Below are 144179 nucleotides of genomic sequence, written 5' to 3' on the forward strand. Positions count from 1 at the left end.
TCACATAATCTAATTAAATAAATAAATATTTATAAATAAATGTTATTAACTTATTTTATAAATACATATACCTTGACATTAACTTTTTTTCTTACCAACCCCACTGGTCTTTTTCACAAGAAAAAATTTTATTGTTGGAAACTGTGTTTTATATATATCTATATTTGACTTTTGCATGCTTGAGGAAGAGACGTTTTACTTGATTTGGGTCATTAAAAAACTCCGACTACCAATATTATGATATAGGTTGCCTATATCTGCTGTATTCACCCTAAAACCTACAGTAGGTTGACCTAAAACCAAAGACAATACCCATTCTTGTCTTAAGACATTTTAAGCAAATTTTTGAATAACAGTAAGTTCATGACATGTTACATATATAGTAAATCTGCTGGTTTTAAACATACAGCATAATAATAATACAGGTATGTAACAACCATAACATTACTCTTATGTCTTAGGACAAATATGATTAACTTTTGATTACCTACACTAAATGTTGACTATTGAAGGTACATTTATGACAACTATTTATTTGTAGACTACTGTATTATCAAACGATGTTGCATACAAATGCATTCAACAGACTTAAATGACAGTGTATTGCTGTAGAGGACAAATAAAACACGGGACAGGTGTTTAGGAAGAGTATAGTTTATTTTTGTTTGACCTGCAAACTTATCTAAACAAGACAAACTCTCAGAAAACAGACCGGAAACATTATGATGCGCGCGCTCGTGGAGATGACCCGCGGTCGTCTTCAACTGTTGTCTTCAATAGTCCATCTTTGCTCAACAACTCATCTGAAAAACAAAGCAAAACATTACAACATTCAGACAAAGAGCAGAGAGCATAGAATCACCAAGAGGCGTTACTCTAGTGCAATTTGGGAAACAATAACGCGCTTTTTGAATACATTAAATAAAAACAAAGCCGCTGTTTGCCATTGCGACAGCAATGATATCCAATGCACGAGCGACCGCTTTCACTTCAAAATGGCGGAATCTGTTGCTCTTGGTCATCCTAGGCTCTTTGCATAGTTAAATCATAACAGTTATCATGGTTTCTATTTCAAACTATAGTAAACTAAAGTTTGAAACTATAGTTTAAAATAGAAGATGAGTGGGCCTCGCCACTCCCACCCACCATAACCCTCGCAGCGAGGTCCCACTACCGGCCCCCCGTGTTTCCCTGAGGGTCCTCGGGGGTTGTTTGTTCCCTGCCTAGGGCTCAAAGGCCGCCTCGCCCCAGGGAGTGCACGGAAAGACCGGGCGCCAGGCCGTGCCAGTATTCACTGGATGTTGCTCGGCGGCACATTTCGAGCAACAAACACGTAATATTCTTCGCGATATTGCGTTTATGTACGCAAACCGCAAGGAACTACAGCACAGACGGGCCCGGGTGAAGCATCACGAAGCGGACTTCGTGAGTTTGGCGTAGCTCCACTCGTACCGTCGGTATTGAACTCACCTTGGTCAAGTACAAACAGCTACACCGGGCGAACTGACAACGCTGACCGAGAGCACACGAGCTTTATAGGAATGCATATGCAAATTTTTACAAGGCACGTCACTGTTGTCTCGTTGTCATGGCGAGCGCTGAGGAGGGCTCATCTGATTGGAGCACAGAGACTCACGGCCTCACGGCTAGTTGCCGTCTGCTGTTGACAAAAATATCTTAAATATAATAAATATATATTTTTACATTTTTGGTGCTGTGTAATATTCTGGGATGCAGTAGAATATGGAGACAGATGAATATAATTGGATATATGCCGAGCTAGTGTTGTTCCCATACTTATAAACTTCCAGTGACCGGTTATTGTGAGTTTTTTTTCCATTTTATACGGTTCCTTTTACAGCATTGATGTTGTGATGCAATTAAAATACATTCAGTTAAATAAACTTTGGCATTCATTTAGTTGTTCAAGCGTAAAACGAGACAAATGACCCTTTACTCGCACTCGGCCGTCATAATCGGCAGACTAGCGCAGACGCTCCATTGAATACAATAAGGTAAAATAACTTAAATGCTCATATTATAAAGACATGGCGGGGGAAATGTAATGTAATGCAGTGCTTCTTGTAAAATCTGAGACCCACTTTATATCGGATATCACTCAGCCAGTGGAGATCGCTGATTTTTAAAGAAAACAGACCTTAAACATGCTGATTTTTCCTTTGGCAGTTTGCTGGAATTTATTATGAATAATTAACAATCAAAATGATACCAAAATCTTGCAATTTTGACACCCACATTGTAAAAACATATAAAAAGCATAATAATTATAAAAATTTTAAAATCAAAACAAGAAGACTGTAGGCTACATTAACATTTGCAATAAAATAGGAGTTTAGTTTGAGTATACATTTATATTTATAATTCTGGTTGCTTTTTGAACGTCCTTTAAGGGTTCTATCTGTCCATTTATATTTGTGTATGTAATTACCTTATTAAATGAAAAGGTTTTAAATAAAAATATTTTTTATTTTGAATAGTCTATTTATGTAGACTAATATTTTATATAACATATGTTCATAATTTAACATATTTAATCCCTCTATTAATCACATTATTTCCATTTCATAAGCTTTGCAATAAACAAGATTCGTGATAAACGTTTGTGAATTTTATTTATTTATTTTTTGTATGTTTGCGCGAGATGTTATAGGTGTGTTTGCATGCAGTGAGTTTGTGTATGTGCGCGTGTTGTTGAGAGTGTATATGCATAGACCGTGTTTATATGTATATGTGATTATGTATAGGTGTGTTTGGATGCTGCGAGTTTATATGTATTTGCATGTAAATGTGGGTATTTATGCGAAAATCGAGTTTATATGTATATGCAAGTGTGTATAGGTTTGTTTGCATGCAGCAAGTTTATATGTATGTGCGTGTGTTAATGTGGGTGTTTATGTGAGGATCAAGTTTATATGTATGTGCGTGTGTATGTGGGTGTATTCATGCGTCAAGTTTATATGTATATACACAAGTTTCATCTATGTTGTTTCGAACATCCAGTAGTATAGGTGTATATGCGAGTAATTTATAGGTGTATATACATGTGTTTTATGTATGTGCTGATAAGCAAAGTTTGATTTAAATCCTACACGGCACCTCATAAATTTGCCGTCAAATAAATAAACAAAAACTCCTCCCCCTGAAGACATCCATTCATTGGTCGGCCTTTCTTGTCAATCAGCATCGCGACAACAGGAAAGGAGTTTGTGTCTTCTAGGGGATTGGTGGAAAGGATTGTGTCCCCGCCTACTCATCCAATCACAGCGCTGCTCAAGGGGAACCAAGTGGCGATGGCGCGAGTTTTATATTTATTGTGCTTCTGGTCGGCGGGAGATATATAGTGCTATCTACTGGACTTGAGCTAATAGTACTTTCAGTCGTTTTGTTGGAGAGTGTTAACTTAAAAGCGTTAAAATGCAGGATTTTGGCGTGTATGCAATATTTGGATTAGATGAACCACCACAACAGATCTTGAGGTAAGTTCGATAAACATTAACGTTACTGCATGCGTTTGCTTGTTGTTAGTTTAATTCGTTTTAACTCAGTTCAAACTGCACATGCTTACAAGTATTCCTGTTTTTCAAGCATTACATATGTTAAGATGACTTCATATGTTTTATTTTTAAGCTTAGTATGTGTTTGTAGTCAAGTTTTGACAGTGCACATTGCGTCTCCCGCCTCCTGACTTCTGGCGTAACGTTAACGTTAGAGATGAGCTGTACTGTTTGCTCGTTTGAGTAAATTTATATTAAACCTGTCTTCATTATACGAGGAGATTGTATTCTTCATAATTTATTTCTCCTAGCAGGCGTGAAGGCTGGCAGAGCTCAGTGGAGATCCAGTCTGGTGTTCAGCTGATGGTTCTGTTCACCAGAGGAGACTGGGGAACGCGAGATTCAGTCTCTGTGGAGCTTTCTGATGAGAGAAACACCCCTATTACTATGGCGAAGCTCACACCGTTTAATAAGTGCGTTACTTTGCTTCCCAAAATGAACATTTCCTCACTGTTTACTCACCCTCAGTTAGTTTATAAGTTTCATGCTTTTGTTAAACACAAAAGCAAATATTCCATGGTAATATATTGAGGTAAACATAGTTTTATATTCACACAATTGGACTTTCTACCTGATAATATAATTTCACAAGGGTATTCTTTGCAAATTCTAAATAGTGAAATCATATAGCAGCAACTGACTATCAAAGTACAACATTGTTTACAGTCAATTAAATAGTGCTAATGTGTTTTTATTTTCAACTCATACTTGCATGAAATTTCAGACCAAATATTCAAAGTACCATGGTAAACAATATAGAGAGCATGTCACGTTGTCACTTAATGAATGTGCAAATATATAATTCATTTTACCTCAGTCAAAAGTAAAATACCATGGAAGACAGTGGTTACAGGTTTCCAGCTTTCTCTTATCCTCTTTTGTGTTTATTCAGATGTCTATCATGGGAAGCTGGTGAAGATGGCGTTTGGTCGAGTGGAGCAACCCTAACTGTCAAACTCAATGGGGTAAGAGAAGATGCAAAGATTAAAGCTTAGTCTTACTTTGTGTTATTATGGGTTTACTATGGGCTTTCTGCATTCTAATTCTCAAATCTAAACAGAAAGCTTTAAATTCATGGTTATGGCATTTAATGTATGGACTTCAGAAAACAATATCTTCCTCAGTATATTTGTTTTCCAATTCAAATGAGTAGGTTTCCTTAAATCGGGTATGTTATTTGAGATGCAAAATCAAGGATTTGACTCTTGTTTCTCTCTGGAACATTAAATCAAATTAAGTGAGTACATGCTTACATAAGCAAGCTGTCAGTGGGGTGTGAAAATTACTTTGTCTGAATTAAATGTTTTGTTTAAATCTAATATTCCGAACCTATTGTTTCATGTTTTTTTTATTTTTCTTGTTATACTGCAGCATTTATTATAAATTTTTCATCTTTTTATGATGGATATTGATCAAAGCCATTTCACGCGAATGCATGTCATAATATAAAATGAAAACATCATAAATTAACATCATAAACTCTGTTTCGTGCTTATGCTATTGATAGAATATTATGCTGTGAATTTAGTTTGAATCATGTTTTTGTAAAAGGACACTACACACCAATACATTTAACCTATTACAATCTTGGCAAGATGCACAGTGTCAGGTTATAGCAAAATGCTAATTTCCACCTGTAGTGCCCAGGTTTATAGTTATCATTTCTGTGTTTACACTGAATAAAATAGGCTTGTCAGTAATATTACACAACTGTACAAAGAACTGCATATACATGCCTATCAGATATTCAGTGTTTCATCAATAAACCAATATTCTTCTATAATCATTCCAAGAATCTAACTCTATTGACATCACACTTGTTCCTCACACACACAACCTTTACAAAATTGTCCAAACACCGTCTCTCCATTAAGGATAAAAATAATATAACAATTTGCTAAATTCTCTTTCATATGTTAACTTACTCCTGTTTCCCAAAGGACACTAATGATTTGTTGGATCCAGTGCAGACATTTTCACAGATGGAATGCACTCCAGAGGTGAGTTTAGCCTCCTATACACTATTTGAGTTGTTTGTGTTCGATTGCAGTTAAGTTCTAGTTAAAAACAGTAAATCATTTCTCTCAATCCACTATTTTAGTGCACCCCCACAGTCCCTGCATTACGGGAATGTGCAGGCAAGAGGAAGCGGTCTCAGGGAGAGGAGGCCGAAGGGATCAGTGAAGGCAGAGGCAAGGAGAACATCTGCCCTAATGCCTCCGAAAAGGCTACACCTCACAGACGAGGCAAGAGCAATCCTCGTGGCGGTCAAACACGTCTGTTCCCTCAAAAAGAGGAGCAGACTGCAACTTCTGCTTCTCAGAACCACAAAACCAAAAGCAAGCAGACCAAAACCTCCTCACAGACTGGTGAGTAAACATCTGTGTCATTTGCATGTTGAGCATTAATGTGCTTACAGTGATAATTTAATGTTTGACTATATGTTTTCCAGCTCAGCTGGACAAGCCATCAGGTCGCTGGGGTCAGACTCTCTGTCCCATTGATCCTCAGACTGCCATTTTGATTGGAGGACAAGGTGCCAGAATGCAGTTCTGCAAAGACCCCATCTGGAAATTGTGCACTGGTAAGAAATTCACATTGAGAACTTTTTACAAGGACACCAATAAACTGATTTTAATATGAATATGACAACACCGATAAAAAGTCTACTATGTAAACAGCGGTTTTTGATTATCTTAATCTGACTAAAGTCACAATCGGACTAAACAAATCAAATTAAGACATGCGGGGTTTGCCTATTTTAGTGCTACTATTGAAGTGCGCTACAGACATGTAGACACCTTTATCAAATTATTACTGTATTGTAGTATAGTTTTTGTTTTTTATATTTTGCAACGGGATGCACACAGAACAGTCGGCAGCCATTTGATGACAAACATAAGAATGGCTTTTAATAGCGGGAAACGAAGACTGTGCTGGGAATTTTCCAATACCTCCTTGTTTCTCTAACTAATTGAAAAGTTAGTAAAAGAAATGTCAGAGGTGACCTGTTGCTTGAATTTGTATTTGCCATCATTTGTTTGCACACATAGTGTGAGAAAACGAACTGCAATTAAAATGAAAAACCAAATGCTCAAAATCACATATGGTACCACGACGAACACGAACTGTTGCGTGAAACGCCAGAGGAAACTAATGTCGATAGGTGACTTGATGCTAATCGAAGTATGTTATATGGACTAAATATGTAAAACGGGAACATGAACATTTAAAAAGTAACTCGAATGATCACCTTTATCATGTTATTTTCTTATTCAGATTAAGGCAAATAATTAGATTAGTGATGTCCATGTAAATGTACTAGTTGTTTCTGTCTCACTGTTTATACATTGTCATTTTGAAATGATAATGTTTAATTTTTTAAAATGTTTTTCAGAGGATCTTTCTTGGGTGCCAGCTGAAACCCTGGCTGAAGGACCCACCCCTGAGGCACGCATTGGTCACACAGCGACCTATGACCCGGAGTCTAAGCGTATCTTTGTGTTTGGAGGCTCAAAGCATAAGAAATGGTTTAATGATGTTCACATCTTGGATACACAAAGCTGGCGTTGGACTTTGGTTGAGGTTAGTGTACAATTTATTCTAATTGTAACAAAAACCCGTCCAGAGTTTACCATTTTATAATGTTGATAAAATATACTTTTATAAATTGTTTTAATAACAAACCTATTTTTTTCTTTAACTTTCATTTGTGTTGTCCTCTGTTTTGCATTTTGTAATCATTATGTAACTTTTGTACAATTGTAATTTTTTTTGGTGTGACAATGCTGACACGGCAATAAAGCAAACTACTAACTAACTAACCTGTCAGTTTTCTAAACTATATAATTTCTAAACAATACAAAATTGCTATAACGCACGATTAGGCATTTAAGATTGGTTTGTACAAATGCATCCTTTTTAGCCCGTTGAATATTCTAAAAAGCTCAAGTGATTTATATTTACTCCTTTAGGCGCAGGGAAAAGTGCCTCCTCTGGCCTACCACAGCTGCAGTATGTTCAGAGGAGAGCTTTTTGTGTTTGGAGGAGTGTTTCCTCGCCCACATCCAGAACCAGACGGCTGCAGTGACTCCATCTACATCTTTAACCCTGAAATGGCCATCTGGTATCAACCCATTGTCAACGGAGAGAAGCCTGCTCCACGCTCTGGGTGGGAAAACGTGCATTATTTATTTAATATTATTTGGTACTTTTAAAATGTCATTCAAAATGGCATTGCAGCATATGATGTGTAATGTTTTATTAACTGGATGACTGCTAGTTCTGAATTAAAATTCTGTTTTGCTGTGGATTTGGTCTTTCTAACTTGAGGAGATTTGGATTCATTTGTGCAGGCACTCAGCATGTGTGATGCAGGGGAGGATTTTTGTGTTTGGCGGATGGGACACCCCTGTGTGCTTTAATGACATGTTCATGCTAGACCTCGGTAAACACTACTCCTTAATTTTTGTATTGAAGGAAATGTGCGAAAAATATATAGGTTTCACTCCTTGGAGTAATTATTTCTATTGTTGCTTGTGAGTTAAAGTCTGTACCATTCTTTTTCTGAATGAAATGAATATACTCAATTTCTCAAACAGAATGTCTAGATTTTAGATCTTAGCATGTCTAATACCTGATATCACTCATACTGATTTCACACATTAATTGCTGAAAAGTGGAGTAGTCGGCTTAATATATCTCATTGTCACATTCCTATTTCAGGCTTGATGGAGTTTTCTCCTGTGAAAACAAGTGGAACAGCCCCGTCTCCCAGAAGGTACTTAAAATCCATCTAATAATTTACTGTAAATAAATACAATAGTTTATTATTATAATTATTAAAAATGTGCTCTTGACTGCAAACAAAATGTGTAAAGTCATTTCAGTCATAATAGTAGTGATTCAATTATTGGACATGTATGTTGATCAATACATTTAATTTTTACCTCTGTCTGTATTGCAGTTGGCATGGCTGTGCGGTTCTTTCAGAAAGCAGCTTCCTGATCCATGGAGGTTACAATGGGAACAATGCACTAAGTGACGCATTCATCTTCAACACAGGTGAGAGCTAGACTTCATGTCCCGTTTCCATTGTCTGGACTTTGTCATTGCTATTATTGTACATTACTAATGTTCTGTTAATGTTTTGACTCCAAGAATGCATTTATATAATCAAAGTGCAGTAAAACAGGAATATTGTGAAATATTACAACTTATTAGCAGTTGTACTGAACTAAGTGCCATGTGTTGTGCCTTAATCTTAATCTTTCACTTTTTTTGATAATTTATGGCTAAAATATATAATTTATATAATAAATATTATTTACTTGTTTTTGTTTTACTGACCCTTAACTTTTGGTACATATGAAAATGCTTTTATATGGATTTTAACATTTGCATCCTGACAAATATCTTGCATGATTTCCCCCCTCCAGACACTAGTTGCTGGTCATCTCTGACTCTTCCTCAGCTTAATTCTGTACCCAGAGCTGGTCATTCTATCATTACTATGCCCACCACATGCAAAAAGGTAAACTAAAAGAATGAAATTAAGATTTTGAATACTCTATCAAGTGCCTTTGGTTGATTATTGTCTTGTTTTCAGCACTCTGATTTGTGACACCTCGTGTCTTTTTGTTTTAAAGGGATCTATAGATGAACAAGAGGAACTTCTCGAGTCAGCCCCACAAACACTGCTGGTTTTTGGTGGAGGTGACAATGAAGGGAGCTTCTTTTCAGACCTGTTCACAATGCCAGTAAAAGACTTAAGCAGAGACTAAACATCTGCATCAGTATTTGGTTTTATATGCATTTTTACATGTGTTTTATGCTTCAGTCTTTCAGATTTGGTCTTTGTTTTTGGAGTAATTTAAAGAGGTTTATTATGTATTCACTCAGGTATTTGTATTGTCGTTGTTAATTAGCTTTAGCTTATGCACAGGTCTTGGGAAGTCACTCTTTATGATGTTATGGAGGATGATTTGCGATAAAAAGACTAATATAAAATAGTGTGGGTTGTTTTGTATATAAGGAAGACTATTTCAAAAAGCTTATTTACTCCCCCTCATTTGATTCTAAAGTGCACATGATGACGATATCTAACTGCAGATGCTCAATATGTGTTTTATGATATTGCAGGTATTCAAGGTGTAGTTTACCCCCAAATGTTAATCTAATTTATTCTTCCTCCTTTTGTTCCACACCACTTGTTTTCTTCAGTTGAACAGAAGATATTTTGAAGAATGCTGAAAACGTTTAGCCATTAATTCTAGTTAACCAATTTCCAGAATCCTTCAGAATGCTTTCCCACAATAATACTGTATGGCTTCAAACTGCCTTTCATATTGTGCACAAGTGCTTTTAGTTTCTGTGATTTCTTCAACATCGCTAATTTTGTGTTCAGCCATAGCTGACAGCATTTGTTTTTGGAATATGATGAGGATGAGTAAATGATGACAATTTTCACATTTTAGGTGAATTATTCACTTAACTGTAGTAGACGGATATTCATTTTCTGATTCACCGTACCAGGGGATTTAGATTTGATCTATGAAAAATCATTGAGGTGTCCGTTTTGTATATACATGCCCACTTTTAGATTAAGTTTCCTTTTTATTTGTGTATGTCTGTATGAAATTATGATTCAGCTGTAAATAATGTCGCTGTTCAAAATTAAAGGTTCTTAAGAAAAATCAAATGTCTTCACTTGTTACGTTACTCGAACACTACATTCACACCATGATTCACACACAGATGCTGTTTCCTGTGATCTGGCATCTGCTGAATTTCAAAATCTCCACGGTAACAACGACCGCATGATGTCACTCCACGTCTACTGTCGCCGTTTCGGCCGCGAATACCGCAGTGCGAGCGCCGACTGACGCCTAGACGATCCGTGCACGGATCCGCCGCCCCTCCCCGTTCAGCCCCCCTCCGCTCGCTCCGGAGATCGGCCATGTTGCCTCTCGCGCTTGTTCCGGTATCAGGCACGAGCATTTGAACAGCTCGGCCGCAGTACGACACCGATCCGCCTCCACTGAAGCCCGTTTCACCGAAGCCAATTATGGATTTTACTACGTGACTGTGAATGTTTCTCTCTGGACGCGAGCCCTCGGCCGTTTTCTTTCATTCAAGAGCCGTCGGTCACCGGGATCCCGTGAGTGGCGGAAGACGGTTTCGTGGATCATGAGGGTATTTTAGGATTGATCATTTTTGAAACGCATTTTACGTCTGCCAGTGCTTCACATTCTCGGTTGTTTTTCTTCAAATCCGCGGTCATTCGGTTTGTCTCAAAGTGACGGTGAAGCTATTTCTCCACCTTTTGTTGACACTTATTGTTTTTGAAGGTCGATATAATTGTGATTTTACTCAATTTTATTTGTGTTATTCTGTCTGTGTGGCCAGACACACATCACATCGCTCGTTAAGAAACATTAGTCTTTCTCGTGTCCTCGTTTCCTGTGGCTGTCATTTATGGGAAGATTTGAATTGTTTTAAACTCCAGCCGATTCATTTGGAAGGCAACATTAAATGTTGGGTCCATGCTTGTTTCTCCAAGAAGACTGAAAATCCGTTATAAAACCTCATTAAGGACTATATGTTTATTTTCAGCCGGAGACTTTAACACAAGTTTTTTTTCCTCCACATATGGACTGATGTTGGGCTTCAACTTGTTGATCTCCGTCTGCGTGGCTAGTTCAGGCTAGCTAGCAACACTGATTACTTCTGTTAGAACAGACACATTAGCCTCTAACGGCAAGCTTATAAATGCTTGTCAACCACTGAAAACGATTTTCCAGTCACATTTCCCCCATTGGCCCTGTTTTTGAAAATCTCTGGGCGAAAATGTCAACCCGGCCTCAAGGAGTAGCTGTTATAGAGAATTCATCCAGCCAGGTGAGACATGTCTTTACACTACCTGCTCAGAAACTAACCGTGGCGTGTGTGTGTGCTTGTTTGTTGCTGCGGATGACGTCATTCTTGCTTTTCTGTTGAACCTTGTTTCTCTCAAGCATGTAATACAAAGTTAGACTGTTAGGTGAGCTGAAAAAGGAAAAACAAGTTAGTTCAGAAACAGTATCCCTGACACAACATGACTTCCCTTAACTGTTAATTGATAAAAGTTTCAAGCTTCCTCAATGTAGATATTGAAAACATAATGGCTGATTTAGCTACAGTGTCGTTTTGTCCATTGGATAGACTAAAAATACCATATGTTTGGGGTTTAGCAAGTGTGTCTGCCAATAAAATTAAGCTAACAGTGCCCCCAATAAAAAATTCTATGGGGCCTTAAGATGACTTCAAAATGTTTTAAGGGGATATTTCACACTCTTATAATGTAGGTGACCTTTTAGTAAAGTAAAACATTAAAGAAGACTTTAACTGAAACTGGTTAAATTATTGGTCTATCAACAGCTATTACCATTTTTAAAGTAAAAAACAAAACAGAACTGGCAAAACAGCATTCATACCTTTGGCTCTTTACAATGCATTGTCTTATATGAAGTGGAAAAACAGTATTTTGCAAAAACTTGAAAGATGTTTACAACATTACCTTTAATGCATAGCTTGAGGCAAAGGTGCTGAGAGCATTTATGACTGTCAGTAGCAGAAGCTTCCTGTTGCGTAATGACGTGTGTGTGTGTGTGTGTGTATACTAAACTGGAGCTGAACTCGCATGTGAACTGATGTTTGTTGAAAACCGAAGGGAGGATACATGTCTTGTATTGTTCAGTAAAACGAACTTGTGCATATTCCGCAACATATATGTGTGTGTGTTGTAAATAAAGATTCCTATTCTTGAGTTAATATGCATCAAGAAGCTTAGGACTGTTTCTTGGGGCTGTGGATTAAAGGTAATACTGTAAATAATGTACAGCTTTCTAGTACAAACCAATCATTTCACTTCATAAGACCTCAGCATGAATTTAGTAGCTATGGGTATTTATTATGTATCTCTTTTTCTTTTTTAAACTCGCAGTGCTTTTGTATCTTTATTTCATGTATCTATGATTGTTATTGTATGCAGGTGCAGTGCCTTTCAAAATCAACCCAATAAATCACAATTTTTTTTTTTAAAGAGAGCTTTTTATCTCATCTGGTAAATTGTTTATTTTGATATAGCAGAAAAATAACTTCTTTCAGTTAAAGTCCCTTTAGCGCAAGTCATTTCACTCTGCAGCCATATTTGAAATGCCTACTGGGCAGTATGCTCAGGCGTTCTGTCTGAATGGGCAAACATCAAATTCTCCAAAACTGTTTGCCAAGCTTCGATTACATATTTGGAATCATCAATAGAATTAAACAACAACCGTCTCGTAAGGTTAGTTTCCAAACGTCCTAATCAAACAAAATAAGCCTATTTTCAGGTTGCCCAAGCAAATGTGCATGCACACTCGAAAGGAACAAGATCACAACACCAACCTCATTTATGGCCATTCTACACATTATCTTCCTCTGTCTGGATAATGATGATCTGATCGGGCTGCTCTTCTCAATTAATACATATCTTGTTCTTGATGGCGAATCTCCTCCAGAAATGACAGTGACTCCACAAGTTTGTGGCCGTTTGAGTAGTTGCTGCTGTCATGTGATGTGCATTTAACAGGACAGATTGTACCTCACGTTTCATACGGATTACAAAACCAAAAGATTTTTGTTTTCTAGTGCACTTGGTTCATTTAAAAGTACAGATTTCATGTCAGTAAAACTAAGTATTTGCTGAGATTCTAGTGCACTTGTTGACTACAAAAAGCTGTAGTAAAAGCGCACGTCTGGTCTAAGCTTTTGCCCCGGAGAAACATCAGTCTATAGCGACTGACGATTGGTTCCTGCACTAGAAGGCGGGGCTTCATTTGTCATATTAACTGTTACGCCTGTTTCACACCGCAAGCGTCAGCGGCGCGTGAGCAGAGCGTGAGCAGCGCGTATGTCGAGCAGTAGCAGCACGCAGGCGTTTGCCTTTCACACCAGCTGCGTCTGCAGCGCGCAGCTCTTCGGCAGCTGCTGCTGAGATCAACCTATCTCTGTCTATTCTATCTAGTTATCCATGTCTCTCTATATACAAATACACTTTTTAAACTTTTCATCTGCACCAAGGCCCCTCCTATGCTGTTTCTTTAACCGGCAAATGTTTATTTTACAAATTCTATAGATCAAATAGTGATGTATGCTTCTCAATCTAACTTATATGAGAAGTGTCTACAGTCAGAAGACAATCGCCTGTGATATCATGTCATTTGTTTTTTATTATCTGGTTGCTGTAGACCTAGTTATAATAATATTTATACAATATAGTTATAATGATATTTATACATGATCAAACTAGTGTTACTTTCTCCGCTTCAGTGATGTCCAGCGGCAGAAAAACAGCTCGTTAATTCATGCTCGTGCAGTTGATGAGACGGACAAAAGTAACCAATGCATGCCATTCTTTTACTTATTTTCGTGTTGTCAGATTCAGAGTGCAATTTGTGCAAACAGCTCCCGGTAGGAATAACTCGAGTGAACATAAAACAAAGCCGATTAAAACTTTCTTGCTCTGCTCAGCTGCACAGAACACAGCGAGCTCACATCATCCAGCATGCGTGTCGAACTACACTACCCACAATACACTGCGCTATGGACTACAAATCCCGTAAATATTCCATTTCCCCTCTCCTACAACACTAGTGTGCAACTTAAGCAAAACTGATAGTAAAATTGTTTTACATTTGGTTTTGTAGTTCGGGCCTAAATAAATGTTTGTTGCCGTTTTAAATCGTTTTAAGTGAATTTGAATGACTATATATAAACCATTTGACATTATTAACGCATTTATTGGGTAAAATTGCTACTTTTTACTGTCATTCAATGTGTTTTGGTCGTTGTCAATGCACTGTCACTTTAATTGAGCGTGAGCAGCGCGTCAAAAATAGACCCAGCGCCGAAACTATCGCTGCACTGCTGCTTCGGCGACGCTCACGCCTCGCTCTGACGCGCTGCTGCCGCGTGCGGTATGAAAGCTCTAATCTGTTAACATGGACGCCGAAAACACACGCGCTGCTCAAGCTCTGCTCACGCGCCGCTGACGCTTGCGGTGTGAAACAGGCGTTATACTTTTATATTAAAAACTATACGGGTGACATGTCTTATGCATTCTGAAGTCTTTGTTTCAGTATACCTTTTTTCCAGTATCATACAGCACTGCTGAGTAAATGAACAGTAAATTGAATCTTTGGGTGAACTATGCTTTTTAGATGAGAACAAAGAAGCTGTAATATTAGCTAAAACAACCAAAATTATTATTTTTTGATTCACCCCCATACAATATATCTATATAGCAATTTCACCAGATGTAATGAGAAGCTCTCTTTTAGATTTATTGGGCTGATTTAGTTTGAAGTTTATTTTTATTTATTTAATAAAAAAAAAAAATTATAAAAAAAAGGAAACTTCTAAGGCACCTTGCTTTTATTTAAATTCGCCCCCTAATTTTATCTTTTTTTTTTAAATTTACTTATTTTCTGTAAACAAAAACTAACAAGTGACCCTTAAGATGACTTAATGTGTTTTAAAATTAGTAGTTAAGCTGTAATATAAGCTAAACCAATCAAAAACCATTATGTTTTTGAGCCACCCCCAAACTTCTGAGTTTAATACTCTGTCTGTATTAATTTTGCAATATCTATATAACAATTTTGCCAGATAAAAGGAGAAGCTCTCTTTCAGATTGATTGGGCTGATTTAGTTTGTAGTTTATTTTTTTATTTATTTATTATTTAAACTTATTATTCTACAGACACTAAATTAAAAAAGGAATCTTCCAAGGTATCTTACATTTTTTTTAAATTTGCCCAAGGGCTGGGCCGGTAAACGATATTATATCGAATCGTGATAAAATTTATGTCAATAAAAATAATAAGCTCTAGACTTTTTTTCCTCTATATTGATCTAAGAGCCGATCACACAGCAGAAATGTGCAACATGGGAATCTAAAAGTGTGTTGATATTAGAGATGTACCTAATTTTGCCACAGAAAATTTATCGGCCGGAAATATGTTATGCCATTTGATGAACCCTCTAATTTTTGTGGCTTCAGTTACTGTTGGAGTACTCTTAAATCTGGAAGCATTACCCATTTATATTGAAATATACATTGTTATCGTTCAATATGGAAAATAATTATTGAGATTGCATTTTTGCCATGTCGCCTAGCCCTAATTCGCCCCCTATTTTTATAAACAAATTTCATTGGCTTAATTTCTACGTAAAACTAACAAGGGACCCTTAAGATGGCAATGTGTTTTAAAATAAGTAATTACACTTTAAATTATACTACAGCAACTAAAAATCAATGCATTTTAAATTGTAATTAGACTTCGTCATTTTTAAAAATATATAAATGAACACTTATAATATCTGTAAATAATGCAATAGCAGACTAGTAAAATAGTCCGAGAGCTGCTATTCTATGGGGAGAATCAGTCAACAGGTACTGCATTTGACCTGGGAACCACAAAGACCACAGGCAGTGACGAAAAGCCAGCCTCACCCCTCTCAATTTGATAAGGCACAGATTGCGCCGCGAACGCCAGAGGACAGAAAATTGAGCCATTCCGAGTGAGGAGGAGGACAGATTCAGTACTCATTAATAACTCATGCCAGTGTGACTAATGCTGACTGAGCTTCATACAATACAGGCAGCGTTAACGTGTTCCTTTTCCTCTAAGTGGCTTAATAAAAAGCCAAGGACTTTATATCGTTGTCCAGCTTTTTTTTTTTTTTTCTTCTCCCGGATACCCTCTTCGAGATCTCTAACATTTAGAGTGTGTCTGTTTTAGTAGAGGAAGAGTGTGAGGAATGATTCACTGCTGTTAATCATACTAGTGAGGTCGTGGGTGAGTTTCAGCCTGCTATGTAGGAGGAGAGGTATGAAAATGTGTTATTATTTTGCATTATCCGCCATTGGTTTGCTCAGGTTCATGGAAGAATGCTTTGCATAAAAAAGTCAGACTTGGAGCGGTGTGTTTATGCTTCTGAGTTGCACCATGTTTGCATCTCTGGAAATTTAATCTGTCACTCACAGTGCTGCGTCATGTTTGCCTTTTGATTGCGGTGTTTTTATTTATTTTTTAATACAAGCCTTGATGTTCAGCTTGAATTGAGGCCCGTTCAGCCTGTTCTGCAGCATTATGGCTTTCATGTGTGAAAAGCACACCACCCCAATAAGTGTTAACACAGGGTTTCCTTGTCCTCAGTAACTCAGTGTGTCACCTTGCTGATACTGTGACCTGACACCACAGGCTTGTGTTACAGATCGCTGAAATCCCAGAACCCACAGACACAGATTTAGAGTGAGAGAAAAGGGTCTTCACCTGTTTCTTGTCCTCTAACCTCTGTGATGATGTTTTTGAAGTGGGTGTCCACAAAGTCAACATGAAATCAATCAATATTGTCTGTTTTCTTTAATATCCACTTTTTAGTCATATTACAAGGGCCAGATAGAACTTTTTTTTTTTTTTGAGGTGCTGATTTGTGTAAAAATATTACTTAATAATATTTTTGAAATCAATTAAAAAGCTGAATAAATATATAGTAACACAGATTCACATAAGTAAATAGACTCAATTAAGAATGTAGTTGTGCTTAATAAAATATAATTTATTTGATTATCTTCTAAAATACAGATACAATATACAAACTGTATTGCCAGTCATAAAGCATATTATTCAATAATATTACTGAAATTAATATAAAAGCTGAATAAAGGTAAATTGACACATTTACATAATTAAATAGACGCAATGAAGAAATTATTTCTGGCTAATAAAATATAATGTCTTTGGTTATCTACTAAAATACCGATACAATATACAATCAGAAACAATAAAGTCTGATACATACAATATACAAACTGTATTGCCAGTCATGAAGTTTATTACTTAATAATATTACTGAAATTAATATGTATTAACACACATTTACATAAGTTAATATCCTCCGTAAATAAAATATAATGTATTTGGTTATCTTCTAAAATACAGATACAATATACAAACTCAATTGCCAGTCATAAAGCATATTAGTCATTTATATTACTGAAATTAATATAAAAGCTGAATAAATATATATTAACACACATTTGCATAAGTAAATAGACTCAATGAAGAACATTTGTGATTAATAAAATATAATGTATTTATGATTTATGATCTACTAAAATACGGAATATACAAACTGTATGGTCAGTCATAAAGCATTAATATGATAACATAAATAATATTACTGAAATGAATATAAAAATGGAATAAAAATATTTTTAATATTTCAGAAAACTATTAAGTAATATGCTACATGACTGACAGTACAGATTGTATTCTGTATTTTAGTAGATTTAGTAGATAAATACACTCACCGGCCACTATTGGGATGTGGTGGAATGGGAGATTTTCATCATGGATGTGCAGCCGACAAATCTGCAGCAACTGCGTGATGCTATTATGTCATTATTAGGGTTGTAACGGTATGAATTTTTCACGGTATGATAATCGTCTAAAACAATACCACGGTTTGACGGTTTCGCGGTATACGGTATGTTACAAATGTTACAAAATAATAGAACAGTGAAGCAAATTTGACTTTTTCCAAATAATATATTTTTAGTTACTATAAACAACACCACTTACAATGAACAAATAAAAATAAGAAAATAATAAATAATGTGTCAAAGTCCAAATAAAGTCCAAATAAACATGGTGCAAATCCTCAGTAAAAAATAGATATAAATATTTACTATGCTATAAATAGTTACATAACGAAACTAGATTCAATATGGAACATCCTTAGGTTTTATGTGCCAGCATGTATATGGTTGTCAGTGGATATGGATTTGGATATGGTTGTCTGCAATGCAGACAAACAGCTGCATCTTCATTTGCGTCTTTTGAAAACAGCAAGAGCAGCAGTTCGTCTTTGCTGTGTCACTGTTTTGTCATGTTTCTGTGCTGCTGTGCATGCAAAAGTACTTAGTATGAGAATTATTTTTTTTTTGCGTTTTATTTAGCCGCGCATAAATGTATGCCTATCTCTCATTCCGTGTTGTTCAAAAAGCTTGGTCCACAAACAAAAGCGAAACCTATGATTATTGGTTGTGATATAGCGAGTTTGAACCAATCTGGGCATGGAGGAGGGACAATGCATCAATGTATCATGTCTGATTTGTCCGGAGACACAGTGACGAGCGTTTCTTTGTCAAATCAGCGTTGTCAAATGTTGATGACGTAACCGCACTGATTCCGGAACCTCTGAAAGTCCGCGAATGTTATGTGATACAGCACTGGAAAGCTGAGATTCTCTTCTTTATGCCAATCTTTGAATTGTATGAATCGGATCAGCGGATCAAAAGTTATAAAACATTTAAGAGCAATACTTATTTTTAGCCACGGGCGGCTGTCTCGGTCTTTAAGGGTTAAAACCGTTGATATGCAATTGTTCATGGTATGATAATCGTGCACGTTCAAATCGTGGTAGACCGTCATACCGGTATATTGTTACAACCCTAGTCATTATGGACCAAAATCTCTGAGGAATATTTCCAGTTAGATGCAATGAAGTATAAAGGCAGTTCTGAAGGGAAAAGGGGGGTCCAACCCGGTACTAGTAAGGTGTACCCAATAAAGTGGCCGGTCAGTGTATATGTTTACACACTTAAGTTAACAATAGACTAAATCAAGAGCAAATTTATTATTATTAAAATGTAATGTATCTTATGTTCCAACTGAAGAAAACCATATAGCTGTTATCCGCTTGTTAAGTGTGATGTCACGCTGGGTCAAAGCGCTCTATTTAACTGAATGGGGAGATTCATGAAATGCTACTAATAAACGTATACAAAGTGATTTAATACTTTCGAAAGTCACGATCGCAATATATATGTCCATGCCTAATATCCAATGGCCAGAGAGTGACTCTTTTTTAAAATTGTTAAAATTTTGGTATTTGTTATGCAGCAAGCCCAGAGATTGTTGTATACACTATGAGTTTATATAAAATTAACTTTAATGTGAGATATTAATAAAAAGTGATCATAAACAAATGATTTCTCCACTCAAATGAATGGCGACTTGGACCCGGAAACAGTATTACATACGTTACAAACACGTCACCATTTAACAAGCGGATAGCTTTATTTTGGGCATTTGTTGTGATTTATTATTTATTTAATGTAGGTTATTGCCCTATGTATTATAAAATGGCTGATAGAAAATATAGAGGCTATGTACAGTATTTGACATCAGACTTTAAATGCTTTAGACACAGCCTCAGCTAATGAAGAGACAGAATGGGAGCTCCTGTGTGTTTGTGTGGCATTTTCAGCAATGTAAAAATAAAACATCTGACACACTTGGGACTTCTCAGCCAAACAGAAATAAATTCTGCAACATTAATAGCTGAATTAAAAAGTCAAACAATTGACTGATGCTCATGTCTTGTTTGGCAGCTAAAAGGTTTAGATTTTATTTGAGTGTGAGATTTGAGAAATGCCACTCTTAAAAGAATAGTTCACCCAAAAATAAATATGCACTCGCTATTTACTTACTTTCAAGTGATTCCAAACCTTTATTAGTCTCATACAAAATAGGACATTTGGGAGAAATCTGAAAACCTGTAACCATTGACATTACATAGTAGGAAGAAACTATTAAAGATTGGAAACAAGTAAAGGGTGAATAAATGCGGACAGATTTTTAATTTTGGTTGAACTATCTCTTTAAGGGTCAGCTTGACCTTCAGGTTCCATATCTTATATGAAAGGCCTGCAAAAAAGTATGTGTCTACCACGACTGATTCCAAAATCCCAATTTGCATTAAACCATATTTGGAAGACCAACTTGGATATGCTGTGAAAATATGCCACGTTGATTATGATCATTTCATTTCATTTTGATTTTAAAGTCTCCTTGAATTCAAAATTGCCTTTTTGACTTTTAGGAATTTGTGAGCCTTAAAGTCTGCATGAACTGGAAGCTGCTGAGACTTTTATTTGAGTATGCTGATGTGCATCATACTGCTGCAGAATATTGAGTGGGGGGTGGGGCTTTCTTTTTGCACATCATTCAAACTAATGGTAAGAAGGGTGTGGTTAAGAATATTGGGGTTGAAACATCAATCTGACATCCACAGACGTGCACAAATCCAGAAGCTAATAGTTAGACTTTGAAGATTACCAAAAAACTTTTTGGTTGGATTCATTTGTGCATATTAATTGTTTACCTAAAGAATAACAATGTCCAGTAGCAAAATAAACAGGGTAAATTTTGATTTCACACAGACTTTAGGGTTGCCTGTAAGCCAGTATGCTTTCAAGAAATAAAGAGACACATTAGCACAAACTGAATCTCATTCAAAGAGTTACTGTGAATTCTACGCAGAATGCTATATTTCAATATGGAGAGAATTAAGGGGAGACCACAGACTCTGCATGGTTATTATTAGACTGGCTGTTATATGAAAGCTGAAGAGATCATCTCACACAATTGTAAAGCACTTTGGGGGTATGGCCATATTACACAATAAAGTGTGCTATATTAATGCACATTACAATGTGAGCTTTACTGAGCTTAAATGCTCTGGCTTGTGATGTAAACAAAATGCTATTAGCTATTTAAATAAGTGCGGGAAAAGCTTATCAATACTTTTATATTGTCCTGTTTCAGTTAAAATTGTCAACACAATGTATCCATGGATGGAATACTGTGTCCAGGTCCAAGCCGCTACTTGTTTAAATTGAGAAAATATTCGTTTATGGCCACTTTTTAGTCATATCACACATTAAAGTGAATTTTATATACAAGTCTATGGACTTGCTGCATCATATATACCAATATTTTACAGTTTATAAACAATTAACCACTTTCTGGCCATTGGATATTAGGCATGGATACATATATTGTGATCGTGATTTTCGAAAGTATTACATCGCTTTGTAAATGTTTATTATTACCATTTGTTGATTCTTCCTATACAGTTTGTACCCGGAAGCCACTTGTGTTACCTCACACTTAACAAATGGATAATGCTACATGTTTCATGGCATTTCAGGGAACCTTTAAAAATTTCTGGTGCTATCGATGAGGTGTTTTGGTAGCTTTTGGCCGTTGTAATGAAATATAGTGATTATTGATGGCAATTATTAACTAATAAAATACAAAATTGATTATAATTATTTATCCTGTTGACATTCTATTGGACTCTCTTTTTTTGTGCTCGCCGCTTTTGTGGACTTTTAGAAATGTCTGTCCACCTGCCTCATTTCACAGATCAAGTCTTCAGTGTTCAGTGCTGTTGAGCCTGGTGTGCTTTGTTTGGACATCCACCATAGTACCACAGATCTCTGTTGGGTCCGTTGACCCTGATCAGTCTCAAAGACTCACAGTTTTCCACTGCAGTGATTTACTCCATTAGCGCTACTCGCTCCACTAGGCAGATCATTTCACCGGAATAAAAACTTTTTTTTTTTTAATGCCAGCAGTTTTGTCCTGTATGTGAAAGTAGCGATCCTGATATTATCCACTCAGTCGAAGCTGATCTGCAAGCACTCGATAGCAGTGCTGGTATGTAATCTTTTGAGATGACTGGATATAAACAATCCATCATCATGTCATCTGTAAGGATGACTGGCAAGCGACAGATTAAAGTAATTCCTGGATTTACAACTCATTCTTTAAGATGGAATCATCATTTTGCTTTAGCCGCTCCTTTTTATTACATTTACATCTACATTATATCATTAGAAATTATACTTTTGAATTGAGTTCACTGCTTTGAAGTAAGAAAACAAAACATTTTTGCAATGTGATCAAGTTTTCTTACTTGATTTGACTTCATTCCAGTTTTATTCAAGTTTTATATATGGAAGCAAAGGTCAGTATTGAATAAAAAGAAGCAGCAGGTGATAAAGCAGGCTTTAAAGGTATAAATAATGGGTACAGTTTTGTCTTTTTATATTTCATATCTGTGAGATGTACTTTTAGGGAAACAAATTTGTTTTAACTTAAGTCAATGCGTGTAAAGATGGCAAACTGTATCCACATGTTCTCTATGAAAGGGATTAGGTGTGGTTAAAAGGGATGGACAGCATTACGTTAGACTCACTGTCATTACTGATAAATTACTAGACTGAACTTCAGCGTGTAATCAACTCTGTGGAACTGGCTCCCATTCAGGTCCTGTCAGCCTTATATGGGTACAAGGAAGACCCACAATAAAGTGGGTTGACCACATTAGAGCACCTTACAATGTTTTCTCAGATGCATCGTAATTCGTTTGTATAGTCAGATGAGGAAATGAAATGCTTTTGAAGTAATGATGTTACCATTACTATAAGTAATGTTTTTAATTTAGATCCATCATGATTAGTAGTTTTCCCCCTATCACCAACCAAAGAACCAACCAAGTTTCCAAAGCACCAAATTGGTATTAGTGATTATTGGAGTCACTGCCGAATTGTTTGTATAATTGGTAATTCTGGTAGGGCTGCATAATGAATTTGATGGTGTGATTGTAGTTTGGTTCGCTCACTGGAAAAACTAAATTAACTCAAATAATGTGGAGACGGGACATTTCTATAGTATACTTGCTCCTGCTGTTTGCAGCAGTGCTACTGTTCTGTCATACCTCGATTCGTTTACTGTCAGAAAAACTTTAGATTATTTAATAAGATAACAATTACAAAAAATTGTTGCTTGTTCAAACTACTTCTTTAAAATGAGTAGAATTTTTTTTTTTGGAGGGGGGGGTTAATTGGGATAAACAACTTAATTGCTTTATGTTCAATCTACTTAAAAACTCTGGTCCAGGTCACTTTTGATACTTATGCAATCGTACTAAATAACAAAAGTGAACAGCGAACTGTACAACAAACTAGATTTCATAACGTTCATTCGTGTGTGTATGTGTGTGTATGTCTGTGTATCATGTACTGTACCTTGATGGCAAGCAGGACTGATCCAGGGCAAACACAATGAGAATGTCTGCTTGTTTCCTCCAAAATGACTTCTGTGGATAACATGTCATGTTCTGAACATTAGAAATATTTTTGCGGCAGATAGACTCAGTCTCTATATATTACCAGAATCAAAAGATTCAGTAAAAGCAGAATGACTGCGATGTGCATACTAGGGTTGTCATGATAGTGGAATTCGTTACCAATCCATACTGAAATTTAAAAAAATGTCCATTTAAAAAGAAAGTCCTGTTTTAAAAAGCATTTTAAAGCCATGATTTATCAGCTAATCGCTTGTATGTTAGCTCATACACAAACCAGCTGATCGATGTGACTAAAACGCCCCAGCGTCCCTGTATCGATGTTTACACTCCGTAAACAGCGGTGCGTTTTCGGAACTGATGACCTTCATGGCCAATCACAGTCATTTCTATTGAGCACATGAACACAATGGCAAATCAGCGGTGTTTAAGAATATGCTCCACAGAGCTCAAATAATCGCAGGAAATTGAACTTTTTAAAAATTTCAGTACCGATTGGTACAGAATGGTATCGTGACAACCCCAGTGCATACGTTTTTTTCATTTTGGCGCCTTGACTTTCATGGCTATCACCTAGCAACAGCTGTACGCACAACAGCAGCTTGAGCAAGTGTATCAGGGTTCAGATTCAGAATGAAAAAAGACAATGTGAACACAAACCAGCTGAGCAGGCGACAAGGAGGGGACAATTGAACTTGGGTTCAGACCAGGCAGTAGGGTACTGTATATGCACATCTTGTGTTTCTTCCTATATCGATAAACTTCCAGTGAACGGTTAACGTGACTATTTTCTAAGGTTCCTTTCACAGCATCGATGTTGTAATATCATTTTAATACAATCGGCTAAATAGCAAGATAAAAACAAAAGCACGCACGAGCCATTAGGATCAGCAGGCTAGCGCAGAAACTCCATAAAAAAATACAGGGTTAAAATAAATGTTCAGACATGGCGTGGAATTTTTTTTATTTAATTCAGTTCTCGTATATTCTAAGACCCATTGTAGATCATATATCAATCAGGCAGTGGAGATCATTGATTTTTAAAGAAGCAGACCTTAAACACGCTGATTTTGTAAGGACATAAAGTTCATCGAAAGAGTTTTACCCGGGTTACTGAAAAATAAAATGTTCTTCAGAATACGTTTGCATATACCCTATCGGTGTGAAAGCACCCTTAATCGATTTGTGCTGGGACCAAATGAAAAAAATAGTTTGTAACCCATCATTGGCCCAGAATTTTAATTTGGGTGCATCCCTAAGTACCATAATTGCCACAAAGCAAGCTGATATGTATAAAAGAAATTTTGGCCATATTTCTAATAAATATTTAATGTGCTCCTTAGCCCATAGACATCTGACCCTGACTTGTATTCAGTAATAATCTGCAGCCCCATAAAACATAGATGATCAGTAGTGATTCACTTCCTGTTTGCGTTCAAACCAGACTTCACATTACGCAGAGTTGCCTTCAAACATAGTCACACAGTCTTTTGATGTGGTGAAGCGTTCACCCAATCAAACAAAACAAACCTCATCATCAAGTCACAGAAATCTTGTAAGTGCATAAAGACACAAAATCACTGCCTCGTTTGCAGGCTTAGTTCCGGCGTGACCTTTGCTTGTGTTCAGTTAGTGTGCAACAGGTGAGTCAATTCAGTCGCTCATGTAATAAATCAGTCAAATGGGTGTTAACAACATACCTGTCCTTGCCACAGCCTGTGTTTAGGCAGTTTGTTTTAGTAATGGGTTTTTCAGAACATGACGTGGTATTTATGTTTATTGTGCTTCAGTTATTTGTGAATGGACTGCTTAATGCAGGGGTGTCCAAAGTCAGTCCTGGAGGGCTGGCGTCCTGCTGATCTTAGCTCCAACTTGCTTCAACACACCTGCCTGGAAGTTTTTAGTATACTTAGTAAGAGCTTGATTAGCTTGTTCAGGTGTGTTTAATTAGGGTTGGAGCTAAACTCTCCAGGACACCGGCCCTCCAGGACCGAGTGTGGACACCCCCCTGGCTTAGTGTTTGGACGGTGATAGGCTTGAGCTCTGATAATTGTAATCAATTGGAAGCTGCATTCCAACAAACCGAGTTTCATGGAGTACATTCCAGTTACTTGTATACAACTAGAAATATTAGCTTGTAAATATTTGGATGGTGTTTGAGACTGTATTGAAGCTAAGATCTACATGAATGCGTTTACTACTGATTATGGCAGCTAATGTAGGTAAAGGTAGTAGCCAAAGAGTGGCAAGGAAATATTCAAAGATGGTGATAATCTAAAATAATCTAATCCTTTGAGCTGAGATTAACTTTTCCATTGACGTTTCTGTGAAAGCGCCACACCCAAACAAATGAAAGTATCCTTTTTTTGAGAATTTGAATAGTGTCAGAAAGCGCAGAGTATGGATGTGTTTGAGAACACGATGTTGGCCTGCTGAAGAACAAGCTTAAAAAAAAAAAACTCTTTAGCTCCCTGACCTTCAGCAACTCAAACAGGGCTCACATTTACACACGGCTTTGCATTTTTTACAATGCCGAGCATGGAGTGAGTGTGTTGAGATCAAGTCCAGAGTCTAAAATGCTGTGTGTTTAAACAGGCCTTTCCAGTTGCTCTGGGTGTGAAGTTGACTGAAGGGAGTGCCGAGGCCTTCTATCTGATTTCAGGAGCTTGACGTCATGTAGGAGTGTGTGTGTGTCTGTATCTGGGTAACAGACACACAGCATTAATGCTTGTTTTTTTGTGAACTGATTTATTAGTGCCTCAGAGCCAGTTTTAGTTTTAATTAATGCCTTCAATACATATAGAGAATTCATGCGTGGCTGGTTGATGGCAGTGTTGTTTTTAGGGGAGGGACTCTTTAGACATCTCATTATCTGATTCTGGGAATCCTGTTCCTATTCTTAACTAGATTTCTTTCTACTAGTTTGACCGCAGCGTTTTTGTGTGTTCGGTGTGATTTGGCCTTTGTTTACATCATAGAGACAATGTTAAAGTTATTAGAACATTTCCTCTATTCTTCTCCCAGGTAAACAGCCACTTACATTCATGGTTTCGGGGAAAAGTTGATGAATTGACATGTTATAAATCCAGCAGCTCTCCACTTGAGCACTGGCACCCATTATTGGTCATCATGGATGAAACAATACAATCATTTTTAAGCTGTTTAAGTGACGAAATGCATGTTCTCACACATATTTGAGAATCGGAATATCAGAACTTTGACAATATTATTTGGAAGCTTGTAATTATTTGCAGAAAATGGAAAAAAGAAACCAAATACGACAAAATGTCGCGCTGCGTCCAAATTCGCATAATTCTAAACTATAGTTTAGTTTATTTAAAATTGGAAAGGACAGGGTATTTTAGCACAATTCCCTGAAATGCGTCGAACACACACTCAAAGCAATATTTGACTAATAAAAATGCTCTCTATAACATGACAAACAAAGTAAAAACAATAATTAAACAACATCAAATATAAATTATAAGTTATCTATACAGCAGTTATAGAGCACGAGGATTAAAGGAGATAAAGATGTTTTAGTTTTACTCCTGGGTATGGCAAATGTCGTATCGCTAAAGAAGGTAGGATGACACTGGGACCTTGCAGAACAATGCAGTGGTGATATACTGTCATTGAGTATTTTAGTGAGAGTATGTATGATTGCTTCTTCACGCCTTTCACTCAGCGTTGGAAAAGTTGAAGTCGGAATACCTATTATCTGACAACATCGCTTTTGAATCCTCTCTAACTTCTCAAAGAGACCTTTGAGTAGTCTGCCCCAGACTGGATTGGCATACTCAAGAACTGGCCGTATAAAGGTCAAATACACTTGCATTAGAAAAAGACCTGCTTTTTTGGTTTTGCAAAGATAGTATATTCTGTGATGCACCTTCGAAATCATGTACTTCACGTGGGCATCCCATGATAGATCCAAGGATATTTGCACACCCAGCAATTCAAAGGTGCAAACTCTACTAATTGCTTGTCCTGAGAATGTTGACTCCTCACTTATTACCATATTCACAGTCAGCTGGCTCCATTCGTTGTCAGGTTAAATTTCTCTCCCTATTCCACTACGGAATCCAAGGCCTTCTGAGTAAGTCCAGGTGAAGATCCCATTATTAATTCTGTGATTGTTAAATCATCAGCATATTTCACAGTATATATTACTTTATATTACGGTAAAAACAGTATTCGAGCCAAGTAGTATGTACGAATTTATAGAAACACCCGGATGTCCCACTACTTCCGGTGAGATTCGGAAGTGGACATCCGATGGATGCTGCACTATTCCGTGATGCCACGCAAGATTATTTATGAATGGGAGTGTTGCGATGCAACTGATGTGGGAAGGCCACATGTTGATGACAAATGGCAGATGTAGTACATCTGAGTTCCATTCATACTACTCACATTCATACTATATAGAACATACTTTTCAAACGGTCGTGTAGTTCACGATTCAATTTAGTACCTACTCAAATTGGACACTATTTCAGACGCAGCTATGGTCACGTTATTAAACTGATGGATCACCAACTTAAAAGCGATGCGTTTCTCAGGTGATACAAAAAAACTCAGGTTTGGAACAAGTATATGGTGTGTAAAGGATTGAGAATGTTTGCTTTGATGTGAGCTATCCTATTCAGGTAAACTATAGGTGTTGAATCTCTACATCCCAAGCAGGCAGAAGGGCACACCCCACACCCCGCAGTGCTACAGAAAGAGCCGGCCACCCCAAGGAGCTTTATATCCCAGAGGAATCGCTGCTCAGTGAGAGAGAGCATATTAATATCAGGATTATTTATTCACTGCTGACAGTTTTCTGACATGGGACGAGCTGGAAAAGTGAGGGGAGAGGTGTGATGAAGAAGAGGGAGAGCGAGAGAGACACTCCATCTGCTCTCTGTTTGTGCCCTTGGCTGCCTCCAGACTAGTTTTAAATAGAGGCAGTGTGGGATTTACAGCCACATGCTTTACCTGTAGGGCAGGCCCGGTCCACCATTTATCCATCCGTCATTTTATCATCCTTTGTCTTCATCTGACCAGGTTAATGGGAAATGATCACACCAAAAATGCTTGAGTTTTTAAACTATTTATATCTTTATCTTCTACTAGTGCTGCTTTTTCGTTTTTATCAACTCAGTTAAATTTAATATTTTGGTACAATTTAGTTTTTTTTTTTAATGGAAAATTTGTGGTTTTGAGAAATTAAAATGTAAGCTAACGTTACTGCTCGAGTAACACGATGAAGGTATGCCAGTGATAACAAAAACAATGACTGCATGACTGCACACCTGATTAACACTCACGTGTGAAGCTCTGAAAGGGAAAAAAGGCGCCAGCAATGGAATGGGACAAAAAAGATTATGAGAAGCGAGTTGAACTTTTAACTTGAGCACTACGTTTTTAGAATGCTGTTTCACGCATGAGAATCCACAAAAGATTAAAGGCATGAGCACAATAATCAAACACTTTTGTCAAGTGCATGTTTACATTGAAAAACATAAGTGATGGAAAATATGCACAGTTAAATGCCAATTTCATGCTGGTGACAAACTGAATGGTGCTGTGTTATTTTAAAACAGAAAAATCCTTTTATAACATGAATATATATGTTAATAGCTTACTGTTTCTGCTTTACTTTTAATCTTTTTGATTTTATTTGACTTTTTGAGTTGACCTAAATCTAAATGGTTAAATTTTTGCTAAGAAATACTGTGTTTTGGTTTTAAATTCCAGTTTTAGGAACAACACTTGATAACTTGACTTCTAGTTGATCATTTGGTATCAGGAGTGGCTTATATGAAAGGCATAGGCCTCTAGATTATGCTTATTTTACCAAAATAAAATAAGATCATGCCTTGATTTTTAATTATTTAATTAGGACAGTAAAGTCTGACTTTGCTTAGTCAAAAGTCGTGTCACTTAACAGAAATACTGTACAGTATGGAATATAAAGTCATGCTGCATTGGAAAAATAATTTATATTGTGTATGACTCCCATGAGCTTGAAGGACTGCTTCCATACATCTCTGCAATGGCTCAAATATCTTATTAAGTCATCTGGAATGGCAAAGGAAGAGTTCTTTCAGGACTCCTAGAGTTCATCAACAGTCTTTGGATTCATCTTCAATGTCTCCTTCTTCATCTTACCCAAGGCATGCTCAATAATGTTCATATCTGGTGACTGGGCTGGCCAATCCTGGAGCTCCTTGACCTTCTTTGCTTTGTAACTGTGAGAATCGTGAGTATTTGTGATGATTGGGATGTAGTTCAACAGATTATTCATCAGAAAAATCTACCTTCTGCCACTTTTCCAAATGATCAACTACAAGTCAAGTTATTATTTGTTGCTCTACGACTGGGGTCGATGACAACACTTTTGTCAGGTATTGTGTGTATGTATGTGAATATGTGTGTGTGTGTGTGTGTGTGTGAACATTTTGTTTCTCCTTTTATCCATTCTCTTTGTTTCCTTTCTGTTTTTGCTTCCTTTTCCTTCCATCCTTTTCTGTGAGTAGAAAACAGGTCAGAGCAGTTTTTTTATTATGTAATTGTTGCCTTCTGCATGCATCACCAAACATACAGCATGACTAGTGTAGTAGAGTGATTCACAAATGAATGACTCTTGTGAATTGGTTCATTTAACAAATCACATGTCAGCATGAAATTCAGTGCAATTCAATTATTTATTTTATTTTTTAAGTGTTTTTATAGATTTTAGTTGTGGCCGATTCATCTGTGGATGTTTTATTTTATTTATGTTTGTGTTTGTGAAAGAGAGGGAGAGATGGTGTATGTGTAGGTGGTGCAGTATTTATAGTTCTTCATCGTGACTGTCACTTTCTGGGCGTGTCTCTGTGTGACCGCATCTGTGTGTGTGTGTATGTGTTGAAAAAGAGTCTCTTTTTCTAGGCAGAGATGGGCTTCATTCTCTGTACTTTGAATATTACGCCCAATTTACTTTTACCACAGCAAGCATGAAAAGAGGGGATGAAGAAAGGGGAAACAGAGAGAAAGAGAGGGAAGGTAGCCGTTCTTAAGAAAGGTAAAGAAAATAAAAAATAAAATGAGGAAGAACAACAGATCTCCATAGCAACACAGCAATCACGACCCAACCTCTGACTGCTTCTTTAAAGACACACTGGATTGTGCTGAAGTGTGCTTGTGTGGTTTTTAAGCTAAACAAGATGGCATGCTTTACAGCTGCTATGGCATCATGTTCATAGGGTTACCATGGTCCTTTTGAAGAAGGGTCATTGAGTAAAGTCCATGTAAACTGGAAGTTGTTGAGACTTTATTTTAGTATGTTGATTTACTTCCAACTAAAATGGAATATTGAGTAGGAGGTGCTTTGTTTTGCGCATCCTATCCTCTAAGCAATCTTACGGTAAGGGCATATTACTTTGCAGTTGCTATGGAAGTGATCAGATTGACAAAAACAGGAGTGCCACTCCAAGGTGAAAGCAAATGGTCAGACATTGATATAAGATTACTAAGACATTTTCTTGAGTGGAATAACTGTCACAGATGTACTGCTCTACTGCACTGATGTAGAGCTCTCAAAATAAACATTGTAATTTTGGAATTCACACAGACTTTAAACCAAAGACTATAGAATACACAAGACATGTCACTTAGTGATAGTTTTGAATGGGGGAAAAGTGTAATGGTCAATATGGCGAATGAAGCCTTGCCTTTTAGGACCGGAGCCAATCATCGATGATTATAGACTGACAATTTTGTGGGGAAGGGGCACAGACCAGATATGAGTTTCTGACAATTTTGCGCGATCCTATCATTTAGAAAGAAAACTAAAGAGACAGTTATTTAATATTATTGGTGATTCCTAATATTAAATTCAATTGTAAGCTTGGCAACCAATTTTGGAGAATTTGATGTTTCCTCATTCAAAACCGAATGCCCGAGCATATTGCATATAGAGGTGTTTCAAAGATGACCGCTGAGTGAAAAAACTTTGTATAAATTCATAGCATAAGGCAGACCCCCTAGTTTTTCGTGCTTTTGCAATCGCTGGATGTAATGCAAAACCAACAAAAAGTTGTGAATTTTTTGCAAAATATTTAATTTATGTGCAAAATAATGGCAAAGAAGTAAATAATTTAATAAAACATCCAATTCCAAATCATATAATGAAATTTATATTTATTTCAGTTTGCAATTAATAGTTTTACATGACTTATTTGATGTATTTGAGTATCTCTCGAAAAATGACATCTCATCTGCACCCTCACAATCATTACGTGACATGGAAGGGGGATTGGGGAGAGCGGGGGTTGTTTTGCAGCCTGTGCAGTAAAAAGACATGGATGAAGTGCGAGTGATTTGCATTTGAAGTCGATGCAAAGATGGGATTAGACATCCTGTTGTGTGAATTGGCCGTTTTGTGTGTTTGACCTGCTTCAGACTGCAAAACAATGGGAGCAAACATCTAACAAACAGAGCAATGGAACAGACAGAAACTCAAGCAGCTTACAATGATGGAGATTGGTTCAAGGATGACGACCGCTGGATGTGCCCAAATTAAATGACATTATTTCTGCTTTACATGTATGACTGGTATTATGACGCTAGTCGATAAATTATGTTGTTTAACTCTTTTCCTGTAGTTAACGAGAGAAAACGCTTCCGTGCCATTGATGAGTTTTACAGCAATCTGTGTTTGTGTATTATGGTAAGGAAAGCCCTAACACATGTTCTATGAGTTACCGTACGTTCACAACGAAAGCGGCGAGAGCGTCCAAGGTCGCTACATTGATCTCATATTTAAAGGAGCCGTTGCAGCATATCAGTTACATTCCTGCATAAAACATGTTTCTAGCGTGAAAATGTTGTGCACTTCTTATCAAATTCATACAACAATGGAAGATAAAGTTGCGTGTGGTGTGGCTTTGCTCTTTTTATCCAATATGTGTCCATACGTCTGAAATATCCTGAAGCAGCGGTACTGTTTTGTACTGTCACATCGCGTGAGATTCCCGCTTTTTTAAGATAAATTTATATAACATTAATGAACATCAGTAACTCGCCAGTAACTTATTTAATGTATGTTCCTGTAGGAAAAAATTGTAAATAATTGGAAATCTGGCGACCGCAATAATCAAACCCTTGGGAACAACTGTGGTCGGAACCAAAGTTCACAGGTCTGTGTTCTCTGAACTGCTATCAAGCGATGGACGTCTTCATTCTGATTGCTTGCCGCCGAACCGCGTCATAGCTCATTACCATAAAGTTGACTTCATTTCAACTCTCCTCGACGCTCACGCCAGCGAAGACGCGCCGCGCTGCTCATCGCCGCTTATCGCCGCCGGCTCTCATTGAAAATGAATGACTTCCGGCTACTTTGACGCTCTTGCCGCTTTCGGTGTGAACGTACGGTAAGGTACACAATATCAGATGCCACAGGGAGTGAAATCTGAGACAGAGAAAGTAAGATCGTGGAAAAAAATAAGAGCTCTCCTTCCTTTGGCTCAAACTCTGCCGTTTTAGATCTGTTTTAGATTGTCTCTTGTCTTGACAAGAGACCAAAATAAAAAAGGTATTAGTTGTTTGATTTGTGTCATTGTCATTGTCAGATTACACACCTACTATGCTACTAGGCTACCTACTATGGTAAATGAGGTATCATAATAATTTTATTATTATTTTGAGTATTTTTTTGAATATTTTTTTTATCGCAAAATTGTCCACAAACTTCTGGGAATTACCACCACAAATCGCAAAAAAATGTACAAAAAAAAATCCTGAAAACCAGGGAGTCTGATTGGGTCTGGTTGCAGAATTATTTGCCATTTACTCTCTAAAAAATGACGTTTGTTGTTTGTTCAAACTGCTTGTTTAAAATGAGCTGAAATAATATAATTCTAGAGATTTAAAGTGACAACGTAACTCAAATTTGTAAAAACTAATAGTCTAACTTAATTCCTTCATGTTGTCCCAATACAAATCGTCTTTGTGAAATCCAGAATATTTACAGTATAGATTTATGAAAAGTTTTTTGTCTGATCAGCTGTCTAGAGCTTCTTCCTAAACTGAAACAGTGTCGGCTAAACTGGGTATCTCCGAGCTGCCGGAGAAGGTGGTATTTAAGGTTCAGCACTGAAGTGAGCAGGACTCCCAGTAAACCTTAAAAAAGATTCCGGCACAGACAGCATGTTGTCAGGGAGAACATTATCCTATCCTCATGGCTGTCTGTGTCTGTGGAGGGTGTAATTACAAGGAGAGATAAATGATATGGAGCGAGGGAAAGACCTAGAAAAAGAGCTAAAAAAGATGATTTGTCTTGGATGTTTCTTTAATAGTTAGGTAGATGCCAAATGATGTAGTTCTGCATACAAAAAAATTAGCCCTTTGGAGACTCTCTGGATCTCTGCTAAATCCCTGTGGTCTGTTACATTTAAAAGAGGCAATTGATTATGTTGAAGTAATAATGTTGCTGTAAAAGGATGGTATAGATAGAATGAACATTCTGTCATCGTTGTCTCATGTTAATGATGTTCCAGAGCTAAGTGGTGACTTTATTCCATCAGAACTACATTTATCACATTCCAAAAATGTTTTCGTATAATTAGGTTTAAAAATGCTTGTAATCAGATTACTTATTTTTATATGATAACATGTTATTGGCACAATGACAGTAAACAATCGTAATTCATAATTAGTTAATCTTTGTTCATTATTCGTTCTTATATCTATATTTTTATTTTTTAAAAAGTAGTGTTTTATCAATTTGTTGTAGCTTTGACTTTTTACAATGTGTAGAACAGGGGTGTGCAAACTTGGTCCTGGAGGGCCGGTGTTGGCATGTTCAGGTTATTTTGATTAGAGTTTGAGCTAAACTGCACACCGGCCCTCCAGGACCGAGTTTGCCCACCCCTGGTATAGGATGTCTATGTAGGGCAGGGCCGATAAAATGGTATCGATATTTATGGAATGATCGCCATTGTCAATAACTGAAAAAACATTTGATGGTCGCTTAGTTACGAGAGACACCAGAGGAACGCGAGCACAAAGCTCATTGAAAATGGTGAAGGAAACAAATCCACATGCTCACGATTTTCACATGCTTTTTGACACAACATGTGAATTAGGGTTGTAACGGTATGAATTTTTTACGGTATGATAATCGTCTAAAACAATACCACGGTTTGACGGTTTCGCGGTATACGGTATGTTACAAATGTTACAAAATAATAGAACAGTGAAGCAAATTTGACTTTTTCCAAATAATATATTTTCAGTTACTATAAACAACACCACTTACAATGAACAAATAAAAAAATAAGAAAATAATAAATAATGTGTCAAAGTCCAAATAAAGTCCAAATAAACATGGTGCAAATCCTCAGTAAAAAAATAGATATAAATATTTACTATGCTATAAATAGTTACATAACGAAACTAGATTCAATATGGAACATCCTTAGGTTTTATGTGCCAGCATGTATATGGTTGTCAGTGGATATGGATTTGGATATGGTTGTCTGCAATGCAGACAAACAGCTGCACCTTCATTTGCGTCTTTTGAAAACAGCAAGAGCAGCAGTTCGTCTTTGCTGTGTCACTGTTTTGTCATGTTTCTGTGCTGATGTGCATGCAAAAGTACTTAGTATGAGAATTATTTCATGCAAAACTTTTTTTTTTTTGCGTTTTATTTAGCCGCGCATAAATGTATGCCTATCTCTCATTCCGTGTTGTTCAAAAAGCTCACTGTTGGTCCACAAACAAAAGTGAAACCTATGCTTATTGGTTGTGATATAGCGAGTTTGAACCAATCTGGGCATGGAGGAGGGACAATGCATCAATGTATCATGTCTGATTTGTCCGGAGACACAGTGACGAGCGTTTCTTTGTCTAATCAGCGTTGTCAAATTTTGATGACGTAACCGCAATGATTCCGGAGCCTCTGAAAGTCCGCGAATGTTATGTGATACAGCACTGGAAAGCTGAGATTCTCTTCTTTATGCCAATCTTTGAATTGTATGAATCGGATCAGCGGATCAAAAGTTATAAAACATTTAAGAGCAATACTTATTTTTAGCCTCGGGCGGCTGTCTCGGTCTTTAAGGGTTAAAACCGTTGATATGCAATTGTTCATGGTATGATAATCGTCCACGTTCAAATCGTGGTAGACCGTCATACCGGTATATTGTTACAACCCTAATGTGAATGGACATGGGTTGGGTTTCGCCACCTCAGGTCAGAATAACAACTCATGTGAAAAAGAGTGCCCTGACAAGCAGCAATGAAGAGATTTTAAATAAAAAAGGATGTAAGGATGTCGCCAGAGTAGCTTTTTGGTTTCTTTTGTAACCCAGCTCCCCATCTGAAAGATTTTTTTAGCATAGGGGAAATAAGTCATTCAACTTCACAATTTGTAATGTTGCAATATGTATTTGAGTAATGATGGTTGGTTGCTTTACTTGAAAGCTCATATTTGATTATCATAATTAGTTTTTGTTAATAGAGTTTTTGGTTTACTGTGTGATTATTATAAACACTTATATTACTATAATACTACAGACATTGATCAACCTTAAAGTTTGCTTTGATTGTTCAGCGTTTGTACTCTGTGTACACACTTTGTATTTTACTTTTTTAAGTTTGAGTCTCTTTAGCACTTATGTTTATTTTATTATAAGACATAAGAGACAAGATGTTGGTAAATTAAAATAAAATGGGTAAATAAAAAAATCCTAATATTACTAAATGGATTGTAAAAAATTATTTAATAATTATTGATACCGATTGATATTAAACAATATAGTGTGTTCATTTTTTCCTGTACCGCCCAGCCCTATGTCTATGTAAACGACATGAACAGTTATAGGCAGTATAATGCTATTTATAGCTGCGAAATGTATTTTCATCCATTTCACTTTATAATTATTAATTGAAAAGGGCTGACGCAAAATAAGATCATTGTACATAATGCAGGGATACCTAAACATTTTTTTTCTTTGCCAATATTCTCTGGCCTTAAAACCCTATTTGAAGTTAAGATTTAGTAGTATAATACAGATAAAAACATCCAAAACTAGTCAATTCATTACCTGATTAAAGATTATTTGTTAATGACTTTGATTTTCATAATGTATTGTGTAATCATTTATAGACAGTAGGGCTGCACGATATTGGAGCAATCTGATAATGCGATATTTAATTTTCGGTGATATTGCGATATAAAAAAATTCAACCAGATGAATTGAATAGCTCTATTTGGAAAGACTTCACTCATTTATATGGACTGGGATGATAGTCTTTTTTCTATGTGGTGCATTTGCATAAATTATAAAAATTACAAGCATATAAATATGACAGAGAAAATTAAAAGTGAAATAAACAGTGCTTTATGGATTTCTGGAGACACAAATAGAATTCAGGTATAGAAATTAAACAATCAAACATAAAATAAATAAAAAGAATATTTTATTTAAAAATAATAATATTTAATTATCACTTTACTTCTTATAGTCTTTAATAACTAGACTAATCCTGTGATGTGACCATTGCAGATACGCACATTGCGATATCTATGCTCAAATGAAATATTGTGCAGCCCTAATAGACAGTTTGCCAGGCACTGTGTTCTGTAAAAAATGGTCTTCCGTTACATGGCATTTTTCCAAATATATATTTGGAGTTCTGTAGAAAAAGCCATGGGTTTATAGGTGAGGGAAATGTGGCAGAATTTTTATTCCTCATTTTTGATTTTTGGTTGAACTACTTATTACTCCTGTCAACTGCAATGAAACCTGAAAATGATTGATTTGGAAACTGTAGATGTCCAGTTTATCAGCTCAATTAAGGTTCACTCATGTGTGACACACAAATTGCTCACAAAAGCTTGATTAACCCTCCGATATGATTCCAGTAGAGATTGAGCTAAAAGCTCAAATAATTAATGGGGTATTTTAGTTTTAATTAGATAGGCCTATATAGAGTTTTTATGATTGTACAACTGAGAAAAATTGCATTAATTCAGGCTAAATTTCCCTCAATTACTCTACCTTTAAACAATTTGAGGTATTTTCTGACTTTCATTAAACAAGAACGCGTTAAATGAATCGTTAATTAAAGGCTTTTATAAAACTCCTTAAATAACGTTCATCAAAGAATAACGAAAAAGAAATTTCTTTTTACAAAATTAATATAGTAAAACTATTTCTAAAAGCATAATATGATACAAAGACTGAAATAATGACCTGCCATCACAGGTATTCAAAAAAGAAAAAAGTTCATTTCTATTGTAATAATATTTCACAATATTAATGTCAAACAAGGTTCTCTATGATGCTTACACTCCCTGTGTCAGAGTGGATTAATTCCAGGTACTCCTGTTTCTTCCCACAGCCTGAGCATGAATGAACCGAGTGCATTAAGTTGTTCCGCCCCCAACTTGTGTGCAAGATTATGAATATAACCATACCCTGGAAGGGTGAAAATAAATACATAAAGTAATGTGCTCATAAACAACATCTATAAATGTCATTTTAGCTCTAACCTACAAACTAAACACTTTCTTTTCTTCACTTTCTGTTTAATTAGTTTACACATGTAGCACATGCAGTGCTTATGTAAAGTTTTGCTTTATAAGGAAGTACGCTTCGCTTGGAAGGATGCAATTGTAAAAGTGTATTGTGTCATTGTACCGGAGTGTTTCATTGCTGTTTATGAGTGATGTATTGATATCAGTTCTGCTTTATGTATGCATCAGCACTCCCATGAGTATGTGCGCACACACATAAACCGTACCAAAGTCTAAAATCCGAGTCCCTAGGCATATCTGCACACATGTCCTTCAATACCTTAAGTCCTTGCCCCTCTGCCCCTGTCAGCACACTGTCCATCTCTGGCTTTCAATGCCCTGCCCTTTGCTCTTAGCTAAGTTTACCTGTATACTACTCAGACAGAATGTGTTCGGCTTTGCTGTATTGTTCTGTCCAGCTGACCTTCTTTCAAAATTGGCATCATGTGAGACTGGTAAAGAATTAAAGAGCGTCTTCATTTAAATACATACCACCGAGTGTGCACCGTTTAGTGCGCTGACGTCAAGCGTTACATTTATGGCTTTGAACTTTGATCGGTTCGTCTTTGAAGACCGAGCTGTCCTGAAGTACAGTGCTCGGATATGTGAACTGTGGTTTGCACATGCACACAACAAACACACTCTTCGCACCACAGGGCTCATGTGTTAGCTGGGTTTCTCTTGATGATTGAACTTTCTCTTTAATGAGCCCTGCGCCCGCTTTAGCTGGGCACAAAATGGAGAAACTGCTTTAAAGTTCTGAATTTATAAATGATGTGTGACGCTATGTAAATGTTTAAGGGTTATTTCATCCTGAAATGGTTATTTTCAGTCGTTTAATTACCCTTATGTCATTTAATCCCTTAAGAATTTCAGGAATTAAAAAAATTAACCGGTTTTTAATGAAATCTGAGAGATTGAAAGTCTCCTCATCTGAAACTCTGACCCTTCAAAACATTCATTAGGAGATACAGAAATATTAAATAAAGCTTTTAATCCAAGTAATCTTAAGTGTTAGGATCTCTTTTGAAGATTTAGGCCCAATTCCAATTTTATTTTTTTCACCCCTACCCCTTTCCCTTAGCCCTTGCAACCGAGGGTTAAGGGGAAGGGCTTCAAAATGTACCCCAAAGAATTGGGACAGCAATACAGTACCTGCACACGTCATCATATGTCCTTGCGATCTCTTGCTTTATATGAGTTCAGATGATGGCGACTACTGTAGTTATTCCAGTTGTGTTATTTTTTGGTATTTATCTTCAGGAAATCACTGAAGCCATGTATTATGTTATCATAACGATCTTATACGGCAATAAAATCGTAACAGTACTGTGCTTTTACACAGTGGCCATATTCATTAATATAAACACACCAAAAACAGCATTGACATTATAGCAGACACTGTAAAAAGGCCCTTCCCAGTCACTTTCTCTTGATTGAGGCATGTTAAATTCTTCTTGAATCATTTGCAGTGTTTCCAAATTGCTTTGTTTCTCATTTTTCTTTTCAATTTTTATATCTGTGTTATACTATTTTCTGTCAAGCTGCTTCAGGCTATGACATGTTCACACCTAAATGATTAAAAGAGCTGTTTTAAGGAATTATACTGTATGCAGCATTCCTAATTTATAATCTTAGGGAAGGAGAGATTTCCACTTAAATGTGCTTTATACATTATAAAGCTTGAAGCATCAGAATTGGTACTTGGTATCGGCTGATCACCATAACAAACAATCGGTACTCTGTATCGGCTGCAAGAATCCCGATCAGAGCACCCTAATGAATATACAGTTGAAGTCAAAAATTATTAACCCCCTGTATTATTAGCCCCGCTGTTTATTTTTTCCCCAATTTCTGTTTAATAGAGAGAATGTCTTTTTAACACATTTCTAAGCATAATAGTTTTAATAACTCATTTCTAATAACTGATTTTTTTTTATCTTAGCCAGGATAACAGTAAATATTATTTGACTAGATATTTTTCAAGACACTTCTATACAGCTTAAAGTGACATTTAAAGGCTTAACTAGGTTAATTAGGTTAACTAGGCAGGTTAGGGTACTTAGGCAAGTTATTGCATAATGATGGTTTATTCTCTGTAGACTAACGAAAAAAATATATAGCTTAAGGGGGCTAATAATTTTGTCCTTAAAATGACTTTTAAAAAATTTCAAACTGCTTTTATTCTCTTCGAAATAAAACAAATAAGACTTTCTCCTGATAAAAAAAAAATCAGACACACTGTGAAAATGCCTTCGCTCTGTTAAACATCATTTGGGAAATATTTAAAAAATAAAATTAAATTCAAAGAGGGGCTAATAATTCTGACTTCAACTGTATTTTATGGGAATTACATAAGTGTGAGAAAATGATACCATGTTTTTTTTTTGCAGTGAACTAATCCTTTAACATGATAATATTTGTGATGGAATAAAAGCAGGAAAACAGAAGAGCATAGCATATTTGTGTGCATGCGTGCCTGTGTGTGTGTTTGCGTGTTTTTGGTTCAGAGAAAAATGATTCATATAGCACACAGAATTAAATATTGTGAAAATGTAAAATGCAGATTGTTTCCTGTGAGGGGTGGGTTTAGGGATGGGGTTTGTGGAAGGAGATATACAGTACAAAAACCATTATGTCTATGGGAAGTACCCAAATAGATAGCTGTACATGTGTGTTTGTGGTTGTGTTTGTGTGTGTGTGTGTGTGTGTGTGTGTGTGTGTGTGTGTGTGTGTGTGTGTGTGTGTGTTTGTGTTTGTGTGTGTGTGTGTGTGTGTGAGCAAGAGTGTTTGTGGTTTCAACAGATGGACTTGTCTGTTTTAATCTAATGTAATCCAATGTAATCTAATCCAATCCAATCTAATCTGATCTGTATGTTTGTCCAGCGTAAAGGGGTTACATAGGAAATTAGGATTTAATCTTGATTTGGATGAGAGAGTTGAGACGATTTGCTGGAGTTAAGGGACCGTAGTGCGTTTTAGAACACATCCTAAATTGCAGCAAGGTCTCATGAGATTAGGATATTTACATTCATTGGAATGTTTTACTATTGATGTGGCGATGTCCATTTTTTTCTTCTCTTGATAAGCATTATTTCAAAAATGAAAATCCAGTCATTTTACTCTCCTTTGTTGTTTCAAACTTGATTGACTTCTGTGGAACACAAAAGAAGAAAATCAAACAATTTAGATCACCTTTAGATTACCATTGAATTCAATTGTATGAACATAACACAAAGAGAAAATATTGAGACAATGATGAGCAAATTTTCCTTTTGAGTGAACACATTCCCTTTAAGATTGGTAACTGTGCATATCAACAAACAAAACGAGTTTTGCCACTTATTTAGGCCATGCAAGTTCAAGCCTGACTCAAGTCATTTGCTCAGATCGGCCATGCATGTGCATTCTAATGCTTTGCATGATGAGCAGCAGTGATGATTATAAAAATAATAAAAGAACACTATAAAGTGGATGCCGGGTGAATGTCAAGAGAATAAAAGGACATTGAGTGTGTTCTGAGAGTGTACTGAAGGAAGTCATAAATTAACATGGTGCATTACATAATATTCATTTCTCAAGACCCAGTGAGTCGGAGTGTGTATCTGTTTCTGCAAGCCTCATTCCTATTCATTTGATAGCTAAGCAGCAAATACAAAACGCACACCAGTCTCTGAGATTGATAAATCACTTAAAGCAATAGTTGGAAATTTACTCACCGTCAAGTGGTTGAAGAAAATGATTGATATCATAAAAAAGTCACCAATTTTTGAACATTAGTATGCTCTTTCTTTGAATGTTTTCCATGAAAACAGAGTCTGATTGTAAAGAGTCAAAGGCACAGATTGTTCTTAACACACACACCAACTGCTGCTTCATTTGCTCACAACTGCAACGGTATGATGTGTAAATATGTTCTGGTACTGTTCTGTTCAAACTCACTGATCTGGTTCTGAGATTTTAACAGATTTATCTGTGTAACTCATAAATTAAGACATTGTTAGCATCTGTTATCTATAATGGTAGGAAACAAATGACTAATTTTGAGATTTCCCTAAAAAAATGAAATCTAAAAAAAATCTATCTTGGGTTAGTGCCACTGGTGGTGATATAGCATAGGACTACTAAGTACTTCAATTATGCATTGGTGTCTAATTAATATTTATAAGACTGATCTTTGGATATTTTTTTAGTTGGAGATACTGTTGTCCTAAAAAAATAAATAGATAAATAAATAAATAAATAAAAACATAAATTAAAAAAATCTTACATATATTGTAGGAGTGGTATTATAGAAAAGTTTGGCGGTTTTAAACCCTTGGCTCATCGAAACTGCGGTATACCTTAAAAATGGTTATCGTGCCATGCCTAGTTGTCAGAAGTACTAACTTCTACAAGTCTAAAATTTAAAAAATATTATGATAGAAGCATTTCCCACTTACATTTTGAGCACTCATCAAGTTAACTCATCAGGGCTCGATTAACCAAATGGAATTGTGAGCACAGGCCTAGGGACCCGTGCGCATTTAAGGCCCCGGCGAGAGGGACCTATCTATTTAGGCTGCACCTCATTGGAATAAGCTGGTTAAACGATTGACGCGATCCATCATGAACCCGGTTTGAATCCAGCATCTGATGAACATGTTCTTCTTTTTCCCGGTATGACCAAAATTTTTTTTTTGCAGTATAAGAAAGGTTCACAGTAATGAATCTTTCATTATAATTTTTTGGTTGCACGGTTTGCCAGTATTATGGTAGTATTGCCATACTATGGCTCCAAAATACTGCCGATGCCACTGTAGTTTGTAAACAGTAATATCGTCATTAATAGTTTATCTACAATAGATAATGTTGCATGTGGAAAAGTCACTAAAATGCTGACACGTTTGTGCAAACATAACCCATTTGATTGAATAGTTTGTGGAGCCCTTTAAGGTTGCACGTTTTCTGATGTTTTCTGACGTTTCGAACGCACATCTAAATCAGTTCATTTCTGTTCCTGTCAATGATTTGGTAGCTACAACAACCGTGACAATCTCTTAAAAGGAACCACTCACAAATTGAAATTTTTTATTATTTTGGATTGTTACCTGATAAGAGGCAACAAAAAAACAATAGATGAAAAACCCAAAATAGCAACAGGAAACATTGAAACAATTTTTGACCCATTCATAAAGCCTAATTTTGTTGGGGAAATGCTCTTTTTGTAACACATTTCATTTGGTATTATTTGTATCTTTATTTTAATGTATTTTTTGTTAGTCAGTTATCTACAAAATAAACAACAAGATTGAACACATTTTAGGTGAAGTGATGAGTGCAGATGAGTATGAATTAAATTTAAGTAGACCATTTATAATGTAAAATCTAGTGTTTCTGACATTTTTTTCTCATAATTTGAGTTATGAATTACAGTATTGCAATACTAGTTGGTGTCGTGATACTTCAGCTGCGACATCCCTATTTTATAAAGGCAGTTATTCCAGAAAATGTACAAAAAGCTTTATATAACAAATAAGCTTAAATATTTAAAAGTACTCCGTTTATTGGATTATATTTTGTATTTTATTTTTAATCTTATAAATATTGTAAACAAAACATGAATTGATGAACAGCTGATTCCACTGTTTGTCACATTTCACAGTTTATGTGGACAGACCTTATTATTCTAAACAGTTGACAAGTAACTTCTCACAGATTTAAAATTTATGCTAAGTAATTAACAGAAAAATAAAACTTGAAATATGCAAATAGGAAATATCAAGGATATATTAAGGGATTATCAAACAGCTTTTTGCTTCAAAAATACAAAATCTAAACAATTGTTTAAATATAAGTAATTGCCTACACTGCCAGTCTCCCATGGAGTGTCTTTTTTAGTCTAACGAATGCTGCATATGAGTTGGCCACGCCCACTTATTTAAATTTCACAGTATACACAGAATTGTTAAAATTATGGTATGCATTTCATTCTGTGGTAGCGATTATATAGAGTAGGTTCTGTAGAGTCTTAAGTATGTCCGCCATTTCGCCAACAACATCTCGTTGTGAAATCTCGCATGGTTCAATGAGATCCAAAAGTTACGCCTTTAACTTACTACAAGTCATGCTCCTTCATTTTATGCCCTGTCTTGCAGTCCGCAGGCAGATACACTTGAATATATTCAGTCATACCGCCCAGCGCTACTAATAAGACTTGGTTAGCTTGTTCTAGTGTGTTTTATTAGAGTTGGAGCTAAACTCTGCAGGACACCGGCCCTCCAGGAACAAGTTTGGTGACCGCTGATTTAAAAGGAAGTGGCTTTGCTTAGAGGATGTAATTGTCACTGTGTATTTAGCACTCCTGAACAGTTCTTTCTTCTGCTGTGTAAATGTATCCAAGTTTTCCTCCTGTGAATCAGTCGCATACAGTTATCAGCATGTGTGAGTGTGCATGAAAGCGAGAGGGTGCAGTTGAATTTGAGTATCATCCAAGGTTGACCATCCAAAATATTTTTTCTGATCCCTATATCCTTTCTTTCTGTCAGACTCACTCTGATGCCAAAGGAGGAGTGCGTTCCAGCGCTCCACGCTGTCGAAATGCAGTGGCGACAGCGGAAGAATACCCTCACATAGGAAATTACAGACTGCTCAAGACCATAGGCAAGGGCAACTTCGCCAAGGTCAAACTGGCCCGACATGTTCTCACTTCTAAAGAGGTAACTAGACATCTGCAGACAATTCCATTTTTTTGATCATTCTAATTATTAGGACTGTGCAGTATATGCATATTGCAGTGATTTGCATTGTATGGTTTAATACAAACTATTGAGCAATGATGTTACATGTCAGTTCACAGCTCTGAAACCAAGCTGAGTAGACATTTTGGTTTTCTTATGCTAAAGTCTGTATTGATTTTAGTATGGGTGCTGAAATGACCAAGACATTAACCCTTGTTACCCCACACTCAGTGCTTTTCACTCATAGACTTTACTTGGGCGGGCCGCCCAGGTATATTAATGGCTGCTCAATATGTTTAGTAACATGTTTTTTTTTGTTAACTATTGTCATCATCTTTTTACACTTTTTTGAATCTGCCTAATACAACTAAAAATCTGTGATCGATTAAGTAGTAAAAATTTTTCTCTTGTTTACCCGTTTAGTTTCGACCCACGTGACGCACGTTTTTGGGACTTAAAAAATTCGCCCAGCCGGGGTTTCTAAAATGTCCAGGATTTGACTTTTGTTTTCGCTTTCTAAAGCTGTCCTTATGCGTTTTTGCATCATGTTTTTATTAAAGCCTACTTTTGCTTGGCTTCGCATCTGTTGCGAAAAATTAACCCCCCTCACAGTTGTCATGAAGGGTAATATTAGCTATATGAACCAAAATTATCGTTTGTACCAGGCTGTAATCATGTTTTTATCAGCTGTAAAATTGGTCAATTTACCATTGCAGTCAGAAATTATCTGGATTTCCTGCAGTCAGCCCCAAAGGGCGAGTCGTTGAATTGCAGTTTTAGTTTTTTCCGTATTGGCTGCCCGAGAAGGAGCGGGAGGTTGCCACTTGGTTTTAACCTTTTTACACCTGCTATTATTAAAATGTGTTGTTCTTTTAATAATGGTATTAACTGGTTCTGAATATTATGAGCTTACCTACTTTCATCATGAAGACTCTAATATGGTTCAAGTTTGACAGGTTGGTTCTTAAAACTTGTTTTAAAATAATGTCTGTGTTAATGCAACTTGTCCCAGAAGTACAGAATTAATCCTCAGTTCAATAATATATGATTTGATCTGATTAAATGTATTTTTTGCTCATATTTAAACTATAAAAATGTATCGTGTGATTTTTAATCTGAAATATGCTGCTCACTGATGTCAAAATTAGATTTATTATGATATAACTCTGATCTATAACTCTTGAAGTCAAGCCTTGGACTTATTTCTCAAGGTAGAGAAAGCTCTTTTAACTTTCTAAATGCCATCTATGCATATATGCATCTATACTATATTATCATCCAGATCAATATGCAGCAATGTTCAGATTACTACTGTATAAGCTTGTTATGCTACTTTAAATGCCTGGGTAGGTACTTCAGGATGTATTCTGATTGTCTATGAATGTTTTATTTTCACTCATCAACTGGAAAACCTTCTGAAAGTGATTTATTTTCCTGTGTCATCATTCAGTGTGTGTTATGCATGTTTTATAGTGTAGTATCATGTATAGTGATCTGATTTTAAGAGTTAGAGCAATTATTCAACATTTTCTGCTTAGTGTTGTTTTGTAAACAGGACGTAACTCTGTTATTTTGTAATAAGGAATGGCATTTTAAGACGGGGTTCTGTTTCTTTTGTCACAGGTAGCGGTGAAAATCATAGACAAGACACAGCTCAACTCGTCTAGTCTTCAAAAAGTGAGTCTGCAGATGTGATCTGTTTCTATCTGTATATCTGTGTCTGGAGAGAGGGCACAGAGGGGGTAATTACAGGAAGACAGGCTGAAGGATTTCCTCTGACGTGGATATGAAAGGGGTTCTGCTTTTCTTTCACGCACACATACAGCACCTACGCTGCTCATGCATCATTAACTTTTTGGATGTAACTGCTGCAGAGTCCTGGAGGGACATTAAAGTAATGAGGCTGAGGGATTGTTCCTGCCGCTAGTGAAATTTTAACAATGTATTTCGGCCGGAAAATATTAATACATCGAAGTTAGTGGTCAGTAGGATTATTTAAGATATGCATTTTTATCACTTTTTATCACGTATCACTTCTGATACAAAAGATTAAAATGATTTCTTAAAGGTGTCTTGAAATGAAAATAAACCATTTTAAATGTTAGTTATAGTCTGTTGGTTTTAAGGATATATATTAGGTAGTTTGCTCCAAAACAGTGACAAAATTCACATTTGGAAGATATAAAACTAATATAAACATCCAAAGCTTGCAGTTTTTCACTTCCGCCTAAATGAATCAACGATTTTTTCCATGTCAACTCAAACGTCAGTTTCTCATCAAATCTTGACCAATCAAATGCTTTCTAGTATCTGACATGCCCCGCCCCCTTCAAGACAATTCTTATTTGCTTTTCATTTGATGCACTTGAGGTCAACCATTCTTACTGGCAGAGCTGTGATAACAAATAAACGCTATTAGCTAGGGCTTACCGATTAACCGTAAAGTAATCAAAATCGACATTCATAATCAAAAATCAATTTAATTTTTCCAGGCCAATTTTTTCAGTCACATTCCCTAACGCATGAGTCTTGTGACCCCACTCTCTTACAACTGATTTATACTTCTGTGTTGAGCAGATGCTTATTGTATGGCATAGCCTCTGTGTTGCCACATACTCGTGCACATCAAAAAAAAAATTGTATTATACGTTATAACGACAGAGTTTTTGATGTTTGTTCGGTTTGATAGCGGTGACGAGCATGGATGGCGCGAATTAATTTTAGTTGTTCAACGTTGATGTTCAAAAATTTATCAATGTTAGTAGATAGTGTGTGTTTCCGGGAACACTTTATTTTGATGGTCCATTTGAGTATTAGTAGACTGTCTGCTTAATATCTGCTGATGCTGCTCCTTCAACAGGCATTTAACTGACTATAAGAAACTTTGCAAGTACATGTCAATTTACACTAACACTAACCTCAACCTAATAGTCTACTTATAATCTAATGATAATTAGTTGGCATATAGATGCAATGTAACTTAAATTCAACAAACGGACCATCAAAATATAGTGTGACAGTGTTTCCTTCAATTACTTTAAATCAAGTAATACACCCTTCATTCAAAAATCTCTCACTGGTAATAAGTGAGGATATTTACTCTACAAAACTTGTCAGTAAACTATGAGGGCAAAAACAATATAAATAAATAAAATAATCGTTTATTAATCGTAATTGATTTAAGATGTTTAATTAATCGAGATTTTGATTTTAGGCCAATTCGCCTGGCTTTACTACTGGTTGTTTTTGTAAAAGGGGAGGAGCTAGTCTGTCCCACTCTCTCTTCATTTTTTCGTTAAGATTACGTCAAACATGAAATCAAAACTTGGACATTTCAAAGAACCTCACGGCACCCTTAAGGACTGTGAAAATAAAATGAAATACATTAAAATATATTAGACAATTTAAACTGTGGTAAAATGTAAAATGTTTTTATTATTAAATTCAGCCTTGGTGATTATAACATCTAAGTAGACTCAGTTTTCATTGGTGGATCACTATAGCCTGTGTTTAAACTAAAATAAAACATAGCTGTGTAAATTAGAATTGGAACAAACAGTTGTGAAATCTTGTGTATATGTGGATTTTCCAATGTTCGTTATGACATAATGTATTAGTAAAACCTGCTATAAAAAGCTAACTCCAACGTCATTTTTATTTTGTTGCTCTTATTTGGTCTGCCAGTTTGACTAAAGATCCTGAAACAGCTCACAGCAGTCTTTTTGTGTGTGTGTATTATAAAAAATTGAAAATACCCATGAAATGGTGAACTGTTTGTGAATACTGACACTGCCTTGACACTGCTGCTAGTGGCATTTTTTTTTGAATATGTAAATACATGCTGCATGTTCCTCTCACTAGCAAAATAAACACACAACTAAAATTGCGGTGGTTAAAGGCTGCAGTTAAGCATCTGATAATCGCTATGTGGATGTTTGCACAAGCTCTGCAATTCAAGCAGCTTTAACAAAAAAACATGGTCAGTTTCACTTTTCATTCTAATTACACTTCAGTTTTTACTATTGATCAACTTTTCAGTGTTTGTGTTTGTACTTGAACTCTTGAAACAAACTGATTTATTCAAAATAATGCATCTAGGACTTACTGTATGTGTTGCCTCTAAAACCATATAAAAGCAACCTGACCAGACTTAGGGGCTGTTTACACAACAGTGTTTTCAGCTGAAAACTGGAAACCTTTTATGTGTTTTCCCTGGTACATTTGATTAGTACATTTTTGGGACTTGCAAAATGCAAAATTCTACAAACAGGTTACAAAGGAGAAGTTTTTTAAACACATTTTTGCCATAGCTGTCATGTAAATGTAGGTTGAGAAACCAGCAAATGACCTTAAAGGTCCTTTGAAGTGCTTTGACGTGCATTTTTTGTATTTATTGTTTAACGTGATCTCAGCTAAAACACAGAGAGGGTGGGACATCAAGTAGCCCCTCTTCTGTAAAAAAAAACAAAAAACAGCCGATATAGTTTAGTTTTTATTACAGTCTGCCTTTGGCAATAATTAAGATCAAGTTCACCAAATGAAAAGCAAATGAATAGTGCCTAGAAGGGGGCGGGGCATGTCAGATACTAGAGAGCATTTGATTAGTCAAGATTTGATAAGAAACTGAAGTTTGAGGTAACATGAAAAAAAGCCATTGATCCATTTAGGCGGAAGTGACAAACTACAAGCATTACATGTTTATATTGGTTTTATATCTTCTAAATGCAAATTTTGTCATTGTTATGTAACACATATATTCTTAAGACTGTCAGTATACTAACATCTAAAAAACGTTATTTTAGTTTCACTGGACCTTTAACCTGAGTCCTTAATGCCATGTAAGCGGCCGATCACAGTGATTGCACTTTACGTTCCAAAAGCGCAAGCTGCACCACACTGCCTTTTTTGTTGACAAGACTTCTTTAAAAGTCACTGATTTTGTGTTTTTGCGACTTTTTAATTTTATTAATATTATTTTTAACATTTATTTATTTATTTATTTATTTTTCGCTCAGAGTTGACTTTTTCACAACAGCAAAAATGCGAGGTTCAGCAGGCCGTCAGTAAATCATTCAAAAAGGGCACCTCAATGCAAAAAATGTGATCGACCCCTAACTGGTTATCAATTTAACAGGTCATAGACCATTTTCATAAGTTTCTAACTCATTTTTCTCATCTCTTTATTTTATCAGGTCTTCCGAGAAGTGAGAATCATGAAGCTTCTGAATCATCCAAACATTGGTGAGTGATCTAGAAAAAAGCCATTGAATAGGCCACACCACAATTATTAGATTTATTTTTGATGTGAATTGTTGAAAAGTTTGTGTGAAATCAAAATCTACAATGTTTGTTTTGCTAGCTCACATTGTGATGGTGAAGGTGAAAAATTAATCCGTCCAAGTTAATCCACTGAAAAAAAAAAAAAGTTTCTTTTGGTAATCTTCAATGCAAATCTGACCATTTGCTTCCGCCTTTGGAGTAGGTCAACCTGAGGACTTCCATAGTGACCTCATAATAATACCCACTTTTATCGTTAGTTTGCTATAAGGCAGTGGTCCCCAACCCACGGGCTGTGGACCGGTACCAGTCCATAAATCAATTGGTACCGGGTCATACAAGAAGCCATTAATTATTTAGTTTTTTTCTTTAATGAGTCTGAATGATCTTTTATTTTGAAAAATATTTTATGTCAAAAAATTACCGTATTTGTCGGCGCCAGTGGTGTAGTGGTTAATGCGTCGACGCATGCACTCTGGTGCTCGCAGCGACCCGGGTTCGATTCCGCCTTGCGGTCCTATGCCTATAAAAAAAATACAAAAATTACCGTATTCTCTCAATTATATCTCAGTCACTTCAGCACTAAAATTTAACCAAGCTAACAAAATGAGTAAGAAACAGATGTTTTTGGAAAGTTTCTTGTGGTGAAAGGTGAAAAGGCCCAGTGAAGAACCCATGAACTGCCAAGGAATGGATCCGTAACCTGTTTGTTAACTAATCAGGTGAATCCAGCATGTCTGAGCAAGAAGATATATTACTGAAGATCGCAAATGACGGGGCCCTTAGGGGCCATTCACGTATCACGTCTATTCCGCACACAAGTTCATTGTTTCCAATGGAGGCGTGCAGTTTGCGTACACATGTTGTGAGCGACGCGCGCATATTGAGGGTTGAAAACATTTTGTGACAAGAACTCACCGATCAGCTTCATACTTTGCATGGAGTATACACATTTCGGTAAACTAATTATATCAGACAAACACAGAACACCCAAACACTGCTGTGCTTTTTAATTTTCTCCATTAATAAAAATTGTTTTAGAGTTGCAGCAATGTTTTGTCAACAGTTGATGGTCGCCTAGCAATCTACATACACCCACCCCCCAGGCCGCTGTAAAATTGTCAAGTTCTGCATTGATAAAAAGACTGGGGACCACTGCTATAAGGGAAAGATGTAAAAAAGAAATACCCAACAATTACTCAATATTACCTTTCAGTTGGAATAGAACGTCCAGTTCACACGGACTTTAAATAACACTTTAACTGCCCCACCACCAACATTTTTTTTGGACTACATTTCTTAGCTCCTCATGTCGCTAGTTAACACACTCAATGCATTTTTTTCAATACATCCCATAATTTCTATATTATCAACCTCTACCAAACGGTTTATGGTAAAGGGACTGGAATTAATACATATACTATAAAAAATCTGTAACTTTATTTTAAAAGCATAATCAAAATAAAACATTTTTGAATACTAAATCATCTTAATTTTTTTAAGTCTGCCATAAAATATTTCAGATTCTCATTTTACTCATTTTATTGTTTAGTTTTTTACAATAAAACCAAAATAAAGTGTAGTAGTGCAACAGGATTATGTTTGTGTTCTTGTAAACCAACAATGCTGTGTGTGTAAACCATTATTAAAAACAGTCAAAACATGGTCAATCTTTGGTAGAGCAGGAAGTTAAAGGGATGAGCCATAGTTGTCGATATCAACATCCTGAAGCTTTGAAATGGATGCTAAATGAATGTGTTGTTTAATAAGTGCTGATATGCACTCGCTGAAATGTTCACTTGAGTCAGATAATGTTGATATATTGGATTCTGTGTTTATGTGTGTGTGTTTGCCTGTGCTGTCTTAACGGATATGCTAGCTCATTAGCACTCAGCTTGAGCTCATAAATATCAAAGCACAGAGCTGAAAAATGAAAGGAGAGACTTTGCTTCTTTGAGGACGCAGCGCTGAGGTTTCAGTCCTGGTTCAGATCCTTTGCTTTCTCTGTTCAGTGTCCGAGCGCGGCTGTGCTGGGATCAGATCACACAATCACAGCCGATTGATCTCAAACACTCCTTAATCTTTCCATGACGACACACACAAAGTAGGGATTATGTATTTTATTTATTGCATTAATGTCAAACAGTAGTGGCCTGTTTTCGTTGAATAGACTGCAATGAATAGAATAGCTCTGAGCTTCGCAAAAGGACTCCAAAAACAATGCTCATTTATATAATTCTACTTTATTAATGCATCTCTCTGCTCATTTAGATTTGGAATATTCCATTTTTTTTCTTTGGGGGTTTAATTTTTGTTTATTGAAACTCATTCTAATGCTATTTAAAAGTGGGATCTTGTGGGCTGTTATGATCCTTGATGGAAATATGTCTAAGGAATTAAAAGGAGTGACATAGAGATGAACAAAAAAAAAGTGATAATTTAAGATGGCAAGAGAAAACACAAAACAACAAATTAGCACCACAAAAGATTTATAGCTCCCACAGTATTTACAATATTTATAAAAAATATAAGATAAAGTTGAAAAGAACCAAGGCAAACGGCAGAGGGAACTGAAGTTTGCGCTAGCAAATCAAAGAAATAAATATAACAAAAATATTCCCTTAATCTCCTTCCCAATCCTCTAAGTAAGAAAGTAACAATATCAAAAAGAAAAGACTTCAGTGCAAAAGCACCCTGAACATACTCTAACTAAAAAATAGAAACAAAAATTAGCGCACTTCGCTAACTAGTGTGACTATACATCAATATTCCTGCATGCAAAGTATGTATGTCACGTGACTTACTATTTTGTTCCAGATCTCCCTCGTCTGCAAGTCACAGAAGGTTTGAAATGGAGCATTAGTGAGCTAAAGATGTAAAAAAACACATCAGAACTCTAACAATGGATAACCTAAACAGATCTCACTCAAAGTCAACATTAGTTAATCTCACTCAGTCAACATTAGTTAATCTCACTCAAAGTCAACATTAGTAATAGCTACAAACACACACGGACACCACCAAACAGACAACACGCCAAACAACAACAATAGCTCATCTCTTCCCGTTGCCGCTTTGGATTTAAAGGGCTCTGCAACGAGCGTGATTGGCAAAGAAGAAGTTGATTAGGATGGGCAGTCCAGTCAGCCAATAGTGCTCCGAAGTAGGCGGTACCTGTAAAATGACAGGGCAGGTAAAGAGAGAGAGAGACAGAAAGAACATACATGCACCAAAACTCTGCAGTTCATAAGCGCACCGCGAGTCACATGACAAGAACTAAACTGATCAGCTTCATACTTTGTATGAAATATATACATTTCTACTCTAAAGAGAAAAAAAAAAACTAAATTTAAATTACTAAACAATTTTGTAATCTAGTTGATCAAAAGTGTCTATCAGACAGAGGTTCAGCAGCCTTTGACTACATGTGTTCTCTTTAAAAGGAAAATATTTAGTTAATATGTACACTGTAAAAAATGTAATGACAAAAAGTCAAGGCAACAAATATTTTTCTATTGATTTAACTTATTTTAATAAGATTTTTAAAAGTTTTTCAAGTTTCAACTAAAATTATGCAAAGTTATACAAAGTTTAACTTAAAAAAATTGTCAGTTGGATTGATGCTTACTGAGATGACTAGAAGGTCATTTGATTCAACAAAAGAGTGCAGGACTTTTTTTTACAATGTTGCTTAGATTTACAAAAGATAAATACATTTGTTTTATTTATTCTTATTCTATTTATTTATTTATTTATTTATTTATTGTTTTGCCATTTATTTTAAGTGTAAAATTATTACTTATGTTTAAATGGCAAAAACTTTTTCAGTAATATTTAAGTCCAAAGAAAAATAGACGGTTGTTTACTTTTAATATTATTTTGTGCTTTATTATTCGGTTACTGAGCAGCATTAAATAACACTTCAAAATATAAGGAGTTTTCATGTGATTTACTAAACTAGTTGTGTTTTAAAATTAATGAATGCATAGTAATCCTCATAATTCCTCAACTCGTTGCATCCCTATTCTGTTTTAAATCCTCAATTATGTGGTCATATTTTATTTTTGGGGTCAACTATCCCTTTAAGCAAGGTCAAGTTTTTCATTATTCTTTAGAAAGATACCAAAATGAAGTGTTCAGAATACAAACTAAACTAAAAACTCAACCAAGACAGTCGATTCAAAGTACTGATTCACAGTTTGTGCAAGGAACTCCCTTCGGGCCAATAATGAAACCCAGCAGCGTGCGTTCAATGCGTGTAAGTGTTTTGTTTGTGCATCTGTCAAATTCACTTAGTTTGTTGGAATTGTGTTGCAATTTAATTCTAGCTCTAATTCTAGAGTTTCAGTGATGTATAAAACTGTAAAACTGTGTTTCTAAATTGGAACTAATAACAAATATTGATTACACACTGATTTAGATATCTGATTGTTCTGATCATAATATTTTTAAATGTATTTGTTAGGGACCAGTATTGCACTGTGCCTCATGCTGACTATAAACTCGCCAGCCTGGTCTTAGTTACACATCTGTTAACTAATACCTTTAGTTGGCCTTTTGCTGTTTCAGCAAAACAAAAAGTCTTGTTTGCTTTGTTACGTTCATACAATTTGTCAGTTGTGGAAAATAGAATGATGTTGACTGCAGAGAGACACAGGAGCAAGTCTGGATACGGAGACTGGCATGAACATGAGACTGTGCGAGGGTTTTTAGTTACACAATCCAAAAGATCCTTGTGCTACATTGCCTTAAAATCCACATGAACTGGAAGATGCGGCTGTTTTTTTTTTTAGGATTTTGAATATTGCAATATTAAATGAGAATACAGTGGGCAAGGCTTGTTTTTTCTACTGTGAGCTGATTGGCTGGAGTAAAGTAGGCATTTCATTCAGAAAGATCGGGAAGTTATTACCGTCAATGGTTGTTACAACCTAACAAACACCCTTTCTGTTTGTTATCATAGCGCTGTAAAAACTGACAGTTGGAGGGCCGTGGTTAACATATTTAACTATGCCCCTTCAACTGTCAGTTTTTACAACCGAGGCAAACAATTTTTTCTTAATGACATGCACAGATGAATTGATCACCACAAAACTAGCAATGTGAGCTAACAAAATCACATGGTTAATTTTGATTTCATGTTTACTTTAAATGTTAAAATCATAACAATTTAAAATATAAGATCATAAAGGTTTCACTGAATGTTTTTTCACTGCGACATTTGGATCTGGTCTGAGGGAAACACATTATTTTAGTACCACATTGGATGAACGCAAGTTTTCTGTCACTGCTGAAAGTGACTACTGTGAAATTGAGAACATTTACATTAAATCATATAAAGTATATAGATAGTTTTTGTGAAGCGAAAAGTGTAGACAGGTGTGCAAAGAGTCAATGTGAAGGCAAATGGCTCTCAGGGTGCTTGCTTCATGATCTCATCTCCTGATTAGGATCATTCTTGCATGATATCTCTATCTGTTTTTGTGTTCAGACTTATCAAGAATTTTCAGGATTTACATTATGGACATAAATAGTGAAAATGACACACAACACAATACTATTAAACTGTTTTTCCATTATTGTGCTGTGCTGAAGGGTTCTAAGAATAGTCAGGTATGGTTCCTGTTGTATTTCCTCCATATGAACCTGGAATGGCATGGTAGGATTACAAATAGTTATCTGCTCACAATTTTCTTAGACAAGCGTGCTGGAAGAGTGCATTTGCACATGACCTCAACACTGTGTTGCCTGTCTGTCAGTTTCTCCAGAGCTGGCTAAATGGTGGATTCTTTTTTCTGTTATTTAACAAGGTGAATATCAGACAAAAACAAAAATATCATCTTTCATGTCATTGTTTGATCTACATATGTGTTACCAAGAAAACGACACATTAGCATTATATTCCGAAGAGCTTTGACCATTTTCCATGGAAAATAACACCTTTTGTATATGAAACTGGACCGGATTGGCACTTAATGGAATGTTCTATGTATGCTAATATTAAATGAGAAAACAGTGGGCGTGGCTTGTTTTTTTTTTCTACTGCGAGCTGATTGGATGTTGTAAAGTAAGCATTTCATTCGCAAAAGTGTTTCAGGAGAGTTATTAAAACCTCACAAACACCACCTCCTCACCATTTCTGTTCGTTGTCAAAACTGACAGTTGGAGGGGTGGGGTTAAGTGTTAACTGCTCCCAATAATCAGACAGACATAATCTGAGACTTTACCTGAAAACAAACACTAAGAGCACTTTTGGATTTTAATTAAAGATTACAGGGGCAAACACCTTTTTAAAGGATGTGTTCACCACAAAGCTAGCAATGTGAGCTAATAAAATCAAAATGGTTAGTTTGATTTTATGTTTACTTTAGAAAAGAAAACAGTTTAAGAGATTGGATAATGGAAAAGCAGCTTTATAGACTCGGCTATTGCTAATCATGGTATTTTTGTTGCCCAGCAAGTTAGCTTTACACTGGTTCCTTTAAATCCTGAACAATAACCCAGCAGGATTTTTCCATAGCCTTTTGGATTATTGCCAAAATTACATTTTTTCTCTAACAAAATGTTATTATCCATTATCCTTTGACATTTTGTTGATGAAGATAAATCTCTAATTAACAAATTAATTGATTTATAAATCTTGAAGCCTAAATGTTTTATTGATTTTGAGACTGTAAAGTGGACTTGTGAATAGATGGGTTTAACATAATGACATTAAATGCCTGCAACAACCTTAGTTTTGCCACTTTTCGAGGTGATAACAGCTTTAAAAACTATTTTTCTGTTTTTGAGGAAATGCATTTAAATACCTTGAGGTTGTTAACCTCATAAATCAGATTTGGCGTGGTCAGCCTCTATGTGTTGATTTGTGATCATCTTTCTCTTTCCCCACCAGTGAAGTTATTTGAGGTGATCGAGACAGACAAGACGCTGTATTTAGTCATGGAGTATGCCAGTGGAGGTGAGTGGGCTGAAAGCCTAGAACTGCTGTCAGCTGTCAATCATGTCAAGAAATAAAACCCAGGACGCTGCATTTCAAATCATGACATTCTCTCAACTTCCTTTCTACTTTGCCTCTTTCTGTTCTTCTCCTCCTCCTGTACCACTTACCTCTTACCTTCCACCGTCATTTTCTACTCTGTTGCAATATTTCTCCTTTTTTTCAGGCGAGGTTTTTGATTACCTTGTTGCTCACGGGAGGATGAAAGAAAAGGAAGCGCGTGCCAAATTTAGACAGGTCAGTGTGAGTGCGTGTTACGTGAGTCATACTTCAGTGCCAAAGCTCACATGTACATACGATGAGGTCCAAGTCTGGGGCCGCTGATGAAAATGTGTCTACTTTGCATTAATATAACATATTGCAGGTCATACAATATAACATATTATAGATTATTTCATCAGAGTAACATTATAGTGCAAAAGTTCAACTCAAAGTATTCATGTAAATGTACATAAACCTGTTGATACAAACAGCATCATGTTTCTTTAATCAATTTCAAAGACTTTGACTTTGTGACTCTTTTATTTACATTCTTGTACATTTATTTGTTCTTTATTATTTGTATACATACACACATATACACTCCCCGGCCACTTTATTAGGTACACCTTACTAGTACCAGGTTGGACCCCCTTTTGCTTTCAGAACTACCTCAATCCTTCGTGGCATAGGTTCAACAAGATACTGAAAATACTGGAGATTTTGGCCCATATTGACATGATAGCATCCATGATGTGAATCTCCCATTTCACCACATCCCAAAGGTGCTTTATTGGATTGAGTCTAGTGACTGGCCATTTAAGTACAGCGAACTCACTGTCATGTTCAAGAAACCAGTGTGGGATGATTTGTGCTTTATGACATCGTGCATCATCCAGCTAAAAAAGTAGCCATCAGAAGTGTAACAGATAGATACACTGTGGTCATGAAGAGATGGATATGGTCAGCAACAGTACTCAGGTAGGCTGTGGCGTTGAAAAGATGCTTAATATGTTGTAATGGGCCTAAAGTGTGCAAAGAAAATATAAAGGTTGGACGTGTTGTGCGTTCAGAGATGCTCTTCTGCATATTTGAGATACTATTAATTATTTGAGATACTATTGCCTACTATCAGCTCGATCCAGTCTGGCCATTTTCCTCTGATCTCTGACAGCAACAAGGCATTTTTTGACCACAGAACTGCGCTCACAGGATATTTTCTCTTTTTTTTTGACATTCTCTATAAACCCTAGAGATGGTTGTGCATGAAAATCCCAGCAGACCAGCAGTTTCTGAAATACTCAACAACAAAAATGACACCAACAACCATGCCACATTCATAGTCATTTAAATCACCTTTCTTCTCCATTCTGATGCTCGGTTTGAACTGCAGCAGATCGTCATGACCATGTCTACATGCCTAAATGCATTGAGTTGCTGCCATTTGATTGGTTTAGAAATTTGCGTTAAGGAGCAGTTGGACAGGTGTACCTAATAAAGTGGCTGGTGAGTGTATATGTATATATAAATTACTTTGGTTTTTAACATAACTCAAGTTAAATACATTCTAAATATAAAATTCAAAAGAAGGATCACATGAACCTGAAAAACTGAGACATGTCAATTTTATATTTTAGATATTTTTGTAATGTATTAAATGCTAAACTTTTTTAAGCATATACAATTTGGAACAGTATTTGTGTGTGACAGGTGGTGTTCAGTTGTTCTTTGCAATTAGGAGTGTGTCTCTAACTCTGCTGAGTGAACATGTGTGTGTATGATGGCTTAATTACTGATAGAACAGCTCAATTAAAGAGGCACAACTCCCATGAGCTGCCGAAATTACTTCACCTACTCCTCTGATTACTCACCACACCTTCTCTCTTTATCTCTCCAGATTGTCTCAGCTGTGCAGTATTGCCATCAGAAGTGTATTGTACACCGAGATCTCAAGGTGAGAATTTGTTTCTGTGTGTGTGTTTGTGAGGCTCTATTCAGCTATACAGTCACCTTTCAGATGGTCTTTAGTAGCCCTTCTGTGTCTGTCATCAATGTCCATTACAGATGTCCAGGTGAAGGAATGAGTCCTCTGTTCAAACAAACACACACACACACACATGCTATCCTGAGCTCTGAACTCTGAAACTGCTGACCTCAGATCCTGTCCATGTTCAGATGAAAGGAAGTGTCTTTCTGGATGAACTGTTCCCTTCATAACTGAAGTTGCTTATTGGTCTAAACCATCATCACAGTGAGCCTTGAACCTTGTAGTCAGTCATTCAGAACATTTGCATGGACAACAGCATTCTGATATTATCACATTTAAGCCAATACTCTGATTACGAATCAGCCGTGTAAACAGGCTACTCTAAGTGTAAACAAAGAAATATTGATATTTTAGGGTGTTTTCACACCTGTAGTTCGATTGGTTTGTTCTGAAACGGGTATTAAAATGGTTACAATGTTGCTTTTTGCGGCAAAGTCTTGTGCGAATAGACTTTCCTCATATTGGTCAAATGGTTTATTTTGTGGGATTCTGCTGAGCTGTTACACATCGTTATTTTAATTTATGTTGATGAGAAATAAGGCATTATAAGCAAAAAGGTGTGCTTTAAATTTGAACGGTGACATCCACAGACATGGTCATCACTAAATATATCTCCAGTTGTAAGAATTTGTCATACATAGCCTTGTTTTAACGATCAAGGATTGTATATTATATATCTATTCTATATCAGAAGTTGCATTGGTATTTGTTTAATAGTTCAATTAGACAGCTTGCATTCACTTTTGTATTTGTCAGGAAACACACTTTTACCAGTAGGAATGACATCCCATCCTACTCCTAATTCTCTTTTCTTGTAGTCATACATTTGTCTATAACATAACCATAAAACACTGTTGTTATGACTTTTAAGTTTTGGTATCTAGGGTTTAAAAGGTAACATTTAAGGTGATAATATTTTGTGGTCAGTTGGTGGCAAAATATCAACACGACAACCAAAATACTGCAAAAAGAAGTGAATTTATTTACAATAGTGAAAGGAAGTCAAAAAGCAATAAAGTATTATTTACAAGATCTCACAACATAAAATAAATCCATCAATATAGATTAAAGATGGTGAGGGAAACGAGAGTTAAGTAGCGCCAAATAAATGAAAGAAATATAACAAAAACCCCAATTCTAACTAATAATTACCCTCTAAACTGTCTAATACACAATAAACAAACAAAACATCTTCAGCGTTTTCACGTTATTACTAATCTACTCTTCTAACCAAATATACGGAGAAAACTTACAGCGGGTGGCGCTCACTTCTAAACTAGTGTGTTTAGACAGTGGAGTTATCTGCGTGATGCAATATGTATGTCACGTGACATCTAAACTCCTCGAATCCAAGGGAAAGGCTGAAGACAGACGTCAGGGGATTGCCACATATACACATCCAAGACGGTAACAGCGATCAACACAAGAACAGGACCAAAATCAAAACTAAGTTCACGTCAACATCACAGCACATAACAACAAGCCAAAAACACACACAAAAGCAAGCAAAGACCGCAAGCAAGACAGAGCAAAAGCAGAACGAGCTTCCCCGCTCGCATCCCTTTTAAACTTTGAGCTCCTGTGCTGATTGGTTGTGAAGGTGATGACGTCACAAGGTGTAGTTGAGATTGACGTCTTCACGGACGAATGGGATGCCGGAATGGGCGAACCTGAGAACTGACAGAGAGAGAAGGAGGGAGCAAGCGAGCGAGCGAGAGAGGGAGAGAAAGAGAGCGCACACACACAAGCAAAAACAAACAGGCATATACATATGACTGTAACAACTGTGTTATAGCAAAGTCCCTTTAAGGCAAGTCATTTCACTCAGCGGCTAGTATGCTCGGGCATTCTGTCTGAATTGGAAAACTTTAAATTCTCCAAAACTGTTTTCCAAGCTTACGATTACATTACATATTTATAATCACCAATAGAATCTCATAAGTTTCGTTTCTAAACATCCGAATCAAACAAAGTTGGCATATTTTCAGGTTGCCCAAGCTAATGCACATGCGCACTCGTAAGGAACGAGATCACAACACCAACCTCATTTATGGCCGTTCTACATATTATCATCCTCTGGATAATGAATGTCTGATCGCGCTGCTCTTCAGAAGTACTTCACAACTTGGTCTTGATGGCGAATCTCCTCCAGAAATGACAGCGACTCTTTGTTTACAAGTTTGTGGGCGTTTGAGTAATTGATGTCATGTGATGTGCATTTGACAGGACGGACTGTACCTCACGTTTGTTGCATACAGATTACAAAACCAAAAGTTTTTAGTTTTTTAGTATAGTTGGTTCATTTAAAAGCACAGATTTCAAGCTTAAGACTGCCAATATCCACTCTGAAACTTCCACAATGATCTCATGGCCGTGACTCAGCTTCAAAATTTATTTTTAAACCAAAAGAACGGTTTTGCTCTAAACAACACAAAAACTATCAATTTTTAGCTAAATATATGTGTCCTGATTTAGCAAAATGGGACATTTTTGTGATTGTCAACATTTTGTGACCCTTTAAGCTCCTCCACAACAGCACACAAACCCCTGGTCAAAAGATTGTTTGAAAAAGGTACAAGCCAAGGAAAAATGTACGCAAATTGAAATTCGCCATTGAATCCTATTTGATCTGTAGTTCCTGTGTGCTCGGCTAGACCCTTTTGTTGTTGAGTGACACCAAGTTGTGTTTTACTGTAACTTCAGCAGCTCAAGGCAAATGAATAAAAGAGCCAATCTCATGGGTCAGCCAGTTTTAATGTGGCACGTCAACCTAAGAAAAACAAGCCTGAGGCGTATTATGCCTTGCTTTTTGTACATTGGTGTGTACGCACACACTTGTGCCTTTTGTTATGCGACAGGATAAATGAACACAGAAGTGATCAACAGTTTGGAAGCATTATTATCCACCATAGTCTGTTGTGTTTGTACAAGTTGCAAAGTTTTCATAAATTGAAAAAATCAAAGTACCAAAGCTGTGTTTGGTACTATAACCAAGAAAAACTACAGTATTGACATGTGAAATTCAGCATGGAGTGTCAGATGGCATAGCGTGGGGATATATTGATGTATGTTACTAATCGGTCTATGTACTATAACATGTAAAACAGGAACATGAGGGGAATATTCTAAAAACAACCCATCTAAACACCTTAATCCTAATATTGCCTTAATAAAAAAACGATTCCTGTTGTCCTTGATGTCGTTCTCTTGCACTTCACTCCCAGAAATGATGTATAGTCTCCGACTGACTCTGTGTTTGCTCCATTTCTTAACGCTCTTTATCGACCCATTTAATTTACTCTCCCACACACAGTCACACTCACACACTCACATTGAGATGTATACTAAATAATGGCATCGCAGTACTGGAGATGTATTGATTACAATAGAACAAGGCAGCGTTTGACATATTGATTCAATATGAGCACCATAAATAATAAAGCACTTATTCAAGCCTTGTAGTTGCATCAGAGTGTGTGTTGCCTTAAACCACACCTCTGTTGTGGCTACAAAGCTTTCTGGCTGTTCAGGTTGGATTGCAGGATCAATATCCTATTTCTTTTAAGTTAAAGGCGTGTTGATTGTTGTGTTGTGTTCATTGGCACTTGCCCCAGCAAAGCAAATGAAAGTAATTGGAACTGTTTTGTCCTCAATTGTTGCGGTATATGCAGTAACGTAGATGCACCACTGGTCAAAAGTTTGGTAGACTGCAAGATTTTGTTATCTGTCTTATTATTGATTATTATGATTGTTTATTTGCAATAAAATTATACATTTGTTTAGCAAGGAAGTGTCAAATTAAACAATTGAGATCCATCCATTTTATTTATTTCAGATAAATGCCGTTTATCAGTTTTATGAATTTTATTTTTCGATGAAATTTAAATTCCTTATAGCACATGTGTCCAGTTCCTGGAGGGCTGCAGTTTAACTCTAATTAAACACACCTGATCAGACTAATTAAGTCCTTCAGGCTTGTTTGAAACCTACAGGTAAGTGTGTTTAAGCAGGGTTGGAACTAAACTGTGCAAAGCTGCGGCCCTCCAGGAACTGGATTTCACACCTGTTCCTTAAAGTGTATCACAGATTCATCAAAAATGTTAAGCAGCTCATTTTCGATGTAATGTTTTCATAGTTTCTTTTCTGAATTCTTCTGAAATTCAACCTAGGTTTGTATTTCAAGAAACTTTATCAGAATCAGAATCAGAAAGAGCTTCATTGCCAGGTATGTTCACACATAAAAGGAATTAGTTTTCGTGACAGAGCTTCTACAGTGCAACAGATTTACAGAGACAGGAGAAAAAACAGGTAATAAATTTATTTTTAAAAATAGAAGTAAGGAGTTAATGCAAATATACAAATTGCCATGTAAAGTATGTTGTTAAATAAATAAGTGTATATGTGTATAAACAGGGTATCCACGGGGTCTTAAAAAGTATTAAAAGTTGACAAATCAATTTTGAGAAAATTAAGGCAGTTAAAAGATATTAAAAAAATCTTAATCACATTTTGCAAGGTCTTAAATTTTGTTCAAGCATTGTCCAAAGTGTTTGACTTCAAAAAAGCATAAATATATTTATTTTCCTTGATTCACGTGATTGAATCAGGCTGGGGCGCATCTGGGCCAAGCTCCTCAGTCCAGGTGATGTCAAGTAATTTGCAACAAACTTGGGAAGGTGATGTGACGCTTTGCACATGTAGCGAAACCGTAGAGCGAAACAGGCGGCAAAATGGGAAAATGTTAGTTTTGCGTAAACCTGGTTGGAGTGAGACAAGTTTAAACAGTTGCTGAAGCCTGTCGCTGAAAACGACGTAATTTACGCGTAATTTATTCTTCTGAGCTTATCTGAGTTCTGTTGCATGATTGTGCTCCATTGATTTATTTACAACGGTTAAAAATCAATTATGTTTATTAAGTTAAAGGTTTGATACTGATTAGAACTTGAGGTGGCGATGAGGTCTTAAAGTACCCTGAGAAGGTCTTTAAAAGGGTATTGAAATAAGAATTCCTGCATATACCCTAATAAAGCAGGTAGTGATGTTTGTTTCAAATTTACTATCAGAAAGTGTTCATGTGCACAGTGCCCTGTAGCATCGACCAGAAGATAGAAGTTCAAAGAGGTAGTGTGCTGGGTGTGAGGGGTCCAGAGTGATTTTGGTAGTTCTTCTGCTCGCTCTGGATAAGTACAGTTCTTGGAGAGTAGGGAGGGTTGTATCAGTGATTCGCTCATCAGTCCAAACTATTTGACGTAGTCCCCAGTTCAGAGGTCAGATTTGGTAGCTAAGCTAAACCAGACAGTGAAGTGCAGAGGACTGATTCAGTGATGGATGTGTAGAACTATTTCAGCAGCGCCTTTGGAATGTTGGACTTCCTCAGCTGATGAAGGAAGTTACAGCCTATGTTCAGCTTTATTGACAATGGAGTCAATACGAGTGTCCCACCTCAGAGAGATGAAGAAACCCTTTAGGAAATCTTATAGACCTCTTTCTCTTAATGAAAGTGTACATCACAATCAACTCAGACAGATTCTTGAACACAATTCTGCTTTCTTGAAGGTCACAAAAGTTTAACTTATTGACCTTATTCTGCAATGTGGAAGTGCGATTCAGCAATTGTTTTAGAACTTCAGATTGAGTTGCTTATGGGAGAAATGACCAGGAATAATAAACTGCAGAAAACTATGTGCTCTACAAACAAGTATGTTCACGACTATACATAAAAAGAAGAATAATATGATAAGAAAATATCAGTTTGTAACATGAAACAGCATAACAAGCTGTTTTTAATGTCTAAAAATCAATGGAAGTGAATGAGCCAAAAAGATTCCAATGGTTGTGCATACGTGAAGAGTAAGGTCAGAAGGTCAAAGTTTCTTCTTTCACTTCTCTTCACATTAAGAAGACCTTTTGTTGTGTTATGTGAAGTGTGAGGTTTGTTCACACAACATCTTTCATTAGTGTGATTGGTCAAAGACTATAAAAATCATATTTCAATCAGCCACTGAGTGAACATACAAATTAGCTATATTAAGAACAACAAAGCTAAATTGAAGAGTTTAAAGTAGAAGGACAATATAATTGCAGCTTAACGAGGCATGTATGTTGCCCCCATGCCTTATTCATCCCTTTCTTTGTTGCTGTGTGTTTGCGTGTTGTAAAAGTTTGGCTTTATTGGCAGAGTAATATTTAACTCAGCAAAACGAGCCCAGTTAGCACCCGCTTCTGTTGCTAGGAAACACGGCCTCCCTGTGCGGCTAAAGTTAGTGTGTAGATGTTGAGTGGCAGCACAGAGGGCAAGTGTCTACACACACGCATAATAGCATGAGTGAACTAGTTAGGAAGATTTGGACAAACACATTGAAGGAAGAGAAACAACATTTCTAGCTGTTGCTGACTGAAATATGAACCTGTAGCTGCTTTTCATGTCAGATGCAATCTCTTTTTTTGGCAGCGCATGTCTTCATTTTGTCCTCTTTTCCCCCTTAGGCTGAAAATCTTTTATTGGATGCTGACATGAACATAAAGATCGCTGACTTTGGCTTCAGTAATGAGTTTACGGTGGGCAATAAATTGGACACGTTTTGCGGTAGCCCACCGTATGCAGCCCCTGAGCTCTTCCAGGGCAAGAAGTATGACGGGCCAGAGGTGGATGTGTGGAGTCTGGGTGTCATTCTCTACACACTGGTCAGTGGCTCGCTGCCATTTGACGGGCAGAACCTGAAGGTGAAGGATACCAAATGTCTTAAAGGAATAGTTCACCCAATAATGAAAATCATCATTTATTCACTCTTTATTTTTTCCAAACCTGTTTGAGTTTCTTTTTTCTGTTTAATACAAAAAAGATATTCTGAAGAATGTTGGAATGGAAACTGTTAGCCATTGACTTCCATAATATACATTTTTTTCTATGGAATTTAGTAGCTATCAGTTTCCAACGGAACAGGAAAAGTAACTTATTAAGGTTTGGAGCCTTCATTTTAGAATGGAGAGTACATTTTCATTTTTAGATGAATGAAACACTTTGCTGCCCCTATCATTTGATTTATCCCCTTTATTGTTAGTGTAAGATTCTGACGGAGTGTGTCTTTCTCTTACGCAGGAGTTGCGAGAACGTGTGTTGAGAGGGAAGTATCGGATTCCCTTCTATATGTCCACAGACTGTGAGAACCTGCTGAAGAAGTTTCTCATCCTCAATCCAACCAAAAGGGGAAGTTTAGAGGTACACTTGCTTTCGACATATTTAGGTCAAAGAGGAAAAGAGGTTTTCAGGCCTCAAAACAGTGAAAGTCTAATTTAGCTTTAACATTTTTTATGTACATAAGAATGTAGAAATTGATTATTTCCTACGCACTATTTTATTTTTTACCCGATAGCAGGAGTCCCCAACATTTTTATCAACATGAATCAGTTAGTGCTTGACAGTTTTACCATGGCTTGGGAGGGCATGGGGGTGGGTGTATGTACATTGCTAGGCGACCATCAACCATTTTCTTAAAGGATGACAAGCTGACAAAACATTCTGCAACTCTGATACAAGTTTTATTTATAGAGAAAATTTAAGCACTGCAGTGTTTGGGTGTTCTTTGCTTGTCTGATATAATTAGTCTACTGAAATGTGTATCTTTTATACAAAGTATGAAGCTATTCGTCAGTTATTGCGTGACTCGCGGTGCGCTTGCGGTATTCTAAAAAGTTGAAATTTTGCGCATCACAAATTGCGCAAATCACACACCTCCATTGGAAATAAAGACCTTGCGCGTGGAAAGATTCTATATGTGAACGGCCTTTAAGACCGCCATTATTGTGATGATTTTTAGGTGAATACTGGATTCACCTGATTTGTTGACAAATGGGTTGCGGATCCTTGGCCGTTTGTGGGTCCTTTACTGGGCCTTTTCCCCTTTGCAAAGAAACTTTCCAAAGACACCTGTTTCTTACTCATTTGCTGCTTGTGGGTTAAATATTAGTGCTCAAGTGACCAAGATGTAAGCGAGAAAATACGGTCATTATTCAAAATAAAAGTAAAAAAAAAAAAAAAAAAGATCATTTAGACTCGTATAATAAATAAAACTGAAATAATTAATGATTTCTTGTGCGGAATGGTACCTAATCATCTACGGACTGGTACCAGTCCGCAGCCCAGGGTTTGGGTACCACTGCTTTATAAAATACTTTTTAACACAATTTACAAAAGTCACCATGGAAACAATAGTTTGTATACCAAAAAATAAAACCGGCAATTGTCAAGCGTATTTAGAAGAATCTTTTGAAATATAATCTGTAATATTTATTTATTTATTTGTTTATTTATTTATTTTTTTATTTTATTTATTTATTTTTTTATACATTTGTCCCTTACTAGCCACTATCCTTACAGCCACTTAGTTAAAAAGTTTAAAACATTAAAATAGACAATGCTTTCTATATATAAAGTCACTTGTAAATTAAATTTGCTTTTCTTTTTAATTAGACATATTTAGACATCAGATATCTGACTGTGACCTAGAATACAGTAAGTCCTCAGATTTAACAAATGTAGCTCACACCAAGTCTTAGTTAAGACAGCACAAAATATGAAGAATTAAAAAAAAAAAAAAAACAGTACATACATGTACTCTATTTTTAATAATTTTCTTTTAGAAATGCAAAATGTGACCAAAGTCCCAGTGACTTTTTGTTCTTGATTTGCTGTATAAGTATTTTTAGACAGCAGTTCTTTAGCCACAGTTTCTACAAATATGTTTGTGTATTTCCAAAAAAAAAAATCACTGAGAGCTTTTGTGGATGCCTACAATGTTCTTTATGTTAATTCAGATCTTTTTTTTTTAGTAAAGAAATATATTTATACTGAATTTATACACTCGAAAAAATGCTTTTTTATTTAAAATAAGCTGAAACAACACAACTCTTGAGTTTTTTGGCCCAACTTAATTGTATATGTCCAATCTACTTAAATTTGTAAAAACAATTACGTTAACGCTTATCGATTTGTGTTGTGACAACATGAAGGAAATTTGTGCAACACAGCATTTTTTACAGTGTAGTCTTATGTAAAAACATTGATTTGTAAGAAATCTCTGATTTTGCATGTCTGTGTCTGCAATCGGCTCAGCAGCAGATCATGAAGGATCGCTGGATGAATGTAGGTTATGAAGACGATGACCTGAAACCTTACATTGAGCCTCAACCAGACTACAAAGACCCCAGGAGAACAGGTGTGTGTTTGCACATTTCAAATAGTCTAGATGTTAGAGTAAAACCTAAATACATGACACCATGTCAAATTGGGAAATGTTTAACATAATACAATATCATGGTGTATGTTTCACCCACTCAGACATAATGCTTCAGATGGGCTTCTCTCAAGAAGAAATTGAGGACTCTCTCGTCAAGCAAAAGTACAATGAAGTCATGGCCACATACCTGCTGCTCGACTATAGGAATTCAGAGGTACCCAAATACATGAACACACTCACACTTTAATCAGTACAAACAATGGTGACTAGATCTGATCTTTGAAAATCTCTACTTAAAGCTTGACGAGGGGGTCAACCTGTCATTAAAGTCACGCCCAGGAAGTGACCTCACTAACAGCAACGCCCCTTCTCCACCTCATAAGGTACAGCGCAGTGTGTCTTCGACTCAGAAACCTGCCAGAAGATCAACAGATCAGGGTGAGTTCATTGTAAGGTTTTATGGGTTACATTTGTTTATTTATTTGTATTTTATTTTGTTTGTTTTATTAAGAAAGAATAGTAACTGGATAGAAATAAAATGTTTTCATTTTTAGGTTGAAGTGCTCAGAGAAGAGATACTGTACATACATACACCCATAAGTTTGACTTTGTTTGACCCTGTTTTCAGGCTCATACTCGAAAAGGCCTCAGGGAGAAAACAAGCATGGAGTGGAGGATTCTGGGAGGAAAGGTTCAAGTAGCTCCACCAAAGTTCCACCCAGTCCGGTTATCTCCAGTGAACGTAAAAAGAGTTCGACACCCTCTACTGTAAGTCTGGATCTGTTTAGTGGTGTATTTCTTAGGATTATGGTTAGGCTAGTGTAGATTATGGTTAACATTTGGGTTTTGGAAGCACATTCCACCATGAATACAAATTTTGTTTCTGTAAACTGCTGATCACAATTAAAAAAAAAAAAAAATGAAATAGAAATGACCCATTTTGTTGTTTAAAGCATAAAATAAAAAAGGTTTTATATGAATACTTTTATAGTAATTAATTATAAGCGACTCTTTAATGTTTTTTTTATAAATGGACACACATTTATTAAAAAACTTTACAAATCCTCCATAAATTAAAAATAAAACATTAATTAAGGGTAATAAAGGATAAATGAGAGTATACAAATGTATTTCCAATCAGAGGTCAGGGCTTTGAGTTAATGAGAATCAGAAAATTAAAAGAGAGTAGCTTTTCAATTGGTTCAAAGTTTATTAAAGCAACCATTTTAAAAGCTGAAGTGATTTTTTTTCTATTTATTAATTATAATATATATATATATATTATGTACATCGCTCAGCATAAATGCATACATTCATCACAGATCTCTTTTTTAAAGCAATATTTTCTGTAGGATGCTTTATAATTATATATTTGTGCATATTCATTAGATCAGTGAGTAACAAAGCCAAAACTGGAACTTATCTAACAAAATAACTTAATATCACAGTCCAAAAACTGGTAGACTCAAATTAATTTTTGGGAGAAATATTAAATAGAATTTTAATAAACAGGACAAATCAAGATAAACATAAAAAATATAACGTTTAGTTGAAATGTTGTGTAACGCTTTAGAATAAGGGTCCATTATTACTAACGTTAGTTAAGTATGAATAATCTTGTATAGGATTTATTGATCGTAGTTCAACATTAACTAATGCATTATTAAAATCCAATGTTGTGCTTGTTAACATTAGGCAATGCACTTTGAGTTAACATGGCTAACGTTATGTTACTTAGTAACATTAACAAAGATGAATACATTCTGTAAAAAATGTTTTGCGAATTGTTTATTCATATTAGTGAATACATTAATTAACATTAACTATTGGACTATTATTTTTAAAGTGTTACCAAATTTTGTTGTTTGTAATTTTTTATGTTTGAATTTAAATGGGTAACACTTTATTTTGATGGTCCAGTTGAGTATTAGTAGACAGTCTGCTGATGCTGCTCCTTCAACAGGCATTTAACTGATTAGAAGAAACTTTGAAAGAACATGTCAACTTACACTAACACTAACCTCAGACCTACTGTAACAGTCTACTTATAATCTAACAAGAATTCGTTGGCATGAAGATGCAGTGTAACCTAAATTCAACCACCGAAATAAAGTGTAACCTTTTAATGCATTATCTTTCAATTTCTGAAAATGTTTGGTGAACAAACTCTTATTTTAATGGACATAACTGATTATTAAAAAAGTTTAGTTTGAATATACCATAAATCCTTGGCTATATTTACTGAGAAATGGACAAAAAATTTACATTTTCAAAAGCAGATGTATTTATTTATGTAATCATTCAAAACCTACTCATCATTCAAATAATTGTTAGATTATTAGATCGTTAGATGAATCCAGTTTTCAAAACAATGGTTTATTTGCAGTACATGGCTACTAGGGCTGTTTTCTGCAGTATGAAATGAATATAAATTCACCAGATGACTTAAATAGCTGTATTTTCAGGTGAAGAAATTGAATAATCAAATGTAAATAAATAACACTGTATAGTCTTAGTCATATAAATTGTTAATGCTATAACTGTTATCATTTCTTTTGTACAAATGCACTTGAAAAATTTCAGTCACAGGCCTTAAAATCCAAGCAAATTAAAAACTTTCACTCTATTAAGGTTAAACTATTCTGAACTATGGTTACTGGACAACTATAATGGCAGTCATATTTCCTAAAGGATGAATGAACTGAACTGATGTGACTATTGCAAAATTATACATTGCAGTATCGATATATTCTGCATCCTAATTGCTACGATTAGCTCATTAACCAGCAACTGAAACTACTACATGTTTGCTACATTTTAAACTGTGACTTTCATATGGGGGACATTCTTGTGTACTTTCCAAATCATGTGCCAACCTCTTGCCATTTCCATTCTCAACTGCCAAAAGAAGAAAAAAAAAGTCAAAACTTGTTCAACCTTTAAAACAATGCAAAAAAAGCGGAACTGCAACAATTACATCGTTTATCTAGACCGCATGCTTGTTGATCTTTTACAAGCTTAAATGAAACAATACACAAAGCAGCACTGAAGAGCACTCGTGCTTATCAACAGCACTAATACAGCACCAAAGTCACGTCATGTTCTTTACTTTGGTTTCCATGCACTTGAAGAACATGTAATTACATTATGGATTGAGGAAGCATTTGACATAATAGCAGGGTCATTTTTAAACATCTTAACTGCCGCCTCTGTTCTCAGTTGCACGAGGTGCTCTGGAAAAGCCTGCTGATATTTTTCAGGCAGCAGATGGTTGGCAGGGTTTGCCCAGGGTTGAAGTGCACTCTCTGACCGAGAGATCTTTGGCACGACTTTTTTTTTTTTTTGCTTTCTAGTTATTTCTGAGAAAATGCAACAGGGGATGCTATTTTGAGCTTTTACTAACCACATCAAACTTGGAGATTCTGGATTTTTGCGTCTATAGGAAGTGTTCTTTTTCATTTGTTCTGAATGGACAGTTTAAATTAAGCTGTTTAAAGTAGGCCCTGTTTGAGGACCGGCCAAGTAGTAGCTCTACCGCAGGCTGGATGGATGAGAGAGCGAATTTTCACGTCTTGAGTAATGGAAAGAAATGGGTTTTGTTTCTGGTTTGTCATTAAACATTCACCCAGGGTTCAGAGCAGGGTTGTCTGTTGCATGCTTGACTGCCATCGTTATCCACAAGCGTGCTTGGATTTGCTGTCACAATTCCAGTGTTAATTACTGCAAACAGACATTTCACATAAGATTAATGTAGTAAATAGATGTATATATCTATAAAATGTTATTGTAATAATTAAAATAAAAATGTTAAATATGTAAATCAACTAAAAAAACACTATAAATATTGTTTTAATAACTCTTAAAATAGTCATTGTGATCAGCCATTATAAAATCAAACTTTATAATTCTTGAAAATAAATATATATATATATATATATATATATATATATATATATATATATATATATATATATATATATATTATATATATATATATATATATATATATTATATATTAATATATATATATAAAAATTATAATATTAATATATAATTTTTATTTCAATTATTTTTTTATTGATTATACAGTAATGTTTGTTCTATGTAAGTGTATTAATGGTTATTATTGATTTAATCAGAAAAAAAGGACACATTTTTTGATCAACAGTGCTATTTAACCACTAATATTTTTAATAAATTGTTTATTGTAATACTAATATTCTTATCAAATTATAATTTGATATTTTAATTATTTTCTTTTTATTTACTTTGTCTGTCTGTCTCTGTCTGTCTCTCTCTGTCTGTCTATCTGTCTGTCTGTCTGTCTGTTCGTCCATCTGTACGTCCGTCCATCCTTCTCTTCATTTATTAATTTTTCTAGTTGTTTTATTGAACAGTAACAACATGGCTTCCTTTGTGTGCGGCAACAGAAACCAAGCTATTAAAAGTACTTGTGGATTGCCCTATTTTTATTTTTCTGGAGAGACTTTAAATTAAATATTGTAAAAAATGAATCCATTCAAAATTGCTAATTTTTATCTTAGAATTGTATCTATATATTATGTATGTTTTTTCTTATATGTTATTTATTGCTCTTGATGTCTTTTTATTGTTCTATTTTCTTATTATTATAGACAAGTGATATTTATGAAATGTAGTAAATTTTATCTAGTTTTTGTCATAAAATACCCAGAGAAGCTGATTTGGTGACAAATTTAAAACTCTCTCTGCTGTGTGTGTGTCATTTCAGAATAGTATCCTGTCTACAGGCACAAGCCGCAGCAGAAACTCCCCTATTTCTGAGAGAGCCACTCTAGGAGTGCAAAACGGCAAGGACAGGTACACCCAGAGCCACTCACACATCTGATCAAAAATTATTTATCTCAACGAAGGCAAAGTTCAGGACAAAAAATACTTGCCTTTCTCCTGCGTCTCACACATACGGGCACAGTTCATCCCGACAGATAAAATCACTAACAAAACCAGTCAGCAGTTTTCTGTCATTTACACCACACACATACTGTATACACACGCACACGGTCTACATATCTCTATTATATCTTTGCATTTGGACATTACCTGCCATGGAGCCCAAACTGACATTTATTAGATCCCCATAAACCCTGCCAGACTCTCATACTTAATCTACATTATTGATGCCAAGAGTACCATCTCAACCAATCCCACACACTAATAGGGAACAGGAAAAAAGATCATTTATTTATCTTCAGAACACTTTACTTGCCTTAATAATTGCTTAAATCAGTGAAGCGCTGATAATGCAAACATAACACTGATAAGACGTCATCTAAGCCCCTTATAAGCCTCCCACAGTCATCGCTTCAGACGCAAAGTCAATCACCCTATACTTCCTGTGCACCTCTGACCATTGATCCATCATAACTCCTCCCCCTTCAGGACTCATTTTGCTGCTTATGCTCACACTCCACAAACTCCAGTGTCTTCACTGTATCAATTATACATATGCATGAGATGTATTTCGAAAAAAGACAATAGGGCTTTCTGCATACAGGAGTAATGTTTCACAATGATAGTGTACAAAGTAAATGGTGACCGGCAGCGTACAAATTATGAAGATGCTGCAATTTGTCAGGAGTTTAATCAATAATTATAATACAAAATGACAACTGTATGAGTTGTGAGAACTTAAATGTGCATTTCTAGTGCAGAAAGCCCTATGGCATTAATCATGACGAAGGCTTGTTCATACCATGTGTAAACAAACGGGGATGATGGCATTTTATAAGGAAGCAACACATACACAGTACAATTCCTTCACGTTATCCCAAAACAAATTAAGTTAATGTAATCGTTTTCACAAATTTAAGTGGATTGAACATAAAACAACTAAGGCCCCGTTTACACTAGTGCGTTTTAGTTTTAAAACGGCGTTTTAGATCAAAAACGATCCGCGTCCACACTAGCGTTTCACCTAGCATCTCTGAACATATCTCCGTCCACACTACACCACCAAAAACGTATATCACGTGACCATTCGTGCACTCTGGGCATGCACGTTCTAGTATAAACAGAAAGCATGCGTCTCGCTCGGCATTTGGTTATTATTAGTCAACAAACGCCGGTTGTACATTAATCGTGATGGCAAAGAAAGAAAGAGAAGCATTTTTTTGGACAGACGACGAGGTCGAGTTGTTACTAAACGTAACAAATGAATAACTGCACAATGGCGCCTAAAACAGACAACAGTGCAAACAACGCTCCCATTACTGTGTCCATGTTGTTGTTTATAGTGAAGGCTGGTCTGCTGTCTTCCGGTAGCGTTAAAGTCATGTGTTATAGTCATGTGATAGGGACGTGACGAATAAGGAAAGGATACGCAATGACACAAAAGCGCCAATCAGGTAGCGAGTCTCAGCAGTCCCGCCTTCGTTTTCAGATGTCTCCGTTTTTCCTCATCCACACTGAAACGGAGCAGCAGCGTTTTAGAATGAAAACGACCTCTCCAGCATTTCCAAAACGCTCTGTTTCTGGTGCTCAAGAACTCCGGCGTAGTGTGGACGGATGGCGTTACCGTAGCAAAACTAATGCGTTTTAAAACGAAAACGCATTAGTGTAAACAGGCCTAAGTTGCACCCCCACCCAGATCTAAACATGTAAAGTTTGTAGTTTGTCACTTCCGCCTAAATGGATCGACGGTTTAACTCAAACTTCAGTTTCTCTCAAATCTTGACCAATCAAATGCTCTCTAGTGTCTGACATGCCCCGCCCCCTTCAAAAAGATTTTCTTTTGCTTTTAATTCGATTAACCACTCACATTGGCAGTGCTGTGATAAAACAAAACGCTACTGGCTGTTTTTAAAAAGGAGTGAGGAGCTACACTGTTTTGGTTAAAGTTATGTCAGACATTGAATAAAAGTACATATTTCAAAGCACTTCAAGGGAACTTTAAATAAGTTTGAACAAGCAACAAAAATCTTTTTTTGAGTGAATGTATTTGGTGCCAAATCCTTAATATCATTTAGTTCCTTGTAGTAACTGTAACTGCGTTCCTGACATGACTCAAACCCTCACTTCTCAGATATCAAATAAAGATAATGGAAGGACGTCCGGTGGTGCAAAATGGAAAAAAACGCACTTTCTTTAACTCCATCTGACCAAAACGGAATTTTCTCACTTAAATCGATGCATATGTGAAATTAATATTGCACTTCAGTACATTGAACAATGATGAAGGCGAACAAAGTTTAAAAGGTAGAGAAAGGAGTTGATGAGGAAGAAACAAAAGTAATAAAAGTGAGTGAAGGCGCTAAATGAGCGGATGCTAACCGTTACACCGCTTTATCAGTTAGCAACGACGATCTTATGCTTGCAATAAAAAATCAATACTCTTAGCGTTAACATGGACAAGAAATTTGATATTTCAAGTTCTCTTTCCACATTAATGAATGCAGTGGATGAGGTCGTTGAGCGAGCGGAGAAAATAGAACAAGCAGCGAATGAAAGTTGAATGCTGAGGCGACACAAATGCAAGCGAAAATAGAAGACTATCAACCGCGAACTCGCCGCCAAAATATCGGGATAATACCATAAGTGGGAAAGGGATTGTAAATCTACTAGTTTAATAGCAACCAACATTTGAAGTGGATGAAAAATGATTTTCTAAATTGTTCATGAACAAGAATTAGTGTCGATTAATACTTTTTAGACAACTTTGATGAAATGTGATCCATGTCAAATGTTGACTACTGTATAAAAATATTAGCATTGCTGTGTTGTTTCAATTATATGTATAGTCACATCATGGACCAAATGTCATTATTGTGCCTGGTATCCTTTGAAACTTGGTGTGAACAAGCCTTTAACTGCTGTTATTAGAGCTGTGCTATGCTGCTCTATGGGTGGATATCTGTATGTATGTTAGGGACACTCTATTAAAGACCCCATGATTTCACATTGTGTTTTCCAGAAGAAGATCAACACTCATTCCTATTATGATCTTAATCTAGCATGTAGCAAATCATCTGCCATATACTACAGGTTATTTTTAACAAGATGTGATAAGAATTTTCTGTTAAAGTTGTGAATATTGCGATCTTTCAAAAGAACTGTTTCATGGGGTCTTTAAGAGTTTTAACCATTAGTCCTTTTAATGCTCCTGCAGGTTTTGTGTGTGTGTTCTCATGAGCTTATCTGAAGGCATTCAGCCGGTGTGTCGGGTTAAATATTCCCCACACATCCTTTTTCCTTTCCATCTCTCTTTCTCTCTTTCGCTCTCTGCCGGCTTGTTTGTCTTTGTTTTGTTTGTTTTTTCTTCTGTCTGTGCTGTGTGAAGGTGTGCAATTTTGTGTGAAATGTTTTGTGAGTGTGTGTGAGTGGCTTTAAATGGATTAGGGTGGCTTGTGATGGAAAAAGCACCATTAACTCTGTTGTAAGGTTTCTCTAGTTGTCTGTAATAGGCTTAGCTTCTCTCTGCCACATAGCAAGGTGATAGCATGTTATTTCTCCACCACAAGCTCGACTAATCCTTGCATAGTGGTGCGCGCGTGTGTATGAGTGTGCGTGTGTGTTTCTTTTGTGCTTTTCTGTGAAATCAGCACTCTGTTTGACCTCTTTCTCTATCCCTCCCCCTCTCTCACTTGTACCATTCACCAGTCTGCAGCTTTGAGATCTATCCATCTATCTGTCTATCTATCTGTCTATCTATCTATCTATCTATCTATCTATCTATCTATCTATCTATCTATCTATCTATCTATCTATCTATCTATCTATCTATCTATCTATCTATCTATCTATCTATCTATCTATCTATCTATCTATCTATCTATCTATCTATCTATCTATCTAGTATTTCTGTCTGTCTGTCTGTCTGTCTATTCATCCATCCATCAATCCATCCATCCATCCATCCATCCATCCATCCGTCTGTCCATCCATCTATCCATCCATCAATCCATCCATCCATCCATCCATCCATCCATCCATCCATCCATCCATCCATACATCCATCCATCCATCCATCCATCCAATCCATCCATCCGTCTATCCATCCAGCCAGCCAGCCAGCCATCCATCCATCCACCCACCCTTCTATCCATCCATCCATCCATTTATCCATCTTGTATGTTTTGCTATATTGTCCATATATGTATATACATCTATTGCTGTCTGTTGCTCTATTTAGTTTTTTTTATCTGTCTATTCCTCTATCGCTGTCTGTTGTTTTACCTGTCGCTCTATTTTGTCTCTGTCTGCTTGTCGCTGTCTGTCTAGCTGTTGCTCTGTTATTCTATCACTTTATCTACTGCTATGTCTTTCATCTGTTTGTTGTTTCTGTTCATCTGTCAGTTGCTCTTTTTGTTGCTCTAACAGTTTATCTGTCATTCTGTTTCGGTATCAGTTTATCTGTTACTTTATTTCTCTAATAGATTTGATAGTCACTGATAGAGAGATGACCATTCTCTTATCCATCTGTTTTGCTATATTCTGTTTTGTCTATATATTTATTAGTATTGAAGAGTTCAGATGCAAAAACCTCACAGTGCTTCTGAAATCGATCGAAAATGAAAATTTTTCTCAGATTTTTCTGTTTATGTTGTTATTTGAGTGCTTTAAAGACCACAAAAGTGACTTTTTCTTTGCCATAATGTGATATTACTGAACCTACACACAAGCCTGATAAAAATGCTCATTTTGAAAGAAATCTTTAGAAGGTATTTAGAGGTTTTTGCATTACTCGGTCTGTCTGTCGGTCTATCTACTATCAGTTTATCTATTATTATGTCTATCTAGCTCTATCAGTAACAGGCTCTATCTCTCAGTCTGTCTATCCTAAATATCTTTGTCTGTTGGTCTATTTGTCTCCATCATGCTTTCTAATGTGTGCAAATTGTTGTTTCTAATGGAATGCTTCTCCCTCCCTCCCTGCCTCCACACATGCGCGCACACATTTGTGTTTATGTGTGTGTGGATTTGTGCGTGTGTGTATGGAGGGGCTGCTCTCTCTCTCCCCCTCAGCCTGAGCACCCCTGGGTCCCGCGCCTCCACGGCCTCAGCTGGCCCTGTGCTCTCTTCATCCTCCTCCTCCTCACGCACCCGCCATCACAAGTCCCTGTCCACCTCTGCCCATCCCAGTCCCGCAGACCTGCACTCACATCGGCCCAGGCAAGTCCCCTCGCCGCCAAAGAGAAAAGCCAAAGGAAAACCAGTCATATCATTGTACTACTGTACAGTGTCGCATAGAGTGATGAAATCTGCAGCATGTCTCGAGGGGTTTGAATATTCTTAGAAATCGTGTAGTTGGCAGGGAAAGAGCTTAGAGGAGGCTAGGAGTGACAGGAGTCAACACTCGGGGATGGTCGTGTTATAAAACAAGATGCATTTTCAGTTCCCTTCTAAAAAGATCGAAAGTCTATAGTTAATGATTCTCGTGTCTCCTCTTGACTAAGGCCATGTCCACATGTACATGGGTGTTTTTATTAACAGGGTTCACTGCTTTCATTTTTAAAATTAATCCCATCCAGATGAAAATGCAAAAATGATGCAAACAGGGACAGACTTAACCAATAAGCAGCCGCTTAGGACCCCGAGGAATTAGGGGGCCCCAACCAAGAACAAGAAACCTATATAAATCATATAGCTCAGGGGTTTCAAACTGCAGGCCCACGGGCCATTTGCGATCTTCCCCTCCTTCTTTATCCAGGCTGCAACTGATGTCAAAAGTATAACGATATTCTGCCTAACAAAACATTTATTTTTGAATGACTATTATTGTTGTGTAGTCGCATATTCTGACTATAACCGTTAAGATTTTAATGTTGTTACTTATTTTCAAATCTTGGGCCACCAAATGAATAGTGAACCGCACTGCCAGTCTGCCAGTAGTCAGAGTAGAGGTAGGTAGAGTGTAGGGTGAGAATTTTGGGAATATGTGGGGGGGGAAAAAAGTAGAAACAAGACAAACAATGAAATCGCTTCCTCAGCGATCCTGCTTTCTGGCCAAAACACCTGTCAAATGATGAGTGCTGTGAGATTGTTAAATAAAATAACTTTCTGCAGTGAAAATGAATGGCCGCCGATACACAAACAGCAATTATTTAATTCATATGAAAAAGGTTGATAAGATTAGTTTGATTATAAATTAAATTTATTTAAAAAATTGTTCATTAATATTAAAATCCAATCACAAAAAATGTCTAATTAACTGTAGATTGATTGTAAATTTATTCTACTCATTTAATTTTGGATTAAGACGATAAAGTTTCCTTGAAATGTTAAAATATATTAAATATATTTTTAACATGCAGCACTTTATTTACAAAAAACAAACATACTAATATACAGAGGAAAAAGATATTTATAGAGAAAGAGAATGTTTTGACTTTCAATGCAAAGTCTGACTTTCTTTGTATGAACAACATGTCCATAATTTCATTTTTAAGTGAATTAAAAATACTTTACTAACCATTTATTATTTTTTGGTCAACCAGTTTTGGCCACAAAAGTAAGTCCAATTTATTTTAGACTCCACTGACTTTAATTTTAGGATAAAAAACATATACATTTTTATTGAAAAAAAAAAGAAGGTCATAGCAAATTAGGACAACGAGAGCCTCACCCTAAAAAATGATGTCAGAGTTTTTTGAGCAAACTAGCCAGATTTTATTAACCAGCAAGACTTTCTTGGTCAACCAGTTTAACTGGCAAAAAATAAGCAGCTACATCTGTCGTAAACAAGCTTTTTTCAGCGACGAAAAAATCTTATTACACCTTAATAAGTCATGAGTGATTTAATATATGATGCAAATGGTGCTACCTGTGTATTGAGAATGAGGAGAGTGATATTGTTTCCTTAAATTCTACCTAAGAACCTTAGAATAGTATGCATTGTGGATTAGTTCTAATATCTAATTTAGTAATTACACCAACTATGTCTTACTTTACTTTACCCCCACACCCAACACCCCCCCCCCTTTCCTGACTTCATCACTTATAAATGCTGCACAAATACAGCCACATATTGACAACTGACTACATCAGGGACACATGATGAATTGTGGCGCTGCAGCTAGGGCAGCGTGGTGTGTGAATGGCTCGTGTTAGCCTGCTAGTGCTGCTGTAAGTGAATGGCTGGTCTGTTGCATGCAGTGAGCTGAGCCTCTTCCGAGCGTGGTTGGGGACCATTGAGAGAAGGTACCGCTGCTCTGTTACATTGTCTCTCTCACCACCGTGTGCTTCTCTGCCCCTTGTGCACTGTCTTCCCTCTGGAGTGAAGCAGACCTCAGTGCAAGGGCCATATATTCAGACCTGAGCACTGTATATATGGGTGAGGGAGTGAGGAATCGTGCACAGCACAGCACAGCACATAGTGTGGCTTACTCTGTTTCTAAGGGTCCTTTCACGTGACTCACGTCAGGACACAGAGGAGATTTTCTGCAGATACACTTAAAATAGCGATATCAAACAGAAGATTGCATTTGTTTAAACTATTTGAATAATTCTGATTTCTTGCGATGGCAGAGTGATAGATTTGATTCCCGGGAAATGCATGAACTGATCTTATTTGACATCTTAAATTTATAAAAGTGACACCCAAAGTAAATTTATCTGAAGTGCACAATAGGGTTATGTGGACAGTGCATGTGATTTATCATAGGCCCGTTGCAGGCACAATTTCATTTTCACATATGTCCTTACATTAGTGTTACATTGAGCCAGGCTATTGTTTAACTGGTGGAAAAGAAATGGAGAGTTTTCTTAGACATACAAGATAGATAGCCAGTTGAGTACATTGGCGAGTGTATGTGTGGGGTAAATATATCTGCAGTTCTAGTTTGAATTGTGTTATAAATTAAATGACTATCACTCATAACCTTTGCAGAGAAACAGAGCAGATATTGGACAAGAACAAATCTTTCTAATGCTCGTGTGTTGAGTAATGAAGTATACTTTAACTATAGGCACACTACATTTCTTTGTTGTAAAACATTCAAAATTTAAATCTGAAGTGTAAAAATAGCCAATATACTCTACAATAACAATTGCAAAAGAAGCCAATCTACAACATTACAATTTGGGAGAATTAAAGTTTTAGATTTTTTTTTTTTTTACTTCCGTTAAGAGATCAACAAACTTAACAAACTTAAACTTTTATTCAACGCCACTTATGTTGCATTAACGTTACGCATTTTATCAGTTTTGGCTATCCCTGGGAATCAAACCTACAACATTTGCATTAGCACCATGTTTACTTTAGTAATGTAGCACAGGCCCGTAGCCAGAGAGGGTTACGGTGGTTCTAAAGACCCCTCATTGACAAAGGTCTAGAATTTGTCCCATACTTGAGCTCATTGTCCTATTTTGACTGTTATGCCATTGTGAAAATAACCCAGTGAAAATGGATTGTCTGTTGGCTGTCGCTTCAGCGTGACTTCAGATAATCAGTCTTGGTCAATGAAAACAATTTATTTTTATTACTTTTGAGTCTAACATCTGCTGTGCAAGAAAACATACAGTCTGACATAAATGAAGACATCTTTTACTACTGACCTACTGTATTTTTGTTAAACAGAGAAAACATTCACAAGTTCACGAGTAACTTTTATTCTAAATTTTGGGCCAAAAAAATGACCAATAAATTGGCGTGAAGTATCAAAAAACAGCCTATATTACAGTTCATTTTAATACTAATTAGGCTGTTGTTGTTATCTATGAATTTTCAAATGTACTTCTTTACAAGAGAGGCTAGAAAAATTATTATCATTATATGTTTTTTATTATTCAAATGACTAAATTCTGACTGAGGAATGTTGTGCTGGCTAGTTTGCTTTTGTTTGTTTTAGGCTAAAGTTTTTCATTAAAAACTTTAACAGATTCCAGTTTTTTTCCAATGATATGTAATATAATGAATGTGTATTTTTAGAAATTATTTTTGTATTATTGTGTATTTCAGTATTTCTTTATTCAAAATATTTAGGAAATAATTTTGGTCCATTAAGGTCATGATCACCCTCGGACAATCTAATTCGACAAAAAATTGTTAAAATAAAAATTATTTTAAAAAATTAGTTTAATACTTAAAAAAATCACTAAAATGCAGTATTTAAAACTCATAATTAAATTGAAAATTAGGTGAATAACTGCAAAAAGTCCAAATAAAAAAAGAACCACTCCTTTTACCAGCCTGGCTACGGGCCTGTAGCAAGACATAAAGTGGGTTCATCCAATTTAACTGTCATCATATTTGCCAAAGTAATGATACCACATGCCCTAATCATCACTGGCTATGCTTTGAAATGTCTGGTGGTTTCATTTCAGTGTAATCCAGTGTTGACAGTAGAACTGTAACTTAATGCTTTTCTCAGAGTAAGAGAAACCCTGACGTGAGTTCCGCTTATGGCCCTTTACTTTGACACCTTTGTTTGCCACTGTGAAAATCTCTGCTCCAACAAGAGAGCATGTGTTTGTAATGTATATAAATGATACTACATGCGTGTCCTAGCATACATTTCATGTGTGTTCTGACATGCATCAAAAGATGCGTTTTCCATGCAGATGTGTTTTCACAGTGGCCTGGGTTTGATACCTAAAGAGATGGTTCATTTCAAATGATGAAATACTTTCATCATTTACTCACTCTCCAATTGTTCCAAATTTGTTTGAGTTTCGTTCTTCTGTTGAACACACAACAAATGTTGGAAACTCATAGCTATTGACTTCCCTAGCATCTTATCACTGTTGGAATAGTGAAAGGGTTTCTAACATACTTTGAAAATGTCTTCTTTTGTGTTCAACAGAAGAAAGAAATTAATGTTTGGAGCCACTTGAGGATGGGTAATTGACAAGGGAATGTTCAATTTTTGGTGAACTGTCCTTTTAAAGTTCTGTTCATATTTACAGAGTGATTGCTGACGTGTTTTTTCCCTTCTGAACGTCCAGTTTTGTGCTATTTAGCATTCTACGGTGTTACCTTGAGAATTTTCCTTGAGTTCACTTCTTGGTTGTTGTGTTTCCGTGTTAGTTTGTGCGGTCTGAATTTGTAAATGAGGTTTTCCTCAAATTTGCCTCATATTCTTGATTCATGATATAGTTTGGACACACTCCCAGTGATGTGCAGTGATTCAGGCCCCATTTTACTCCACCCTGTATTGTTAGTCATGACCTGTTGTTTGTGTAAAGACGGTTTCGAAACATAATTTTAGCCAATGTATTGAGGCCATTCATGGATTTGAAGGTAAGTGATGGTGCAAAAAACAAGTGTTCATTTGAGGTAAAACTGCAGATTCCCAGTTGTTAACTCATAGTTAACATGAAATGATGCCCATAATACATTTTACTTCCACATTGTGGATTTTTCTTTTTTAAATAAAATCCTCAAAATGAAAAATAAAACATAAAATTATATTTTAAAGTATATTTAAAAAGTGTAAAAGTAGGATATTTCAGTGATACTATTTGAAGAATTGTTTGGATCTGAACTTCTATAAAACTTTTTAACATACGTTATATATTTATTCGGTATAACTACTCAATTATGCATATTTAATTATAAACAGGAATATAAAAATAAATTGGTTTGACTTCAAAAAACAAAAACAAAAAAAAGAATTGAGTTGTCGAAGCGAGCCAGTGTATTTAACCTTGTGACACCAGCAGCTACAAAAATGGCCATAAATGGGCTGATAATCTGGCACCCATGTATAGAGCTTATCATAGTTCACTATTCCAAACACAGCTATGCTTCTGAGAAGGGTCCACTTCCTGGCTGAAGTGGCTGGACAGTGTTTTGTTAATCTAGCTTTGGCAGGTTGAGTCACCAGAGTCATGTGACCTCTCTGGCTGTGCCTGTGCCAGTTGGCAGCTGGTTCTGGCTAGGTTCTACTACACTGGTTGGCACTTGAACAGATGTTGACTTGGACCTGACATGGCTGGGTGAGATTTTCTCTGATAGTATGCAGAAAAGATAGTGATGGGGAAAATGTGCCATTTCCATATCTCACACACACATACGCACAGTTTCAAATTACCCCTTATCTGTGTGTTTCTGTGTTGTGTGTGAAAGACTAAGCAGATTAAAAGATATGTTGGGTTATGGATATGATGTCCGTGTTTTCTTCTTTGTAGTCAGCATAGTTTATTATTGTGCGATTACATAATATAACTGACTAGAGCACTGCAAGAGCTTGAACAGAGCCTGCAGATACATACACTATTGTTTAATTTTTGAAGTTCATGGTTTTATCAGGGTATCCCCGGGGTCTAAAAAAGTCTTTAAATGTCTTAAATTTCAAAAAACTAATTTTAGCCCTTAAAGTCTTAAATCCACTGAATTATTGTATTGTTGGTCTTAAATCATTTTAAACTGGTCTTAATTCTCCTATGTCTATGTAAAGCTATACCCAATTGGGCCGACACTCATCCAATCACTAACAATATATTTCAATAAAAAATCAATATTTATTTATTTATTAACTCTGTTTACTTATTAATAAGGTTTAATTATCTTACTCAATATAACATTTGTTTTTACATTTTTTTAAGGTTTTAACTTTGCCATTCAAATCTTTAGGGTTTAGTCTTGTGTAAGTCTGAAATTGAATTCATTATGGTCTTAAAAACATTTTAAATTTGACTTGATGAAACCTGTAGAAATCCTGTTTTATGTGGATTGCTTTATTAATGTGTTTTTGTTTTATATGTACAGTGCTCAACATAATTAAGTTCACTTCATTTTGAAAATTATTATTTGTATCAATTTCTCTGTGGATATGGGTAATCTATTGGTGCATTTGAATAAAACAGATTTATTAAACATATATTTATTAAAATAATATTTTAGTCACAGAACATCTTTTGAAATAGAAATATAATGTTTAAATTCATGGAAAATGTTGCAAATAATACAAACTACACAATTTCAACAAAATTATAGATATTTTTTCTCTTGATTTTTGCTATTTTAGAAAATTTTATTAATATTTTTCCCTAGCATATACATTTGGGCTATAATTTTTTAACCATTATTGTAAGTTATTTTGTTAGATTAGCTCCAGGCTTTATAAAACTGACTAAACTAACATATATGCACAAATATAATATTTTAAAGCATCCTATAGTCACCAATCTCAGTCCTGGAGGGCTGGTGTCTCCGCAGGGTTTAGCTCCAACTTGCCTCAACACACCTGCCTGGTTAATTCAAGTATACCTATTAAGACCTTGATTAGCTAGTTCAGGTGTGTTTGATTAGGGTTGGAGCTAAAATCTGCAGGCCCTCCAGAAACAAGTTTGGTGATCCCTGCTGTAGACCATTTTGAGGGATGTAAACAAAAACAATGGTCGCAAAGTGTTTCCTGGTTTACATTTTTGATTTCTATAGCTTCCGAAAAGAGCCACGTATTGATAGTTAATGAAATGATGGCTGTTTTAACATTAAGTTATGGATGAATTGGCTCTCGTTACAGTTATGAAATAGTTTGATAACAAGCAGGAAAGGTTCATGGGCCAATGACATGATCACATTGAAATGGTCTATAGAAAATACTTATTTAAATGAGAGATTTGTGGGGGGTGTACTTATATATGCTGAGCACTATATGTACTATATATCTCATTAGGTGACTATTCTTCTTGCAGACATAAAAAGTGAAAATCAACCTTCCATGGTCATTTTTATATTGTTTTAAATATTATAACAGTTATTTTTATTACTTTTGTTTCTATTTTTATTATTAAAGTTATTATCAGTTATATTCTAAAATAAATAACATAAACAATATGATTGTGCACTAGCTAAAATAGATACACTGACAGATTCTGTTCTTTTATTATACATTACTTTGGTCTTGTGGTAATTTCATTTTTAATGCAGCGTTGTTGTAGAAATACCAATGATTTTAAATGAATGACAGTAAATGAATGAACGTTTTTAAATATTTGAATGTTTTGATGGTTATCCTACCACCATGTCCTCATCTTTTTTCTTTCCTTTTGTTTGGGGGAAATTTGCTTTGTCACAGTGATCCCCCACAGAGAGCACCTGGTGCCTCCCCGTCAGCCCACAATATCAGCAGTGCAGCTGGGACGGACCGTACCAATTTCCCCAGAGGGGTGCCCACCCGCAACACCTTCCACCTCGGCCAGCAGCGGGGAGCACGAGACCAGCAGGGCTCTCCCTACCACGGAGCTCCCGCCTCCCCTTCCCTGTCACACGGGAACAGCCAACAACGAAGACCCGCAGCTTCTGGCATCTTCAGCAAGTTCACCTCCAAGTTTGTGCGCAGGTGAGACAGGCCGAGTGTTCGATAAATCATTAGATTGACGTGAAGCTGGAGGAAAGACAGAAATCGCTGGTTTTTGGAGGTGTTAATGGCACCAGAAGCCTAATGGCGGGTGGTGTGATGATGAGTGTGATGAATGCTGGGTATTTTCGGCAGTTATAGATGGATTAGTTGGTGCTGGGAAAGAACAGAATGAGACTTGAAGACAAAGTGAAAGACGAGCACACTGACACATCAGCACATTCTCACACCTTCTGCTGAAGGCCGTTTCATAGGTGTCCGTCTGTACATTCAGTAACCATATAGAAATCCACTAAAACTGTTGTCAGCCTCTGATCAAACAGCTTTGCAAGTAGTTTTATCCTAACATGCTCATTTTGATCCTAGGATATTATATTGTCAAAGTTTCACCCTCAAGTTCAGATCTCCATAGGTCAATCAAAGCACTGTCAGTCCCCACAATCCCAACATAAATCTCAGCTCATTTAAACACATGCAGATTTCTCATCAGTTTCATCATCTTTGTCTCTAAGTTCTAGCACACACTCCCAACACATTTCTACCTTTCCCGCACCTCCGTGGCGACAGTATCCTTGGTAACAGCTGAGGTATTGCATTCCCCTGCTCTATAAATACTTGTGGAGGGGACACCTTGGTATCCACTCGCTAGTACGACCATAGCAGTTCACCAAAACGCTTACTTGCATTATGTGCTATACTGATACATCTCCATATCGCAAAACTCACGCTTAAACTGCTATTCTCTCGCCTGTCATTTGAGGAACACCAGTCATTTCATTTGTATTCGGTCTCCTATTTCAAAAAGAAAAAAGTGAAGTGACAGATGACTTGTGCTTTGTCTGTCTGCGTATCTGCTTGTGTCCTTTTTTAATGTGTATTCAAGCTAGTGTGCGGCCATTTTAGTTAAAGCCAATTCACGTCTATGACAGATGCAGACAATCTCCAGATTACAGCAGATCACTTTTTTGTCAATCTATGACAAGACAACAGCAACTCAAGCATATTTAGTTGCGATTACAAGCTTCGACAGACACTGACAAATGTAATATGCTTATTTGACAAACCTCGACAAAGTGTGTGCATCTGTCAGTGGTGTGAACTGGCTTTTGAGGAAACATTTTTTGAGGTCAACATGAAATGGCATTCACAACCCGTATTACTTCTGTAATATTTACATCTTTCAAATTAAACTTCATATCAGAATAGGGATATGCACATTAGCATTGTCCAGTATGTAACATAAATGAAAACAAAAACACATATTGTAAGTCCAAAAGAATTAAATGTATGATGAAGCCTATTGAAGTGGCCCTAAAATTCAAATTATGAAAATAAATACAAGTATCGTCGTAAGATTTTTCCAAATTTTTCCACATATCAGAGTGTAAGCATGATTGCAAATACAAACTTACAGTATTCATGATGGACTTCAATTTGCCTAAGTACCTGGTCAAAACCATGTTCTTCTAGAAAAAACATTGAGATATCATATACATTCACCGGCCACTTATTAAAGACACGTTACTAGTTTCAGGTTGGACCTACTGATGCCTTCAGATCTGCCTAATCCTTCGTGATCGCATAGATTCAACAGTATCCCTCAGAGACTGGTTTATGATAGCATTACACAGTTGCTGCAGATTTGTCGGCTGCACATCAATAATGTGAATCTCCCATTCCACCACGTCCCAAAGGCGCTCTATTGGATTGAGTTCTGGTGACTGTGGAGGCCTTTTGAGTACGGTCAACTCATTGTCGTGTTCAAGAAACCAGTCTGAGATGATTTGTAATTTATGACATGGTGCATTATCCTGCTGGAAGTAGCCATCAAAAGATGGACACACTGATCATAAAGGGATAGACATGGTCAGCAGCAATACTCACTTAGGCTGTGGTGTTGACAATATGCTCAATGGGTATTAATGAGCCCAAAGCGTAGCAAGAAAAGATCCCCTATACCATTACACCACCACCACAAGCCTGAACTGCTGATACAAGGCAGGATGGATCCATAGTTTAATGTTGTTGGCGATAAATTCCGACCCTACCATCCGAATTTGGCAGCAGAAATCGAGTCTCATCAGACCAGGCAACATTTTTTCCAATCTTCTATTGTCCAATATTGGTGAGCCTGTGTGAATTGTTGCCTCAGTTTCCTGTTCTTAGCTGACAGGAGTGGCACTCTGTGTAGTCTTCTGTTGCTGAAGCCCATCCGCCTCAAGGTTTAAAGGGCCATGAAACCCCCTCGTTTCAGCAGGGTGTTGTGCATTCAGAGATGCTCTTCTGCATACCTCAGTTGTAATGAAAGGTTATTTGAGTTACTGTTGACTTTTTATCAGCTCAAACCAGTCTGGCCATTCTCCTCTGACTCTGGCGTCAACAAGGCATTTGCTCCTACAGAACTGCCGCTCACTGGATATTTTCTCTTTTTCTGACCATTCTCTGTAAACTCTAAAGATGGTTGTGCGTGAAAATCCCAGTAGATCAGCAGTTTCTGAAATACTGAGACCAGCTCGTCTGGCATTAACAATCATGCCACGTTCAAAGTCCCTTAAATCACCTTTCTTCCCCATTCTGATGCTTGTTTTAAACTGCAGCAGATCGTCTTGACCATGTCTACGTGTTAACACAAGAATTTTTTGTTAACAAGCAGTTAGACAGGAGTACCTTATAAAGTGGCCGGTGAGTGTACTCAATATCGCACTCCTGCATCAGAATTGTGATTACTATATGTAAAGTTTGGGCATTACATGCTAATATGGGCTTTAATGTGGGCAATATTGGCTGTATTTTAAATGTGATGGTTAATTGGTTTAATTTCTGCATCCTTTATTATTATGCTACATAATATTTCAGGTGCATTAAGGGTGAAACTAATGACTAGAGTATTGGCTGCTGAAAATTCAGCTTTGCATTTCATAAAATAAAATAAAAAGCGATAGAAGACAGCAATAATATCGCACACAATTGCTGTTTAATCTTGGTGAGAATTACAGAACTAATTTTAAAAAATCTTATAGCCCACAGACTATTTGAGATTCTTATTGATAGTGTGGCCATAAATGACAGCTTTTATAAAAAAAAAAAATTATTGACAAGGTTGCATTGCCTACGACAGTATATCTGAAACAAAATCTACTGGTCAACATTTTCACCACCTGCATGGCCCTAAATGTTAACCATTTCAGAGGTTGAGCTAGATAATGTAAAGTTACACTTTTTTTTCCTGTATATGAATTTGCATTGATTAATTGTGCATTGTTACTTCATTGACATTCTATTCTTAGTCACGTTGTGATATGTATTAAATAAATTGGGTCGGATTTCATGTTGGTTTTAACAATACTTAACAAGATTAGGCAGTTTAACTCTACCTAGTTTGTGTAAGCATTCCACACCTTTTATAAATGTTAATAATTAACCTAATAGTTTAATTGCATGTAGTGACCCAGATTACTAATGTGAGTTGCTCATTTTCAAATGGATAACCTGTCAAATAACCTCACACCGATAGTCATTGTGTCCAGGGCCATCCGACCACTTTTATGATATTTCTATTATTTTATTTATTTTCAATTTACACACATATTTCTTTCCTCTTTTTCTTTTTTTGTTTTACTTTTGTTTTGTAGAAATCTGTCATTCAGATTCCCCAGAAGGTAGGCAACGTTGATCCTAACCACCCCTTTGTTTAAGACTTGTTTTGACCCTTTTATTTCCTTTTTCTCGTTCCTTGTCTAAACCCCTCAGTATGTTCTGTGATTGGCCCTTTTTCCCCTGGTTGTTTATTTTGTGTGCAGTGTGATGACCGACACTAATGACCAACTCTAACCATAAAAGCAGCACTACTCTTTACTTTCCTCAGTAACAGCCAGTCTTTCCTGGCCGTCTCCATCCTTTAATTTCCCCTGGCTGTTAATTTACCTGGTGATCAAACCCGTGTGGCCCAGATTCTGTGTGCGTCACCCAGTGTGTCTGCCTGCACAAATATCACAGAGCTTTTGATAACAGATGTCATCATTAAGATGGCTAATAGAAATTGATGTCATCGAAATTCATAAGCAAAGTTGATTGGATACACTAGAGTTTGGGCTCAGTCAGTTAATAGTTTAATTTTAAAGCTGACAATAAAATTTGTCATCACAAAATGTAGCACTGATTCCATGAAATAATAAGAATTAAGCAAATTAGCAATATTTCTAATGGGGTATGTGGAAGACCAGAGTAGTGCCAATTAAAGACATTGCTTTTAAAGCCACAAGTTGACTTTACTTTAAAAAAAAGGGAGTACACCTATTGTAACTTTGAGCTGTTATTACAAAATTGTAAGTTTTTATATAATTATGCTCTTAGTTAAAGGTGCAGTAGGTGATCTGCCACAATGCTAACCAGATAGCATATCTTTGAAACACAGTTCCTCCCCTGCCGTCCAAAGCTACGCCTCCTGAAACATGAATGCGCACCTTAAAGATGACAGCAGACAACCCACTAGATCATGTCATTCGCCAGTTAGAAATCTTTATAGTACTTTAAAATACTACAATTATAACATATAACCCATTCATAACACAGCACAATCATGTAAAGCTTTGTGTCCCTAAAAGAGATTTAAAACAGAATATTACCTTTGTAAAAGAAATACTTCAGCCATGGTGTCATCCTTCCTCCAGCATGTAAAAGTAACTCCAATATTTTGGAGATTTTAAAAAGATATTTAAAAAAGTTTTGATTTAGCATTTGTTTTACCGCTCTCTTTCTGGTGTGCACATGTCGTAAACGCGAAGAATGGCAGATCTGCGTGAACAGAGGGGTGCAGATGTACAAAAATCTTCATTTGCTGACAGTTTGGGCTACTTATGTCGAGTTATGACAACTGTCGGCCCGATAATACTTAATTGGATGAACATTTTTTAGTCTTGTGAATTAGCCAGAATAAAAAATACAAATTAATACATTTAGATCATTTACTTTATTCAGTACTATTGGAATGTGAAGAGATTTTCAACCTGCACAACAAAAATGTTTCTGAAGACAATCACCCACTGCACCTTTAATTTAATTTGATCCAGTGGGTTTGCTCACTTTTTTTAATGTAATTAGGTCAGCTAATTGATTTAAAAGCAAATGATTTGCTATTTAAAGTAAAGTCAACTATTTGCTTTTTACTTAAAAGTGTAGGTTTGAAATAATAGTTGAAGTCAGAAATATTAGCCCTTCCCTTTGAATTTTTTTTTTGTTCCCAAATGATGTTTAACAGAGCAAAAAAAAAAAAAAGTCACAGCATGTCTGATAATATATATATTTTTTCCTTATGCAGAAAGTCTTATTTGTTTTATTTTGGCTAGAATAAAAGCGGTTTTATTATTTTTTTTAAACCATTTAAATTTTTTTTGATAGTCTACAGAACAAACCATCATTTATTATCATTATTATACAATAACTTGCCTAATTACCCTATCCTCCCTAGTTAACCTAATAAACCTAGTTAAGCCTTTAAATGTCACTTCAAGCTGTATAGAAGTGTCTGAAAAAATATCTAGTCAAATATTATTTACTGTTATCATGACAAAGATAAAATAAATCAGTTATTAGAAATTAAATATTAAAACTATTATGTTTAAAAAGGTGTTGAAAAAAATCTCTCCAATAAACAGAAATTGAGAAAAAAATAAATGAGGGGCTAATAATTCTGACTAAAACTGTATGTGAAGAGTTCAGAGCCAAAAACCTCTAAATAAAAGTGAAATTTTCTTCTAAAATAAACATTTTTTCCACAAGCTCCTGTGTGTATGTACAGTAAATCTACTTTAAGAAAAGTGCTAAGAAAAATACTCATTTTAGAGGAAAATTTCAGATGACACTTAGAGGTTTCATATATAAATAAAAATGCAGCCTTGCTGAGCATAATTATCTTCTATAAAGGTTTATCAGGTCTGTTTGGGCACAGGCTATCTTCCTCTTTTTGACTAGTAGAGGAAGTCATTGAACATCTGAGTAAAAATGGGAAGCAAAATACTATTAGCAGTCATAAGTAGTCCATGTAAATAGAGGAATTCCATTATGATAAATACAGTAAAGATTGCTATTTGCAAGGTATTGTTCAGAGCTGTGAATTTACATGACAAGACTGATGGTTATCTTGTGCAGAAACATTTATTTTCTTCGTCTCTCTTTCACTTGCTCATTAACAATGACAGCAGCTCTAGAAGCTGAGACCGGCCAGCTGTCAGGCTTTGTCCTGCTCAAACACCTTAAACCAAACTTCCTCATGGCACGTCTATCTTCTTTCTCTTTCTCTGTTCATGCGCCATTCCTTGAACCTATTTGAATGATGACTCTCACACACTCAGGCATCTGGTGAACGGACGCCACCATCTGTCTGAAGTCCCTAACCACTTGGGCCACTTGAATTAACAGGCGTTTTTTCTTCCACTGGCTGTTTTGAAAACCTGTGTATGTTGAAGTGATGCTAGGTGTTTGTTTTCGAGACCACCAGAAGGCGCAAGTGAGCAGTTTATAGGAGATGAAATATAAATCTTTGCGCTCTCTGGTGGTGAAGCTTGTGTTGTTGTGATTCACGGATTGAGACAACTAATTATTCTTTGCAGGATTCGTCTGATTTAATGGTTCCTGTTTCTTTCAGAAATTTAAACAGAATGAGTGCTGCTTTGCTCCTTTTTAACCATTTGTGTCAAAAGTTGTGTTTTATCCTGAGTTTCTGTCGTCTGTGTGGTGTGTTTGCTACTGACAGGGATGTCAGTCTGCTAAGGGCCTGTTTGTCTGGTGGTGTTTTTTTTTTTTTTTTGGGATGCTTGTGTGCTCGGCCTGACAGACTGTAGGGGCAGGTGACTGTCGGATTTGAGTTGTTACCATGGTGATGGGGCTCGGTAGAATCTTTTAGAGCATCTTGAACAGACCTGCATCATTCCACCCTACTTCATGTTACTGAAGCAGTCTGTCCGATTCATCTGTTCATTGGCATTAAAACATGCTTGTTTCCAGATGCACACAGTAATTGCTCGAGTGTGCATTTTGAATTGTCGTATCATGATTTTAAAATTAATTATAAAGCTATCTAAGCTAATTATAAAGATCACACACTATCGAATAGAATATATATATCACCACAGCTGTGAGAGTGAAAATAGAGCAGTGCGTAAACCCCAATTCCCAAAAAACTTCAGGAATCTGTGATGTGTTTAGTCTCGTTAATGTTTACTTCATTCCCAAAAGTGTTTTTCTTAGTGTTTTTCATTTAAAGTAAGGCATAAGAGAACTAACAAATCACATATTCATGATTGTGTCACATTTTTACAAAGTATCCCAGCTTTTTCTGAGTTTAAGCTACAGTTTTAAAATAGGCGTGAACAACTGGATTGGTGGAATGAAGGTTCTGGATGGGTAAATGTTTTTTGTGGTGCTGGAAATCATCCCCCTTTCTGCTCATTGTACTGAACAAGCTAAACTAGAACTCAAACTAAGACTAAACCTGTTGCAATTTTTTTCGAGGAGCCCCTATGAGGGAGAGGGTCAAGAGGAGGGGAGCAGGTGAGAACAAAACCCAAGGATTTCTTCATTGGACCTAATCAGTAGATACTTAGAGGTGTTATTGGGCAGCAAAGTGGCTTTTAAATGGTTGATAATTGGTTTCAAACAAATATTAGTAGAGACCCAGTGGGATTTAATTAGAGGATTAATTGCTCTGTGTGTGTGTGTGTGTGTGTGTGTGTGTGTGTGTGTGTGTGTGTGTGTGTGTGTGTGTGTGTGTGTGCGCGCATGTGTGTGAGAGAGAGTCCCTTGGATATGTTTTGATTTTGATTTGATTTATAATTTCATTCTAAAGTTTGTTTACAAAGAATGCATTTCACGTACTGCCTGTATCTATGTTTCTAAAGGGCAAACACATGCACAGCTGAACGTTTTCTGACTTACTGTAATCAAATCTTTAATGTTCGAATTAAAATATATCTGCACTCTACCAAAACAAGTATTAGTATTGTAATATATTTAAAATCATACACGCTGCCTTCAAGTCATATAATTGTTAGGGGTTTGAGCATGTCATTGACTACGTTTACATGGACATCAGTAGTTAAATCATTTTTCTTAATCTGAATAAGACAATAATATGATAAAGGTGTTTACATGAGTTGCTTTTCGAATGTTTCTTTCACGATCCCGTTTTACATGTTTTACAAAGCACATAATTTGATTAACATCGTTGCGTCAACATCAACATTTCCTCTAGAGTTTCATGTCATTTTGGGTGTTTCATTTTTAATTTGTCCTCTTTAACGGCAGTTTGGCATTTTCACTTTCATTCAGGAACATTTCATGCATGCCCCCCGTGACGAACGAGATATTGGATGCGAAGATGAACTGCTGGAGGAGTGTTGCTTTACTGGAATTTGATATTGACATTGTATGGGAAAAAACCTCCGCCTTTCATGATATATATGATAGTGTTAAACAGTTGTGTGTATAGACTATTCTGTCGTAAAATGCGGCAAAAATCCTACACAATGGTAATATATAATTATAAATCTGTAGTGCACTTTAATAATGTCATTAGCATTCACCACATGTGTTAATTCTATTTCTATTCAGTTCGTTTATGCCTTTAGTCAGATTAAGATAATCGAAAATCTTTGTTTACATGGTAAACTCTTTGTCAAAGTATTGTCTTAATCAGATTAAAATCGGATTATTGCTGTCCATGTAAACCTACTCAATGTTTACACTTTGCATTTTATGCCCAACAATGTTAATCACATGTAAATGAACAGCCCAAACCCATAAGTGTTTGCTGTTCAGCTGAAAATGTTCTCATGTAACACAACCCTAATTTTGTAGGTAATTTGAGTGTTGCTTTGCAAACAAAATCTTACAGTAACCAACATTTTGGTAGAGTAGATTACTCCTAACCTAATGTGCATTTTGTCCTTCAATTTCTGATAAGTGCCTAGAAAAACGAAACATCAAATGCGTTATCTATAGCAGTGTTTCTCAAACACGTTTCTGGAGGACCACCAGCTCTGCACATTTTCCTTGTTTCCTTAACCAAACACACCTGATTCAGATCATCCGCTCATTAACAGAGACTGAAAGACCTGTAATGGGTGTGAAAGACAAAGGAGAAATCCAAAACATGCAGTGTTGTTGATTCTCCAGGAATGTGGCTGAGAAACACTGATCTATACTGACTAGAATAAAACACATATTTTCCACATTCGTTAATACCTGTCCAAGCAGACTTGAAAGCAGTATTCAGTTCTTGATTTAGACTAGCACTACCCAACTCAACCTAATTCAGCTTGTCACTGAGCAACATTAAGGGACATCATATTTAAGGATAAAGGTTTATAAGGGAGATTCAGAGCTTCTTAAAGGTTTAAAGTCAGACTAACTGGCTCAGTCTTCCCTCAGCTGTCATTTTCATTGGTTTCTATATTCAGCACGTGAGGTGTTACTTCACGTCCAGACACCAGAAAGCCTCCAAGTTGGAAGGTGTTCAGTTTAAGAAGAATCCTTTCGTCTGTTCCATGTGTTTGCACCTGAACATCTGCATGCATGCTCCTTTCCTCTGCGATATTTCCAGTTGTTTATTGCTGAATATCTCTCTCCAACCATGTCCACTGCTTCATCCTCTTTCTCTCTCTCTCTCTCTCTCTCTCTCTTCAACACACTCGATTTCCCTCAACCCTCCATTTTTTATTCTCTCAACAATTTCTCACTTTTCTCCCACGCACCTTCCCACATCCTCTTTGTTCTCTTGTTCCTTCCTTTCCGTCCTTGTTCACCCCCTACCGATGTTCTCTTCTCAACCTCCCCCACCTCCATCCTTCTCTGTCCATCCCTGTCTCTACAGATCTATGCTCAGCAGTGCAGAGAAGTCGGAGAAAACTAGCGTCGGGCCGGAAGATGAAAACAAAGATCCCTCCTCGTCTCCGGGCGGCGGGACTCCTCCAGCCGCGCCAGTGTCCTCGCTTAAAGACCAGTCCAAACCTCGCTCTCTCCGCTTCACCTGGAGCATGAAGACCACGTCTTCTATGGAGCCCAGCGAGATGATGAAGGAGATTCGGAAAGTTCTTGACGCCAACAGCTGCGAGTACGAGCTGCGCGAGCGTTACATGCTGCTTTGCATGGCTGGCAACCCTGCTCGTGACGACTTTGTGCAGTGGGAGATGGAGGTGTGTAAGCTGCCCCGTCTCTCGCTCAATGGCGTACGCTTTAAGAGGATATCCGGGACGTCCATTGCCTTTAAAAACATCGCCTCCAAAATCGCCAATGAGCTCAAACTGTGAGAGAGGTATAAGGGTGAGAGAGAGATGCGCAAATGCAAGTGAAAAACAGTAGCATTTAAAGATTCTCTAAACAGGGATGAGTGGAGAAGGTACTACTCAAACATGAGGGTAGATACAGAATATAGGATCAGATTCATAAAAACGGGGAAATAGCACACTGACCCATCAATCCTGCACACGATGAGGAGTTTTAGAAGGTGTAGGTTCTTTGTCCTGAACATGTTCAATTCAGAAAGGCGACGAGTCTCTCGACACACTTTGTTTTCTGCTGAAAATGAATTTTGAACTCATTTCTGGTCTCTTCGTACACTTGCACACAAACGCACCAATTGCCTATTGAAGTGAATGGAGGATGAAATGCCAAACTTGACAGAGGGGTGGCCATTGACTTCAGACCCCAAAGTATTGATAGGTTGGAGGTGGATCATTTAGAAGCAAAGAATGATGTTTGTGGCCACTTCAGAGAGACACACACACACACACTCTCTCTGTGTTTATTTCTTCCTCTTAATCTGTCGACAGGGTTGCGCCTCGCCATTTGTTCAGTAAGGGCCAGCGCACTTGATCAATACTGAGAGGACTGTAAATTCTGGTTTAGGTGATTTTAATTCTTAATCGGCTGGGTTTAGATTTGCTGCACTGGAATGGGTGAATTTCTGTTGCCTTTTTATTTTCTTATAGAAATGAAATGTTTTATTGTTGTATTTACCAATGATTATGTTTTAATATTATTAGAAACAACAAATTCTTTTTATTATTATTATTTGTGGTCTTGTGCTCTTGATCGTACTATGCCTTTGTATAAAGAATGTCTGAAAAAGCACCACATGACTCCCATGAAACGTTTCGCACTCTTGCCCCACTTTGCCACAAAGGATCATGGGGCAGCAAGTACTCTCCTCATGTTTTAAAAAAAAAAAAAAGTCACTGGATCAAAAAAAAACATTTAAGGACTCAATTCATGCAACTAATCATTCCCATGCCATGTTCATGACTAAGGAACTATTGTTGAGGGGATCCACGACCCTCTATGCTTCAAGCCAAGAACTTTCCACTTCCGTCTTCATCCGCAGGAGGCTTTTGGCATTACTCATTTGATGGTACTCTTTATAAAAACGTGTCTTGATTGAATGTGTATGTCTGTATGAGAGATGGAGGGTTATGTCTGAATAACCAAAATGCGTGCTCAGTTTCATTTTCAATGCAGAGACTATTAATAGCAGTACCTGCCATATTTCCAATATTTTGTTGGCATTATCATTTTCACTCTTGAAATCAGTTGAGAAGTCATCCGCGCACAAGCAGATTAGTAATTTGAGCAGATGGGAACCAACCTGCAAAACAGAGCGAGAGCATTTACTGACTGCAAACTAGAGTTTGTTTCCATCCTTTTCTGCTGAGCTGTACATGCTTGCATGCATCCTCTAGTTGACATCGGGTGCACCTCTGTTATTGTGTAAAGAGGACAGGGGTTGGGATCAGATCTTCTTTTAAAGTCTGTCGACAGTTTGGGGGACAACTGTGCACATGTGTGTTTTATATCTTCATAGAAAATAATGATTATCTTTTTTTTGTCATGTACTTTGCTGTTCTCACAAACGATCATTTGTTCAAGGTGCTGGGGATCCAATTATTTTAAGTATTGTTTGTTTCTTCAGGGTTGATTATTTTTATTCACAACATTTTTTTTTTGTTGCTGTAATTTTATTATTTGTGTCAGACTCTGCTGTTGGGTTAGGGGGGGTTCACATAGAAATACACCAAATGTTTTTTTTTTTTTTGTGCAAAGATATGATCGACGATAGTAATAAAACAATTAAACTCACGATGGCTGTATTGAAACTGGTTTGTTCCAATGTTTAATATACCCAACAATGGCATATCTGAGGGTGTTTGACATCACATAGGCTCCTTAAATATATGCAAGTAACCAGGGTGCAAATTATACATTTACGGGGTCAACTTTTTCGATAATGTTAGTTTTTGTAATACACACTTATCAAATGTAGTAAATCAAATGTAGGTATTTGTTTAAATTACATCAAACTTGTTAAGTTTTCAGTGTTTTGTGGGACATTTTGTTTTCTGACCTATTAGCTACTTCTGAGGTTACTGTAGGTCAAACTATGTATCTAAATTAACTTAACTTTTAGGCTATATGTAGAAACAAACTGCTAGGCTATTTCAGGAGAATAAAATGACAATAGTTAAGATGTCTATCGGGGCTCTAGATCTGCTGGCTTCAGACCATTGAATTTTGAGTTTTTTACTGGCAGACTTATTGGCACAATTATGCATTAACAGTAGTATGAACCATTTTATGGGTGGTCAAATTTATATTTATATTGTAATTCATTTATATTAAATTTAATTATTAACATTATTTAAAATACAAAGCAGAGCTAATTATTTCTCAGTATTAAAGAGCTAACCCTATATTAATTTTTGATCAACTATACCATTAAGACGTATATTTAGTTATCCCCATATCAGCTTCCTGAACAATTAGGGCAGTTAAACATTTAATTTTGAACAATTTAGATTTGAGAAACGATCTAAATTTGATCCACGTTTAAATGTATTTGGTCGAGGGCTGAAGGCGTGTCCTCGCGGTGTTTTGGTTTGGATCCGTGAACATAACCTGTAAGTAACCATAGTAACAGTGATGTTAAAAATAATATAGTGAGGCGCGACATTTATAACAGAAGCTGTTACTAAATCTATTTGTAGAGTTCAAGCGCTGTTTAATCTGTCGAATTTTAAGCAACCGACATGAGCTTTCACGTTTAATGTCACCTGATGAGAGGTAGCGAGCTCGCGCGCGCGCACGCACGCACAGCACAAAACTGGCGGGAGCCGCTGAGGAAGATGGCTATGAGGAAGTAAACTTGGCCCACACCTGAGACTCAGTAAGTTAATAAAACTACAATAAAACACTAACCACACACTCACGATACGCCTTTGTGTGATAAACAGGCGCCCTCATGCTGTGTTTACATTTCCGGTGTTCTGTTCGCACTGTTCCAAAAAGCATGGTTGTGTGGCTTGAAGATAACGTTACACAATAAGTTAACGTTAACTTACTTAATTTCCCGTCACAAAACAGTACGCAGATGGCTCAAGGGTTAGCACTGTCGCCTCACAGCAAGAAGGTCGCTGGTTCGAGCCTCGGCTGGCCAGTTGGCATTTCTGTGTGGAGTTTGCATGTTCTCCCCGTGTTCGTGTGGGTTTCCAGGGGTGCTCCGGCTTCTCCCACAGTCTAAAGACATGCGGTATGTCAATAAAATAAACTAAATTAACGTTAGGCATAATGTGTGTGTGAGAGAGAATGAGTGTATGGGTGTTTCCCAGTATTGGGTTGCAGCTGGAGCTTGATTTTACATCCACTGCATAAAACATACGCTGGTTTGTGCGGTTCATTCCACTGTGGCCACCCCTAAAGAATAATAAAGGGCTGAAAAGTAAATGAATGAATGTTAATTTTGACGATATACAATTTGTAAACAGGCCCGTAGCCAGCCTGGTGAAAGGGGTGGTTCTTTTATGCAGTTATGCGCCTCATTTTTTTAATTTAATTATGAGATTCAAACACTGCATTTTATTGACATTTTAAGCAGAATTCTTTTACTGGATTAGCTAGTGGGGTGGTCATCATTACCACACTTTTTCATGTACCAAAACATTTCCTAAAGATTTAGAATAAAGAAAAGCCTAAAAAAAAATATTTTTATAAAAAATAATATTTATTACATCATATATTATTTGAAAACAAATAGGAATCTGGTAAAGTTTTATTTTGAAAACTGTGGCCTATTATTATCATTTATTAGGCAAAAACAAACTGTCCACACATTTAACTTTTCTCAGTCCGGCCATTTCAGTAAAAAATAATTAAAACATAATTATAATAATATTACTAATAATGCAGAGTGTCACAATTTTTTGAGCCTCTTTTGTAATTTTGAAAATTCATGGATAAAACCAATAGCCAAAATATATTCAAATGAATTTAATATAGGCCGCTTTTGGTGCTTCACACCTTTTTATTGGTGATTTTTGTTTCAAGCTCCTGTTAGCATTGGCCAAAACTGATTAGCTGAAGTCACTGAAGCGTCAACCAACAGAGGATTCCGCCTGATCTTAAAGCCTTTTTTATGGGTTATTTTCACTATTTATGATGGCACAGCAGTCAAAATAGGACACATATTTTGTCATGTATAGGACACATTCTTGACTAAAGATGAATTAAAATTGTTCTCTAAGTCACGTTCAGACACCTCACCCCCAAACACTTCATTTTTATGGATGAATCAATAGTTTTAAACACGGTTCACATTCAGAATTAAGCCTTAGCTGGATATTACACTTCATTTAGAGCTGTGTTACACTGCATGGAAGGTCCTTTTCAAAAACCCTTAATAGTGGCTAGTTTGGAATAGTAAAATGAGGGTTCCTGTATCATGTAAAACATCTGTAGATTCTTCAGTCACAACAAATTCATTTGGTAATTTTCACTTTATTCTGAAAAAAAAGGAAAAATTAAAACAGAAATAGTCACAAGCAAATCCAGTTCACAAGTTAACAGTTCTCACATACATACGTTTTGGAGGAAATGAGAACTCCAGCACAAGCGTTCTCTGGAATCATCTTTAGTGTTTTAACGCTTTCCTGTTTGTGCCTTTAAGAGCGAGACGAAATCAGTGTATTTCAGAGTTGCAACAAAAAAAGTCAAGTATTTTGCATCACTTAGTGCTTCCACAATATTAACTATTACTACATAAATTCACTACCTAACAGTATCGTAAGGACCTAATTATACAAACAACAAACACTGCCTCCCCAGTATGATTCTATCAACATGCTCTTCAGCGGGAAAGTGGCTATACACAATTACACCATGTGTGCTTCAGAGCACTCAGTAGTGCCTGTAGTCATACACACTAGGTGCTGTGCAGCTGTGGCCAAAGAGATGGTGGATGTTTGTTGTCGTTTTTAATTCCAGTGTATATAATTTTTACCCCACAATTTTGGTTAAACTTCTGACTTCCACTAAGCTTTCTATGACAGATGGCGTTCTAGTCGCTGTAGGTACAGTGGAAGCAGCTGTGCTTAAGACTGTTCACGAGGTATAACTGTAGGACCTGAGGACAGATGGGTTTGTGGGGCAGTAGGGTTTGGTTTTTTTGGCAAGACTGTGGTTCATATGCCTGTATATACGGAGGGCTCTCCTTACACGGTTTGGGATCGTCCTTCCTGACTTTAGTTTCTCTGGTTTCTTACAATTCTACAACATTGCCCTTTTACATTGATTTGAGACCAAATTCTCAATTAAACGACTATTCAGATTTCCATACACCATTATAAAAAGGCAAATACTACATGGCGGTCAGTGTGACTGAGGGGACTCCACCTTCAGCCCCACCAGTGAGGGCGGCAGCTGTCCGGCAGAGGATGAGGAGGAACTTAGAGAGTTCCTCAGTGCCCCCTGGTGGAGCGTGGACGCAATTGCAGGTCTGATAAGAGGAGGGGGAGGGTGATTGTGAGGGGTCCGGTTTTGTAGAGGTCGCGTCTGAAGTGGGGGAGGCTGGCGCAGCAGGCTAGGGGGTGCTGAAGGGGGCGCGGGGCGCAGTAAGGGTGGAGGTTGAGTGAGGGGTGGGGAGGACTGAGCTGAACTGTGGTTCCCAGAGGCACTACCCTCAGAAGAGGGCAGGGGACTGTCGGAGTGAGGCGGAGAGATGCCATCCATCTTCACCTAGGACATCAAAGAAAAGAGATGAATCTCTATTTTTGGTCAACTGCATTTCAAACAAGTTCAAGTTCTACCTTTTACACAACATTCATACAGACGGTCTTCTCTCTCACCTCATCATCTTCCAGCTCTGCAGACCCATTCAGCTCTGTGTTCACAGTCCTCCCGCTGCTTCCTTGAACCTCCTGTTCTGCCTGCCATTCACGTAGCACCTCCTCAAGATTGAAGCGTCTCCGGTAGCTGACGAAGAACGAGCTGACTTGTGCCACCGTCTTGTTGCCAATCACATCTGCTATGGCAGCAAAATCTTTACCATATCGCCTGACAGCTGGAGAGGAAAACAGATACATGATGAATCTGCACCAAACAATGCATTACCAAGCAGATTATCCTACATGTTTAATGTGAATACTTGATTTTGATTGGCCAGTCACAGCAAGGGTAAACTGCACCTCAACAACCTTAAACACTAGCAACTGTTAATGTACAGCACGTCCAGGTATCGAGGATTCATCTCTTTTTCATATTAAAGAAACTACACTTTTTTGGGAATAGGCTCATTTTACAACTCCCCTAGAGTAAAACAGCAGAGTTTTACCATTTTTGAATTTAGTCAGACTATCTCTGGGTTTGGAGAGCACTTTTATTTTAGCTAAACTTAAATCATTGAATTGGATTAGATCGAGATTAAATCGGATTCAAATAATAAATCAAATAAGATTATTAAATAGATAATTTTCCTATTTAAAGCTTGACTCCTCCAGTGTAGTTACGCTGTGTACTAATACCAACAGAAAATGAAATGTTGCTACTTTCTTGGCCAATATGTCTAGTAACTATACTATCATTCTGGCTTAATAATGAAGGAACTTCACTGCCTTTTAATGGTTGCAGCAGGCGCAATGATATTACACAGTGCTGTTACCTAGTTACCTAGCTAAGGACAATTTTCAGGTGTTGCGTAATATCATTGTGCCTACTGCAGCCATGATATGTCACCAAATTTCCTTGATTATGCCAGACTGAGCATAATAGCAGCTAAGTTTCCTAGCCATATCAACCTAGAATAAATAAGCATTTTTTTCCCCTTTGGTTTTAGTACATGATGCAACTACAGAAGAGTGAAGCTTTAAAGAGGAAAATTATCAAAACTCTTTTACAATTTTATTTAACAAGATGCTAATGGTCTAATCCGGTTCAATGATTCATGCTAAGCTAAGTTAAAAAGGTTTTCACTAGAGCCAGAGATCTACTGAATGGGTTCAAAGAAGCTGTAAACTAGGGGAGTTGTAAAAGGAGCATATTTCAAGTGGAGTATTCCTTTAATGCGGCAGCTGTCATCTTGCGGTTATCAATTGTATAGAAATTCTATTCAGTATTAATAGTTCTGAAATATTCTTTCTGAGTTCATCTGCTTTCCTGGACAATTGTTTCACTGTGAGGGATACACTGTAATGGATTATAATATAAAAGGTAAAATTTTAAAACAGTCATCCAAATCAATATCACTTGCTTCATTTTTATTTATGAGGTGAAAAAGCATACAGTAGAAGTTAAGATTGCACCTCAACTCTTAAAGGTGCAATAGGAGATCTTGGAATATGCTAACATTAGCCAGATGCAAATCACCGTTCCAAAGTCATGCCTTTTCAATGCATAAATGCACACTAGACAACATCATTACAATATTACATTATAACATTCACCAGAAAAAAAAACATAAAAAACAATGTAGGTTTTTAATGTTTACCTGCCATTCTCTGTCTTAACTGTGTCCATGAATGTATTGAATGTTTTGATTGGACAAATTTTTCTTGGTTCTACACCTTCTCCAAATTTAAAAAAGCATATTAAAGTAATTTGTACCACTTAATTTATTGATTGCAATCAGGATGTAAAAAGATTCTCAACCAGCATAACAAAAATAGACCATCTGAAGACAATCACCTAATGCACCTTTACATTTTTACCTTGCAAACTGCTTCTTTGATGAAGCTTTGCATTTAATCATGTAGTTTGATAAAAATATTTCAACTCAAATCTACATTTACGTTTTAAAAAGTGGTATTATGTGCATCAGGCGTTTGTTATTGCAAAATAACCCCGTTCAAGGGTTATTCTAATGATAACATGCTTTAAATGGTATGCATTATAATCTACAATATAAAATAAAAATAAAAGTGTTTTCATTCAGGAAATAGTGATAACTCAGCTCACCCTGAACAGCTAGGAGCTGCTCCTCCGTTGTCCAACGCGAGTTGATTTTTTGGTTGGGCTGAAGAAAATGCAGCACAAAAAAAATAATTAACATTATGATGTAACATAAAAGTGGCATTTCACTCAAAATTGGTAGAGATAGACGGCAAGCCTAAAACATTGGGGCCACCTTTAAACGCCCTGCATTGATACCAACCATTTATACCATGCTACTCAACTCAAGCAATCCAGGTGGAAACTTACCTCTCTTGGTCTCATGTCTTCAATTCCATCACCTAAGTTGTTCCTTAAAACGCTGTTGGTTTGCTTGATTTTTTGGACCTAAAACAAAACGGCCAAAAAAATTTAAATAGTGACAACTGCATATATATCACTAAGATTTCTATAATTGTATGGCTTTATATATTTCTTTGAAAATACAGTATATTGTTAAATATAGTATATAATATTGTTAGTGTATTTGCGTTTGAGTCTCTCAGATTTGATCCATTAATCAAAACTTGGTTTCATGCACATTACCTGTCTCTTTAGTGACACTAGCTGTGTGTCCAGCTGTCTGATAGTAACAGCTCCTGAATCAGTGGATGCAGAAAGGGCGACAATGTCCTCCTGTTCCAGGTGCATGCCTTTAGGAGGCCTGCGGCGAGCTCGAAGAGGGTGGTGACGGTACTGCGCACTCTGGTTCTCTTTCCGGGTCAGACAAGATTTGCTTGGACCTTTCTCGTTTCCTCCTCCATTTCCAGAGTTCTGCTTTGCAGACTAAAAAGCAGCACACATACAATATTTTTAAATAAATATTTTAAGCTAAATATCATATGAAGGGTGTACTTTAGACCATGCAACTGGTCAGTATTTTTTTTGCGGTCACTAGTCCCTCATCACTACTTTTATTATTAATATTCCAAGTAGTAATACTCTTTTCAGACTACAGGATATACTTGCATTATAAACTTCTAATTCAGAAAAAATACAACTACAAGAAAACATCTATTCTTCACTGTTATGCAGCTTCACTTCTTCCAATTGCAAGAAATAAGGTCTTTTCATAATTCTAGTTTTAAAAATGGTCATGAAAAAGTCTTATTTGTGAAATGGTAACTCAGAATTGGACTTTATACAACTTTTTGAAATTACTTATGTTAACATGGTGACAGTGGCGCAAGACAAAAAAAAACTTGCAAGACAAAAAAAAAAAAATCACAATTACCATTTTAAAATTTCATATTATAAACAGGTTTCCATAGTAAATTAATACGGAGTTATTAGCTGTAGATATAATGATTATGCAAATTAGTCGCATATCATGTTGGACAGTTCATCATAGAGTTTGGTTATTTGTTACACCACATGCTCACCTCTTTCTTGGCATTGATCTCAAAGTCACTGTCGCTACCTGGATCTCCTTCCTCTATCTCATCATTACTGGCAGGAACACAAATACACACTTTGTAATCCTATATGTCTGGAGGCCACAAACATTTCAATTAATTTTCCTCTTCTCTCTTTTTACCTCTCATTCTTTTCTCTCTTGCTGAGGAGTTTGCGAGCTTGGCGATCCATGACGCTGGTTCGTGTTCTGGTTTTCTTCCAGGAGTAGTAGTACTTCACCAGGCTTGTGATCATCTTGTCTGGAAGCTGAGCAATAAAAACAACAGATGGATGCAACCAAGTTAATACAAGCACAAGATATGTCCCGATTCAAGCTTGTGCATGCAAACTCCCTTTTTATGTTCTCTGGAATAGTTTCAAATCATTTAAATGTTCTGATGGATGTAATCACAGCAGGATCTTTGTACGAGACAATAGGTCATATTGTTGACATTGAGACCCCTCTACATGGATGTGTGATTTTACACTAGTGTAGTTGCGGGCAGATGTGAGATCAGCAGATGACTCTTATATAACCCATCTTGCCTCCTGCTCACCATCTGTTGGATGCGATGGAAGCTCTTGCCATGAAAGCTGAAAGCCTGTTCAAACAGAACTTTGTCTTCCACAGTCCACTCATCAGGAAACGGAGTGAAATTGGCCAGGTCAGCCAGTGACTTCTCCACATCATGCTTGTGCCACAGAAGCATGCCAAGAGCCTGTTGATATAACGCAGGAGGATAGTATAAGTGATCAATGCCTCCATCTAGAGGATTTGCCTATAATGCTTAATGTTTATGTCAAGTGGTACCTGTTCCATGTTGTATCCATGCTTTTCTTTGGCCATTAGAATATACTCATCCACTGAGAACAAAAAAAAGAGGGGAAAAAAAAAAAGAGTTTCTTTATTAACAAAAAATGGTATAGCTGAATACCACACAATACAATTATCATACCTTGCAGAATTGCACACCTTGCACACAACAAAGTGGAAAGTAAATAATATGAATGATTCATTGGATCAATAATGTTTTTTAAATCAATTAATTAGATTTAAGTCACAATATTATCCGTTTAACAACTGTTTGATTGTTTTTCTTAAACACATTTCTTTAATTCCACATATTTTGTAAATATTTAATGCTTCTTATAGACAAGAAAAATACTAACTTGAAAATTAATTACTTAAAAACAACAACGCAATAAAAACCATGAATAGTTTCCATCAGGGGTGTCAAAACCCGGTAATGGAGTGCCGGTGTCCTGCACAGTTTAGGTTTAACTTTCTTTAACACGCCTGCCTGGAAGTTTCTAGTACACCTCTTAAGAGCTTGATTAGCTGGTTCAGGTGTGTTTAATTGGGGTTGGAGCTAAAATATGCAGGACACCGGTCCTCCAGGACCGATTTTGGACACCCCCTGGTCTACATCAACATAGATTGGACAATTTCTTTTAAGCATGAAAACAATAACAGTTGAGTACAGCTTTACAGTTTAACCATATATTAATAATTTGTTGTTTTGCTTGATTCTATTTTCAATTACATGTAATTAATTTTCTAGAGTTGTGGCAAAAAAAAGAGAAATCAATTCTGAGTTTTGCTATTCTCTCAAGGATTCTGAGCTTAGTTTTTAACAGCAGAAGGTGCTGTATGCTTTACAAACTGTCATATCTGCTTGCATCCAATTCCTTACCAGTACCACTACAACAGAAAATAACTATTAATAATGGAAGAAAAGATTTAAATTTCCTGTAAAGTGCTTTTGCAGGGCTCAAAATTGTGACCATATTGGTCGCATATGTGCCAGAAACTTGAGCTACGCAACATGATAATGTATTTGGGAGCATTTGTGCGACTGCATATAATGATTGTAGTGTGACCTTTTTTGATTTTTTTTTCTACAAACGTGCTGAATCCCTCTTCCCTGCTGCGTAGATCTTATATTGGTTCATATTAGCTGCCAATCACTCAATGCCTTCTGCTGTCAGATGACAGGGAGCTTTTATGACCACGGGAAATACAAACAGCTGGACTCAGAGGAAGCCGCAATGAAAAGTAGGCTACACAGGTTTGCAAACCCACCTAAAGTTACAATTAATGGCGTTGATGATAGCGATAGTGGTTAATGTTTATCCTCCAGTCGAGAGTGTGATTTCAGAAAGAGTGCTGAAGGTCTCAGAGTGGATCAGCTGTTTAATGGCCCGAATCTTGATGCACTGGATTCACTGTGCGTTTAACGCGAATGGCAGCTAAATGTGAAATCTAACACTGTATACATCAGTGCCTAAGAAGCTCGACTTTACTAGTTTAGTTTCATTTTAATCTATACTGTGGCTCATGATGAACCTCGGCTCAGTTGGCGGTTCTGTGTGGAGTGTGCATGTTCTCCCTGCCTTCGCGTGGGTTTCCTCCGGGTGCTCTGGTTTCCCCCACAGTCCAAAGACATGCGGTACAGGTGAATTGGGTAGGCTAAATTGTCCGTAGTGTATGAGTGTGTGTGTGTGGAAAATGAATGAATGAATGTGGTTCATAACAAAGAACAGTAATGCATGGGCAGTCATTGTGAGATTCTTGATCTGCCCTGCTCATATTGGGTGGGCTGACTCACCTGCTTTCTTACACAAACACAGTAAAATGTAAATCAGCATATAGAGAGACATTTTTTAAATTTAAAATGTGCAGTTTCTATCAGCGTGCACATGTGCGAATCGACATGCATTTTAAAGAATAGTGCAAAAACCATATTTCTAACTGCAATGCTTCATTTTAGTTTGATGCAAACCATAGACTTATTTTTCATAATAAATCTATAATTTTTTATAGCACATAGTTCTCATTCAAGCACATTTAGGTACTTCATTGTTACTATTATTGTCATCATTGACCATTAATATTTTATATGTATTAGACATTTAATTTGGAATTATTGTGCAAATATCAATAAGTCATCACTGCATTAGTTAGATAGTTGTTTCTGTTTTTTGTAAATTCTGATTGATGTTGTTTTTAAATATAATAAATTTGTTATTATACAATTTGCAGTGGTGCTTATATATTTTTTGTGGGGGATCCAAAATTTTTGAAGTTGCGAGCACCAATGCTACCAAGTAAAAAGGTTCATTTCGAGCCCTGTTTTGAAATGATGCTTGACAGTCTCAACTGAAACAGGAAGACAGGGTGTGTCTATCACAACTCTGCCATTCAGAGCTGTTGTTGAGGGCAGACTCACAGTCTACAGTAGTGATACTGAGTCTGACTCACCATTTCTCCACTTTTAAAATACAGATTTCTGTGCAAGTCACATGAGTCCGATATGTTTTGTGGTTTGTACCAATTGGTGCATATAATATGCTCTGTGGTGTGTGATACTATGTAGGATGCTATGATACTATTGTCCTTTAAACAAAGAAAACTATATATCATTTGAAAGTTTAACATTTCTAGTTTTCATATCTGGTGAAAATTTTTTTCATAGGAATTAAGGAGCAGCAATTATTTAGTGATTTGAACAAGGATGCTCATTAGGGGAAAAAAGCATTATTTTGCTACAGCAATTCACATGTTAAACATACTTTTGTTTTTAGTGGTTAATTTCAAAACTCAAACCACCAAACTGCCCATACTACTTTGGAATTTAGTGTCTTTTTTAAACAAATTTTGTCAAAAGTATTTAAAAATATATATAAGATTCATATCCCTCAAAACATTCGAAGGTGCCTTTATATGATCATTACCTAGTTATGTTTGGTACTGTGCTCAAATAAAATCTCATTGAATGTTAATTTTTTGAGATATCAACTTTAAATTTGTAATAAAATTTGTTCAAATATTTAACCAAAATTTAAAACAAAAGAAAGTTGTTTTGGAATTCTAATAGTGTTGTCACATACAGTATATATTCATCCAAGCTCAGCAAGACCTGGCAGGCAAAAAATGTTGTGCACACTGCCAGCCAAAATGATGTTGCGCACACTTAAACCGAATTTCCAACAACTCTGCGATAACATATGCACTGGACACGTAAAGTATGAATCAATCTTAACATTATACCACGGCACAAACATGGCTTAATTCAGAATCTCAATAATTGACGTGATTATTTCTTATGTCTATAAGGATATAATAATATTGAAGTCCTATTACAGTATGTACGCGTATCAGGGAGTTGCTATCAATATGCAATATAATAAAAGTGCCTTGAATGTGTCTACTTATTTACAAGTGCATTCTTGTTTTTAAATTCTTTATTCATTCATTCATTCATTTTCTTGTCGGCTTAGTCCCTTTATTAATCCCGGGTCGCCACAGCGGAATGAACCGCCAACTTATCCAGCAAGATTTTACACAGCGGATGCCCTTCCAGCCGCAACCCATCTCAGGGAAACATCCACGCACACTCATTCTCACACACAACGGAAAATTTAGCCTACCCAATTCACCTGTACCACATGTCTTTGGACTGTGGTGGAAACCGAAGCATTTGGAGGAAACCCACGCAACAGCAGGGAGAACATGCAAACTCCACACAGAAACGCCAACTGAGCTAAGGCTCGAACCAGTGACCCAGCGACCTTCTTGCTGTGAGGTGAACGTGCTACCTACTGCGCCACTGCGTCGCCCTTTGAATTCATTAATGTACATAAATAGATCAATGGGACTATGCACATTTTACAAGGTAACATATCCTTTAATAATTAAATTGATTACTCAAAAAAAAAATTGCCACAACTCTAGAACAATCTGCCGTCATTTATTCATCTACACTTGTTCCAAAACTGTTTAAGTTTCTTCTGTTGAGCGCAGAATAAGTTATTTTGATGAACGTTAGAAACAGAAATAGCAATAAACATCCATATTATTTGTAAATGTCAACAGATTTCCAATGTAAGACATCCAAAATCTGCTCAACTGACATAAGAAACTTAAGCATTAAAAAGAAAAGATTTGGAACAACTTGAGGGGAGCGAAGGAATCAAGTAAGTAAGTTTTCTTTTTGGAATAAACTACACCTTAAATTATCCAGGATTTTTTGCATCTAGTAAAAAAAAAAAAAAAAAATATATATATATATATATATATATATATATATATATATATATATATATATATATATATATAATAGTTTCAGCTTAAATGTAAATTACTTTTTTCTTTCTAAAGTGCACATCAACAATAGCCTTTTGCCAGACAATCAGCAGTTTTTGACATATCTACATATAAATATTTGCCCCTTACACATGGCATCAGAAACTTGGCTGTTTGGTGACCAGACCAGCATGCTCCTCTGGTCCTTCTCACCATAGCGGGATGCACAGTCTGTCAACACAAAGAACAAACATGTCTGTTGCACAGCAGCTTCTCTCAAATACATCTGCAACTGTTTCCTCCCTCCAACATCCTTGTCTTTTCACTTCACTGCCTCTCTGCTGTTCTTGTCTGTATTCTTATATCATATATATAGTTTACTCAAAGAGTATATCGGTGTTCTCTCCTACTCCCCATAACTTGAGTGCACACAGAAACACCTACACGCAGCCCTTTATCTTATCATGCTCATGCAGACTGAAAAAAAAATGCATGGAGTTCAGAGATACACTCATCTCTTCCGAGATTAACTCCCAACTCCCTCTTTACCTGGTTTGAACTCTGGGATCTGTGCCTGGTAGTCCCCACCAACGCGGATCATACTGTCTGTTTCAAAAGAGCAAGAGAGAAAAAGACGGTCAGGGAGAGGGGAAAAAAACAGACATGAAACTGGCAGTGCATCCTCACAGAGGGCAGAGGAAGAAAAGTGGGTGGAGGGAGAGCAGAAACAATGAACAGGGATGCTTGACCGAACACACAGAGAGACACCGATATATCCAAACATTTTACACTTAAATTCAACCATTTAGGATTGATGTTGTTTTTAGGATTGTTCTACCATTTTATTGAATTAAAGGTGCAGATGGTGGCTTGGACTTGCTGGGTACAAATGTGTCAGACGTACCATTTGGGTGTTCCTCATCACTGCTCTCTTCCTCAGAGTGCTGGCTGTTCCCGTTCGTGACTGTTTTGGCCCTGCTTCGGGACAGCACACCAGACCCTGATCGCTCCATCACTGATGGAAAGGCTGAGAGAGAGATTTGAGTTGGCCTTTGTTTTCAAAGTCTTAAAGGGATAGTCCTCAAAACAAGCCTTCATTAAATATTCACTCAGCTTATATGTACCTTCTTATTGTGTAACACAGAACAACACTATAACTGTTGTTGCCCACAAAGAGAAAGTCAATGAAGTCCAAAATAAACCAGTAGGTCATATAAGTCTAAAGAGATAATGAATAATTGTGTATGAATTAATGTAGATTATATACAAATAACAATAATGTTCCCGTAAATCTGAGGCAAATCACTTTTACTGGAATAAGGCATGGTACTGGAATTAGGGATGGTATAAGATTCTGACGGTATGATAACCTTGGATAAAAATGATAACCTTGGAAAAAAAATACCACGGTTTTACAGTATTGTGATTACTGCTCTAAAATATATTCCTTCTGAATGTCTGGATAAAAAACTAAAACATTTAAAATATTTTGGAGCAGTAAACATGTTAAGCTGAATAATTCAAATGATTCATTGACTTCTGCTTTCTTCAAAAAAAAACTCATTTCTTTACAATTTCAAACAATCAGGGTATCATTTTAGATATCTTTTCTGTTGGAGATAATGTTGTCCTAAAAAAACAAAACAAAAAAAAATCTTACATATACCTTAGTGACAGTATTACAGAAAATATTAGCAGCTCTAAAACCTTGACTTTTCCCAAACCGCCGTATACAGTTGAAGTCAGAATTATTAGCCCCCCTGAGTTATTAGCCCCCTGTTTAATGGAGAGTAGATTTATTCACAACATTTCTAAACATAATAGTTTTAATAACTCATTTTTATACACTGATTTATTTTATCTTTGCCATGATGACAATAAATAATATTTGACTAGATATTTTACAAGACACTTCTATAAAGCTTAAAGTGACATTTAAAGGCTTAACTAGATTAATTAAGTTAACTAGGCAGGTTAGGGTATTTAGGCAAAATATTATATAATGACGGTCTGTTCTGCAGACTATCGAAAAAATCTTGCTTAAAGGGGCTAATAATTTTGACCTTAAAATGTTTTTTTTTTTTAAATAAAACCGCTTTTATTCTAGCCAAAATAAAACAAATGAGACTTTATCCAGAAGAAAAAATAATATCACACATACTGTGAAAATTTGCTTGTTCTGTTAAACACCATTTGAGAAATATTTAAAAAAGAAAAGAAAATTCAAAGGGGGGCTAATAATTCTAATTTCAACTGTAACTTGAAAAATATTTCATCTAAGGCTTCAAAAGTTCATATTATTGTAATAAAAATGTGTTTAACTAAAATATTACATAAAGTTTAGGAATCCACCAATACGGACATTTTGGATTATACTGATAACTCGGAAGCCAATAAAAAAATATATAGCCCTATGAATAAAATGATTACATTGTTTTTCTGAGCCTACTTATAAAAACAGAATCCAAAAACTGCCATTATCTATTATTCATTCTACCGTAAACTCACCTAAAGTGTGTGTCTACTGCATGTGACATGCCACATCTTGTAGAAGGCCTTAATTAAAATGCTCATGTTCAACAGCACCCATCTTAAGTGGCTCAAAAGCAGAAATAATCCACAATGTAATTTCATTGTTTATCTGGCCAACAATAAAAATAAGCATTTTTTGGGCCATACTGATAGGGTCACCAAGATACCATGCATCTTTAATAAAAAACGACAACCACCAGGATGTACAGGATGTAAATTTTAGTCTACAAATAAAATGACTGATCAAATAAAATCACTAAAATTATTATAATCCATGATCATAATGGCAGAATCTTTGCAGAACCTCTAAGGTCGAATTTTTTTCATTAAGCCATATATATATATCAAGCATCAGTATCGCAATGTGCCAATCCACAATAGTCACATAGCAGGATCTGCAATGTTGAGTTGGGATTATACTTGAACAGCAATTCATTTCCAAATTTAAACCTTAGAGAGAAGGCATATTTGCATGTGTTTTAAGGCCTGTGACTCAGAGCAGTTCAAGTTAATTTAAGAAATTATGTAGTTTTGACATTAACTGTACATAGTTATTTACACAAAGGCTATACAATGTTATTTTATTTTTGACTATTTAATTTATGAATACTTTTAGACTCAGTTAATTTTTACTCTCCTCTACAAAATCTTCAATCAATCCAAATACATATATTTTTTTCCAAATGAAGCGATTCACATCATGTGGTGAAATTGTATTCATATAGCAATGTATACATCACAGAAATACAAAATATCGCAATACCACTTTTGTCCAATAATGTGCAGCCATACCTCGTGTACAGTGGCCAATCTTCTGAATTTGAATTATTTATAATGTAAAAACTACTAAAGGAACTCAAATAAACCTCAAATCAGTACAAACAACTAAAATAACTCTGTATAGAAATGAATTTTGTCTCAGGGGGACAGTAAAGGGTTTAAATGCTCCTGGTTGTGTTTTGAGTGCCAGGTGATGGAGTTGATTTCGCCTGACTGAGGTATCAAAACAAACACAAAGCGCGGGATACACGCAGTAGAGTAACGTTTCTAAAACGGCAACCAGTTTAGATAACTTTCATTTGATTCAGCGCTCAATAAATGAGACTTTTATTCGGTGGACAAGAAGTCTTTGTTTCCCGAATGATAACGATGCCGGGAGTAAACGCTAAACTGACTTTACACTTTACAAACATGTGCATGAGCAGCTCCAGAACCACAAATAGTAATCTTTATAAAGCGTAAACAATGACCAAAGGATTTATTCCTTAAGCCAACGCCGTTATGATAGCCAGCCACCAAACTGCACCTCTCGATGTGTTCATGAATTTCTTAATTAGGGGAATGTATGAATTAAGATTTTTGAACATGGAAAGCAACTACACAAACAAAAAAGTAAAATTTTCTCATTCAAATAAGTGGACTAATAATGAGCAATTTCGAGAAAAATCAGTTACATAATTAATTCCGCATAACATATCTTATGACACTTCATCAAAAAAAGTTAAATATCATGACATATCTGTTCACACTCACACACACGAAAAAATCGTTATGTGTCATAAAATGAAGCGTTGAATGGACCGCGTGACGTCACGACCAGTGTCTCTATTGATTGAAGTTGCCGTCCGGCGCAGTGTGAATCAAACGTGCTGTTCAGAGGAGTTCAAAACACAGAATATGTGCCCCCGAACTGTCCATGGCATAACAAAGTGGCCAATCAACTCTTAGCAGCGTTTCAGCTGAAAGCAGTTATCGATTGCCCCCTTAAACTCCGAGAGGTCGCATCACTCCGACCACCATCCAATCATCCGTCCCTTGTTCATTTAAACATTTGTGTGAGTAACGCGCAGGGGTCTAGATCGGCCCGTGTAATTTCACCAATTCAACTTAAGAAGTGTAGATAATGAAAGAAACAAAAACATCTCCCCCTCACCTCACTTTTCGTACAGTCGCTCACTCAAGTCTGAGTCCTTTTGTGTAGAGCCACGCTTATGTCCCTATTCCAGTTGTTGGCTAGCTGTCGCTGAACATTTGCCTTATAACGTTAGTTACCAGTCCGAATAGCAGTTCACTACCTGGCGTGCGGGCTTCCTTTCCTATTCAAACTTGTTAAGCAACAAATAAGTGCTGTGAGAAATCAGCACATCGCACTTTTGGTCATATTCAACTACATTAAAGCTTCAGTGGATATTCGCACGTCCCTCATTCTCTCCAGTTCATTGCATCGCCCGCATAGGGATCCTATCCGTGTGTATGTGCCGGGGAGACCCGAGAACTCCTCACAACCAAGAAAACCTTCCGCCCTGTTCGCCTCTCCCCGACTAACTTCCATGTCAATTACATAGTCCCTTTAACCGGCATTAATTTCATAACAAGTGACTCTTACAACGTTACGATTCGATTCGTTTGCGTTAATCTGACTCTCGCAGTTGGCGTACGGGCACTGTTGAAATAGAAACGTTAAATGTAAACATCCCATCGTAAAGTCAGTTATTTATACGTTGGTTGCGACAATATTTAGATTTAAACTTGTATTTGGACAAATTGAGAACATTTCGAACAACTGTGTTCATGAAACGAACTGAACGCCGATCAATTACTTTGTGCTTTACCTGCGGTGCTCTCACATTAAATTATACGGAACTACTTCCTGCTGTGTGTGCGGAGGGATTCGTCAGCTGTGCAATGCAGTGATGAGGCTGCCCAGACCCTTCACTAATGTATGCAGGAAAGAAAAACACTACAACTTGCTTGAGAAAATGAATTTTGTGGTGGATGTCGTGGATTAGGCTTTAGGTAAGGTTCTTTTACTATATTTGGTTGAAAAAAATAGTAACTTAGTATTAAAGAATTTGAAAAGGCACACACTGTAAGCCATCATCTCTGGTCTACATTAATTAAAGACAACCTGGAGGTACCACAGGTGAGAATAAACCTGATAACTAGGCACAATCCTAACACAGACAAAAAGACTGAATCCTAGATTCAGGCTGGACTCCAACATCCTCTCCCTCTGCCAGCAGGCCTATGTGGTGGACAGGTCCTTCCCTGCACACCAGTATACGCTGATATTCTTCCTCTGTGGCCCTTGCAGACAAGAACAGAGGCAGACATACCAGCACTTGTGGCACAAGACCCCTCCCAGCCATCTCTCTCTGTCTATGTTTCTCTCTCCAACCATTTCCTCCCTCCCCTCCTTTGTGCCATCTTGCCAGTAATGTGGAAAAGAACCATCTCCATTTTCTATAACTCACCTTATTTGTCCCTTTCTGGTGATCTCTCTTCTCTTGTCTCTCTCTCTCTCTCTCCTCTTCCTCTCTGTTAGACTTCCTCCATCCTCATCACCTCTGAGTTCCTCTTTCCTCCCCTCCCCCTCTCTCTATTCCTCCTCTTCCTCACTCGCCCCCCCAGCACCCCCCACGCGGGCGTGCGCGCGCACACATGCACACTAGGCAGAGAATGAGGTTTCAGTACTAACAATCTCTGCTCTGCTGGCAACCACAGGCCTGAAGGTGTTGCTTGAGTCCTTCTGTTTTTTTGATCTCCACCAACTCTTAGCAGTAACATGGAAGGCAGAGCCCATTGTTCACGTGGTGCATTAGTATGGCCCTTTTAAGGTCGGATCATGTTTATTTATGAGCACCATAACAGTTATTAATATCAGTCCATCATAGTTATCGAGCACGTATCAAGGTTTGGTGAGAGTTTTGGTGCAGCGGAAGAGATTTTAACAGCGGTGAACTCTCTGACCCCCCTCTCTTGTTTCCCCTCCTGAAAATGCCATCTCTCCCCGTCGCGAGACAGATTACCCGAAAACAAAAGGGTCGGGGCGGGCCTTCATGACGGGCCATCTGCGGGAGGGGCGTGGCCAAGAATATGCAGCGTTCTTTGCATTCAACACATGGATGGACATTTTAAGTTATGATGATGGCTGTGGCTTCCATACAATAATTATAAAGAAGGGATTTTGTCCAAAAAAAATCCTCGATGTGAGTTTCAAAGTTTAATGTTGAAAGTCCACTCGATTTATTACAGTTAATTAGTACTGGTATTTAAATACACTCTCTGTGCAGTCCAAACCATGCGATTATTCTTCTCCAGGTGGTGTCACAGTAGCAGCTCCTACACAGTAGCAACTTAAGTTGCTGCTCTATAGTCAACTAGTGCCACCTCGTGGACAAAAGTGGTACTGTAGGGCCAATCTAGGCCACTCAAAACTCTTTCATACATTTTTAAGTGGTGGCACTGGTTTACCTGTTCTAAAGAACATTGGAAAGTAAAACCAAAACAAACAAAATAAATAAAAAATCTTTTAAAATAATAGCCAAGCATTCTGTTTAGGGCTGAGCGATATGGCAAAAATGCAGTCTTGATAATCATCATCCACATTGAACAATAACGATATATGTTTTGATATAAGTTGGTAATGCTTCCAGATTTAAAAGACTACCGCAACATTGACATGCCATGGACATTAGAGGGTCCATGGCATAACATTTTTTTATAACATTTTCAGTGGACAAAAATTTAAGACATGTTTAATATCAACACACTTTTAAATTCCCATTGTTGCACATTTCTACTGTTTGATTGGCTCTTTGATCAATATAAAGTAAAAAGTCCAGAACTTATCATTGTTATTTTCCTAAATTTTATCACAATTCTATATAATGTCTTTTACAGGCCAAGCTGTAATTCTGGTCTATTCACAGCTGGCTCAATTTCACCTAAAACAGTTTTCAGTTCTTTACTTTTTGTTTACTATTTAAATTTTTTTCTGAATTATATGCACATTTTGAATAATGATTGATTAGAATCACATATTTATTTGTGTCCCCACTACAGCCAAACATCATGGTTGTAAAAAATCTGTTCATAAACAATTAAAAACATTGAGTAAAAATCAAGTTTTCACTATTAAAGAACACAGACAGGATTCAAAATTGGCATATGCAATTATTTATTATTCAAATGTCAAAACAGAAAAAAAAATACTGATAGTGACATTGTTAAAAGCAGAGACTAAAAGACCTAAATCACTTGTCATTAAGTGCCAATGAAACTTAATAAAACCCAAACAAAAATATAAATAAAGACTCATTTAATAACTTTCTATTTTTTATGTATTTGTATAAGTCATATTGAATAAATTCTACAAAATGGAGGCACCCCCAATTAATATTATTTTCTTCATTTGGAAGTAGTTTGGCTTAAATTACATGGATATGCGTCATGACTAGGCCCACACGGAATCTGAGCATGCAGAATTCCACAGTAACTCGCTAATTTTTATTCTGATTATTGTTACTTGTGTAAATGTGTGTAAAATTATATTTATTTTTATATAAATTTCAATATAATCATTGACTAATATGAAAATATCCATATCATTTATTTACAAAACAGTTTGTAAAGTAATATTTTCTGTCTTTAGGTAGATATATAATATGAGAGACTTGCTTTGTTTACCAAATAAAATAGATCTAAATAGATTTGCAATGTAAACATAAAATGAAAGTTAAAAAGGTATTATTATTTTTTTAAATATATTAAGTTTTTAGTTATGATACTCCCAAAATCATTCTGCATAAATCTGCAGATTTTTACCAAAATTCTCAGCAGAAATGTCCGCAGATTCTGTCTGGCCCTAGTCATGACTATGTTTAACTTTATTGGACAAGTCTCTAATACCATTCACAGCGTTTCATTCAGCACTATACAGTGAATGCATGCCATAGAACAGTTTTTTTCTACTTTTCTTTCTTTTTTCCGAAGTTTTTTAAGCTCTTCAGCTTATACAGAACACTTCTTCCTGGGACAGAAAACAAAGTGATTGTAGATTCCAGTTATATGATATATTGACAAAACTTTAATATAATACATGTGCCCAAAATCAGCCGGATTACCTCTAATGAGTTTAATAATAGCTGTTTTCTAAATTTTAAATCAGTTTGGATTAAAAGACGTGCACATGAGTCATGACTATATTTACTTTATTGGACATCCTATAAAATCCATTCATATTAGACAACATTCAGCCTTATACAGTAAATGCATGGCAATTATTATTATTTTTTTCTTTTTAAGTCTTCAATTGATACAGAACACTTCCTGGTGGGACAGAAAACAAAGTTATTGTTGATTCCATTTACATTTTTTATTATATTTATTAGCGCTGCACGATATTGGAAAAATGATACTTTACAATATTTTTTTCCCTCTGCAATACACACACACACATATATATATATATATATATAGTGATATAATTTCCCCAGATGACTTACATAGCTCTGTTTGCAAAGTAGTACTTGGGATAGTTTTGTAGGGGAGTGAAATATAAGTATTTTTATGTAATTTATTATATACATAAAGCAACAGTATTCAGGTACAGATATTGAATAATTAAATGTACATTAGATTAGTCAGTACTGAAGCCAAATCTGGAGCTTATCTAACAAAACAACTTAAGATAACGGTCCAAAATTAGCACACCCAAATTTAAATGTTAGAGAAAAATATCAAATACAAATTTTAAAAAGAGGAAAAATCAAGAGAAGTAAAAAATTGAAGAATTAGGTTGAACTTTTGTAGGTTGTAATTGTTTTTTGCAATATTTTGCCTGAATTTAATTGTATTGTCTTTCAATCTCTAAATGTTTGATGACCAAAATGTTATTTTAATGAATATATCTGTTTAATAAATCTGTTTTGTTTAAATGCACTAAAATACATTGCCTGTATTCACTGAGAAATGGAGAAAAACATCCATTTTCAATGGGTGTACTCAATTATGCTGGGGGCACTGTATATTAGGGTTGCACGGTTTACCGGTACTTCAGTAGCACCGCGATACCATGGCTCCAAAATACTGGCGGTGCCACTGTAGTTTGTAAACAGTAGTATCGTCATTAACGGTTTATATAATATGTTGTATGTGGAAAAGACACTAAAATGCTCAAACATTTGTGCCAGCAAATAATCAGTAGACCACTTTATTTTACTTTCATTTTAACTGTCTGCACACGGGTCATAGTTTGCTGCAGAAATGACAGATCAAATGGTGTGATCAATTATTTATTGATTTATTTTAGTAGTATTATTATTATTGCAATATTAACAGTCACAGTAAATACAAAAAAAGCAGTGAAGGTCTGTACAAATAATACGTTTTCAATAATAAGGGAATTTAATTTAAGCATTATGACATATAAGATATAGTATTTCTGACAATTTGCTTTATTTAGTAGATTTGAGTTATAAATTAAAACAGTATTGCGAAACTACTTGGTATCGTGATACTTCAGCTGGTATAGTATCGTGGCCTGAATTGATGGTATCTCGACAACCCTACTCTGTGTGTGTGTGTGTGTGTGTGTGTGTATGTGTGTGTGTGTGTGTGTGTGTATATATATATATATATATATATATATATATATATATATATATATATATATATATATATATATATATATATATATACATACACTTCTATCTATCTATCTATATATCTATCTATCTCTCTCTATATTTATATATAAACTATAATGTAATTCAAGTGCACAAAATGAACTTGTTTACCTCTAATGAATGTTGAAAGAATGTTAAAATTGGCCATTTTCCAATTTACCACGAGAATCAACGACAACTTGCCACAAATTAGATATATTTGCCGTTTACTTCCATTTATAGTCACAGCTCTAAGTCAGAGCATACCTCTGAAAAGTGAGGAAGCATGCGGTGAGCGCTTGACCTTTAACCCCAAACCCTATGTCGTCATTTCCCCAAGACTCAGCGGCTAATGCCCAATGCTGCTGAGAGGGAGAGAAAGAGTGAAGAGAGGGAGGGAGGAAAGGAGAAGGAGATAAAGAAAGGGAGAGCAGAGCGCGGAAATTTCGTGCCCGCTTCTTGGCGCGAATCTGGCAGGGGGGAAAATAGAAGCGAGCCGCCGTCGCCAGTCGCTTCATAGATGGTTGTTTTTGACGCCGCCAGTCCCGCGAGCCCTTCTGTTATCGCAGCGCTGCGTTAGCATTTTTAACATTCTTTACCTCAGACCACATCTCATCTCCACATCTCTAACTTCTTTAAAGCGTTTTAGAGTGCAGTAGTCGCGTCAAGCTGGTCCTATAAAACCTGCACAATGGGGGTGAGTTTGTCTGTCCTTGTTGTGTGTTGTTAGCTTTGCTCTTATTTGGCTTTTGAAAAATGCGTGCGGCAGTTTGAACAAAGACTGATGGAAGCAAATCATGATGCCCGGAAAGAGAGGCACGGAGGTAAACGGCGGAGCCCATGAATAACGAAGGGGTGGTGGTGGAAAATTTGGTGGTTTAAAGATGCCCGGGTCCCGAATGGATTCCTGTAGTGTCCACTAATGTCCTCCTCAATTGGTTTCTGGCTCATTTTTTCAGGTGCCTCGTCGAATGCGCCATTTCTGTAATATTAAGCACAACAAAACACCGATACATTTGACACCGCAAACTGTTGCTGTTTTCGCCTTTATCCGTCTCCAATAGTCGATGTATTGAAGTCATACGAGGACTGGGTCTGATATGAGTATCGTGTGCAAGCTGTGTATGTTTGAGCTTCCTCATATATTTGGCTTTTTAATTAACACGATGCCAGCAGCCACTGTGAGACAGCCTCACACGACAGCCTGGATATAATAATACACATTTAACGTTATATCTGATATTAGTCAACTTTATGTACACAGCCCCCAATCTACAAGCCCTGAAAACTGTTCATCACCACGTGCTTTGTGTTCTCAGCACCTGTTTCCTGCTTCACTTATCATGAACATACCTGAAGCTAAAAACAATATTGCTTTCTGTGCTTTTTGCCCATTGTTGGCTTCTGGTTTATTGATATGGTTCATATGTGACACTTTTTAAAATACAGTAAATAAATGTGCACATTTACAGATCATATGATGTACTTCAATGTAGTCCCACATGAGCAATTCCAGCGTTATGATTGTCATGTTCAGTAAAAACTTAAAACGTAACTTCACAGAGGAAGAATATGCTAACATTATTTTGAAACCTCTGTTTATATTTTCCAAAAGAACTAACCACAGAGTTGTGGGGTCAAAAATATCAATCTGTAAACGTTATTTATATTTTAATAAAGGGAAATAGACCTGCGTTATGGATGTGACCAAAAAAGTTTGCGAGTTTACAGCATGCACATGTATATAAAAAGTTTGTGAATTAAACTGCACAACCCAAAACTAATAATGTTAATCAAAAAGATAAGAGCTGGCTCTTTATAGAACTAACATGATTAAGTTTATTTTGTTTGACATTGTTTGCATTTATAAGTAAAAAGCTTCGTTATGGATGTGACCGATGTGAAATTGCCACTTATGTGACTTTGGTAAATCAAAAATAATTGTGTTAAAACATTGACAGATACATTTTTGAGTACATTTACACACTGTAAAAAACAAGCCTACACACAAAAAAAATACTAGAAAGGGTTTTGCTATTTTGATGAAATTGGAATTGCTCATTTGTAGGCATAAAGCTAGTTATGCACACATTATTATATTTATGTGATGTATTTTGATGACAATATATTTGCTTTCTTGTGTTGGTTGGATGGTGATGAGGATATTATCTAGCCATTTTTATTTTTGTTTAAGCTTTGGACATCATTTTAGTTAAAATAAACCACACAATATGGGTAGTTGGTTGTAAATATTACGCATTTAATTCCACAAATAGTTTGCATTTCATTCTATTGTTATTTCATAAACTGGTCTAAATGTCTGAAAATACTAGTAAAATATAATAATGTCAAATGTTACAATTTGTACATGTAATCTAATAGTGAGTAACGTGTTTAGTTATAGGCTGGTATATGATCCTGATGTTATGATAAACTTGGATAAAAATATCACGGGTCTACGGTATTGTGATTACTGCTCTACAATATATTCCTTTTACATGTCTGGGTAAAAAACAATCGTCCCCCATTGAACACAATATGTTTTATTTTAGGATGTTTAACATCAAACATGTCAGGCTAAATAATTCAAATAATAAAAATTCATTGGCTTCTGCTCTCTTCATTAGTTTCAAAACACAGATTTCTTTACAAATTAAAATGACATCTTTGAATTTCTTTTCTGCTGGAGATACTGTTGTACCAAAAAAAATAAAGTAAAAAAAAAAAAAAAAGAAATTTCATACACTGTAGGATGGTATAACAGAACATTTTGGCGCTTTAAAACCTTGACTTTTCCATACCGCAGTATACCTTGAAAATGATTATCGTCCCATGCCTACATGTATTACACATAATTAGTTTTGTTAATGTTTGATTGTTTGATAGCTCACAGCACATTAACTAATGTTAACAAATAAATTCTGCATTTATTTAAGGAATATGTAGTTATCAATGTTGTAAATGTTAAAATGTGCTCAGATTCTTAAATGCAGAAGTATTTGATTGGTTTTTGTTAGCTAAAATAGTTCACCTTAAAAGAAACCTCATTGCTAACTAGTACAGATTTCTTAACTTGACAATTTTTACTAATTTTACCTGTAATATAAAATTGATTTTATTACATATTTTATTATTATTATTATTATTATTATTATTATATACTAAATTAACCTGGTTAGTTACAATAAACAAAAAGTAAATCACAATTAATATATCTAGAGCCGTTCATCAGGAAGCTATTCCTTTTGTTTTATTAGAAACATTTAAAGAGATCCCAGATTATTGACATTCTCAATTTTTAAGTCACATTTTAATACTGCATTATGTAATATGTATTTTCAATGCAGCCTCATTGTAATAAATAGAGATACGGGTGTGAATGTTGAAAACCTTTAGCTGTAAAGTAGCTCTACACAAGACAATAGTGTAATTATTCAGTGCGCTTTATTTCAGTGATCCAGTTAATTTCAGAAGCCGCTCTTTGTATATTCATATCCTACATTTATCACCCTCTGCTCTCTAGACACATTTATTGGCGGCCAATCTGTTGGTTTTGTTCACAGTTGGCTCTGAATTTCCCAAAGAAGGACTCAAGGTTTTAATACATAGTATGAATTTCAGAAGCCTTTTTCTTTTTTATCCCCAAGGATGGTGATTAACAGTGTCTCCATTTATCATTTAGAGAAAATCAAACCGAGCAAAGGAGAAAAAACAGAGAAGACTTGAAGAACGGGCAGCTATGGATGCAGTATGTGCTAAAGTGGATGCAGCCAATAAGGTGCTCTTTAAAAGAAAGCATTTCTTAATGTGACCGATTGTCTTAAAATTTACAATTGTTCATATTTCTGCAGGGAAATATTAAGCTAAATTGCTTCATGTTTTGTTTTATGTTTTACTACAGCTTGAAGATCCTTTATCTGCCATGCCAGTGTTCAAAAAATATGACAGAAATGGGTACGCTCCCCTTTTTTTCCATTCTGTCAGACGTCATAGTCTATAAAATTGTAAACTATGATGTCATTTGTTTTTGACATTGTCATTTGCCATATTGATATCATGAATGTCTGAACCTGTCACAGGCTAAACCTGCAGATTGAGTGTAAACGGGTCACTGCGTTGAGTCCAGATACAGTGGAATGGGCCTATGAGCTGACCAGAGCCAACATGCAGACGCTGTAGGTATTAAGTAAATGAGAGGTAATCCAGCATCTTGTATTGTTTGATGTTACTGTGCTTAATTCAGATGCTACTGAATCATGCTTTATTGAGAGAGTGATTTGAAGTCACTTTCTGTTTGCAAGTGATATTTAACATTGACTTGAAAATTAAAATTGGGATGATTTACTTGCCTAATTGCAAACCAGCTTTGTTTTTCTTTTGTGAAAGTAAATGATAAAAGAATTGTCATTTTGGGTGAATTGTCAGTCCGTTTAAAGCTTTTAAGGGCTTTTCTACAGCTGGTCATTTAGCTGTTTTCCATGAGCAGCATTTCTGTGAACTGTTGCTACAAGCCTGTGACTAATGTGCATGTGCTGTTTGCTTCTGAGAAATGTTGGTGCTTTTGTAATTCGTGCCGTTTTTAAAATGTTAAATTGTGGCATTGTTTTGGCAGATATGAACAGAGCGAGTGGGGATGGAAGGAGAGGGAGAAGAGGGAAGAGATGAAGGACGAGAGAGCCTGGTATCTGCTGGCCCGTGATGCTGACTCCACACCTCTAGCCTTTTCCCACTTCCGATTCGATGTGGAGTGCGGAGATGAGGTGTTATATTGGTAATGATTATTACTTATCACACAGAAACACTAAATTTATTTTGTGTCTTATTAAGATTGCACATTTTAATAATTTTTTTCTGATAATATTAGAGATTTTTTTGTAAATGTATTTTACTATTTTTAAATGAGAGGATTTGAAACAAAAGTGTTTCAACTAAACATAGAAAAGCTTTTAAGTGCTTTGACTGTTAAAATATATGAAAAAGTGTTTTTTTTTTTTTTTTTTAAATCATTCCATTGTCAGCTTTGTGAAAACTACAAAAGTGCAATTTTGTGAAAACGGTGACGTCTGCTTAAGCTTATTATGCATTCAGTCTTTAGGCATGTGAAACTAAAACAACAGTGGCAGACTACAGGTCTACATGTATGCAGACGCGTAGGGTTTCTTCACAAAGAAATGCATTATGCAGCAGTTTTACTTGTTGCTGATAGGTATGGATGTGGAAGGTTTACACAGTTGTCCACTGTTTTCAGTATATTGTTGTGTAAACATGCACTTTTAACACACTTGTTGTTTTTGAAAACACAAAGAATTCACAGGAACATTTGTAATTATCATATATTAACGTCTGAAAGCTTATCTAATTTATGTATTTATTTGTTTGTAGTTTTTATTTTGAATGAACTGGAATAACGAAGCACCACCTAAATGTAATCACTGCCAAGCTGCTCTTACCATGAAACATATTTTGTTGAAATGTGGAAGTTTGAATGCCATTAGACTTTTCCTTATGAAATGAACTCTCTTAAGAACACTTTTAGCAAAGTAACAAATAAAAAATGTAGTTTTTATTTTATGTATTAGCTCTAAAAATCTGATTTTATCCCTTGTAACTACCCCACCAAGAAAAACATTTTTGGATTGAATTTCTTAACTCCTAATATTGCTAGTTAATGCACTCAATGCATTTTTTCAACACATCCCATAATCTCTAAAATATCAGCCCATGATATGTCAAACATTTTGAATACTGAATCATTTAGATTTTTTCATAAATTATTTCAGATCTTCAATTAACATTGTTTTTTTTTTTTTTTTTTTTTAACAATAAAATCAAACTCAAGTGTAGTAGTGCAACAGGATTATGCTTGTTTGATTATTTTTGTAAACTAACAATGCTGTTTGTGTAAACCATTATTTAAAACAGTCATTCTTTAAATAAGTTTAACTGTCATTATTTAAAACAGTAAAAACATGGTCAACCATTTGGTAGAGCGGCAGTCAAAGAGTTTAGTATTCATTTGTTTGTTGATTTTTAATTGTATATTTATTATTGAAATGTTCTTGCGTTGATAATAGCTTTTGTTGCTGACATGGCATTATATTAAAAAATTCATTACATTATCTTAATTCATATGTTAATTTAGCTTGAAATTTATTCTTTTTTCTTAGACGGGGTGATTAAAGTGGTTCATTTAAAAAGTGTAATATAAAATCTTATTTATTTATATATATATATATATATATATATATATATATATATATATATATATATATACAGACAGACAGACAGACAGACATACATACATACATACATACATACATATATATATATATTTATACACACACACACTTTAGTTAATCTTGATTGCTATAGTGCTTGTACGATGCACATTGTCAAAGCAGCTTAAAATAATGTAATTATTCAGTTAATTTTTGGGATACAAGTACTTTTTGGGAGTACTGTTAATGTTAAACATTTATTTTATTTATTTGACCCTCAGCAAATTGTACTTGTATTTTGAACATATTAAAAGTGTTATGAAAAATAATCATCAGTTAATTGATATCTACCAAATTTATGATACTGTAAGTGTAAAATTGTATAGTACCTGTCTGTCATTCTCGCCTCTTTTGTCTGTCACTGTTTTATTTCTCTAATTTTAAATATAATTCTGACTGTATCTGTTGCTCTATCATTCATATATCTGTCTGTCAATCTCTTTTTTCTACAATATAAGTATTTCTACCTCTCTCTGTCTCAGTCATTAAAGCCATTGTTTGTATGTGTAGGAAGGCTTCTGTCTGGCGTGTTATTTTTGCAGTGTGTGACTTCACTGGTTTTCTGAGTCATAAAAGACTCTTGCCCTCAGAGATTGCTGTTTGTTTCTCACTGTTTCTAATAATGTCTCCTCAGTTATGAAGTGCAGTTGGAGAGCAAAGTCAGACGGAAAGGCCTGGGGAAATTTCTCATCCAAATCCTTCAGCTTATCGCCAACAGGTACCACTACAAACATGGCTCTCAAGGAATTTCATTTCCCCATTTGTTGCTTTTGCCAAAAATTAATGATTTTCTTTTTGTCTTTTTGCTTTTTTCTCAGCACGCAAATGAAAAAGGTCATGCTGACAGTATTTAAACACAATCATGGGGCTTACCAGTTCTTCAGGGAGGCTTTACAGTAAGACCTGTCCTTCTGCACTCATTCTACACCTCCTGTTTCAATAATCATCCAGTCACTTCTATCTGTTTGTTAAGCTCTGTATATTTTGAATACACTGTCTTGGTCAATCGCTTTAAATTTCTCTCTTAATAGCCATTTATGACCACTTTTTAGTTCTTTCGAAGCTAATATTTTACAATATCAAGGCGTTCACCACAGTATCTGGACTTGCTGTTTCCAAGACACCAATGTAACCAATGTAGACTTGGCAAATTTACTTTAGACACGATACCAAAAATACAGTCTGGATTTCCAGTAATATTCAGTTTATCAATCACTCAATATTCTCAACTTGTTTGTTTTAATGCAGGGGTGTCCAAACTCGGTCCTGGTGGGCCAGTGTCCTGCATATTTTATTTCCACCCCAGTTAAACAAACCATACAAAAACTTTCAGGCAGGTGTATTGATTAGAAGTTGGAGCTAAATTATGCAGGACACCGGCCCTCTAGGACAGAGTTTGGGCACCCCTGTCCTAATGCAACAAGTGTCCTACAAAGTGGACTATGGATTTCAGATTGAAGGGAGCCTATGTGTTTCATTCAATATATGTTTTAGAGTGTAATGTGTATGTATATTATTTATTTATGGAGGTATATTACGTCACGCTACTCTAGTAAGGCGCTGCAGGCAATGCTGTTGTTTAAATCCGTGAATGAATGAAATCTGTCAGTGAGATAAAGGCTTCTCGTGCTTCTGTAGAGTGTGGTGAATAAATGACTAGGGAAGATTGCACACTGCATAGAAAACGGATCAGTCAGAACACAGATCATGCATTGAGCGATTCCAACAAGCTGGTTATCTAAGGGTGCTTTCACACCTGTGAATCGATTCAGTTGTTCCGAAACAGAGATTAAAATTGTTACATTGTTGCTCTTTGCTCTTGGAGTGGTTCGCTTTCACATTGCAAAGTTTCTAATCGGACCAAAAGAGCTAAAACAAGTCACGTGCGAGTAAACTCTCCTCACATTGGTCAGAGTGTCAGGGTTTATTTTGTAGCGTCCCGCTCAGCTGTCAGGAGAGGTGGTGGTTTGGTGGTGATTGACAGGGTGCGCGCGTGTGACGTGTCTGAGGAGAGATGCGGTGGGGAGGGGTGAGAAGGGTGCGCGACGATGCCTATTTGAGGACTGGGAGAGAGACGCGAGATTACCGGGAGATCATCACTCGTTTGCGGGCATCCGGAGACTCGCGAAACTTCCCGCCCTATTCATAATTCTCTCTTCATATAGCCGTATATGCCTATTACATATCCATAAAACACTGTGATATAAGCGCGCTCGGATCGGATCGCTTTCTCACTGCGATCGAACCACTCCAGGGTTCGTTTCAATCTAGCCGAGACCACCTCACTCAAGCGATCTCGGAGCGATTACTTTGGCGCGAAACAGAGCGCGATTGCCCTGTTCACATATGCCAATCGAACCGCGCTAACTGGGCAAACGAGATACGTTCCGAAACAAAAGTGTAGGTGTGAAAGCACCCTAAATCAGCTGTGTTAAATAAGAAAGACATGAAAAATATGCAGATTGGTGGGGCATGAAGACAGGGATTGAGAAACGCTGGTATTATTTCAGTACACTGTGAGTGTACAGTAGTCAACATTTGAAGTGGATTAAAAAAAAAAAGAAAATGGTCTGAAACTACTCAACACCCTCCGTTTCTTGAGACCGTTTTGACAAACTTTTTTGATCCACTTTAAATGTTGACTAATATATATTAGTACCATTTGTTCGCTTTTGGATTCAGAGGCTGTGGCTGTGTCTCAACCACTATCCTTGTTCAGTAGTCAGTGCACTGATTTAGGCATTAGCCATTTTAGGGCCCGTCTCAATCACAAAATTCTTCCAGTACATGGAAATATTAAATGTAATGACAAACGAGAGACGTTTTTAAAACAATTCATTATTTTTAACAAGAATGAACATGGCTAGATAGGTTAGGAAAAATCTAGGAAACATTTATAATTGTTTAATTGTTGAAATGTGGCTGGCAGTGTTGGGGAAAGTTACTTTTGAAAGTAATGCATTACATTATTGAGTTACTCCCCAAAAAAGTTACTAGTTGCGTAACTTGGTTACTTTTTATAGTAAGTAATGCGTTATGTTACTTTTGAGTTACTTTTGCATTACTTTTCCTGGCCTGGCTGAGTCTTGATCTCTTACAGAACTTGTTTTTTTTTTCCTTTCTTTTTTAAACAGAGGAGATCTGCAATTAACAACGCACTGTATAATCTACACATTCATTAACCTTTTAAAAACACAATAAAAAAAAAAGATGTTTTATACTTGATGCATTCGCCATAGTGATATTCTTTAAAAACGACAAGAAGCCCACCATAAATCAGATGTATAACGAGATGTTGGAAGTTTACAGAACAACATCAGGTCATTAATATTGTTCAAGATTTCTAAACTTATTATTTTTATTAGTTTTTAAAAATTATTTGAATGATTATAAAGATTTTAATGAGCATTTAACATAAATTTTGATGCATCACTTGCTTTTGTTCATATCTCAGACAGTTCTACCTATTAAAGTTAAATATCAATGACAAGAGAACATGGGTTGCTCTACAAGTATATTTTTTATTATGGCAAGAATAAATGACAAAAAAATTACACTTTCTAAAAAAAAAATACAGACTTTTTTTTTTTTTTTTTTTTTAGCCCGCTCCACAATTCACACATTACTGTCTGGCTAGTTTTTGTCCTCTGCTTATATGCCAAGGCAATAATGGTCCAACATTCCTGACCATTATCACCAATAAAGCCTAGTAAAACCGAGCATTAGTTTACTGTAAACCGATAGGTTCAAATATTCTTTTCCAGTCATCAAAGAAATAAATTTGTTACTTCATTTTAGTTTTGTAACTATTAAACTGTAGAAGCTATGAATGGCTGAAAAACATATTCTGTATTTGTGTATTAAAACCACCTGGGTCTCCACTATTGCCATGCTCTCTCGTTTTGCTTTTAACAAACTTTTCCCTCATGTTTTTCTTAACATATTTTATCAAAAACTGTTCACCTTTCCCATGACTGTTGCAATTTCTAGCCAAGAATTGTTGGTAATCTGGTTATCCCTATGATCACACATGGACGGATCGTAAAGATGTCTTTACAGTTGTACCTGTTACAGACAAAATCTCTTCGTAGTGTTTCATATTAAACTCAAATAAAAATGCAGTACCTCACGAACTGTTTTCGTGCGCTCACCATCCAAAATCATGTCATGTGCACTCGAACTGAACCTCCGCAAACTCGTCACGTCACATTCGCCACTCACACTCTAGTGAACGTGTCAAGTATGAATCAGGCTTTAAAAAGTAACATAATTACCCCCAACACTGGTTGCTGGTATATGAAATAATGAAATTATATAGCTATAATGTACTTTTTAAAAACAGCTAAATGAATATATGAAAATGAAAAGTTCTGCAGTTGTTTATAAACAATGAGGCTGTTCTCATGTCACACTCAATATGTCCCAATGTGTAGTGAACCTAGCTCATCACTGCCCGAATTCGTGCACATGACCTACTGATGACCGACCTCAGGAGCTTGCGCATTGAGCTACAGCTTATGATTCATAACGTCAGACTTAACAAGCGAATAAAACCAGGTGTCCCAGTCGACTGCCTTGTGAATTCACTCATCTGAACTCTTACAGGTTTGAGATTGATGAAACCTCACCCAGTATGTCGGGCTGCTGCGGCGAAGACTGTTCCTATGAGATCCTGAGCAGGAGAACGAAGTACGGCGAGGTCTCAGGCCACGCACATGGAGGCCACTGCGGAGGATGCTGCCATTGAGAACCAGTGTGTTCATTCAGAGCTTCCTCATCACCCACAATCCCCCATATTCATCAGCGAAAACCCCCCTCTATGCTTGCTCTTGGTTTGTTTTAACTTATAAAGCTCATTCGCCATTTCATGTAATAAGCGATAGTGTGCTGTTTTTGGGTTTCCTATAAGTATGAATGACAAAACAAAATGGCAGTAAGGCCACTGTGAGCCAGATGTACCTTCTCTCACCTCAGGTGTCTGAAAAGAGCCCGTTTCTCTTCTTCATCAGCTGTTTTGTTACCGCAGTGAGTGAATGCAAGTGTTGGTCACAGTGGTTTTTACGGCCATTTGATTCTCTACCACTTTTCAGGGTAAACGCGTTTTAACTAAGAGCTGAAGTTTGCTTCACACGTCAAGAAAAACAACTATCTGTACTGTTTGTAATTCCTAATCACTGAAGCTAGACTGTCTCAGGTCATTCAACTTCAATATTTTATAACTACGACTATTAGGGGAATTGATGGATGAGGATTATATCGGCATTTGATTTGATAAAGAAGTTGGCATGTTAGCTAGTGTAGAAATATGCTTTCGTTTTACTTTGTTTTTTATCATAGCATACTTTTATCATGTCATTATTGTATATTTTCATTTTTTTCTCTCTCTCTCTCTTCTCTGTATATAATCCGTTTGCCATGTACATTTTATTTGCCTTCAGAGACATTGGAAAAATGATATACAAAAGTTTAAAACAGTTTGAAAGATGAGTGTCCTTGTCTTGTGCTCTCGTTGAACTGAAACGAAAGGTCATTCCTGCTTTGTGTTTGATTTGTATGCATCAAATAAAATAATCTTGTTTGATGTTCAGTAGTTTCATTGTGCCTCAAACAGACTTTGAGTAAGCTGTTCTTGGCTGTTTAAATTATTAGTAAAAAAAAAAAAACCCCGCAATGAATCATGCTGTGAAAATCAAATCTGCGCACTCTGTTTTATTAAGAATAGCGGCTTTGTTTGAGTCCTTTGAACCTCACATTAAAGTAAAGACCAGAATCCTCAGTATTTTGATGTTTCTTTCATTGAACAGGGTTAGCAAATGCATTTTATTTTACAGAACATAAAAAAGAAAGGCATCTATCTCTCTGTATCTCTCTATACATGTATGTACACACACACACACACTGTTGAATTCAGAATTATTAAGGCCCCTGTGATTTTTATTTTTATTATTATTATATTTATTTATTACATTTTCCAAATTATGTTCAAAAGCATTTTTATTTTATAAAACTATTTTAAGGTCAACATTAGCCCCCTAAAGCAATAGTTTTTTTTTTTTTTTTGGATTGTCTACAGAACAAACCATTGTTACACAATGACTAGCCTAATAACCCTAACTTTAAACTGAATACTAGTGTCTTGAAAAATATCTTGTAAAATAGTATGCACTCTTATGGCAAAGATAAAAAAATGGTTATTTAAAATTAGTTTAAATGTGTTGAAAAACATTTCAGTTAATCAGAAATTGTGGAAAAAATATACAGGTGGCTAGCATTTATATACATACAGTTGAAGTCAGAATTATTAGCCCCCTTTTAACTTTCTTTTTTTTTTATATATATATATTTCTAAAATGATGTTTAACAGCAAGGAAATTTTCACAGTATGTCTAAAAAAGTATTTACTTCTGGAGTCTTATTTGCTTTATTTCGGCTAGAAGAAAAGCAGTTAGCAATTTTTTTAAACTCCATTTTAGGGTCCATATTATTAGCCCCTGAAAGCTAATTTTTTTCGATAGTCTACAGAACAGTCCATAGTCAACAATGACTTGCCTAATTACCCTAACCAGCCCAGTTAACCTAAATAATCTAGTTAAGCCTTTAAATGTCACTTTAAGCAGTATATAAGTGTCTTGAAAAATATCTAGTCAAATATTCTTTACTGTCATCATGGCAAAGATAAAATAAATCAGTTATTAGAAATGAGCTATTTAAACTATTGTTTAGAAATGTTGAAAAAATCTCTCCATTAAACAGAAAATGGGGAAAATAAACGGGGCTAATAATTCTGACTTTAACTGTATATAAATGAGCAATATCACACAAGTAGCAGTATATCATATATCGGCTCTGGTGGGAGGCATATGTTGGCTCAAGGCTGCAGGCTGAGTGCCCTGGTTCCCCCCACCAGTGACGATATACAGCCATATCGCACATCTACAAGAGTGATATTGTGTTTATACAACAGTTTGATGGCATAATCGTGTGTACAACAAAGAAAATCAAACACAGGGAGTCTTGAAACCCTTTTGTAAGAGGAACTACTTCCGCCAATCACATCTGCAGCTGAACTCAGAATATCAGAAGTCTTTGCTACTTCACCAACGTCCTTTTAGAGCTATTATTTGAATGATCCTCTAGCATAATGTCTAAGGTAAAAACAAAACAGGTGATTTTGCTCACATTTTAAGATTATAAGCCTAAACTAAATGAAATGCTATCGGTCTACAGAGATATTCCAGTATTTCTCTGTTGAAATCAGGATTTCACAACAATTAACCCTGAAAAAGCCAGAGCAAAGCAAATACTACCAGTTTCTGTGGTATTAATACAGCACTACAAAATACAAAAGAGAGAGGTGGACTCAGAATGTCACTTACCTGATTTGTAATGATTTGTTCAGCTGTAGTTTGAACTTTACACTGAGAAAATGTTGTTTTATGTGGTCTGTTGCCATCTTGTGGTGGAGCGTCAACTGTCACTTTGGTCTGCTCACACAGGCCTGATGGTGGCCAAAGCACTGAATCTGATGCTCCGAAATGTAAATATTTAAAATAGGCACTATCCTTATAAATAAATTGCATAGTTGCAATTAAAACAACTACATTACAGACTAAAAAAAAAACTCAAAAAGTGCATTATGTTGCCCAACAGCAGCAAGATTTGTCAAACTGTAAAGCTGGGGTCACCAATCTCATTCCTGGAGGTCCGGTGCCCTGCAGGGTTTAGCACCAACTTGCCTCAACACACCTGTCTGGGTGTTTCAAGTATACCTACTAAGACCTTGATTAGCTTGTTCAGGTGTGTTTGATAAGGGTTGGTGCTAAAATCTCCAGGACACCGGCCCTCCAGTAACAAGTTTGGCGATCCCTGCTCTAGAGTGTCCTCTGCTTGTTTCTGTATGTGGGTGGAATAACAGAAGGGGGAAGAGGCTGTATCAGTGCTGATATTTGCAAAATATTGCACGGCTATCAGCCAATCAGATACAAGAACCAGATAGATAGATAGAACAAAGTTATATTGTGAAAAAAATATTCAAATATAAAATCTAAATTGTATTTGAATAGATTTTAAATTGTAAGTTATTTCTGGATGGTGAAGCTGAATTTTAAAATGTCAATTATATGTTCAGGAAACATTTCAGATTGCCACTGTCGAATACACATAGTTTTTTTTAATATTTTGTGCTAATATAACCCCGCTGGTCCTACACCACCTAACCCTCTCAGAGCTGGTTTCGAACCGGCGACCTTCCTGCATGGTTTTCGACTGTTCTAACAAGGAGGCTAAAGACCATGACCTCTAGCGTCCGTCGCTAGAGCACCTTTAGAGGTCAGAGGAGTGAGGTTTACCTGCACAGCACTTACTAGGTGGCCTCTGTTACACTTACCCCCCTAAACCTCACTCCCATCAGGGTCACGGCACCAATGTAACCCTGCCGGTCCTACACCACCCAACCCTCTCCGAGCTGGTTTCGAACCGGCAACTTTCAGCATGGGAGTCGGTTGCTCTAACAAGGAGGCTAAAGACCATGGCCTCTAGTGTCTTTCGCTAGAGCACCTTTAGAGGTCAGAGGAGTGAGGTTTACCTGCACAGCACTTACTAGCTGGCCTCCGTTACACTAAACTATATATATTTTTCAGTAGCCTTAACAAATGTTTCATTCTTGACCACCAAATACTCATTTCTTAACTCTTTTGGAGTCAAGACACTTGTATATTGTCTAAAAATAAATACAATTTTCTAATGCAAAAAAAGCTTAATTTACAATGGTAAGGAAATGTAATCAGTAGTTTACAGAAATGAAATTGTAGAAGAAATGCACATTTTAATTCATAGTATAGAATAAATGACTATATATATTACATGTACTTAATCCCCAGTACATTCTTATCAATGCACTCTGCAAATTTCAATATAAATGCAAGTAATAACTAGTTTATTTAATATTTTTAAATAATTTTTTAAAAAGTAAAATAATTTTCTTTTTCAATTATGTTTTTACGCTTTTTCTTTGTCACATTTAACAATAAAAAGTCGTCAAGCGGAACTATCGCGTGCTTCCACGCCTCCGGAGACCATTGATTGCGTTGCACACTGAGAGCGGAAGTTGCTGGTAGTCCGCAGCGGATGAATGGATTCGCTGTCCACTCTGCACTTCATTAGTGTTTGCGCAGAGACGCGTCTGTAAAACAATGAAGCGACCGAAGAGGACGTTATTCATCTCGGCTTTAAATTAACGTACACCACCGAGAGTGACATGCAGTCTTTGTAACCGTAAATGATTACAAACTAACAGAGCGAACTAAAAATCAAGATAGAGTCACAGGATGTACTTTACTTTAGGTAACGTTAACGTTAGCGGTATCTATTGTCATTCTCCCCAAGCTGCAGTCGTGCTCGTCGTAATGGGTTTCCATGGGCGGAGTGTGTAAAAACCAAGGGTCTCCTTCAGTCTCGGCTCCAGCATCAGCAGCAGGTCATCATGAGGATGAGACTGAAGCTGAAGACAGTGTTTGTCCTGTACTTCATGGTGTCTCTGTTTGGGCTCCTGTACGCGCTGATGCAGCTCGGTAAGACTGCACTCTCTGTCAGCGTGGACTTGCTTTATTCTGTGTGTTTTGCATTATTAACAAGAACTAGCATGTGCAGTCTCGTAGTTCATTATACAACCACAATATTTCACATGCCTTAAAGCAGGGGTCACCAATCTCGGTCCTGGAGGGCCGGTGTCCCTGCTGGGTTTAGCTCCAACTTGCCTCAACACACCTGCCTGGGTGTTTCAAGTATACCTAACAAGACCTTGATTATCTTGTTCAGGTGTGTTTGATTAGGGTTGGAGCTAAAATCTCCAGGAGACCGGCCCTCCAGGAACAGGTTTGGTGACCCCTGCCTTAAAGGGATGAAATTCTGCCATCATTCACTCGTCTCAAACCTTGAGTTTTTCTTCTGATGGACACAAAAGAAGATATTTAGAAGAAAGCTGGAAGTCTTTAATCATTGACATCCATGGTGTTTGTTTCATACTGTAGAAGCCAATGGGTTTCACCTTTCTTCAAAGTATCTTTGTGTGAAACAGAAGAAAACCCTCTAAAAGATGAGTAAACAGAGTAAATTTTCAAAAAATCTCATTTTTGAGATTAACAAGAGATAAAAAAAGAAGAGGTTGCATATTATCATCAATTTACAAACAATTAAACACACTTTACAAGTTGTCCACATCCGTAAGATATTAAAATGCACTGTTAAAGGGATAGTTTATCCAAAAATGGACTTTTACTCCGTATTTACTCACTCATAAAAGTGGTTCCACACCTTTATGAGTTTATTTTTCTGTTGAACATAAAAGACGATATTTAGAAGAAAGCTGGAAGTCTGTAATCATTTGACGCTTTGGGTCTTAGAAAAGCTTTAAATTAAAAACTAAATAAATAAATAATTAAATGTATTATTACACCCATAGTGTTTGTTTTCATACTATGGAAGTCTGCGGTTTTCAACTTTCTTCAAAGTATCTTCTTTTTGCTAAACAGAAGAAAACCCTGTAAAGGTTTGAACCATGTAAAGGTTGAGTAAATAGAGAGTACATTTACATTTTTGAGATTTGCAAGAGTTAAAAAAGAAGAGAGGGGTAAGAATCATCAATTTGCAAACAAACACGGATACAATCTATCAGATTACATTAAACCATCTGTCAGGAATCTAGGGTTCATACTTGATTCTGCCCTTCTATTTGACTAACAGGTAAATTAAGCAGTCAAATCTTGTTTTTTTCCCCGTTGAGATTAGACAAAGTGAAAGGCTTTTTAATTCAAGAGATTCATTCATTCATCACGCTTGAACTATTGTAACTCAATACATATAGGTAAAGGCTAATCCTATATAAATCACCTACAAGTGGTCCAAAATGCAAATTTGAATTTGTTGTTGAACCAGAAAATGCTGAAAGTCTTACAGATCCAGACTAAAGAAAAAAGAAGACCGAGCTATTTCTTTAGTAGGTCCTAAAATGTGGATTGGCTACATTTGTCTATTTGGACAATCTCTTGAATTCTTGTTCAAAGTCACACTACATCTCTACATAAAGCTTTTAAATTGGGAGGAAATTGATCTTATTGTGCCTGTCTTTGTTTCTGCTGTATGCGGTTGATGTTTCTGTGCTATGTTAGTTGTCCTGTATGCTGTTTTATCTGTTGTTGTCTACCTTTTATCATATATAACTCTAGGTGTGTACAGAACACTGGTCAACAGCTGTTGATTTATTGCACATTATAGATAAAGTAAGAGTAAAGAAGAATTTTCAAGTTGTCCATATCCGCAATATATTAAAATGCACTGTTAAAGGGATGATTCACCCAAAAATTAACATTTACTCACTATTTCCTCACCCTTAAGTTGCTCCAAATCTATGAGTTACATTCTTCTGTTGAAAGCTGAACAGCTGTAACTATTGACTTCCATAGTAGGAAAAACAAATACTGTGGAAGTCAATAGTTACAGGTTTACAGCCTTCTTCTAAATATTCCCTTTAGTGTTCATCGCAAGAAGAAGGTCAAACAGGTTTGGACCGAGTGAAGGGGGAGTAGATGATGACAGACTTTTCATTTTTAGGTGAACAATCCCTTTAATACAGATGATATACATACATATAAACCTTTTATGTTCTTTTATAGTATTAATTGCTTTTATATCGCTTCTCTCTTATACATTATACATTCTCTTATACATTATAAGCTCTGTTTTAGTACCATGAAGAGCGGTTTGCTTTTTTATAATTTATAATTTGTGCATTTGTTTCTATAATAATAAAACCAGCCTTGTTTATCCTTGATATAGCTTTATTCAGTGTTGTTGGTGGTTGTTTTTCGTCCTCAGGTCAGCGCTGTGACTGTCGAGATCATGAGCAATCTAAAGATCAGCAGATCTCTCAGCTGAAAGGGGAACTGCAGAAGCTGCAGGAGCACATCAAAACATCAGAGCTGTCCAAGAAGACGGATGTGCCCAGAATATACGTCATAACACCCACATATGCTAGGTAGGCCAAATAATAATAATAATATAGACATGTCAGTCATGATGTCAGTTCATTCTGTTGAAAGAACTAGCAGCGCTTGTGTGAGGTGTTTTGTTACAGGTATAATGTCTTTGCACAGCCAGTTTTAAGGCATAGTTCACCCAAAAATATTAGTTTATTTTTTTACTATGGAAGTCAGTGATAATGATTTTACAACATTTTTCAAGATATCAGAAGGATGCACCTGGACAACGCAACATTTGGGCATTCTGTGCTGAACAAACACCACAGACAGGGTGTGGAGACAGGGTGATAAAGCCAATTATGATACAGGGATGGCTAGGAGGAGATGATGGCCAGAGGCCAGCAGACAAAGTTGCCCAGGATACCAGGCACACACACACCCCTAATATCTGAAGGACATCCTGGAATATTTAATGACCACGCAGAGTCAGGACCGTTTAAGTTAACATCCCATCCGAAAGACGGGCCTCACTGACAGCATAGTGTCCACATACTGAGACATTAGGATTCAAACAGACCACAGAGTGAGCACCCTCTGGTGGCCTTTCAAGATTTACCATGTCTCCCATACAGGCACTAACCAGGCGCAGCCCTACTTAGCTTCAGTTTGTGACCATGAGAGAGCTATTAGTGCGCGATTTGGCCTGTGCAATATGACAATATATTTGTATGGACAAAATAAAAAAGTTTATAGTTTCATATTAGGCTTTATCGTTTGTATTGTGGTGTCACAAAAAACATTGTTTATGGTAATACTTTTTCATAATTTAGATGAAAACAATAGTTCATGCCATAATAGGGATTCAGACAGAACAATGAATACCTGCATTGTGAGAAACTTGCAATTTAGTATTTTATTTATTTGTATTTTTATGTTGGACCAGTTATCTTTTTTTTTTAAAGGGTTTTATATTTTATTATTTTTAAATTTTTTTATTTCTACATTTTGACTTAAACATTTGCCCTGAAGTTCTAAATAAAGTAAGAAATATGAGTATATACAAGTCAGTACATTTTTAAAATATTTTTACATGCATGCTTTAAAATGTAAAAAGAGGTAATTTGCATGTCGTCAATATATAAACTATAAATTGATTGAATTCATAAAAACAGTACTATATCATGGTGTATATCATTATCAGGATATGAGATGATGACAATGTTCTTTTGAATGAGTGATGCATATTGCTGAAGCATACAGGTTTTTCCTCATTTACAATTTAGTACATGAGTTGAAAATGCTGATTGACTATGCTATGTTTGACATGAATGAATTAATGAATGAGTGTATTTTATATAGCACTTTACAGTATTTCTATACACCCAAAGTGCTTTGCAAGCCCACGAGTGGGTCTGTCCTCACCACCACTAGTGTGCAGATCCACCTGTATGATGCCATAGCTGCTAGAGTACAATGACACTAGTGTGCTCACCACATACCTGCTGTAGGGGATGAGAGACAGTGATAGAGCAACGTCAGTGGATGGGATAATTAAGAGGCCCTGATAGGTGAGGGCCAATGGAGGGTTTTTTGGGGTTACACCCCTACTCTCTATGAGAAGTGCTATGGAAATTTGAGTGACCACAGAGAGTCAAGGCCTACATTTAAAATCTCATCTAAAGGTCGGTGATTGTAGGCCCCATTTACACTACAAGTGACCCAATTCAGATTTTTCCTGTCATGTGGCACACATCATATATGTTCACCTATGTGTAAGCAGGATAAAATCACATGGATTCCACTCATATCAGAGTCAGTCTTTATTTATGCGTGGAAGTAACGTTAATAATGTGAATCAGATATGTGTGCATTTGGAGCTGCAGTGTAAGCAGGTAGATTGAGTTTTTTTTTCCTGTTAATGCAAGTCGTACGATTAAGAATGACGGTCACAAAAGACGTCAACTTTGATGCCGCTCTCAAGACAGAGTCGTGCATGAGTCTTAAAATTTAAATCTCATCTGCAAGGACAAACAGTCAAGTTAGAGAACAAGAGATAGAGCAAGATCAGCCATGTGAACAATATAAAACCATTAACATCATGTGAACCAACTTTTTGGTCAAATTGTGTGAAAGTAACACCACATGGGCATGACAGATTTTGGTTCCTATTTACATGATAGCATTACGCAGTTCTGCTGATTTGTCGGCTGCACAACCATGAAGCAAATCACCTATTCCACCATATTCCAACGGTGCTCTATTGGATTGAGATCTGGTGACTGTTGAGGTCATTTGAGTACAGTCAACTCATTGTCGTGTTCAAGACAAACAATCTGAAATGATTCGAGCTTTATGAGATGCTGGAGGTAGTCATCAGAAAATGGGTACACTGGGCTCATAATGGGATAGACATGGTCAGCAACAATGCTCAGGTTGGCTGTGGTGCTGACACGATGCTCAATTGGTACTAATGAACCCAAAGTGTGCCAAGAAAATATCCCCCATACTATTATGCCACCAAAAGCAACCTGAACCACTGACACAAGGCAGGAGGGATCCATACTTTCATGTTGTTGATGCGAAATGCTGACCCTACCATCCGAAAGTCTCAGAAATCGAGACTCATCAGACCAGGCAATATTTTTCCAATGTGAGCCTGTGCGAGTTGTAGCCTCAGTTTCCTGTTCTCAGCTGACAGGTGTGGCACCCATTGTGGTCGTCTGTTGCTCCAGCCCATCAGGTTGGTTGTGTTGTGTGTTCAGAGATGCTCTGCTGCATACCTCGATTGTAACGAGTGGTTATTTGAGTTACTGCTGCCTTTCTATCAACTCGAACCAGTCTGGCCATTCTCCTCTGACCACATCAACAAGGCATTTGCGCCCACAGAACTGCCGCCCACTGGATATTTTCTCTTTTTCCGACCATTCTCCGTAAACCCTGGAGATGGTTGTGTGTGAAAATCCCAGTAGATCAGCAAATTCTAAAACACTCAGACCAGCTAGTCTGGCACCAACAATCATGCCACGTTCAAAGTCACTTAAATCACCTTTCTTCCCCATTCTGATGCTCGGTTTTAAACCACAGCAAATCGTCTTGACCATGTCTACATGCCTAAATGCATTGAGTTGCTGCCATGTGATTGGCTGACGAGAAATTTGCATTAAAAAGCAGTTGGACAAGTGTACCTAATAAAGTGGCTGATGAGTGTATAATAAAGGTGAAAACCAAATATACTCTCAATACGATCTGGTACTGATTCTCTTTGCTTTATGTTGTAGCAATACAATACCTTAAAAATTCTGAAGTACAATAGGATTGATTGATGAATTGATATTATGATTTTAAGGGCCCGTTCTACACAACCAGTTACATTTTTATTTGACACGCAACTAAAATGGTTGACGTTGGATAAAAGTGTAAATTCATTAATTCTTATTCTCATTTTGGTGGTTCCAAAGTTTTTCTTTATGGTCAATTGGTGCATCTCTAATTAAAAATCAACCTTTATTAACTGATACTAATAATGCCCACCACTATATCATGCATCCCTACAGGTAGCCTAAGAATAGTTGTCGCTGTATAGATCTTAATGTCTCTGTTTGTCCCTCTTCATCCTCTCTCCAGACTGGTGCAGAAAGCTGAGCTCACTCGTCTATCTCACACATTCCTCCACGTTCCCCAGCTGCACTGGATCGTGGTGGAAGATGCTCCTCAGCAAACTCAGCTCGTCTCCGACTTCCTGTCTGCTTCCGGCTTGACCTACACTCATCTAAACAAGCTGACGCCCAAGGAGAGGAAGCTGCAGGAGGGAGACCCCAACTGGCTGAAGCCCCGGGGGGCTGAGCAGAGGAACGAGGGTCTGCGCTGGCTCAGATGGATGGGTTCTACAGTTCACGGGAAAGAAGCAGCTGCCCTTGAAGAGGCCGTGGTTTACTTTGCTGATGATGACAACACGTACAGCCTACAGCTTTTTGAAGAGGTGAGCTGTTCACTTTTTGGTAGTTAAATATCAAGTCACACTTCAAATGTGAAGACATGCAGTGGAACAAAATAATGTGTCTTGCAAGTCCATGGTGCTACATACTTGCAAGATGATAATAGTAAATAATAGTAAAACTGATACACAACAATAGTAAAAATGCACGTTTTTGAAAGAAAGCTTTTACGCTCTTATACTTGAAATTTTATCAGTCATACATCAGAATGAGATCAGTGCTTAAATAACAAATCACTCAAAATAATCTTGATATTGCCTTCTAAATAATACCCTTTGCCATATGCTGAATAAGACATTTAAGACTTGCATATGATATTGTAAAAGTCTTCTATGTCAAATAATGATGTTATATTAGACCGTAATACCTCTACTCTTGTAAGGAATATGGTTTTATTTTATTGGTAATTCTGGAAAAGTGTTTAATCAATTAATCTAAGTTATTGCCAAAGATTTTAGGGGACAATCTAAAACATTGTATAGTTTTAATATCTCAAAGAAGTAAAAACAATTTTGCCGATTCATTCCTATGTGG

General features: G+C 36.4%; 5 protein-coding genes and 1 long non-coding RNA gene across 37 annotated transcripts in view; 5 read left to right on the forward strand and 1 right to left on the reverse strand.

Annotated features, from left to right (window-relative positions):
• The first annotated feature begins 3331 nt into the window (after positions 1-3331).
• krcp (kelch repeat-containing protein) lies at positions 3332-10275 on the forward strand. Of its 2 annotated transcripts, none has more exons than XM_005172254.5 (13): positions 3332-3497; positions 3827-3988; positions 4468-4540; positions 5516-5575; positions 5677-5944; positions 6028-6159; positions 6973-7160; positions 7550-7746; positions 7931-8022; positions 8301-8355; positions 8542-8639; positions 9014-9108; positions 9224-10270. In XM_005172254.5, the coding sequence occupies exons 1-13, from the start codon at positions 3436-3438 to the stop codon at positions 9356-9358; spliced, it is 1617 nt and encodes a 538-aa protein (XP_005172311.1). In that variant the 5' UTR covers positions 3332-3435; the 3' UTR covers positions 9359-10270.
• Positions 10276-10538: 263 nt separating this feature from the next.
• mark2b (MAP/microtubule affinity-regulating kinase 2b) lies at positions 10539-98822 on the forward strand. 24 transcript variants are annotated; one of them, XM_009303144.4, is made up of 19 exons: positions 10539-11474; positions 44685-44855; positions 46500-46553; positions 50069-50117; positions 57049-57114; positions 57320-57390; positions 59030-59086; positions 65666-65902; positions 66279-66398; positions 68292-68394; positions 68517-68629; positions 68715-68853; positions 69044-69183; positions 73166-73254; positions 78415-78561; positions 86412-86675; positions 90326-90352; positions 94203-94241; positions 96562-98822. In XM_009303144.4, exons 1-19 carry the CDS (start codon positions 11424-11426, stop codon positions 96995-96997), a joined length of 2373 nt encoding a protein of 790 aa, XP_009301419.1. In that variant the 5' UTR covers positions 10539-11423; the 3' UTR covers positions 96998-98822. The 24 variants fall into 24 exon arrangements, with proteins under 24 accessions (XP_009301419.1, XP_017212505.1, XP_009301420.1 ...); XM_017357016.3 differs by having other exon boundaries at positions 94206-94241; XM_009303145.4 differs by having other exon boundaries at positions 68295-68394.
• LOC141375363 (uncharacterized) lies at positions 20815-26874 on the forward strand. Its single transcript, XR_012383289.1, has 2 exons — positions 20815-25432; positions 25592-26874. It is a non-coding gene; the product is annotated as an uncharacterized lncRNA (long non-coding RNA).
• A 2671-nt stretch (positions 98823-101493) lies between the features above and the next one.
• Positions 101494-117298, reverse strand: rcor2 (REST corepressor 2). 6 transcript variants are annotated; one of them, NM_205638.1, is given in 13 exon segments: positions 101494-102749; positions 102860-103074; positions 104964-105021; positions 105207-105284; positions 105483-105722; positions 106319-106385; positions 106474-106598; positions 106889-107050; positions 107143-107195; positions 111568-111648; positions 111967-112023; positions 112322-112444; positions 115883-116161. In NM_205638.1, coding segments are annotated over 12 exon segments (1611 nt in total). In that variant the 5' UTR covers positions 112431-112444; positions 115883-116161; the 3' UTR covers positions 101494-102383.
• Positions 117299-121761: 4463 nt separating this feature from the next.
• Positions 121762-133256, forward strand: naa40 (N-alpha-acetyltransferase 40, NatD catalytic subunit). Of its 3 annotated transcripts, none has more exons than XR_012382416.1 (8): positions 121762-122094; positions 125080-125175; positions 125299-125351; positions 125477-125572; positions 126010-126168; positions 128310-128393; positions 128494-129419; positions 130102-133157. XR_012382416.1 is itself a non-coding variant. In NM_001017632.1 (8 exon segments), coding segments are annotated over 8 exon segments (714 nt in total). In that variant the 5' UTR covers positions 121776-122088; the 3' UTR covers positions 132423-133256.
• A 3675-nt stretch (positions 133257-136931) lies between these two features.
• b3gat3 (beta-1,3-glucuronyltransferase 3 (glucuronosyltransferase I)) overlaps positions 136932-144179 on the forward strand; it is an 11964-nt gene continuing 4716 nt past the window's right edge. Inside the window, exons 1-3 of the mRNA NM_001015059.2 lie at positions 136932-137244; positions 139547-139706; positions 143275-143629. Coding sequence (NP_001015059.2) covers positions 137157-137244; positions 139547-139706; positions 143275-143629 — 603 coding nt within the window. The 5' untranslated portion in view covers positions 136932-137156. The remainder of the gene's footprint in view (positions 137245-139546; positions 139707-143274; positions 143630-144179) is intronic.

This window comes from Danio rerio, chromosome 7 (assembly GCF_049306965.1).
Source record: "Danio rerio strain Tuebingen ecotype United States chromosome 7, GRCz12tu, whole genome shotgun sequence".
Taxonomy (NCBI): Eukaryota; Metazoa; Chordata; class Actinopteri; order Cypriniformes; family Danionidae; genus Danio; species Danio rerio.

Bases quoted from the DNA above. Each gene is read 5' to 3' on its own strand.
- krcp (XM_005172254.5), top strand. From the start codon at position 3,436: ATGCAGGATTTTGGCGTGTATGCAATATTTGGATTAGATGAACCACCA. The intron at 5,576-5,676 runs GTGAGTTTAGCC...CCACTATTTTAG, and splicing joins AGATGGAATGCACTCCAGAG to TGCACCCCCACAGTCCCTGC. The intron at 8,356-8,541 runs GTACTTAAAATC...TCTGTATTGCAG, and splicing joins ACAGCCCCGTCTCCCAGAAG to TTGGCATGGCTGTGCGGTTC.
- mark2b (XM_009303144.4), top strand. From the start codon at position 11,424: ATGTCAACCCGGCCTCAAGGAGTAGCTGTTATAGAGAATTCATCCAGC. The intron at 69,184-73,165 runs GTAAGTCTGGAT...GTGTCATTTCAG, and splicing joins AGAGTTCGACACCCTCTACT to AATAGTATCCTGTCTACAGG. The intron at 86,676-90,325 runs GTGAGACAGGCC...TTTGTTTTGTAG, and splicing joins ACCTCCAAGTTTGTGCGCAG to AAATCTGTCATTCAGATTCC.
- rcor2 (XM_005172263.6), bottom strand. From the start codon at position 112,430: ATGGAGCGATCAGGGTCTGGTGTGCTGTCCCGAAGCAGGGCCAAAACA. The intron at 111,649-111,966 runs GTAAAGAGGGAG...TTGTGTTGACAG, and splicing joins GATCCCAGAGTTCAAACCAG to ACTGTGCATCCCGCTATGGT. The intron at 107,196-111,567 runs GTAAGGGGCAAA...TTTTGTTCTCAG, and splicing joins CCAAGTTTCTGATGCCATGT to TGGATGAGTATATTCTAATG.